Raw genomic sequence first — 144,179 nt, 5'->3', positions numbered from 1 at the left:
CAGTGACAGCTCAGCTGATCGCGCTACTCACCTCAGTTGCTGCGTGGAGGTGATAGGAGCGGCGGTGAGTAGCGCGATCAGCTGAGCTTTCACTGAGGTTACCCGCGGCCACCGCTGGATCCAGTGACAGTGGGTAACCTCACTGACAGCTCAGCTGATCGCACGGCTGTCTTCATTACCTGCGTGGAAGTGACCGGAGCGGCTGTGTCTGCTGCAGCTCCGGTCACCTCCATGCAGCAGCGCTGGATGCGACGCTGGACCATCCTGGATTACGCCGGACAAGGAGGGCTTTTTTGGGGCTGATTAAAGTGGTGAACCAGGGTATATGTTTGTGTTTTTATTTCTAATAAAGGATTTTTTCGGTTGTGTGTTTATTTACTGTAATTTACAGATTAATCATGGAGGGTGTCTCATAGACGCCTGACATGATTAATCTAGGACTTATTGGCAGCTATGGGCTGCCAATAACTTCTTATTACCCCGATTTGCCAACGCACCAGGGCAAATCGGGAAGAGCCGGGTACAGTCCCAGAACTGTCGCATATAATGTATGCGGCAATTCTGGGCGGCTGTTGGCTGATATTGTTAGGCTGGGGGCTCCCCATAACGTGGAGCTCCCCATCCTGAGAATACCAGCCTTCAGCCGTATGGCTTTATCTGGCTGGTTTTAAAATTGGGGGGAACCGCACGCCTTTTTTTTTTATTTTTTAATTATTTATTTCACTACACAGTATAGACACGCCCACCGGCTGCTGTGATTGGGTGCAGTGTGACACCTGTCACTCAGCGTGGGGGCAGGTCTCACTGCAACCAATCATAGGCGCCGGTGGGCGGGTAAAGCAGGGAATACGAGATTGTTTAATGGGCGGCCGGCTTTTTCAAAACAGTAAAAGCCGCCGGAGCAGTGTGAACGCCGTGCAGCGCCGGGGATCGGGGATCGGTGAGTATATGAGAGAGGGGGATAGACTGACATGGACAGAGAGTGAGGGACAGAGATAGTGACCGACTGACAGAGATTAGTGACTGACAGACATTGTGAGGCGCTTCAGAACGCAGCTTTTCAGCTGCGCTCTGAAGCGGACCTTTTTTAAGCTGCGGTGCAGAGCGCACACCTGCGCACATAGCATCAGACACCAAAATCGTATGAGGGATGTCACACGTTACAATTCACTAGGTTCATGCAACAAAACGCTCAATTCTAGAGAATGATACGATGTGTTTGCGATCAACGGTTTTGCGTTCAATCCTGATCGCAAGTAGATGTCACACGCAGATACCTCACAAACGATGCCGGATGTGCGTCACTTACAACTTGACCCCAACGACGGATTGTGAGATATATTGAAGCGTGTAAAGTGGGCTTTAGCCATTAGTGATGGGCTGACCCGGACTGTATAAGTCCGGTTCCGCGTGGTTTCAACTGTATGTAAGTTTCGGACCCAAATTCTCAAGGAATTCTAGCTAATGATCCAGATCCAGCACTAGGGTAATACAAAAAATAAAATAAAAATAAAGAAAAAAGCAAGCGGCTACACTTACCAAGTCACTGGCACAGCTGTAACTGCTCCCACGGCCACCCAGTCCCTTTTGGAGCCACTCATTTACCTTCATATACATATGCACTACTTTCTCCACCCACCGGCGTCTGTGATTGGTTGCAGTCAGACATGCCACCACGCTGACATGAGTGTCTGACGTTTCCGATCACTGACTCGGTGTGTGAGTCTATAACGTACAGGAAAAATAAATGAATTTAAAAAAAAATTGGCATGAGTTCTCCCCATGTTATGATACCAGCACAGACAAAGCATACGGCTACAGGCTGCAGCCCCCAGCCATGCGTTTATATTAGTTGTGTATAAAACTAAGAGGAACCGCATGCGTTTTTTTTTTTGTTTTGTTTTTTTTTAAAATAAACTGTTAGGAACAAAACAGCGTGAAGTCCCCCCCCCAATTTTTATACCCAGCCATGATAAAGCCCGTAAGCTGGGGGCTGGTATTCTTTGGCTGGGGAGACCCATGATTATTGGGAGCCCCTCAGCCTCAAAATAGCAGCCTGCAGCCACCCAGGATTGTCGCATCCATTAGATGCGACAATCCCATCACTTTACCCGGTTCTTCCGATTGCCCTGGTGCGGTGGAAATCAGGGTAATAAGAGGTTAATGGCAGCTCACAGCTGCCACTAAGCCCTGGATTAGTAATGGGATGCATCTATGAGACACCCTCCCATTACTACTCTGTAAGTGAAAGTAAGTAAACGCAAATACCGAAAAAATATTTTATTTGGAATAAAATACAAAAACTGATTTACAGAATTAAGTTACCAGATCGTGCAGTAAAAAAACACATGGTGGAATTGCGAGATTTGGTTTTTTTTCCATCATTGCAGTATGGCAAAATAATTGGTGTCATTCCAAACTACAACTTGACCCACAAAAATGCAAGCCTTTATGTTGAAACAGAAAAAAGTTTGGGCTTTTTGAGGAGGAGGGAGTTAAATAAAAACTTTAGTGTGAAAATGGAAATTGGCGGTGTCAGACAGAGTTACAATAAGGAATGTGGAACACTGAAATGTTGTGAGCTTCACAACGCAGTATTTCTACTGAAATGTCCAGGGGTATGTTTTTTCTATTTAATTCCAAAGACTGCCACTAGATGGTGACATCATCAAGCTAAACACCGAGATCTCAGGCCTAAAAGTAAAGATGTGAGAGCCACTAACACAAAGTATCTGTTCTACTATCTGTATTCATCTCATTCATAGTTTGCAAGCCTGGGAAAAGTCATAACTTGCGTCACATCAATTCACATACATCACTCCAGTCACTCCTTGGCATGTCATACTCATGTGTTTGTGATAAGCGGGAAATTGTGTCTGCACATCACATACATAAAGATGCAGGTAATTTGCTTACATATCACCTGATCAATGGGAAAAATTGCCACAATTAGTTTCCCCTAGCAGAGTTTTTATTTTTTTGGGAGGGTGCACTAATTTTTTTTTCCTACACCAGACACTAAAGCTGTCCATAGACATACTGTTCACATAATAGTTATACTTTCCAACCTTACCATGTACATGCATGCGCAAATCAGCCATGCGTGCATGTGTTTACAATGTAAAGAATGGAATAATTCATAGTAAAAGCATCCGTAAACTGACTGAACCTACGCATATCAATGATTCAATGTCTATGGGGTTGCCGGTCGACTAATAGTCAGGAGAACGACTTAAAACGTTCTTCTGAATATAATCTACCGGTTGATGTATAAATTGTCAGCATTTTTATAAAGAACTAGCTGTAGAGCCCGGCGTTGCCCGGGATAGTAACTGTCACTGTCTCTCTCCCAGTCTCTGTCTGTGTGTCTCTGTCTGTCTGTCTGTCTGTCTCTTTCCTTGTCTGTCTGTTTCTATGTCTCTGTCTGTTTCTATCTCTGTCTGTCTCTGTATCAGTCTATGGGGTACTTTGCACACTACGACATCGCAAGCCGATGGTAGCGATGCCGAGCGCGATAGACCCCGCCCCTGTCGCAGCTGCGATATCTTGTGATAGCTGCCGTAGCGAACATTATCGCTACGGCAGCTTCACACGCACTTACCTGCCCTGCGACGTCGCTCTGGCCGGCGAACCGCCTCCTTCCTAAGGGGGTGGGTCGTGCGGCGTCACAGCGACGTCACACAGCAGGCGGCCAATAGAAGCAGAGGGGCGGAGATGAGCGGGACGTAATTATCCCAGCCACCTCCGTTCCTCCGCATAGCCGGCGTGAGCCGCGGGACTCAGGTAAGGAGATGTTCCTCACTCCTGCGGCTTCTCAGACAGCGATGTGTGCTGCCGCAGGAACGAGGAACAACATCGTACCTGTCGCTGCCGCGACATTATGGAAATGACCGACACTACACCGATGATACGATTTCAACGCTTTTGCGCTCGTTAATCGTATCAAAAACGATTTACACACTCCGATGTCGACAGTGACGCTGGATGTGCGTCACTTTCGATTTGACTCCACCGACATCGCAGCTGCGATGTCGTAGTGTGCAAAGTACCCCTATCTGTCTCTATCTCTGTCTGTCTCTCTCTTTCCCTGTCTGTCTCTTTCTCCGATTGTTTCTTTCCCCATCTGTCTCTGTCTGTCTCTCTCTCTCTGTCTCTTTCCCTGTCTGTCTCTCTGTCTCTTTCCCTGTCTGTTTCTGTCTCTCTCTCTCTCGCTCTCTCTGTCTCTTTCTGTCTCTCTCTATCCGTCTCCCCACCAACATCATATTAGCTCACACAGAAGCTTCTTATACTGTGACTGTCCTTTGTTCCTATAGCAACCAATCACAGCTGCTATTAATAACCAGTAGTTTCAGGCTCCATTCACTTTAATGGAGGCAGGTTTTTTGGAGTGTAACTGTAAAGTGCGGGGTTAAATTTTCCCGTCAAAACATAGTCTACGACGTTCCCTGGGTCACATGGAGTGTCTGTGCAAACGTTTGTGATTGTAAATGCAACGGTGCGGATTCTTTTAGCGGACATACACACACACATACATACATACACACACATACACTCAGCTTTACATATTAGATATAGGATCACACAGCCATTTAAGTACTCCTGTGTTTGGGAGTGTGGGTTGAGATTGCTGTAGGCCAAAGCATCATTCATCCAACAGCCAATCTAATGTATGTGGCCAGTCTGGTGGCAGCTTATCGTTTGTGGACACAGAGGACTGGGTATGTGCCACGTCCTCGACCTGACAATAGGCATCAGAGTTGTGTCAAGGCATCCAATACACAAGTTGTACAACTCCATCAAAATCACATTTAGCCAACTTACCTTTAAGGCGTATGGGCACCTTAAAATATCCCAATAAGGTGAGATAGAGGAAAATTTACTGATTGCTGGAGGTCCAGGTGCTGAGACCCTCATCAATCCCAAAAATGGAGTTTTGTATGCCGGGAATTGCGCTGTGCAGAGCCCTGTCTTGCATGATATAGAGGTGTGAGGGTTCGACCCCTGCCTCATTAAGTTTCCATGTATGAAAATTAAAAGGGCAGATGACCATAACAAAAATGGGGCAAATTGAACCCCAGTGATCACTTATTTATTCAGTATCCTTTGGATATGGAATAACTCATAATTTGAGAATAACCTGGGTTATTCTCATATTGTTTCTTGAGTAGCACACAACCCTGCAGTCTCCTTATTACCTTGTTGAAGGGTGCCAGGACACTCTTCCTCTCCTCCTTGAGTTCCAAAGGCAATTACCAGTCTTGAGGCACTCCTGCTACCAATGGTGGAATATATTGGATGATTTTCGGTCATATGACTAGACCATTCTCCTCCTTGAGTGACAGTTCTGGTCAGCTTCCTTTTGCTGAGCTTATGATATTGTGACACATTAACATTTTTCATTAGGTTTCTGGATCTACAATAGTATCACTATATTTGCATATAAAGATTACATTGCCTTTGAAGAAGAGGCCAGCAATTAAGAGAACTGCCTTGGAAAATGCTGATGCTGGAGGCCAGTGATTTTGCAGGACTGATAAGGGCCCTGTCAGCAGTTGAGGGGGAGGTGAGCAGTTAAATGTTAAATATAAATCAATAGGATAGAGCAGTGTCCCCCAACTCCAGTCCTCAATAGCCAACTGTGCATGGTTGCAAGATTTCCTTACCAGGTGTTGGAATCATCACCCATGCAGGTGATTCAATTATCACTTAAGGAAGTCCTGAAAACATGCATTGTCAGTGACTCTTGAGGACAGGATTTATAGTACACTGGGCTAGAGAGAGCTGACTGAAATCTCATGAGTTAACTCCTCAGCCTGGAAAATAGCTAGTGTGCACACTTGACTGGGAATCTGGTGGTCAAACTCCTTGGAAACAAGCTGTACACTATGCAAGATAAAAGCTCCCATAACAGTTCATTGCAAATTTACTCAGTTTCCTACTGTCTTGGCAACTAAACAAATTTAATAACATGAGAATACCTCATTAATATCTTAGTCACATGACAGTACTTTGTATCAATGTGTGGAAGCCAAAACCAGAAGTGGAGCATAGAGACAGAAGTCAGAATTGTCCAACTACAGTTTTTCTCATCCCTAGTTTTTTGGCTTAGAACATGAACCTGTATACTACCATATGGATGAGACATAAAGAGGTGGTTCACTACTTATTTTTTCAAGCCACATCGATATAATGTTGAGAGACAAGACTTCTCTCAAATACCTTGTGTAGTACATTCTGCCTCCAAGCAGCGCTATTGCGGTCCGCTCAACCCCTTCTCCTGACCCCCCCAGACTCCGTGACCTTTGATGTCCAGTCAACTTCCAGTTGACCTGACATCACTGCGACCGACCCCAGTCTTTGTGAGTGACTGAGTGGTGGGGACGGTGTTTCATCGCTCATCACAGCCCAGCATCACTCCTGCTTGCGGTGCTCTGCAGTGAAAGAGGAGGGAGCAGAAAGATGCTGTGCTGTGACGCTGTGCTGTGTAGTGAAACGCCGCCCACAGCCCAGTCACTCAGGAAAACTGGAGCCAGCCGCAATGATGATGTCAGGTCAACAGGAAGCTGACGTGACATCACCGGACATCAGAGGTCACGGAGTCCGGGGGAGGTCATGAGAAGGGGATGAGTGGACCACGATAGCCCCGCTCATAGGCACTACTGGCAAGACAAAGTATTTGAGAGAAGCTTTGTTTCTCAACATAATATTGATGGCTTAGAAAAATAAGTAAAAAACCATCCTTTAAGACTAAAATCAGCCTTAGGCAATGTGCGCACTAGGCCGTTTTACCCGCGGATTTACCCGCGGTTTTGCTGCAGAAATCTCTTGAGAAAGGTTTGAAATCTTTCTGCAGACATTTCCCAGCAAAACCTATGGGAACAAAAAATAGCTGTGCGCACGCTGCGGATTTTTCTCAAGAAAATTTCTTGAGAAAATTTTCTCAAGCAACTTTCTTGAGAAAATGAGCATGTCCATTATTTTCCGCAGGTACCTGCGTAATACCCCCGGAATTTCACTGCATTCACTGTAATGTAATCGCGAAATTCCGGGGGTATACCGCAGGTAGCAAATGATGTGCGGTATACCCCCGGTATAGCCGCGATTTACCTGCGGTAATGTACATCGCTACCTGCGGTTTTGCAGGGAGTGATGTCATTATGACAGAAGAGGAAGCGGAGCAGAGTAAACACACAAGTCACACTCCCTGGACACCGCACAGAAGCACTTCCGTGTGACGTCCAGCGGGTGCCCGTGCAGTCTGTGTCCCGCTCCGGCCCCGCGGCTGCCCGCCCTGCAGTGTGTCAGTGTCTGCCCGCAGTATCAGCAGCTTGTCACGCTGCGGCGCAGGCAGACACTGACACACAGCAGTGCGTGCAGCCGCGGGGATGACGAGCGCTGCTGTCAGGAGGTGAGATGAGATCATTACCTGCTGTGACGATCTCCTGACGTCACCGCTGTCAGTGCCGTCTATGCCCGTCTCGCGAGCGGCCCGAGACTGTCACTAGCGGTGACGTCTCGGGCTCTCGCGATACTGCTGACAACGCGGCGGGCATAGAAGGCAGTGACAGCGCTGATGGCAGGACTGCAGGAGATCATCACAGCAGGTAATGATCTCATCTAACCTCCTGACAGCAGCGCTCGTCATCCCCCGCAGTGACCTGGGCTATTGATGGTAGCTCAGGTCATTGCATTGCTCTCCCAGCCAATGGGGAACATTCTGTTCTTCATTGAATGGGACAGTGACTATGGTATGGATCGCCATGGGACCCCCCCCCCTTATTGGATTACGCCGGACGTGGAATTGTTTGTTCTTTTCAATAAATTGGTGAAAGAGGGAATGTGGGAAGTGTTTTTTCAAATAAAACTTTTTTTGTTGTTTATTTTTTATTTCTTACTGACTGGGTTGGTGATGCCGGGTATCTGATAGACGCGTGACATCACGAACCCCAGGGCTTGATGCCAGGTGACATTACACATCTGGCATCAACCCCATCCATATATTACCTCGTTTGCCAACGCACCAGGGCAACGGGATGAGTTGGGGCGAAGCGCCAGGATTGGCACGTCTAATGGATGCGCCACTTCTGAGGCGGCTGCGGCCTGCTATTTTTAGACTGGGGAGTGTCCAATAACAGTGGACCTCCCTAGTCTGAGAATATCAGACCACAGCTGTCCGCTTTACCTTGGCTGGTGATCCAATTTGGGGGGGACACCACGTTTTTTTGTTTTAAATTATTTATTTAATGTAAAATAACAGCGTGGAGTGCCCTCTGTTTTGGATTACCAGCCAAGGTGAAGCTGCCAGCTGTGGTCTGCAGGCTGCAGCCGTCTGCTTTACCCTAGCTGGCTACAAAAGATGGGGGGACCTCACGTGGTAGTATTTATTTATTTTATGGCTAAATACAAGGCTAGGCACCCTTTAGTGCCACATGAAAGTCACTAAAGGGTACCAGCTTAGAATATGCAGGGGGGTGGGACATTATATAGGTCTTTCTCATCTATCTATCTATCTATTATCTATCTATTCATCTATCCATCTTTCCGTCTATCCATTATCTGTCTATCGATTATCTATCTATTATCTATATTATGTTTTGCAGTAGTTACAGCATAAAAAAACCGCAGGGACAAACCGCATGCGTTTTTCCCGCGGATTTGGTGCATTTTTTTACCGCAGGTGCGGTAATCTTCAACTCCCAGAAGTTTCTCAAGAAATTTTCTTGAGAAAAATCACTTTTCTAGTGCGCACATAGCCTTAGGCCTGTTTCAGATGTCCGTGTTAAATCAGGTACAAGCCACGCACATGGGCATGGTCATACGTGTGTCATACGTGTGTGTCCCATGTGTGATATCTGTGTTTGCATACGTGTGACATCAGTGTGACACGTACCAGAGAAAATACGTGTCTGTGAAAGAAAAAGATTTTCTATATTCACCTGTATCCAGCGCTGCTCTCTGTGGATCTGCTGTCTCCTGCTTTTGACCACTGCTAATTATGCTCATTGAATATTCACTGCACCTTGACCCAGGAGCATCGCTGGGGACAGCTCCGGTGAGAGCATCGGGAACAGCATGGACAGGGATAGCATCGCCAGGGACAGCATCGCCGTGGACAGTATCACCGGGGACAACATCGCCATGGACAGCATCAGGGACAGCATCGCTGGTGACAGGTGAGTATCCAGCAAACAGTGTGTGTGCAGTGACGTCCAGGAGGTCATCGAAGTTCCCAATGAACTCTGATGACCTCCTGATGACACCGTTGCGACACCCGCAATACAGCGGGTGTCATGACGGTGACTTCACAGGTTCATCATACTTCATTCAGAACTCAGATGACCTCCTGGACGTCACTGCAAACACACTGCTTGCTAGATACTCACCTGTCGCCAGCGATGCTGTCCCTGATGCTGTCCTCGGCGATGCTCCTGCTTCCAGGTCCAAAGTGCAGTGAATATTCAATTAGCATAATTAGCGGGGGTCAGAAGCAGGAGACAGCAGAGCTGAAGAAGCAGCACTGGATACAGGTGAATATAGAAAATATTTTTATTGCAAAGACCAGTGTTTTCTCTGGTATTTGTCACACTTATGTCACGCGGATCACATCAGTGTGCGATCTGTGACACCCGTGATGCCGGAGAAAAAACGGACAGGTCTCCATGTGTACGTGTGGGGCCACGCGAGGTCACACAGTCTGTGTGAAAACACGGACGTGTGTGTAACTCCCGAGAATTACAATGGGTACGTGTGGCATCCGTGTTAAAAACGGATGCCACACTTACCTGAAACACGGACGTCTGAAACCAGCCTCAGATAGATAAATAAATAGATAGATTATAATTAGGGATGATCGAAAACCTCAAATATTTGGCTTCGCGAATATTTGCTGAATATTCGATGCGCAATGTAAGTCTAGGGGAAACTGGAATAACAACTATTCGGAACTATTCGGGCTTCCCATAGACTTACATTGCGCATCGAATATTCGCATAGCGGCGACCAATTGGTCGGATATTCGCGAAGCCCAATATTTGAGGTATTCGATCATCCCTAATTATAATCACATACTTATGGTACCACTATACTGATTAATAAAACAGTCACATCTGGACCTTTTTCTCGCAGTCTTTGGTTGTATTGCAGTGATTATTTTAATGTGTCATTTACAGCCAGACATTTCTAACCATGGACGTAACGATGTATTTACATAGTTGCTTCGTTAAACACAATTTACTCAACATAACAAAATAAACTGCAATTTGTTATCATTTTTTTTTGCCATTTTTTTTTTTTTTACAAAACATTTTATAAATATTTTTTTTTTTTTACAAAATGTATACAAAGCAATTCATGAGACGTTCTATACAACAAATGTGTATCAGTGAAATGAAATTCAGTACACCGCTGTCCATGAGATACATGTTAAGCCTCCGATTTCTATGTCAAAAAGTTTTATCGTTGCTCCAGTTAAAATCAGTAAAGGAAATGTCAGTTTTAAAGAGTTGTTGCCCTGCTGGGAGTTGTAGTTTTGGGATCACTTTAGATTAAACCAATGTATATGCAGCAATGTGAGCTGCACTATCCACTTCTGGGGCTTTAGTTTTATAGTTTTACATAATTTATTATGGTAAGATAATGTCAGGGATACCGTAATTACTTTTTTTTTCCAAGAGTGTCAAGTGATCTAAGAAACTTTTTGCTCAATTCTACTCACAGGCTGATTTTTGCTTTTTTGCTGTGGATTTTGCTGCAGATTAGACTCACATTTCACCCTCTGCATTGCAAAAAGTAAAACCTGCAATGGATTCTGCACAAGGAAACTGTGATTATTCAAGTTTTTTTGCATGCAAAATTTATGCAACATGTCAGGAGTCAGGACATGTTTGCATGATGCTATTGCCCTGCATTGTTTTTGCTGTAATTATTTGAAAATGTAGAAAAAAAAATTTTGATGTTACCATGAGTTTCATAAATTCCATAAAAAACAAATTGCTGCAAAATTTAAAAAAAAATTTTTAAAAAAAACTGCATGATCATATTGCGTGCACATAAACTAAAAGAGATAAAAATTGTTTTTATCTACTTAGCTGGTAGTTTTCTGCTGACTATCTACATGGAAATCCAGAAAATACTCTACATGTGAATTTCCACTAAGGCTAGTTTCACACATCCGGCTTTTCGCCGGATTCGGCGTACTCCAGTACAGTGTGATACTGTACAATGGCATCGGGACAACTTCACGTACTCCGGTCACACGACAGCATGTGACCGGAGCTTGTCGCGCTGCCATTGTACTGTATACACTGTACTGGAGTGCGCCGAATCCGGCAAACCGGCAAAAAGCTGGATGTGTGAAACGGCCCTTAGATCTTAGGATGGTTGATATTTCTCTGTCTACCATGCATCCTCAGGATCATTCGAAAATGAGCAAACACTAAATCTAAAATGTAGACGTCCATGTAACACGGTTCGATTATGGAATGCAAGGCACAGACTGTCTGTGAGTCTCCTGATCCAAGCTGGAGATCTTTATAGGTATATACCCTGTTTCCCCGAAAATAAGCCCTAGTAGAATTTTTGGGGCTTTTTTGAGTATGCTTAAAATATAAGGTAGATGGCCAATGGAAGATGGGCTCTCACACAGAGATCTGCGTTGCTGTCACGTAACTCGTCATTCCAGCTGCATCTCTCACAAACAGATCATGTACTAGTATCACTCAGTGCGAGTGATACTGCTTCCAGTCACGAGGGGGAGCCAATTGCTGTAGAACACGGAGACCTGAGAGCAATGCAGATTTGTATGTGAGAGCCCATTCACTTGCCAACTCTAATTGTTTCGAGTCTGATAAGTGCGATTCTTTTAGTGGATGTCTGCTTTCTTTCGGAGGTAAACTTAGCAGTACATAGGGAATAATACATTAAAGCAGGTACTGTAATTTAAACCTTTATAAATATGGTCTGTTGCCTCCACTATAGGACGGGTTCTGCACCATGAGAATAGCAGATCAGATTAGAAAATGTGCACCTAAACCAGTAATAGGAGTAACACAAAATGTTGATATAATCATATTACATTCTGGGACATGATTATATTTGAATAAATGTTGATTTTTCTTTTTGTTCAAGAATAAATGTGGATTGTTGTTCATGGGAAAATATAAGACATCACCTGAAAATAAGCCCTAGTGCATCTTTTGGGGAAAAATTTAATTTAAGACTCTGTCTTATCTTTGGGGAAACATGATATAGATATATATATATATATATATATATATATATATATATATATATATATATATATATATATATAAAATATTCAGGGTGGTCCAAAAGTAGGTGGACAGTATGTGTAATAGAGTTATCAAACATGGTGTAAAGTGAAACTGACTCGGTTGCCCTTAGCATCCAATCAGATTCCACTTTTCATTCTTCACAGACTCTTTGAAAAATGAAAGGTGGAATCTGATTGGTTGCTAAGGGCAACTGAGTCAGTTTCACTTTACACCATGTTTGATAATCCTATTACACATAGTGTCCACCTACTTTTGGACCACCCTGTGTGTCTCTCTCTCTATCTCTATCTATCTATCTATCTATCTATCTATCTATCTATCTATATATATAGATATATATATATATATATATTACACCTGCTAAGTTCTGTACTGAGACGTGCTTCACGGGCATCTCAATGAACCCCAACTGATGAGGCCAATATCTAATCCTGAACCTTGCACTTAAGCCAGAATCACGTACAATGTGTGACAAATTTAGTATCACGAAAGACATTTTTTTTTTGTTAAGGGCGAATGCATATATTTAAAGCTGACATTTCCTCTTTAACATGGAATGTTGCTACAGAGTAATGCAAATATTAAACTTGGCACAAATTAAAATAAAAAAAAAAGTGAAGGTGAACGTACAAAGACACCCTATATCTTCACATTACACTTGATAAACAATGTGGTTTCTCGCACCTACATTCCTATTGCAGAGCTTCTGTTACACCTCTAACTACAGCCGCTATGTTTTGTAGCAATATCCAGCAGAACTGCTAAACCCATGGAAGCAGGTTTCACGACAAAGACTGGTTTCTGACCGACCCCAATGTTCACTAAACGTAATCGTCTCTATTCAATAGTCAAAAGGCAGCATATGATGTAAGAAAACTCCTATGAGAGTCCAAAACTAGCTTGGTTATATATAGGGCAACCCCGAAAATCCCATTATTTTAGGAAAAAACATTTTGGCTCATAGGCAGGCAGTGCTTGTACAACTACCTGGGGACATGAATAAGTAGAAGGCACCATTCTGCTGCCCGCCTGGTAGAGAGCAAAATTACCGATATATGTTACTGCTCCTTAGCATAATGGTCCTTATATATAGCAGTTATACAGATAAGAAACCTAAAATTTACAAGGACTTGTCCTTTTCCATTAATATGGTGTAAATGCCGCCGTTCCCCTTAATCTGTTGACGTATTGCTTTTTTTCCTATAATTCCTCATTCCTGAGATCACCCCCGCTTTCCTTTTATGAAAATCTTGCTAAGTGGGTTTGGTCCTTAACTGTTCTCTGTGGGCATCTTCATGAGGACCCTGCCCACTTGGATAGAAATACTACATTTATATACAAGATCGAGAGGGTCATATCTCAGGAAGTGCAAGGAGACCACCAGATTCATGAGAATGGAGGCATTTACACCAGGTCACAAAAAAACTTTGGGGGCATTTTTGAGCAAGCTTAAAGTATAAGGTAGATGGTCAATGGTGGATGGGCTCTCACACACAGAACTGCGTCACTGTCAGGTCTCTCGCCGCTCTAGCTGAATTGCTCTGCAGTTCTCACAAACAGATCAGGTACCAGTATCAGTCCGCGCAAGTGATACTGCATCCAGACACCAGGGGAAACCAACTGCTGTAGAACGCAGGGGATCTGGCAGCGATGCAGATTTGTATGTGAGAGTCTATTCACTTGCCAACTCTGTTTGGGATATGGTAAGTGCAATTCTTTTAGGGGGTGTCCGCTTTCTTTTGGGGGTAAACTTAGCAGTACATAGAATAATAATAATAATAATAATAATAATAATAATAATAGTTGGCTCGAAACAAAAACTTTGCATCAAATTGGTCATTATCTAAAATAACAAAAGAACCAGAATGCAGGTGACAATGAAATGACGCTTGAAAAAATGCTGACCCCCTATCAGAAAAAAAAATATAATCTGAATGAGAGCTATAGAAAGAAAAAAGGGAGGTAAGAGTGGCTTAAAGTTCTGTTATGAACAATAATATTACCCCAGAAAAAAAACCTGATAGTGATGAATGGTCCTTAAAGGGTTATTCCCACACTCGCATCATTTATCACAAAGAACAATGAATGCATAATTATTTTTAGTATACCTTTGTGCAATTATCATCTCCATCTGCATTCAGCTCCTATACTTATCTGCTAAACTACATTTCCCAGCAACACTTGCTTCTCCTAAGTGCTATGGCCCCCTGCCCTCCTGTGTGCTCCTGACAAGCCTCATCACTGAGTAATCCTCAGGCTTATCTAAATGTAGAATTACCTTCATTTCTGTCCACACTCCATTCCTGTACCGTACCCTGCCTGACCGATTCTATCTTCTGCCACCTATATCAGGTGTAGCTGGGGTTTAGTTTTACATCATTACCTGTTTCTAGCAGAACACAACTTTCCTACTATCCTCCACCATGGCACTGCGGAGCTGTGTTTGTCGCCTGCTGCTGACAGATCAGTTTTGAGAAACTGCAAAAGCAGCTATATTGATGCAGACAACAAAAGATAATCCTCTGTTTTATGCATCAATAGACTGGCATTTGAAGTTTCCCATAACTGGTCTATCAACAGGTAAAATATATCTCTGTACCATGTTGGCCACTAGATAGAAAAAAACATTTATTTTTTTTAAAGAACTGAGAGTCCTCAGTGGTTGATACCTTTTAATGGCTAAAGTCGGGGCCACATGGGACACTAGTGCGATCCTCGCATGACACTCAGCTCACGCTGGCAGTACAGCAGAGCCGAGTGTCATGCTAGTGTTCCTGCGACTGAGGACCAACTGTGAGAGCGGACCTCAGCTGCGGGGGGCGGGCCGGCTCTGCGGATGGGTGGGCCGGTGCTGCAGAGGGGAGGGAGGTATTTATCTCCCTCTCTCCTCCGTAGCCGGCTATTGCGATTCTCGTTCTGCACTCGCGGTACACCGGTGTACCGCGAGTGCAGTGCGATTTTTTTTTTCTTTCGCCCCATATACTTGAATGGGTGCGAGAGAAAGAGTCTCTCATTACAATCGCAGCATGCTGTGATTGTTTTCTCGGTCCGATTAGGGCTGAGAAAATAATCACTCATGTGCGCTGATACACAGGCTTATATTGGTCCGAGTGGAATGCGATGTTTTATCGCACTCCACTCGCACCATTTTTCTCGCCATGTGGCTTAGGCCTAACTGAAAAGATGGTAATATATAGCAAGCTTTCGAGGCTACTCGGGTCTTTTCATCAGGCATGGTATAACACACAATCTGAAGAGTCACATATTTATACACTATGTCCTGTTGTGTATAAATATGTGACTCTTCAGATTTTGTATTATACCATGCCTGATGAAGAGACCTAAGAAGTCTTGAACGCTTGCTATTTTTTAACATCTTTTCAGTTAGCCATTACAAGGTATAAACCACTGGGGACTCTGAGTTCTTTACAAAAAAACAAAATAAAACTGGGGGTCTCTCAACAGCAGGCAACAAAAACAGCTCAAGTAAACTCAGATCCTGTATACAGTGCTCTCCTGCAACATATAATTTCAGCCCCTCTAAACAGAGCACCATCCTGCAGTATATCTCTCCTCTCAGCCCCCTGTGCACAGCCCATCCTGCAGTATATCTCTCCTCACAGCCCATCCTGCAGTACATCACTCCCCTTAAAAGCTATTTTCTAGACACAGCACATGTATGCTGGCCGAGAGAACCTGAACTGCGCTCCTGGAAATACAGGCCGGTTCAAATGGCAATTGGATGCAAAATAGAGGCTACGAGATGATTATCCTTAGAGAGGTGATCTGTGTAAAATGGGGCAGGTTTAAAAATAGGTTACATTGGCACAGATGAATAAATATGTGTGTAGATTATTATAAGACCATATTTTGAGTTTGGGAATAACCCTTTAAATGGCCGGTGGGAAGATAGAAACATCACAGATTCGTGCACCGACTTTCAAAGAATGGAATTTTTTTCTCATGGAGTATTCTCTACATTTATATTCATGAGTTTAAATATAATTTTTTTTATACAGACTAAACTAGAGTTGACTTTTTTAAGATTTCTGACTCTATTGTTTGTCATATACCTTTGTCTATGCAAAGTACATTGACTTAAGCAAAAAGAAAATCACACTAACGGGCTGCCGATCAACATACAATACAAATACTATACTAAATGTGTTACATGTGTTAGGCTACTTTCACACATCAGTTTTTTGCCATCAGGTTCAATCCGGAAAAAAACGGGTAAAACGGATCCAGTACCGCATCCGTTTTTTCCCCATAGACTTGCATTGTTACCGGATTGTACCGGATGGCTTTGCGGTGCATCCGTTTTTTTCCGGATGCGGCAAAATAAATAAATGCGGCGGCCGGAGGCAACGTAGCTTGCAACGTTTTTTTGTCCGGCAAAAAAAACGCATCGCGCCGGATCCGGCGCGATACGGCGTGTTTTACAATAGAAGCCTATGGACGCCGGATCCGGCGTAATGCGGTAAAAAACGGATGCGGCCGCCGGATCCGTTTTTGTTAACTGCGCATGCACCAATGTAATTAACAAAACGGATCCAGCCAAAAACCGGACGAAAAGGATGCAAAAACGGATGCAAACCGTATCCACCGGATCCGTTTTTTAACGGATCCGGCATAACGGATCCGTTAAAAAAACGGATCCGGTGGATACGGTTTTCACTTTTTTTTCAGGATCCGTTGGATCAGGAAAAAAAAGGACTGTGCCTGAATACAGAAAACTGATGTGTGAAAGTAGCCTTAGTAAATTTGCACTTGAATGATTGTTTGGTTTGATTCTCTATGACATAGTAGGAAGTTGTAATAAAAAAATTACTGATATAGTCCAGTCTCATAAAATGACTGCATTTAGTAAGTATATGTTAAGTTTTTATCATTGGTAAGTCTCATCTCTGGAACATCCACCGATCTTAAGGCCCAGTCACACTAAACAACTTACCAGCAATCCCAACAACGATACAATCTGATAGGGATCGCTGGTAAGTTGCTAGGAGGTCGCTGGTGAGATGTCACACTGCAACGCTCCAGCGATTCCACCAGCAACCTGACCTGGCAGGGATCGCTGGAGCGTCGCTACACGTGGAAGCATGCTGGGCTTGGAAACTAAGGTAAATATCGGGTAACCAACTCGATATTTACCTTGGTTACCAGAGCACACCGCTTAGCGCTGGCTCCCTGCACACCTAGCCACAGTACACATCGGGTTAATTACCCGATGTATACTCTGCTATGTGTTCAGGCAGCAGGGAGCCGGCTTCTGCGGACGCTGGTAACCACGGTAAACATTGGGTAACCAAGAAGCCCTTCCCTTGGTTACCCGATATTTACCTTCGTTACCAGCGTCCGCCGCTCTCACACTGCCAGTGCCGGCTCCCTGCTCCCTGCACTCCTAGCCACAGTACACATCGGGTTAATTACCCGATGTGTACTCCGGCTACGTGTGCAGAGAGCAGGGAGCCAGCACTGACAGTGTGAGAGCGGCGGACCCTGGTAACGAAGGTAAATATCGGGTAACCAAGGGAAGGGCTTCTTGGTTACCCGATGTTTACCGTGGTTACCAGCGTCCGCAGAAACCGGCTCCTGCTGCCTGCACATTTAGTTGTTGCTCTCTTGCTGTCACACACAGCGATGTGCGCTTCACAGCGGGAGAGCAACAACTAAAAATTGGTCCAGGACATTCAGCAACAACCAACGACCTCACAGCAGGGGCCAGGTTGTTGCAGGATGTCACACACAGCAACATCGCTAGCAACATCGCTGCTACGTCACAAAAGTTGTGCCTCAGCAGCGATGTTGCTAGCAATGTTGCTTAGTGTGACGGTACCTTTACAGTCGAATAGGCTGCAGCACTAATTCATTTTTTTCCTTGCATCCTGCTGTAAGAGTAAACCTAGATGTTTGTGCATCATGGTCCGAATATGGAGCACGATGCAGAGTGGCCATGGTTTTCAAGACCTGAACTCCAGAGCTTCATAGGCATATATGAGGATATTGAGTTCATGGTCAGGGGACTTGTGGTCATTTTGTCCACCATAGTTCGTACTAGGGACAGTTCACTTGAATCAAGCTGTGCTGTGGACACAGGGTGCAATATAAGTCTGTTAGGGGGTGAATCAGCGCAGTTCCCAACCTACATGACATTATCACAAGCAGGCCCCGCGACCAATCAGTGCCTGGTGTCTATCTCTCCGCCTTCGGATATTTGAACAAGATGTGAGTGCAGCGCTCACTTACTGCTCAAATGTCCAAAGGTGTGGAGATGAAAGCCGGCACTGATTGGTCACGGGGCTCGCGTGTCAGAACAGTGTCACATGGGCTTCGGAAATTCAAGTTCAGACATCGTTGGAACTGCGTCCACACCAGAGGTGAGTATAGGCTTATTTATTTTTCTGGGGCTAACAAGGGGAATGAGAAGGGGTTGTCCAAGTAGTGGACAACCCCTTTATGAATTCTCTAGCTTATAATTAGGCCCAAAAAGTGTTCATCAAAATACTGAGATCCTTTCCCCGTTTGACCATGGTGTGGTCCCCATCGCGCTGACCCTTGCGGTGCCTTCTTGGTTACGGCAATAGCTTGGTACTATCTAATATGCGATGATCTGTGAGACAGTGTGTTACCTGATGTCACTATGCTATAATTGTTTATTGTGTTTATTAACAAAGTTGTAAAAAAAATTAAGTACTGGAATTCCCCATGGAAAATGATAATATAATGTGAAAGAGTTACTGACTGTTTGGGTATGTATTTGGTTTACTGGACCTTTGGGGCATATTTTACAGCAAAGACAGCATTAATATATCAGAACAATTAAAAAAAAAAAACATTGGGATCTGTGTAATAAACTAATCGGGCTTTGGTTATAATCAGACATGAGACTGGTGTGAACAGAACCCATGGTGTGAACAGCAAATATTCTTAATGATATCTACCTTTTTCTAAACTTAAGCTGGGTTCACACATAGCGACAGTGACAACAACGTCGCTGTTATGTCACCATTTTCTGTGACGCAACAGCGACCTTGTAAGTCGCTGTTATGATCGCTGCTTAGCTGTCAAACACAGCAGACGCAGCAGCGATCATAACGACACGCGTCGCTGTGGAAGCCATGCTGCACTTGGTAACTAAGTTAAATATCGGGTAACCATTACCCGATATTTACCTTGGTTACCAGCGCACAAGCTTAGCGCTTGCTCCCTGCTCTCCTAGCCAGGGTACACATCGGGTTAATTACCCGATGTGTACTCCGGCTCTGGCTACGTGTGTAGGGAGCCAGCGCTAAGCGGTGTGCTCTCACGCTGCCAGTACCGGCTCCCTGCTCACGTAGCCGGAGTACACATCGGGTAATTAACCCGATGTGTACTCCAGCTACGTGTGCAGGGAGCAGGGAGCCGGCACTGGCAGCGTGAGAGCGGCGGTGCTAGTAAATAATGTAAATATCGGGTAACCAAGGAAAGGGCTTCTTGGTTACCCGATGTTTACCGTGGTTACAGCTTACCGCAGGCTGCCAGACGCCGGCTCCTGCTCCCTGCTCGCTTCAGTTCGTCGCTCTCTCGCTGTCACACACAGTGATGTGTGCGTCAAAACGGGAGAGCGACGAGCAAAAAATGAAGCAGGACATTCAGCAACGAGCGGCGACCTCACAGCAGGGGCCAGCTTGTTGCTGGATGTCACACACAGCGACAGCGACGGGACGTCGCTGCAACGTCACAGAAAAGGGTGACGTAGCAGCGACGTCGTTGTCGCCGTCGCTGTGTGTGACACCACCTTTAAATAGATGGACCAAAATAGGAAATATCCCCAATCTGCAGGAGATAAGATAAGTAGCTGATCACTGGGGATCAAGCTAGAACCCACATCAAATCAGGATATCAGGGGTCATGATTTCAACGTTTGAGGACCAATCCATCCAAAGTCTATGTACAACTCTTGGTAATTTGTCATCACACCAATACATTGTCGCTCTTATGAAATGGGGGACTCAGGGCCCCTGTCCTTATGATCATTGTGAGACCCCCATCGATCACAAACATATTAACTATCCTGTGGACCGGTAATACGTCACAATCTTAGCACAGCCTCTCTGAAATAACTGCATCAAGAAGGTCCAAATTAATTGATAGTATCTACGTTTAGGGTCTTTCTTTACTTTTGGGGTCTATTATAAGTTAATCACCCAAAAAACACCAATTATTGCACGTGTAGTTTCACATAGGACTTTAGTTACGAAATTTTGGTGACCAAAATGCAATTTGATAAACTGTAAGTACCGACGTATCCTTGATGGGTGCAATAACTGTGCTCACACAGGGGAGTGGTTAAAAGGTATTAAGCAACGGACCAATAAACGAAAAAATTGCAAGTAAATTCATACAGAAAGTAGAAATGAATGTAGCCATACTTCCCAAGATTACCAGGTTTGTGACGATGAGATAGCTGAGATTTGCGCTATCATGCAAGAGTGAAGTTATAGGTAAATAGTTAGAGATGTCACCAGTATCAGTATGTGGAAATATGCCCAAGACCTCCAAGGTCCATGAAGTTGGGGTTCAAAATCCAAGATACTCAGACAATTACAAATACAGGGAAGAGAGATAAGTTGTCCCATAGATGGAAAGATTTGCCCCTGCTCTGGCGAGAGTTCTAATGTTTTCATTTTATGATTGGTACAATTTATTAATACAAGCAGATACACTGACAAGCAAAAGGGTAACAAAGTTTTGAACTTTTGACTTTAAGGCTGCATATCTCACCATCTACAGCTTTGAGCGTAAAGGGTACTTTACATGCTGCGATATCGGTACCAATATCGCTAGCGAGCGTACCCGCCCCCGTCGGTTGTGCGCCATGGGCAAATCGCTGCCCGTGGCGCACAACATCGCTAACACCCGTCACATGGACTTACCTTCCCTGCAACGTCGCTGTTGCCGTCGATCCGCCTCCTTTCTAAGGGGGCGGTTCGTGTGGCGTCACAGCTACGTCACACGGCAGCCTTCCAATAGCAGAGGAGGGGCGGAGATGAGCGAGAGGTAACATCCCGCCCACCTTCTTCCTTCCTCATTGCTAGTGGACGGAGGTAAGGAGATGTTCGTCGCTCCTGCGGTGTCACACATAGCGATGTGTTTTGCCGCAGGATCGAGGAACAACATCGCTACTGACCAGACAACAATTTTTGGTAAATAAACGACCTCTCACATACAAACGATTTTTGCCTCTTTTGCGATCGTTTAAGGTCACTCCAGCCCGTCACACACTGCGATGTCGCTAACGGCGCCGGATGTGTGTCACAACGACCGTGACCCCGACGATATATCATTAGCAATGTCGCAGCGTGTGAATGGCCCTTTAGATAACCTTCATTTTATACATAATCATCTCGGCTATCTCATACATAAATATGACTTGCAACTATTGAGGAATAATTTTTTATGAGGAAAATACTTATTGCAGTAAAATATTATTCAGGTGTATATGGACTTTCTTGACAGGTATATAATGTAAAAAAAAGAGGGACATTTTCAGTAAAAACATGAATATTGCTGGTACATCTCATCACTTTCCAAGCGTTGGAGTACAACCTTTATACCCCTCACTAATTCCTAAAGTAAATTTTCAGTAAAGTGAGGCTTTGCTTTTCCAGACAATACATAATGGGCTGAACATAGGAACTCCAGAATAAGACAGGAGGGGCCGTCAAGAGAAGAAGTGGCACAATGCTTTTTTTTAGCCCTTTTAGCCATTTAAAGGGGGTCACCTCTCTGATCGGACGTTACGTACATATCCTAGCTATATTGTTTGTACGGATACTGAGTGTTTCCAGAGCATCTCACTTCTGCATAGGGAGATGAAAGGTGCAAGTGACAAAGCATCCATAGGCCAGTTGCCAGATTTCCTGCACATCTGGCAGGTATCATACTCTTTTCCTATTAATAAGAATACGACAAGTGCACGAAACATTCAGATACTTATACCACTAGGATTTTCCTATATAAACTAAAGCCAGTGCTATACTGACACTATCATGCTGATTCTTTACATACGTTTAGTTGTGAGATCGGATGTATACTTTCTGAAATACAGGCAAGTAAAGTTTGTGAAATACACTGTTACTTGATTGATAGGTGCTGCAGAATATCTAATAGGTGGGTCAGGTTTTGCTAGCTATTCCTGCCCTTGTCTGCCTGCCTGTCCTTCCTCCCCCCTGTCCTTCCACCTATAATAACAGAGACAGGGGGAGGAAAGACAGGCAGCAGACAGAGGCGGGAATAACTAGCAAGACCCGACCCACCTATAAGATATTCTGTAGCTGCTATCAATCAAATAACAGCGCATTTCACAAACTTTACTTGCCTGTATTTCAGAAACTATACATCCGATCTCACAAATAAAGGTATGTATAGAATCAGCATGATAGTACCAGTATAGCACTGGCTTTAGTTTATATATGAAACCTGGTGGTTGGTCCTCTTTAACAAGAAGCCGTTGGTCAACATGTTGGCAGTACCTTATATCTCCTGATATGATAGGGAAAGGCGCTGGATGAGTTTTGGTCAGAGCATTCAACCATTACAGTTAATGAGGTTGTATATATCATACCTGTAACCCGAGTAGATGCTCTGGAGACCATAGGAAGAAGTCCTACTCAAGCTATCCCTTTCTTCCTTACCTATAGATGTTGAGTATATGCACAGCTCTATTTTTTTTTATCTGTGATCATAGCAAAGTTGGCTTAAAATGAATAGAAAAGTAGTGAGAGCGGATGCCCTTCCCGCAGTTTGCAGGATTGGTAAAGAGATACACAACAGATTTTACAAGTGAATGACCTAAGTCATAACAATTAGTGCTAACAATCATTTACGAGTGATTTACGTTACTTTTATATATCTGGCCAGCTACAGCCCTATGACCCCCCGGCTCTGCGATAAATGAGTCCTGGTGTAACAATGACTGTCACATTTAGCTGCACTCTCTCCTTTCTTCGTATATAATGGATATTACGGATATGACCGTTGTACACATGTATTGATGTATTGCTTACGACAGAGACGATTCTCACACACAATAAACCATCATCCGAACATGAACAGGTACAGAACATTGCTTTTAGACGTCGCACACGTAGTGTTACACAAAGGCTCCTAATCTATACCAAATGGAAAATGTTGGATGGTACGAGGAGTCTCCGAGCGAAAAAATGTTTCCGGTCTGAATTTGAGGACACATATGACATTTCAGTAAAGGTGCAATCTCTCAAATCATATTTTGGGTCATGTTTAAAAAAAAAAGATGATGGAATACGTCGATTATTTTGCTTCGCGAATATTTTCCGAATACCTCGCCGCTATTCGACTATTCGATACGCAATGTAAGTCTATGGGAAGCCCGAATAGTTCCGAATAGTTGTTATTCGGGTTTCACATAGATTTACATTGCGCAAGGAATATTCGCGAATAGTCAAATAGCGGCGAGGTATTCGGAAAATATTCACGAAGTCAAATAATCGAAGTATTCAATCATCCCTGGTAAATATTTAATATGTATTTGTTTTTTTTACTTTATGCAAATTCCATTGATCTCTTTTGTCCCTGCGCCTGAGATATGGCCCTATATGTAAAGCTAGTGATTGTTTGTTTTCAGCCAAGGGGGTGTGGTCATCATGAAGACACCCCAAGGAAAAATGAGGATCACACCCACATGGCTAAGAAGACTAGATTTACATACAGGAAAGAGGGGGAGCAAAAGAAAAAAAGAAAACCACATTCAGGAGAATGCCCTGTTCTGGGCACTGTATGTAGGTTACATCCTTTTGTGTATTGCATACCTGCTAGTTATATTTTTCAATGTCAACTAATCAGTTTATTTGTGCTGTTTTAAGAGGTAATGGTCAGAAATGCACCTCTTGTCTCATCAGAGTCAAAGGCTACAGGTCCTTCCCTCTCCCATACTCTAAACTTTAGCTCTGTTTCCTCCAATTGCCTTCTGTATATAGACACAAGAGGGATTCTGATGAACATAGGCTGGGTTCATATGTCATGTAGCCATCAATTATCACGGATCCATTAGGGATCCATTTGCAAAAAAAGTTGTGCAACGTTTTTAGTCCGTTGTTAAAAAATGGATGTCGGCCGGATCCGTTTTTAACATGTGGACAACAGATCCGTTAACTGATTGCTATTTATCGTCCATTTTTAATAGATCCGTTAACGGATTGCTATCTATTGTCCATTTGTAACTGATCCGTTAACGGATTGCTATTTATCGTCCATTTGTAACAGATCTCTTAACGGATTGCTATTTATCGTCCATTTTTAATGGATCCATTAAGAAAGAAGGGAATTTTGTTTACTTACCGTAAATTCCTTTTCTTCTAGCTCCTATTGGGAGACCCAGACAATTGGGTGTATAGCTTCTGCCTCCGGAGGCCACACAAAGTATTACACTGAAAAGTGTAACCCCTCCCCTCTGCCTATACACCCTCCCGTGCATCACGGGCTCCTCAGTTTTGGTGCAAAAGCAGGAAGGAGGAAACTTATAAATTGGTCTGGGGTAAATTCAATCCGAAGGATGTTCGGAGAACTGAAACCATAACCAAAAGAACAATTCAACATGAACAACATGTGTACACAAAAGAACAACCAGCCCGAAGGGAACAGGGGCGGGTGCTGGGTCTCCCAATAGGAGCTAGAAGAAAAGGAATTTACGGTAAGTAAACAAAATTCCCTTCTTCTTTGTCGCTCCATTGGGAGACCCAGACAATTGGGACGTCCAAAAGCAGTCCCTGGGTGGGTAAAAGAATACGTCAATAAAAGAGAGCCGAAAAACGACCCCTTCCTCCAGGTGGGCAACCGCCGCCTGAAGAACTCGCCTACCTAGACTGGCATCTGCCATAGCATAGGTATGCACTTGATAGTGTTTTGTGAAGGTGTGCAGACTAGACCAGGTAGCTGCCTGACAGACCTGCTGAGCCGTAGCCCGGTGTCGCAATGCCCAGGATGCACCCACGGCTCTGGTAGAATGGGCTTTCAGGCCCGAAGGAAGAGGAAGCCCCGAAGAATGGTAGGCTTCAAGAATCGGTTCCTTGATCCACCGAGCCAAGGTTGACTTGGAAGCCTGCGAACCCTTACGCTGGCCAGCGACCAGGACAAAGAGCGCATCTGAACGGCGCAGGGGCGCCGTGCGAGACACGTAGAGCCGGAGTGCTCTCACTAGATCTAATGAATGCAAATCCTTTTCACACTGGTGAACTGGATGAGGGCAAAATGACGGTAAGGAGATATCCTGATTGAGATGAAAAGGAGATACCACCTTAGGGAGAAACTCCGGGACAGGACGCAGAACCACCTTATCCTGGTGAAAAACCAGGAAAGGGGATTTGCATGACAGCGCTGCAAGCTCCGACACTCTTCGGAGTGAGGTAATTGAGATAAACCCGACGACGCTAGGAGCCAGGACTCAATGGCCACACAGTCAGGTTGAGGGCCACAGAATTCAGATGGAAAAACGGCCCTTGTGACAGCAGGTCTGTGCGGTCTGGAAGCGCCCACGGCTGACCCACCGTGAGATGCCACAGATCCGGGTACCACGACCGCCTCGGCCAATCTGGAGCGACGAGAATGGCGCGACGACAGTCGGATCTGATCTTGCGTAACACTCTGGGCAACATCGCCAGAGGAGGAAACACATAAGGGAGTCGAAACTGCGACCAATCCTGAACTAACGCGTCCGCCGCCAGAGCTCTGTGATCTTGAGACCGTGCCATGAAGGCCGGGACCTTGTTGTGGTGCCGTGACGCCATGAGATCGACGTCCGGCGTTCCCCAGCGGCGACAGATCTCTCGAAACACGTCTGGGTGAAGAGACCATTCCCCCGCATCCATGCCCTGACGACTGAGAAAATCTGCTTCCCAGTTTTCTACGCCCGGGATGTGAACTGCGGAGATGGTGGAGGCTGTGGCTTCCGCCCACAGCAGAGTCCGTCGGACTTCCTGGAAGGCTTGACGGCTGCGCGTGCCGCCCTGGTGGTTGATGTACGCGACCGCCGTGGCGTTGTCCGACTGTATGCGGATCTGCCTGCCCTCCAGCCACCGATGGAACGCCTTTAGGGCTAGATACACTGCCCTTATCTCCAGAACATTGATCTGAAGGGAAGACTCTATCGGAGTCCAGGTTCCCTGAGCCCTGTGGTGGAGAAAAACCACTCCCCACCCTGACAGGCTCGCGTCCGTCGTGACCACAGCCCAGGTTGGGGGTAGGAAGGATTTTCCCTGCGACAGAGAGTTGGGAAGGAGCCACCACTGAAGTGACATCTTGGTTGCAAGGAAAAGAGAGACGTTCCTGTCGAGGGACGTCGACCTCCTGTCCCATTTGCGGAGAATGTCCCATTGGAGTGGGCGCAGATGGAACTGCGCGAAGGGCACTGCCTCTATTGCTGCCACCATCTTCCCGAGGAAGTGCATGAGGCGCCTCAAGGGGTGTGACTGACCCCGAAGAAGAGATTGCACCCCTGTCTGCAGCGAAAGCTGTTTGTCCAGCGGTAGCTTGACTACCGCTGAGTGAGTATGAAACTCCATCCCGAGGTAAGTCAGTGATTGGGTCGGTGTCAACTTGGACTTTGGGAAGTTGATGAGCCACCCGAACTGCTGGAGAGTCGCCAGAGCGACGGTCAGGCTGTGTTGACACGCCACCCGGGAGGGTGCCCTGACTAGGAGATCGTCTAAGTAAGGGATCACCGAGTGTCCCTGAGAGTGTAGGACCGCCACAACGGATGCCATGACCTTGGTGAAGACCCGTGGGGCTGTCGCCAGGCCGAAAGGCAGTGCCACGAACTGAAGGTGTTCGTCCCCGATCGCGAAACGCAGGAAGCGTTGATGTTCGGGTGCGATCGGCACATGGAGATAAGCATCCTTGATGTCGATTGATGCTAGGAAGTCTCCTTGTGACATCGAAGCGATGACCGAGCGGAGAGATTCCATCCGAAACCTTCTGGTGCTCACATGCCTGTTGAGCAGTTTGAGGTCCAGAACGGGACGGAATGATCCGTCCTTCTTTGGCACCACGAACAAGTTGGAGTAGAAGCCGTGACCACGTTCCTGAGGGGGAACGGGAATCACCACTCCTTCTGTCTTCAGAACGCCCACAGCCTGAAAAAGTGCGGAGATGTTCTGAAGAAACGAGTCGGAGGACGAGGGCTGAACTCTATCCTGTAACCGTGAGACAGAATGTCTCTCACCCATCGGTCTTGGACATGTGGCCACCAAGCGTCGCAAAAGCGGGAGAGCCTGCCACCGACCGAGGAGCGGTTCGGGGAGGCCGAAAGTCATGAGGAGGCCGCCTTGGAGGCAGTGCCTCCGGCGGTTTTTTGGGGGCGTGACTTGGACCGCCACGCATAGGAGTTCCTCTGGCCCTTCTCCGGCCTGTTGGACGAGTAGAATTGGGACTTGGCTGAGGGCCGAAAGGACCGAAACCTCGGTTGTATTTTCCGTTGCTGAGGTCTCTTCGGTTTGGACTGGGGTAAGGACGAGTCCTTTCCCTTGGATTCCTTAATAATTTCATCCAATCGTTCGCCAAACAATCGGTCGCCAGAAAACGGCAAACCAGTTAAGAACTTCTTGGAAGCAGAGTCTGCCTTCCATTCGCGTAGCCACATGGCCCTGCGGACTGCCACCGAATTAGCGGATGCTACCGCTGTACGGCTAGCAGAGTCCAGGACGGCGTTCATGGCGTAGGACGAAAAAGCCGACGCCTGAGAAGTCAAAGACGCAACTTGCGGAGCAGAGGTACGTGTGACCGCATTAATCTCAGACAGACAAGCTGAGATAGCTTGGAGTGCCCACACGGCTGCAAAGGCCGGGGCAAAAGACGCGCCTGTGGCTTCATAGATGGATTTCACCAGGAGCTCTATCTGCCTGTCAGTGGCATCCTTGAGCGATGAGCCATCTGCAACTGATACTACAGATCTAGCCGCCAGTCTAGAGACTGGAGGATCCACCTTGGGACATTGAGCCCAACCCTTAACTACGTCAGAGGGGAAGGGGTAACGTGTGTCATTAAGGCGCTTAGTAAAGCGCTTGTCCGGAAATGCTCTGTGCTTCTGGACAGCATCTCTGAAGTTAGAGTGATCGAAAAACGCACTCCGTGTACGTTTGGGAAACCTAAACTGATGTTTCTCCTGCTGCGAAGCCGACTCCTCTATAGGTGGAGGTGGGGGGGAAAGATCTAGCACCTGGTTAATGGACGATATAAGATCGTTTACTAAGGCGTCCCCCTCAGGTGTATCAAGATTGAGGGCAATGTCAGGGTCAGAGCCCTGAGCTGCGACGTCCGCCTCGTCCTCCAGAGAGTCCTCAAGCTGAGACCCCGAGCAGCGTGAGGAAGTCGGGGAAGATTCCCAGCGAGCCCGCTTAGCCGGTCTGGGACTGTGGTCCGTGCAGGAGTCCTCCACGTGAGACCTAGGGGCCACCCCAGGAGCACGCTGCGGCGCAGACCGAGAGGGGCCTGGAGGCGATGATCCAACAGTGCCCGGGGCCTGTGTAAGGACCGGTCTGGACTGCAAGGCTTCTAGTAGCTTGGCAGACCATTTGTCCATAGACTGAGCCATGGATTGTGAAAGCGACTCAGAGAGTTTCTCAGCAAAAACTGCAAACTCTGTCCCTGCCGCCTGGATAGTGGAAGCAGGAGGGTCTGGCTGATCCGAGGGGCCCACTAGTGACCGAGGCTCCGGCTGAGCAAGTGCAACAGGGGTCGAGCATTGCTCACAGTGAGGGTAGGTGGAACCCGCAGGTAACATAGCCCCACAAGAGGTACAGGTTGCAAAAAAACCCTTTGCTTTAGCGCCCTTGCTCCTTGTGGACGACATGCTGATGTCTCCTAGGAGAGTGATCACTGAGGGTATATAGCCAAAGTAAACAACCCGGCCGAAAAGAGAAAATATATACAAATATATATATATATATATACTCCGGCACCCTAGGGGGACCAGCACCGGGTGACCGGTGTGGCTTACCGACCGCCCAAGCGGAGTGTGTGTCCACCAGATTCCCTGCCTTAGGTCTCCCAGAGCTGCAGAGCTCGTTCCTGAAATCCTCCATCGGCAGAATGTGTGTAAAAATGGCTGCCTGAGCTCTCAGGGGAGGAGGGAGCCGTGGGCGGCGACTAGTAAAGTGCGGGAATCTGGGGCCCCACAGTGATCAGTGAGGGGGGGGGAGGAAACCTAAAGTATGCTCCAGCCCTCACTGCCGACGTCAGGTCGACCGTCCCGCCCTTACCCCTGACTGGCAGGCCCAGGGGCAGGAGTTATGGTACTAGGCCGCAATGAAGCCGGGGACTAAATTTAATACCGCGGCCGACAAACAGGCTCGGTCGGCGCGGAAGTCCCGGTCTTCACAAACCAGCAGCTGCTGCAGCGTCTGTGAAACAAGCGCTCCATGCACAGTCCCCATGGGGACACAGAGTACCTTTAGATGCAGGGCCCTGTCCCTGAGGATACATAGACTCCTGTCCGGCAGATTCCCACAGGGGCTGCGGAGGGAGCCCGGTCCCAGTGAATGGATGACCGGTCAGGATCCCACTTCTCCCAGAGCCTCTAAGGGATTGTGAAGGAAAACGGCATGTGGCTCCAGCCTCTGTACCCGCAATGGGTACCTCAACCTTAACAGCACCGCCGACGTAGTGGGGTGAGAAGGGAGCATGCCGGGGGCCCTGTGGGGGCCCTCTTTTCTTCCATCCGATAAAATCAGCAGCTGCTGCTGACTAAAATGGGAATGCATGAGTGGATGTGTGCCTCCTTCCACACAAAGTATAAAACTGAGGAGCCCGTGATGCACGGGAGGGTGTATAGGCAGAGGGGAGGGGTTACACTTTTCAGTGTAATACTTTGTGTGGCCTCCGGAGGCAGAAGCTATACACCCAATTGTCTGGGTCTCCCAATGGAGCGACAAAGAAACAACTAATCTATTAGAAATGCAAGTACAATGGATGGCCAAATAGCAATCCGTTAACGGATACGTTGTCCATAGAATCCTATGTTAAAAAAACGGATCTGTCAGAAATCAGTTTCCCAACGGATCCACTCTAATGGATGACTACAGGGCACGTGAACAAAGCCTTAAGGCCCCGTTACACGCAACGACGTATCTCACGATATATCGCCGGGATCACAGATTCCGTGACGCACATCCGGCATCGTTAGCGACGTTGTTGCGTGTGACACCTCCGAGCGGCCGTTAACGATGTAAAATTGTTGACACGTTGTTCATTTTCAAAAAATTGTTGATTACTAAAGACGCAGGTTGTTCGTTGTTCCCGAGGCAGCACACATCGCTACGTGTGACACCTCGGGAACGACGCACTACAGCTTACCTGCAGCCGCCGGCAATGAGGACGGAAGGAGGTGGGCGGGATGTTACGGCCGCTCATCTCCGCCCCTCTACTTCTATTGGGTGGCCGCTTAGTGACGCCGCTGTGACGCCGCACGAACCGCCCCCCTTAGAAAGGAGGCGGTTCGCCGGCCACAGCGACGTCGCTAAGCAGGTAAGTCCGTGTGACAGCTCCTAGCGATATTGTGCGCCACGGGCAACGATTTGTCCGTGACGCACAAACGATGGGGGCAGGTGCGCTCGCTAGCGATATCGCTGCGTGTAAAGCCCCCTTTAGTATGTGGAGAATTGAATCCATTACGATATCTTATCTCAAAATGGCTGCAAAAGAAAATTATTATGTAAATGCCATTGATCATCAGATGGGAAGGAACATGAAGATCCGCTTGCGACATAACAGAATAAAAAAAAGTCTTACAACATAGAAGGAATATGTAGCATAGAGGACAACTTTTCCAAAAACGCAGCGGAGGAAAAAAAAAGTTTGTTGGCCATTTTGCAACAACATAATAAATGCCCAAACTATGTCAATACAAAAAGCAGCAACCCCACCCCCCCCCAAAAAAAAAATAAACATGATCCCCAATTAAAATTTAGTAAAAAATGATATGGATTAACTCCACTCATTCCTATTGTTTCTTAGTGCTCTACCTCACTCATCTAACACTGAAGAAATAAGTCTGCTTCAGATTTGCAACAGAGATTGCATCTTTAATGAAAATGTTTGGTTGTTTTTTTTAAAAAAAAGAACAAATATATCTTAAATTCTTGTATTACTAATGAGACCTGCTTTGTTCAGATCCGTCCTGATTGTCTAAAACAAGCTAGCTTTCATTCAGTAATGGCTGCCTCGAGCCGCCGTGTGCCGTTGCCGATCTGGCGTGTGAATATAGTCACTATTGCTCACAGGTGGCATGCATCCCACAGACATATGTGAAAGTTGTCCTTTAGCACTCTAATATACTATTTACAGCTGCTTCTAAAACCGAATCCGTCTCTGCTGCGCCTTCCCTGGCGTCAGAAACGTGTTTGTCCGTGCAGTTTTCCTCCGGTGCCGGAGCTGATGGTTTGACACTGGAATTGTCACTTTTGAAGTGTTTTGCACTAAGTTTAAGTTCCAGGACGTTTCGCACTGTCTCTTTTACCGTCTCACTGGGGGTTGAAGTTTTACAAGGTTTTCCGGGACTCGATGCGGGATCTCCTGGCTTGCACGCAGCATCTTGAGAAGGTCCTGCCGCTTTACCCTGGAAGTGCTCCACATCGTCTGTGTCCATATTTGCGCCAGAAACAGGAATGGTCACCGGAGCATCGGCAACAGGGTCAGGACTCTTGGATGTCTGACAAGAAGCATCGGGATCTGAAGAACAGTCAGTGTACTTTCGCTTCAGTTTATAAAGGCTTACGAAAAGTTGCTTTTGTGGTAAAAGACTTATATTCTTCAACTTACTATCTGTATTAAGGCTGTCTTTATCCTCGGAAGGGTGATTGGGCGTATGGGATGCTGAATTGTTTTTAGGCACTGATAATGGGGAGTCGTGTACTTTACCCGCGGTCGTCTTGTCCTTAGGTTCATCAACCGGTGGACAAGCATCTGATAAGGTAAGGTCTGCTTCGGCCTCTGTATCTTGACTGCTGGGAACCTTCTCATCCGAAGAACTTTCTTGAAATGTATCAATGCAGCAAAACTCTGACAAGTAAGCGTCTGTGGAAAGAGAAGACATTTTTTTTTCTAAATGCACCGCTGTCCCAATTGTCTGATGGACGTTAATCACATTTTTGGCAGCTGTGGTATACCGGCCGTATACACTGATCAGTAGGGGTGCTGGGTGTTAACCCGCCGGCTATCTAATATGGATAAAATACCTTAAGAATGGGGGTCATCAATATTATAAGTCTGCACATCTCTTTTAAAAAATAAAAACTTTTTAACCAGTTCCGGACCATTTCTTAACTTTAAAGTGAACCTGTCACCACTTTTTTGGCCTATAAGCTGCGGCCACCACCACCGGGCTCTTATATACATCATTCTAACATGCTGTATATAGGAGCCCAGGCCGGGGGTATAACATAAAAAACACTTTATAATACTTACCTAACGGTTGCTGCGGTTAGCCATATGGGTGTCTCCGTTGTCCGGTGCCGGCGCCTCCCCTTTCGGCCATCTTCGTCCTCTTTCTGAAGCCTGGGTGCATGACACGTCCGACATCATACACACTCGCCGGTCCTGCGCAGGCGCACTAAAATACTTTGATCTGCCCTGCTCAGAGCAGATCAAAGTGCGCCTACTCAGGACCTGAATGCCGGCGAGTGTGGATGACGTCTGACCCGTCATGCACCGCGGCTAGAGAAGAAGGAGAACAAAGATGGCCAAAAGAAGCGGCGCCGGCACTGGACAACGGAGATGCCCATTAGGCCCACAGCGCGACCGTTAGGTAAGTATTATAGAGTGATTTTTATGTTATACCCCCGGCCTGGGCTCTTATATACAGCATGTTAGAATGCTGTATATAAGAGCCCGGTGGTGGTGGCCGCAGCTTATAGGCCAAAAAAGTGGTGACAGGTTCCCTTTAAACGTTGGGAAGGTCCGCACTTTACTCTTCACTGACGTTTCTAAAACATCAATGCAAAGTACGTTGATGCACAAGATCGTGCAGCTGTGGAGTTGGCAGACTCCCTACAGAGAAGGCAGAGATCGTTTATTACCATCTCTGCCTTCCTGATCACTGTGTATACAGTAAAGGAAGCACTATCAGTCATGTGTTCGCTAGGTGTAGGAAGAGAGCAGGAGTTGCTGGGTGCGTGGAGACCCTCTCATCTCTACAGGCAGGAGGCTGAATTTACCCTGTGACTGGGGCTAATATACCGTGGGAAGGAGGGATGTGAGCGGTGACAGGTAGTCTTGCATTTTGGTGAATTGTGTGGCAGAGGTATGTGCCCCCCAACCCCCCTCCCCCCAATTATTACCATTACCAGTGAATACCCTTCAGGACACCTAATTGGTGAGACTGTTCCATTATTTTCTGTCACCTTGTCTATGCATACTCCACATATCTGCTGCCCAATTTTCTGTGTATGACATGGAGCAGCGTTTACTAGGCGGGATGCATAATAGTGACAGCTTGCTGTGCTAAATTTGTAGGCACTAACAGTTGCAATGTTCCTTTTTGTCTCGTTTTTAACACGTTTGTATTTGTCCACATTTGTCATTGAGGTGTTTGTGACCAATTGGGTCTTTTTAATCATATCCAGTAAAGGTTATGTATTAATATTACTGTTCAGCCTTAGCTATTTCTGCTAAGTCCCCTACAACACTGTATATAGCCTATTTAAATGCATTTTGGGGGTGACTGACTCCCTTCAAAGAGCTCTCTCTTCATTCTTAATAGTTATTGTTTTCCTTGCTTCCTTCTATTGATTATTATTATTTTTTTTTTTTTACATTTTTTTTTTATTTTAAAATTTGGTTCAAACAAAACAAATAGTTCACACAGTAAAATTTAACAACAATTAGTCAAATTACAATCTAAAGTTAAATTAACATTCAATTTTTGAAATAGAAAAAGTGGAGCACGGGAAAGGGGGAAAACAAAAAAAAAAGAGGGGGGGAGAGGGAAAGGCTATATGATTAAAGAAAAAATAAACTAGAGTTATACCGTAGTAGAGTTTTGGCTGAAAATTTTAACTGAATCTCTTAACACATAAATTGCTAAACGTAACTATTAGAATAAAAAAAAGACGGAGAATATAATTAAATCATTTTTACAACTAGTAGCTCCACTAACTCAAGGATTTAATATAATAAGATTGGGATTGAACTTCTTTGACCAAAGATTCCATCTCACCGAGTACTTATCATATAATCTATCTTTCAAAGCAAACTTAAATTCGTAAAGATTGTGAGAGGAAATTCTTTCTATTACTTCATGTATAGATAGAACATTAGTATTTCTCCAGTTGGCAGCGAGGAGATTTTTAATCACTTGTATGATATGACAGGTAATATGTCTATAATTTAAGTTAAGTTCATCTATCCCAATTGATAGCAGAACTAATTCCGCAGAGAGACTAATTTCAGATGAGGTTACATTATGGAGGAGAATTTCTGTATCTCTCCACAATTCCTTCAGTTTTGGACAACTCCAAAAAATATGACTGGTAGTACCTCTCTCTTCACATTCTCTCCAACATAAATCAGAATTATGAGAAGGGAATCTATGTAGTTTTTGTGGGGTATAGTACCACTCAACCAGAATCTTATAATAAGATTCTTGTATGGATATACAGGTAGACATCGAGTATGTATAGGTTAATGCAGATTTCCATTTGTTAGATTGAAATGTCGTATTCAATTGTTTTTCCCAAAATTCCATATATTTCAATTTCTTAAATGTATAGTCATCATTAAAAATTGAATATATGTTACTGGTATTCCATAAACCTATGTTTAATGGGTTGTTTAGTAAGTCTATGATGAAGGTGGGTAATTTTTTTGATAGAAGATGTGTTTCTTGCAGAAACTCCCATATACGAGTCCATTTATATTTCTCTGATATTGGTAGATTGTATTTTATAAGTAATATGTCAAAAGGAATAATATCTTTATTACTTACAATATCGTCAAGGAAAAGTATACCACATCTTTTCCAATTTAATAATTTAATTCTTGGTATCATCAGTTCCAAAGTATCTATCGAGATGTTTTTTAAACTTGTCATCGAGACCATTTGTGCTAATAAACAGTTTAGCAGAGTTCTCCAAGCTTTTATCTCTGCATTATTAGTTGGGTTTCTTGGCAAATTTGTATTTGTTCTAAGCAGATAAGCTAAGAGTTAAGGCACCCTTTACACTAAACAACTTACCAGCGATCCCAACAACGATACAACCTGATAGGGATCGCTGGTAAGTTGCTAGGAGGTTGCTGGTGAGAGGTCACAGTCAGACGCTCCAGCGATCCCACCAGCAACCTGACCTGGCAGGGATCGCTGGAGCATCGCTACACGGGTTGCTGATGAGCTGTCACCAGCAACCAGTGACCAGCCCCCAGCCAGCAGCGACGCACTGAAGCGATGCTGCGCTTGGTAACTAAGGTAAATATCGGGTAACTAACCCGATATTTACCTTGGTTACCAGCGCACGCAGCTACACGTGCAGAGAGCAGGGAGCAGCGCACACTGCTTAGCGCTGGCTCCCTGCTCTCCTAGCTACAGTATACATCGGGTTAATTACCCGATGTGTGCTGTAGCTACACGTGCAGAGAGCAGGGAGCAGCGCACACTGCTTAGCGCTGGCTCCCTGCTCTCCTAGTTACAGCACACATCGGGTTAATTACCCGATGTGTGCTGTAGCTACACGTGCAGAGAGCAGGGAGCAGCGCACACTGCTTAGCACTAGCTCCCTGCTCTCCTAGTTACAGCACACATCGGGTTAATTACCCGATGTGTACTCTGCTACACGTGCAAGGAGCAGGAGCCGGCACTGACAGTGAGAGCGGCGGAGGCTGGTATCGAAGGTAAATATCGGGTAACCAAGGACAGGGCTTCTTGGTTACCCGATGTTTACCGTGGTTACCAGGGTCCGCAGAAGCCGGCTCCTGCTGCCTGCACATTTAAGTCCCCTTTACACACTGAGACTTTCTAGCGATCATGCTGCACAGCGGGAAACAAAGGACCAAACAATGGTCCTGAACGATTTGTAGCAATCAGCAACTTCACAGCAGGGGCCAGGTCGCTGATGTGTTTCACACACTGCAATGTCGCTGGGGAGGTCACTATTACGTCACAAAACCGGTGACGTTACAACGATGTCGTTTGCGATGTTGCAGTGTGTAAAGACACCTTAAGTCTTTTTTATTTTTATTCCAGGTGGTGAATTTTTCAAGAGACATCCAACTGTTATCAAGGTTCTCTAATAGTGTAAACTGAGTTTGTTTTACTAGGTTGCTAGGTAATAGGATTGTATATTAGGCACACCCAGGCCACCTTTCAGTTTGTGTTTAAATAGTATGGTTTTAGAGGTTCTAGGCTTTTTGCTTTACCAGACAAACTTTTGTAATTGAGATTGAATTTTTCCTAACCACTTATTGGGGATATTAAGGGGTAAACATCTAAAGGTATATAGAATTTTTGGTAAAATAATTCTTTTGTATGATGTTATTTTCCCAAACCATGAGGTCTTTTCTATTTTTAAAGCTTTCAGGACATTGTCCAGAGCAGCAAGAAGGTGTTTCATGTTAGAGGGTATAATTTTATTTAAATTATTAGAAAGCAATATACCTAAATAAGGTACATTTCCTTCCCTCCCAGGAATAGTTAAATTCTTTATAGATAGCATCTTTTAGGCTGTCATCTAAATTGAAACTAAGAATTTGTGACTTAAGTTTAATAATTTTGTAGTAGGAAATATTATTAAATTCCTGTAAGGCCTTGTCAATATTTCTTAGGGATTCTAACGGATCTGTGATTGATAAAATAATATCATCCGCATAAAGGGTCAGTTTATACTGTTTCCAATTAGTATTAATTCCCTTAATTCTATTTTCCATTCTAATATACTCTGCTAGAGGCTCCATAAGTAAGGCGATCTATTGATTATTATTATTACGTCATTTATGCAATGGAAAAAATAAAACCATCTACTGACAAAAATGTGGTAAAGAAGAAATAAAACTCACCGGGATCGACCAATGCCATCCGTTTTTCCTGTGTTAACAGGGCTCTTTCTTCTTGGTTGAACATTCTGTCTAACATTACCATCTCTGCGGAAGGAGTGATCCGCTACAGTAACAACACAGACAATAGAACAACATATTAACACATCACCCATTAAACACCATTCAGAAACATGACATTTCCTTGTATATTTTGATGTTGGATGCCTTTGTTGACCCGGTCAGTGGACTATCTGCTTTTCCTTTTGCCGCACGTCTCTGCTTGCTTACCTTGAACTTGGATATTCCCATCATTACGCTTTTAATACCTGATTCTGTCATTGTCTCCAACTCGGAAAGATTTGCCAAATCCATATATAATGATAAAATGCATAATAATGAATAATCTGTTCATTATGTACATTACACACCATTGCATCTTCTAATAGCAGCATTCGGTACTTGTTGAGCATTGCCTGGGTCTTCTTTAAAAGATGAGTAGCCGCACTCTCAAATTCATTGTCCACTGTAATAAAAACAGTATGAGTAATAAACAGGGCAAAATAAAAACTAAATGTGAAGTGGAAGTATAACATAAAGGGGTTGAGCAAAAAGATAAAACTTGATGTAAAGACCCCGTTACACGCAACGACATCGCTAATGAGATGTCGTTGGGGTCACGGAATTCGTGACACACATCCGGCCTAGTTAGCGACGTCGTTGTGTGTGACACGTACGAGCGACCGCTAACGATCAAAAATACTCAACTTATCGTTGATTGTTGACACGTCGTTCATTTCCAAAATATCATTGCTGCTTCAGGACGCAGGTTGTTCGTCGTTCCTGAGGCAGCACACATCCCTACATGTGACACCCCGGGAACGACGAACAACAACGTACCTGCGTCCTGCCGGCAACGAGGTGGGCGTATCGTTTATGCGGCTGGTCTCCGCCCCTCCGCTTCTATTGGCAGGCCGCTGTGTGATGTTGCTGTGACAGCGCACGAACCTCCCCCTTAAAAAAGAGGTGGTTCGCCGTCCACAGCGACGTAACTAGGAAGGTAAGTAGTGTGACGGGTGTTAGCGATATTGTGCGCCACGGGCAGCGATTTGCCTGTGACGCACAAACGACAGGGGCGCGGGTGCTTTCACGAGCGGCATCGCTAGCGATGTCGCTGCGTGTAAAGCCCCCTTTAGACTAAGTTGGCAAAAGCTTATTTTTCGGTCTCACATGAACCAATTGTAGCGTATGGGCTAATACATAATGACTTCCGGGTTGGGTGGAAAAAAACCTGCACCATGCACTAATCTGGTCTGGTTTATGGTCCACACTAATGCATGTAAATAGCAAGCAGTTCCTGCACTCGTCCGCTATGCAGATGAGCACAAGGAGCCAGTCATTCCATAGATTGCAATAAGTCCAATAAGTTCCATGTTTGTCTAAATCTAGGCTAAATTTGAAAAAAAATGCAAATTAATCCATTTCAAGGTTCATTCTGATGCCGAAAGAGCTCACATGCCTGAATAATGGCAGGGGAAGGCTGCCATTGTCAGCTCAACAGCTGATGCAGAGATGGAAAAGAGGGCTGGTTATTGAACTGAGCCAGAAAGCAAGCACTAGTCATGTACCAGCACGGAGAGGGTCAAATACTGTATATCTACCCCTACAGTATAGTACATAGTGATGAGCTACCTTGCTGTAAATCCTCTTCGCTTGGCAGTGATCCTTGAAATATATGGTATGGGAAGAGCCTTTCACAAGCATTATCAATGGACTGGAATCTGCTTTTATCCGGCAGTAGGGATCGCTCCTGCGCTTTACGCGAAAGCTGAAGAAATCTAAACAAAAAAAAAAAAAGATTTGAAATTAGAAATGACAATGACAATCAAGATTTAATAACGGTCTACAAATATTGGAAAGGTAGTCACAGTGATGAGGGAACCACCCTATTCTTATTAGCACAAGGAAGAACAAGAAGCAATGAGATGAAACTTAAAGGAAGGAGATTCAGATTAGACATTCGGAAAAACTTTCTGACAGTGAGGGCAGTCAGGGAGTGGAACAGGCGACCACGAGAGACAGTGAGGGCAGTCAGGGAGTGGAACAGGCGACCACGGGAGGTAGTGAGGGCAGTCAGGGAGTGGAACAGGCGACCACGGGAGGTAGTGACGGCAGTCAGGGAGTGGAACAGGCGACCACGAGAGACAGTGAGGGCAGTCAGGGAGTGGAACAGGTGACCACGGGAGGTAGTGAGGGCAGTCAGGGAGTGGAACAGGCGACCACGGGAGGTAGTGCGGGCAGTCTGGGAGTGGAATAGGTGACCACGGGAGGTAGTGAGGGCAGTCAGGGAGTAGAACAGGCGACCACGAGAGACAGTGAGGGCAGTCAGGGAGTGGAACAGGTGACCACGGGAGGTAGTGAGGGCAGTCAGGGAGTGGAACAGGCGACCACGGGAGGTGGTGAGGGCAGTCAGGGAGTGGAACAGGCGACCACGGGAGGCAGTGAGGGCAGTCACGGAGTGGAACAGGCGACCACGGGAGGTAGTGAGGGCAGTCAGGGAGTGGAACAGGCGACCACGGGAGGTAGTGAGGGCAGTCAGGGAGTGGAACAGGCGACCACGGGAGGCAGTGAGGGCAGTCATGGAGTGCAACAGGCGACCACGGGAGGTAGTGAGGGCAGTCAGGGAGTAGAACAGGCGACCACGAGAGACAGTGAGGGCAGTCAGGGAGTGGAACAGGTGACCACGGGAGGTAGTGAGGGCAGTCAGGGAGTGGAACAGGCGACCACGGGAGGTAGTGCGGGCAGTCTGGGAGTGGAATAGGTGACCACGGGAGGTAGTGAGGGCAGTCAGGGAGTAGAACAGGCGACCACGAGAGACAGTGAGGGCAGTCAGGGAGTGGAACAGGTGACCACGGGAGGTAGTGAGGGCAGTCAGGGAGTGGAACAGGCGACCACGGGAGGTGGTGAGGGCAGTCAGGGAGTGGAACAGGCGACCACGGGAGGTAGTGAGGGCAGTCAGGGAGTGGAACAGGCGACCACGGGAGGTAGTGAGGGCAGTCAGGGAGTGGAACAGGCAACCACAGGAGGTGGTGAGCTCTCCATCATTGGAAATCTTCAAGCGGAAACTGGATAAACATATAGCTGGGATGATTTAGGAAAGCCTGCACTCGCAGGGAGGGTTGGACCCGATAGCCCCTGAGGTCCCTTCCAACTCTACCATTCTATTATTCTATGAAGATTTTATAGTACCATCAAAGCACTGAATAAAGGGGTGTAATACTCACAGAGCTTGCTTCAAGGCTGGCCTCTTCAGTATAGCGGGACACCCATCAACCTATCAATAAAATATACATAAAACCATTTTTGCAAAAAGAGTTTTCAGTTTCAGGCAATTCTTAAATCTTCAACTACCTCTGGCCTTTGAGGGACAGGCTGTAGTTTTGAATGACACTAATCACTTTACCATATAATGTAAAAACTTCCAATTGGAGTGACATAGATGTAAATACCCCAAAAATGACAAAAAAATATTCCAGGAGTAAAACCTTTATTTGCTAACCAGAAAAATGATATTTGCAGCTTTCAGAGCACAGAGGCTCCTTCGTCAGGCTGGATTATAAATGAATTATTGAGACAAAAGCCAACATTAAAGAGATGTGACAACAGGACATTGGTGCATGGGAAAGATTGGGTGATGTCTCCTAAAGATAAGCCAAGGAAAGGAAATTAAGTGGAGATGTGGTGGAAGTGATGACTTAAGGCCCTATCACACACAGAGATAAATCTGCGGCAGATCTGTGGTTGCAGTGAAATTGTGGACAATCAGTGCAAGGTTTGTGGCTGTGTACAAATGGAACAATATGTCCATGATTTCACTGCAACCACAGATCTGCCAAAGATTTATCTCTGTGTGTGACGGGGACTTTAGTGATCTGAAGTCAGTCGGGAGGAGGAGGGAAGTATCCATGTACGGAGTCATAAATCCAGAACTTGAACATTCTCATCAGCTTGAATTCTCAGATTTTTCTCTCTCTGAGGTCCATAAAATGCCCTTTCAGTATTAGGACTTTTAAATCTGCCATACTGTGTCCTGATACCGAGAAATGATTTCCCACAGGCGTATCCAGCTCCATCCTTACAGTGTGCCTGTGTAGATTCATCCAGTACTCGTAAAGAGGAGTTAATGCCCGGATGGGAGTTAACCAGTGTACCAACTATAATGGAAGATTTCATAGAAAAATGCTCAATTTCCCCATTCACTTCCATTATACTTGGTACACGAGTCAAGGCCCTCCGAAGAATCCAGCTGCTCGTTATGAGTACTGAGCACCCGAGCATGGTAGTGCCCACTCATCACTAGTTATGAGTACCGAGGACCAGAGAATGGTAGTGCCCACTCATCACTAGTTATGAGTACCGAGGACCAGAGAATGGTAGTGCTCATTCATGATTATTTAGGAGTACAGAGCACCCGAGCATGGTAGTGCTCGCTCATCACTAGTTACGAGTACTGAGCACCCGAGCATGGTAGTGCTCGCTCATCACTAGCTATGAGTACAGAGCACCCGAGCATGGTAGTGCCCACTCATCACTAGCTATGAGTACAGAGCACCCGAGCATGGTAGTGCTCGCTCATCACTAGCTATGAGTACTGAGCACCCGAGCATGGTAGTGCTCGCTCATCACTAGTTACCAGTACTGAGCACCCGAGCATGGTAGTGCTCGCTCATCACTAGTTACAAGTACAGAGCACTCGAGCATGGTAGTGCTCGCTCATCACTAGTTACCAGTACTGAGCACCCGAGCATGGTAGTGCCCGCTCATCACTAGTTACGAGTACAAAGCACCCGAGCATGGTAGTGCCCGCTCATCACTAGTTATCAGTACTGAGCACCTGAGCATGGTAGTGCCCGCTCATCACTAGTTACAATACTGAGCACCCGAGCATAGTAGTGCCCGCTCATCACTAGTTACCAGTACTGAGCACCTGAGCATGGTAGTGCCCGCTCATCACTAGTTACAATACTGAGCACCCGAGCATGGTAGTGCCCGCTCATCACTAGTTACAAGTACTGAGCTCCTGAGCATGGTAGTGCCCGCTCATCACTAGTTACAAGTACTGAGCTCCTGAGCATGGTAGTGCCCGCTCATCACTAGTTACAAGTACAGAGCACCCGAGCATGGTAGTGCTCACTCATCACTAGTTACAAGTACAGAGCACCTGAGCATGGTAGTGCTCGCTCATCACTAGTTACGAGTATTGAGCACCCGAGCATGGTAGTGCTCACTCATCACTAGTTACAAGTACAGAGCACCTGAGCATGGTAGTGCTCGCTCATCACTAGTTACGAGTACAGAGCACCCGAGCATGGTAGTGCCCGCTCATCACTAGTTACAAGTACAGAGCACCCGAGCATGGTAGTGCTCACTCATCACTAGTTACCAGTACTGAGCACCTGAGCATGGTAGTGCTCGCTCATCACTAGTTACGAGTACCGAGCAACTGAGCATTGTAGTGCTCACTCATCTCTAGTTACGAGTACTGAGCACTCGAGCATGGTAGTGCTCACTCATCTCTAGTTACGAGAACCGAGCATGGTAGTGCTCGCTCATCACTAGTTAAAGAGAATCTGTCATCAGGTTTTTGCCAACTAATCTGAGAGCAGCTTAAATTAGGGGCACAGATCTTAATTCCAGTGGTGTTTCACTTACTGGGCTGCTTAGTGTGGTACTGATAATCTACTGCTGATTAAACAGTAATTTTATCATTAGAGGACTACTTGGCCTCCTGCCAGGTAGTCCAGCATATTCATGAGCTCTGTATAACTGCAGAATCTGCAGCAAAGAAAAGAAGGGAATTTTGTTTACTTACCGTAAATTCCTTTTCTTCTAGCTCCAATTGGGAGACCCAGACAATTGGGTGTATAGCTACTGCCTCCGGAGGCCGCACAAAGTACTACACTTAAAAGTGTAAGGCCCCTCCCCTTCTGGCTATACACCCTCCCGTAGGAGTACGGATTCCTCAGTTTTAGTACCAAAGCAAGAAGGAGGAAAGCCAATAACAGTTTCAAAAAACAAATTCAATCCGATAACAAGATCGGAGAACTTAAGAAACAACATGAACAACATGTGCACCCGAAAAACGAAACCCTAAGAACAATAGGGCGGGTGCTGGGTCTCCCAATTGGAGCTAGAAGAAAAGGAATTTACGGTAAGTAAACAAAATTCCCTTCTTCTTTTTCGCTCCTAATTGGGAGACCCAGACAATTGGGACGTCCAAAAGCAGTCCCTGGGTGGGTAAAAAGATACCTCGTGATCGGGCTGTCAGGCAGCCCTTTCCTACAGGTGGGCCACCGCCGCCTGAAGGACCTGTCTACCTAGGCTGGCATCTGCCGAAGCGTAGGTATGCACTTGATAGTGTTTGGTAAACGTGTGCAGACTCGACCAGGTAGCCGCCTGGCACACCTGCTGAGCCGTAGCCTGATGCCGCAATGCCCAGGACGCACCCACGGCTCTGGTAGAATGGGCCTTCAGTCCAGATGGAATCGGAAGCCCAGCAGAACGGTATGTGTGAAGAATTGGTTCCTTGATCCACCGCGCCAGGGTGGATTTGGAAGCTTGCGATCCCTTATGCTGACCAGCGACTAGGACAAAGAGCGCATCAGAACGGCGCATAGGCGCCGTGCGAGAAATGTAAATCCTGAGTGCTCTCACCAGGTCCAACAGATGTAAACCTTTTTCAAATTGGTGAACTGGATGCGGACACAAAGATGGCAAAGTGATATCCTGATTGAGATGAAAGGAAGAAACCACCTTGGGAGAAAACTCTGGAATTGGACGCAGTACTACCTTGTCTTGGTGAAACACCAGGAAGGGAGATTTGCAAGATAACGCCGCTAGCTCGGACACTCTACGAAGAGACGTGACCGCCACAAGAAAAACCACTTTTTGTGAAAGCCGAGAAAGGGAAACCTCTTTCAAAGGCTCGAAAGGCGGCTTCTGGAGAGCAATGAGAACCTTGTTTAGATCCCAGGGTTCCAATGGCCGTCTGTAAGGAGGAACGATATGACAAACTCCTTGGAGAAACGTGCGTACTTTAGAAAGCCGTGCCAAGCGCTTCTGAAAGAATACGGATAGCGCAGAGACTTGACCCTTAAGAGAGCTAAGCGACAAACCTTTTTCCAACCCAGACTGCAGGAAGGAAAGAAAAATTGGCAATGCAAATGGCCAGGGAGAAACCCTCTGAGCCGAGCACCAAGCTAAGAATATCTTCCACGTCCTGTGATAGATCTTAGCTGAGGATGGTTTTCTAGCCTGTCTCATTGTGGCAACTACTTCATGAGATAAACCTGAGGCCGCTAGGATCCAGGACTCAATGGCCACACAGTCAGGTTCAGGGCCGCAGAATTCAGATGGAAAAACGGCCCTTGAGACAGCAAATCTGGACGGTCTGGTAGTGCCCATGGTTGGCCTACCGTGAGATGCCACAGATCCGGGTACCACGACCTTCTTGGCCAGTCTGGAGCGACGAGAATGGCTCGATGGCAGTCGGACCTGATTTTCCGGAGAACTCTGGGCAACAATGCTAGAGGTGGGAACACATAGGGTAGTCGGATTTGCGACCAATCCTGAACCAAGGCGTCTGCCGCCAGCGCTCGGTGATCGTGAGACCGTGCCATGAAAACTGGGACCTTGTTGTTGTGCCGTGACGCCATCAGATCGACGTCCGGCGTCCCCCAGCGGCAACAGATCTGCTGAAACACGTCCGGGTGAAGGGACCATTCCCCTGCGTCCATGCCCTGGCGACTGAGAAAGTCTGCTTCCCAGTTTTCCACGCCTGGGATGTGAACTGCGGATATGGTGGACGCTTTGCTTTCCACCCACGTCAAAATCCGCCGGACTTCTTGAAAGGCTTGGCGACTGCGTGTTCCCCCTTGGTGGTTGATGTACGCCACCGCCGTGGAATTGTCCGACTGAATCCGAATCTGCTTGCCTTCCAGCCATTGTTGGAAGGCTCGCAGAGCAAGATAGACTGCTTTGATTTCCAGAACATTGATCTGCAGGGTGGACTCTTCCTGAGTCCACGTCCCCTGAGCCCTGTGGTGGAGAAACACCGCTCCCCACCCTGATAGGCTCGCATCCGTCGTGACCACTGCCCAGGATGGGGGTAGGAACGACTTTCCCTGTGACAATGAGGTGGGGAGAAGCCACCAACGCAGAGAGTCCTTGGCAGTCTGAGAGAGGGAGACAGTCCTGTCGAGGGACGTCGACTTCCCATCCCATTGGCGTAGAATGTCCCATTGTAGAGGGCGCAGATGAAACTGCGCGAACGGGACCGCCTCCATTGCTGCTACCATCTTTCCTAGGAAATGCATGAGGCGCCTCAGTGAGTGTGACTGGCTCTGAAGGAGAGATTGCACTCCTGTCCGCAGCGAACACTGCTTGTCCAGTGGAAGCTTCACTATCGCTGAGAGAGTATGAAACTCCATGCCAAGATAAGTCAGTTGTCTATTGATGCTAGAAAATCTCCTTGAGACATTGAGGCTATGACGGAGCGTAGGGATTCCATCCGGAACCTCCTGACTTTTACGTGTCTGTTGAGCAACTTTAGATCCAGGACGGGTCGATACGATCCGTCCTTTTTTGGGACCACAAACAGATTGGAGTAAAAACCGTGACCTTGTTCCTGAAGAGGGACGGAGGTCACCACTCCTTCCGCCTTTAGAGCGGCCACCGCCTGCAACAGAGCATCGGCTCGGTCTGGTGGTGGAGAAGTTCTGAAGAAACGAGTTGGTGGACGAGAACTGAACTCTATCCTGTACCCGTGAGACAGAATATCCCTCACCCAACGGTCTTTGACGCGTGACAGCCAAATGTCGCCAAAGTGGGAAAGCCTCCCACCGACCGAGGGTGTGGGAATCAGAGACTGCAAGTCATGAGGACGCCGTCTTGGCAACGGTTCCTCCGGCTGTCTTTTTTGGGCGTGACTGAGACCTCCAAGAATCTGAGCGTCTCTGATCTTTTTGAGTCTTTTTTGACGAGGAAAATTGGGACCTGCCCGGTCCTCGAAAGGACCGATAACCAGACTGACCCCTCCTCTGTTGGGGTTTGTTTTGTCTGTGTTGCGGTAAGGATGAGTCCTTACCCTTGGAGTGTTTGATGATTTCATCCAAACGCTCTCCAAACAATCGGTCACGAGAAAAAGGCAAATTGGTTAAGCACTTCTTGGAATGAGAATCTGCCTTCCAATGTCTCAACCACAGGGCCCTACGCAAAACAACGGAGTTGGCTGACGCCACTGCCGTACGGCTTGTAGCGTCAAGAACAGCATTAATCGCGTACGACGCGAATGCCGCCATTTGCGAGGTCAATGGTGCTACCTGCGGGGCAAATGCACGTGTGACTGAGTCGACTTGCACAAGCCCGGCTGAGATAGCTTGGAGTGCCCATACGGCAGCAAAAGATGGCGCTAACGACGCTCCAATAGCTTCATAGATGGATTTCAGCCAGAGCTCCATCTGCCTGTCAGTGGCATCTTTAAGTGCCGCTCCATCTTCAACTGCAACCAAGGATCTAGCTGCAAGCCTGGAAATTGGAGGATCCACTTTTGGACACTGGGTCCAACCCTTGACCACCTCAGGGGGAAAAGGATAGCGTGTATCTTTAAGCCGTTTAGAAAAACGCCTTTCCGGATAAGCGTGGGGTTTCTGGATTGCGTCTCTAAAGTCAGCGTGGTCCAGAAAAGTGCTTAATGTACGCTTGGGATATCTGAAATGGATTCTCTCGTGCTGCGAAGCTGACTCCTCTACAAGAGGAGCTGGTGGAGAAATATTTAACATCTTATTGATGGATGCTATAAGATCATTAACTATGGCGTCACCATCTGGTGTATCTAGATTGAGAGCGGTCCCAGGATCAGAATCCTGATCAGTTACGTCCGCCTCATCACCCATAGATTCATCTCGCTGGGATCCTGACCATTGAGATGAATGTGAAGGCCTCTCATAGCGAGCCCGCTTAGGTTGCCTGGGACCATCGTCAGAGTCTTCACCCTGAGGTGTATGTGCCCGTCCCGGAGCTTGGAAGTAATTCAGCTGAGGGGGACCAGGGGGCAATGATTGCACAGTGTCCGTGGCCTGAAGTACAGGCCTAGCCCGCAATGTGTCAAGAATTTGTGACATAGTGAGAGACATTCTGTCAGCAAAAGCTGTAAACTCAGTTCCTGTCACTTGGACAGCATTCACAGGTGGTACACCCTGGGTCACGTCCAGCGGAGGTCCCGGCTGTGCAAGTGCCACAGGGGCCGAGCACTGCACACAATGGGGGTCATTGGAGCCTGCCGGTAGAAAAGTCTCACATGCGGTACAGGAAGCATATAATGTCTGTGCCTTGGCACCCTTGCGTTTTGTGGACGACATGCTGTTGGCTCTCTGCAATGTGAGAGAGTCTATAGCCAAAAGGCGACCAGCGCTATGCAGTACAAAGTATTTGCAGGAACAAAATACTAAGATTACTACTGGCACAAGAGGGGGTGAGCCCTGAGGGCTGCTTACCGCCCGCTGAATAGCGGGTAAGAGGCGCAGAATTCCTTGTCTGGGTCTCCCCGGCTCCCCTCTGCAGCTCAGCGTGTCAGCAGGAATGGCTGCCGGCGTCTGTGGAGAGGGGCGGCCCGTGGGAGTTCCCAAACAAAAGTGCGGGAAACAGTGTCCCCTCTGTGCTTATTGTGAGGGCTGGAGTATGTAAAAACGACTCCAGCCCTCAGCGCTGATGCACTGACCAGCGTCCCGCCCCTCTCCTGACTGGCAGGTCTGGGGGCGGGAACGAACGGAACCAGGCCGCAAAAGCCGGGGACTCGAGTTATCAGCGCGGCCGCCGTAAAAGCGCGGCCCGCGCTGAAGTCCCCGGCGCACCACAAGTGCCAGCCGCGCCGCAGTCCCAGCGGCCGGCGCGACCGTTCCCCAAAAGTGTGCCCGCTTCAGCGAAGCTGAAATGAGGCCATGGCACAAGCGCCGCAGCGCTGATGTCCCCGGCGCACTACAACACCCAGCATGCTGCGGTGTGAGCGCGAAATGCACGGGGACACAGAGTACCTTGAGGAAGCAGGGCCATGTCCCTGATGTACTCCGCTCCAATCCAGCATCTTCTCCAGGGGCTGTAGATGGAGCACGGTCTCAGTGCCTGGAGACCAGTAATCCCACTTCACCCAGAGCCCTGTAAAAAGGGATGGGGAAGGAATCAGCATGTGGGCTCCAGCCTCCGTACCCGCAATGGGTACCTCAACCTTACAAACACCTCCGACATACAGTGGGGTGAGAAGGGAGCATGCTGGGGGCCCTGTATGGGCCCTCTTTTCTTCCATCCGACATAGTCAGCAGCTGCTGCTGACTAAAAACAATGGAGCTATGCGTGCGTGTGTGACCTCCTTCGCACAAAGCTAAAACTGAGGAATCCGTACTCCTACGGGAGGGTGTATAGCCAGAAGGGGAGGGGCCTTACACTTTTAAGTGTAGTACTTTGTGCGGCCTCCGGAGGCAGTAGCTATACACCCAATTGTCTGGGTCTCCCAATTAGGAGCGAAAAAGAAACATTGATTTTATCAAAATGACAGCAAACAGCTCTATAAGTGACACATCGCTGGAATCAGGGTCTCTGTCTCTTCATTATGTTGCTCTCAGATGGAGGATCAAAAACCTGGTGACAGAGTCCCTTTAAATGCTAGTGTCGATCTGTCACAGCAGCATTTAAGTGTCATGGTCTCCCTTGCTCAGCGACTCCTGCTCCTATTGTTCCTACCACAGTTGTGACTACGTGGTGCCATTGGGTTGCCGTGGTAGCCCCTATATGGGCTTCCTAGTAAATCGTTAAGTTCTCTATATAATTCAAGTAGTCCAGTGTTGCAGTAAATAGTGAAAGCCAAGTAGTCCTCTAACGATAATCAACTGTTGATTAAACAGTGATTTTATCAAAACTACACTGTGCCGCCCAGTAAGTGACACACTGCTGGAATCAGGATCTCTGCCCCTCCTTTATGCAACTCTCAGATTAGGTGGCAAAAATCTGGTGACAGATTCCCTTTAAGGAGTTAAGGAACAGCATTCACCAGTGGATGCAGTAAGCTACAGATGCAGAATGTGTAAGGCCAGTTTCACACATCCTTCTTTTTGCCGGTTTCGCGGATCCGGCACGCTCCCGTACAGTGAATACAGTACAATGACAGCGCAATAAGCGCCGGTCACGTGCTGTCATGTGACCGGCGCATGTGACCCGGAAGTTACAGCGCTGTCATTGTACTGTATTCACTGTACGGGAGCGTGCCGGATCCGCGAAACCGGCAAAAAGAAGGATGTGTGAAACTGGCCTTACACAGCCAGCATCCACTATCCCAGCTCCTGAGTTTGCTATGTACAACAACACATGCATGCATAGACCACTGAGGACTCTCTGTTCTTTTAAACAATTTTTTTTGCATAGAAGAAGAAATTAACGGCACATCCAGCGAGTATCCCAAAGGTGCTTTATGCACGGTGGCTCAATGGTTAGCACCGCAGTCTTGCAGTGCTGGGGTCCTGGGTTCAAAGCCCACCAAGGACACCATCTGCAAGGAGTTTGTATGTTCTCTCCATGTTTGCGTGGGTTTCCTCCAGGTTCTCCGGTTTCCTCCCACACTCCAAAGACATACAGATAGGGACTCTAGATTGTGAGCCCCAATGGGGACAGTGTTACCAATGTATGTAAAGCGCTGCGGAATCAATAGCGCTATATAAATTAATAAAATTATTATTATTTAATTCTAAAGGTGCATTAAAATAGCGGACAGATGACCGGGTGCAGGTCTCCTGGGGACGAAGGCCGTTTTGTACCTCTTGGTACTTCAACAGGTCCTCAACAACACATGACATGCACCATACATTGATGTCAACATGTATTTATTTAGGTTAGCTGCACATTGGAAATAATTTCTGTAATTCTGAGACCTTTTTACATATTTCCAGCATAATATACTGACAACACTAAAGTTGCAGTTGAATTTGTCTGCGTATACATATATACACATGTATTAAATATACCAAAAGTTAGTAATTACCTCTGCATTCTGCAATCCCATAAGAGCTTCTTTTGACAAGGATAAATGATGTTGTAAATGTTTACCTACAGCACTGTGATCTGCAAGACAGAAAGTGAAGATGAGGTATCTTGTCATGCTTTCAGAAGTAAGGTCCCCCTTAGGCTATGTGCCCACGTTGCGTTCTGTCCCTGCAGAAATTTCTGCAGCGATTTGAACAGCACACATGCGCTTCAAATTGCGGAAGAAACAGTCCGTAATGAAAAGCCGATTTCATGCGCTCTGGATGCAGCCTCTCCCATAGACAGACCGGGGGCTGCATCCAAAGCACATGAAAGAAGGGACATGTTGCTTTTTAGAACGCAGCGATTTGGCAGCAGCCGAAGCATTGCGTTCTAATACGCCACGTGGGCATGGATTCTGCACAATCTTAATTGTGCTGGGGACGCAGGACGCATGCAGTTACACTGCGGTGCAGAACGCAGCGTAACTGCATGAAAATACGCTACGTGGACACATAGCCTTAGGTTTCGCTCACATGTGTGTATGAATCGGACGAATTCAATGAGAGAAAAGCTTGCATTGCACTCTGACCAATGTTATTCAATAACGCATAGCAGATCTGCAATTTTTTTTCATGCCAAATCAGAATAAAGGCCACTTTACACGCTGCGATATCGGTCCCGATATCGCTAGCATGCGTACCCGCCCCCATCGGTTGTGCGACACAAGCAAATCGCTGCCCGTGGCGCAAAACATCACCCAGACCCGTCACGCGTACTTACCTGCTTAACGACGTCGCTGTGACCGGCGAACCGCCTCCTTTCTAAGGGGGCGGTCCGTGCGGCGTCACAGCAACGTCACTAAGCGGCCGCCCAATAGAAGCGGAGGGGCAGAGATGAGCGGGACGAACAACCCTCCCACCTCCTTCCTTCCTCATTGCTGGCGTGTGGTAGGTAAGGAGAGGTTCCTTGTTCCTGCGGTGTCACACATAGCGATGTGTGCTGCCGCAGGAGCGACGAACAACATCGCTACTGCAGCAGCAACGATATTCGAGAATGGACCCCCATGTCACCGATGAGCGATTTTGACCATTTTTGCGATAATTCAAAATCGCTCATGGGTGTCACACGCAACAACATCGCTAAAGTGGCCGGATGTGCGTCACAAATTCCGTGACCCCAACGAGATCGCTTTAGCGATGTTGTAGCGTGTAAAGCAATGTAAAGGAGGAGCCCGGCACACAGAACAAGAAAAATTAAATAATCCAGGTATGCCTGGATTATTCAATTTTTCTTGTACTGTGTGCCGGGGTCCTCCTTTACATTGGTTCTATTTTTCTCTCGAGCACCAGGACCACAGCGGTTGAGCATAACTTATCCTTCCTTGTAGCGTGTAAAGCGTCCTTAGGCCAGAGTCACACTTGCGAGAGACTCGCGCGAGTCTTGCAGTGCTTCACCCGGCATGGCCGCACACTCTCCAGACAGGAGTGTCTCAGCTGCATAGAAATACATAGGTGATGTCACAGCTCACCTCATCCTCGTCCTGCACAATGATGGATAACACCTTGATATACAGTAGATAACACAGAATCCACCATTCACAATACGTGATGTCACAGCTCACCTCCTCCTCCTTCTGTACAATGATGGATAACACCTCTATACACAGTAGATAACACATGATCCACCATTCACAATAGGTGATACAGTATGCAAGATATGAGGATTCTAAAGTCTGCAGTCACTTGTCGCTTTAGACAGGACAATCCGTTTAAGGCGCTGAACACTTAAGATTCTGGCTCTGCTAATTTGTTCTGTAATCTAATGTGGGTAGATAACACAGGATCCACCATTCACAATAGGTGATATCATAGCTCACCTCATCCTCCTTCTGAACAATGATGGATAACACCTCTATATATAGTAGATAACACAGGATGCATTATTCACAAAAAGTAATGTCACAGCTCATCTCCTCCTCCTCCTGTACCATGACTGATAACCTCTCTATATACAGTGGATAACACATTACCTACTATTCACAATATGTGATGTCACAGCTCACTTCCTCCTCGTCCTGTACAATGATGGATAACACCTTGATATATAGTAGATAACACAGGATCCACCATTCACAATAGGTGATGTCACAGCTCACCTGATCCTCGTCCTGTACAATGATGGATAACACCTTGATATACAGTAGATAACACAGAATCCACCATTCACAATAGGTGATGTCAACGCTCACCTCCTCCTCCTTCTATACAATGACTGATAACTCCTCTATATACAGTTTATAACACAGTACCTACCATTCACAATAAGTGATGTCACAGCTCACCTCCTCCTCGTCCTGTACAATGATGGATAACACCGTGATATACAGTAGATAACACAGATCCACCATTCACAATAGGTGTATCACAACTCACCTCTTCCTTCTCCTGTACAATGACTGATAAAACCTCTATATATAGTAGATAACACAGGATCCACCATTCACAATAGGTGATGTCACAGCTCACCTCCTCCTGTACAATGCCCTGATTTAAACAATAGGCCATTTTCTGAGGACACATTTCCTTTAAACACTATATCCAATAGTAGTTTAAAGGTTTAGAGTTGATCATGAAGAACGCCATATCATACCTGGTATATTTGACTGCCCATCTTGGTTTTTCATTAATGAACCCGCAGACTGATGATTCAGAATAGTTTTCTAAATACGAATAAAAAAAATAATCAAGGTTATATCCAGCCCCATATCACAGTCTATATCCAGATATAATTAAAACAAAAAGTTAGTGCCTTTTACTTTCATTACTTTACATCTCTTATCTAGCAATGATCCCAGGTTACAGCCTGTGTTATAATCCTCTGCTGCATTTACAATTCTGTTTTTTAATAAAAACTTTCAATCACTATGTCTACATGTGATACTCACCTCTCCTGAATCTGGCGCTCAGCACTGCTTCCTCCTACATTGCTGGGCTCTTCTACATACTCAGCCCTGCTACATCGCCACTGTGGGACTCCTGCCATATCCAGCTCTACAGTGATGCTGTGCTTCGCTACATTGTTACTAAGTGCCTTCTGACATAGTCAATCTGCTACGCTGCTGGCCTCTGCTACATTGACTCAGTTCTACTCGTCGCTGGGCTCTGTTTATTTGACACATCAAACCTCCGAACATAATTCTATTACATCACCGGACTCTGCTATATCATTACTGTGTGACTTTTGGAACCACTTAATTTTGCTTCATTGCTAAAATTAGTCTTCCTACCCACCCTGTTTTCCCGAAAATAAGACACTCTTTTACATATTTTTTGCCCCGAAAAAAGCGCTAGGTTTTATTTTTGGGGGAAGGGCTTATTCTTGGTGAAACATGGTTGGGGGGAAGTTTACGACCCAAAAAAAAATGCAGCTCCCCCTTCCCAGGATCGTCATACTTATCAGACCCTGGGCGTCTGCGTGGCTCCCAGGTCCTCCTGCGATCTCTGGTGGGTGCTCCCAGCAGGTACGCTGCACGCCATCCTCCCCTCCTTCTGGACGACACTCACGCATCAGATCACATACACACACTCATACACACACTCATGAGATCGCACATACAATTGTGAGTGTACATACTCACCACATCCTGTGATACCACTTGCTTCCAGCCAGCAGGGGACTCTCTGCTCTTTTGCCTCTATGATGCGTTCCACCGCTGGGTCCTCCATGTGTTCCACTCGCAGGTTCTGGATCTCCACAGCACAGAGTCCCAGGTCTTTATGCCGCTCAGAAGCAATCGATATCGCTGGATGTGTTGAGCGTGTGTGATTTGATGTGTGTGTGTGTGTGTGTGTGTGTGTGTGATCTGATGTGTGTGGGTGATCTGATGTGTGTGGGTGATCTGGTGTGTGTGTGTGTGTGTGTGTGTGTGTGTGATCTGATGTGTGTGTGTGTGTGTGAGATCTGATGTGTGTGTGTGTGTGTGTGTGTGAACTGATGTGTCTGGGTGATCTGATGTGTGTAAGTGATCTGATGTGTGTGTGTGTGTGTGTGTGTGTGATCTGATGCGTGTGTGTGATCTGATGTGTGTGGGTGAACTGGTGTGTGTGTGTGATCTGATGTGTGTGGGTGATCTGGTGTGTGTGTGTGTGTGTGTGTGTGTGATCTGATGTGTGTGTGTGTGTGTGAGATCTGATGTGTGTGTGTGTGTGTGTGTGTGTGTGAGATCTGATGTGTGTGTGTGTGTGTGTGTGTGTGTGTGTGTGTGTGTGTGTGTGTGTGTGAACTGATGTGTCTGGGTGATCTGATGTGTGTGGGTGATCTGATGTGTGTGTGTGTTTGTGTGTGCGATCTGATGCGTGTGTGTGATCTGATGTGTGTGGGTGAACTGATGTGTGTGGGTGATCTGATGTGTGTTGGTGATCTGATGTGTGTGGGTGATTTGATGTGTGTGTGCGATGTGATGTGTGTGTGAACTGATGTGTGGGTGATCTGATGTGTGTGATTTGGTGTGTGTGTGTGTGTGTGATCTGATGTGTGTAGATGATCTGATGTGTGTGGGTGATTTGATGTGTGTGTGCGATGTGATGTGTGTGTGAACTGATGTGTGTGTGTTTGTGTGTGTGATCTGATGTGTATGCGATCTGATGTGTGTCTGATCTGATGTGTGTGTAATCTGATGTGTGTGTGTGTGTGTGTGTGTGTGTGTGTGATCTGATGTGTGTGTGTGTGATCTGATGTGTGTGTGTGTGTGTGTGTGTGTGTGTGTGTGTGATCTGATGTGTGTGTGATCTGATGTGTGTGTGTGTGTGTGATCTGATGTGTGTGTGTGTGATCTGATGTGTGTGTGATCTGATGTGTGTGTGTGTGTGTGTGTGATCTGATGTGTGTGTAATCTGATGTGTGTATGTGTGTGTGTGTGTGTGTGTGTGTGATCTGATGTGTGTGTGTGTGTGTGTGTGAGATCTGATGTGTGTGTGTGTGTGTGTGATCTGATGTGTGTGTGATCTGATGTGTGTGTGTGTGTGTGATCTGATGTGTGTGTGATCAGATGTGTGTGGGTGTGCGTTCCACTGCTCCCAGTCGGCATCTGGTAAGTATGATAGTGGGGTCTTCTCTCTTCTTTCTTCTCTTTTGGGGGGTGTCTGCTTTCTATAATGAAATGTCCTGCAGTATTTTTTACTTTTTTCGCTGCATGAACACTTCATTATGGAACCGCGACTAGGACTTATTTTGGTGGTAGGCCTTATATTTACGCCTTGCTGAAAACTCCTCCTAGGCTTTATTTTCGGGTAGGTCTTATTTTCGGGGAAACACGATAATTAACTTTGCTCCCATTGCTTCAGTGATCCTCCTGATCTACTCTGCCACTATCCGTTGTGCTTCTTCTGTGGCTATCCAGTTTCTAAGGTTGAAGATGACACTTCAAATCAACAGAGAAACGTTGGTGTAGATAACGTGCTAACAGCATATGCTGGTAGATTTCAGCTCTGAAGTTTGCAGAATTCTGAATGCAGCCACTGAATATAGTCCAGGCTGTAACCATGGACATCGAATAACATAAGTACATGAACTATTCTAATTAATATATTAGTCACATCTCGGGACACATTTGTAGTTGTGTACACAAGAAACAAGTATCCCAATATAGTAAACAGACATTGCTGTATCTTGTGTTAAAACTCTGCCATTCATCTCGCTGTAACTATATTAATACATTGACAACTGCATCTTCCCATTTCCCTTGTCAACGGGACTTGTATCTATAAAGTCTCGTACTGTCCCATCAAGGGACCTTGTAGAGGCAAGATATATATATATATATATATATAAAGCTGAATGTGTGTATGTGTGTGTGTATGTATGTATGTATGTATGTCCGGCATTGGCATCTGCACTGTGGCAGCTACAGCCACAAAATTTTGCACACTCACACGTCTGGACCCCGAGAGCGTCATAGGCTATGTTTTGAGGGGAAATTTTAACCTCGAGCTTTACAGTTATTCGCCAAAAAACCTGCCTCCATTAAAGCGAATGGAGCTGGGAGCCACAGTACAGCCAGAACTTCAGAAGAATGCACAGCCACGCCCTTATATGGAATGTTGGTGTGTCACAATGCAGCCAGGGAAAGAGACAGACACAGACAGGGAAAGAGGCAGACACAGACAGGGTAAGAAACAGACATAGACAGGGTAACAGACAGACACAAAGAGACAGACAAAGAGACAGACTGACAGGGAAAGAGAGGGAAAGAGAGAGACAGGTTAAGAGACAGACACAGGTAAAGAGACAGACACAGACAAAGAGACAGATACAGACACAGTGAAACAGACAGACAGGGAAAGAGAGGGAAAGAGACAGAGAAAGAGAGCGAAAGAGACAGACAGAGAAAGAAAGGGAAAGAGACAGACAGGGAAAGAGACAGACAGAGAAAGTGACAGAGATAGATAGACAGACAAGGAAAGAGATAGATAGACAGACAGACAGGGAAAGAGATTGAGACAGACGGAGAAAGAGACAAAGATAGTCAGAGACAGACAGGGAAAGAGACAGACAGACAAAGATAGAGAGAGAGACAGAGAAATATATACAGAGGGGGAGACAGACAGAGAATGGGAGAGAAACAGAGAGACAGTTACTAGTTAATATATTCTATTTATACATTCTATCCCGGGAATGTTAATACATTCTATTTTGTTAACAGCAGTTATTAACCCGGGCGAAGCCGGGTAGTACAGCTAGTATAATATATAGGAATAGATCCCTCTGTGTGTAATGACTCTATATAATATATAGGAATAGATCCCTCTGTGTGTAATGACTCTATATAATATATGTGTTTCCTTTTTTGTATTGAATTACTGAAATAAATTAGGTTTTGATGATATTCTAATATATTGAGATGCACTTGTATATACACATATATAAAAGACACATAAATCTAATGGCAAAAATACAGTGTAATTACGAAGTATTGCAGTATAGTTTAACAGCAGATTCTAATCCCCTGGGGAGAGAAAAAAAATTCTAAAAAATTATATAACTCACAGCATGATCCTATTCCTTAAAATAACACGGGAAAATAAAAAAGGAAATCTTAAACCTAAAAGAAGGCATAAAGCTATTAGAACAACAAACTGCAATACACAAGCATTAACAAACAACATTAGCCATATGTGAATAGCCAATAAATTGGTCACATGAGCAGTGACGCCACGCGTCACGTGATCGCATCTTTTCAGGAAGTAAACCTTTCATGACAACCATGACGCATGCACCACATACGAGCCAATATAACGGTACAGGATTGGTTGTTCACCTTGCACTGCTAGCATCCTGTGAGTTCATTGGTCACTAGATATATTTAAACTGTGGTGTCTCCCACTCCGGCCACGCTCCTTGAGAAAGCTAGAGCGAAACACGCGTCGGAGTGAGGGGCCACGGACAGGAATCGCCACCTTTAATATTGCGTAAATATACTTCTTGTTGCAATGTTCATGTGCGTCATTTAGATATGTCCCATGCACTGGGTTCACGGTATTAGATATTTATGTGGATAAAAGATTGTGAGTCGTCCTGGCTTATTGCTAAGAATTATATCCTGATATTTAATACTATTTATTATTATTTATTTGTTTGGTGCAATACTATCTATATAGGCATTTTTAATTATTTATTAACCAAACTACCTCACTACCTTTTGAATATCTATGAATATAAATTATTGGGATAAGGCAATAATTAATTTGACTATTTATGAAGCCCATGGTCTGCTCTAGCATGAATTTGTTAATTTTGGGTGGTGACTACAATAATCCATATAGCACTTTTTTGTTCGGGACTTATAATTATCTCTGTCTCTGACCCTGTACTTAATATCTAGAACTTAGCACATTTTGCTGACTATTCATTTTAATATGTATTAATAAAAGTATTGTTTTAATTTTCTAACGTTGTCACTTCATTTATTGGCTAGTCACATATGGCTAATGTTGGTTGTTAAAAACTTCACTGAAGCACGTGTTTAGTTACTCGTGGACAATCTATTGAAAATTAATACACAAGCATTGCAGTGCATTTTGAGAGCAACCGAGATATTATTCACAGGAAAAAATTGAAAACAATGCTTTAACTCTATACGAAAAATTACCCCCTAAAAAATAAAAAAGTGCTTCGCTTTTCTTAATCTACACTGTGTGCAGAATTATTAGGCAAATGAGTATTTTTTTCACATGATACTTTTTATACATGTCGTCCTACTCCAAGCTGTATAGGCTGAGAGCCAACTACCAATTAAGTAAATCAGGTGATGTGCATCTCTGTAATGAGGAGGGGTGCGGTGTAATGACATCAACACCCTATATAACACCCTATATAAGGTGTGCTTAATTATTAGACAACTTCCGTTCCTTTGGCAAAATGGGTCAGAAGAGAGATTTCACGGGCTCTGAAAAGTCCAAAATTGTGAGATGTCTTGTAGAGGGATGAGCAGTCTTGAAATTGCCAAACGTTTGAAGCGTGATCACCGAACAATCAAGCATTTCATGGCAAATAGCCAACAGGGTCGCAAGAAGCGTGTTGGGCAAAAAAGGCGCAAAATAACTGCCCATGAATTGAGGAAAATCAAGCGTGAAGCTGCCAAGATGCCATTTGCCACCAGTTTGGCCATATTTCAGAGTGCAACGTTACTGGAGTATCAAAAAGCACAGGGTGTGCCATACTCAGGGACATGGCCAAGGTAAGGAAGGCTGAAAAACCACCACCTCTGAACAAAAAACATAACACATATGTCAAGACTGGGCCAAGAAATATCTTAAAACTGATTTTTCAAAGGTTTTATAGACTGATGAAATGAGAGTAACTCTTGATGAGCCAGATGGATGGGCCAGAGGCTGGATCAGTAAAGGGCAGAGAGCTCCACTCCAGCTCAGACGCCAGAAAGGTGGACGTGGGGTACTGGTATGGGCTGATATCATCAAAGATGACCTTGTGGACCTTTTTGGGGTGAGGATAGAGTGAAGCTCAACTCCCAGACCTACTGCCAGATTCTGAAAAGACAACTTCTTCAAGCAGTGGTACAGGAAGAAGTCAGTATAGTTCAAGAAAAACATGATTTTCATGCAGGACAATGCTCCATCACATGCATCCAACTACTCCACAGAGTGGCTGGCCTGTAAAGGTCTAAAAGATGAAAAAATAATGACATGGCCCCCTTGTTCACCTGATCTGAACCCCATAGAGAACCTGTGGTCCCTATTAATATGTAAGATCTACAGGGAGGGAAAACAGTACACCTCTCGGAGCAGTGTCTAGAGGCTGTGGTGGCTGCTGCACACAATGTTGATCGTAAACAGATCAAGCAACTGACAGAATCTATGGATGGAGGCTGCTGAGTGTCCTCATAAAGAAAGGTGGCTATATTGGTCACTAATTTTTTGGGGTTTTGTTTTTGCATGTCAGAAATGTTTATTTCTAAATGTTGTGCAGTTATATTGGTTTACCTGGTGAAAATAAACAAGTGAGATGGGAATGTATTTGGTTTTTATTAAGTTGCCTAATAATTCTGCACAATAATAGTTACCTGCACAAACAGATATCCTCCTAAGATAGCCAAATCTAAAAAAAAAACCACTCCAACTCCCAAAAATATTAAACTTTGATATTTATGAGTCTTTTGGGTTGATTCAGAACATAGTTGTTGATCAATAATAAAAAAAAATCCTCTAAAATACATGTTACCTAATAATTCTGCACACAGTGTATAAGTAAGAATTAACCCCTTAACGACCGCGGGCCGTAAAATTACGTCCTAAATGACATAATCTTACTGCCCGCGGTCCTCCGGCGGCAGCATGCCGCGATCGGCACACATCTCAGCTGATTTTCACAGCTGAGATGTGTGCCTGCTAGGCACGAGCAGAATCGTTATCTGCTCGTGCCGATTAACCCCTTATAATGGCGCTGTCAATACATGACAGCGCCATTATAAGCGCAATCGCGGTAAAGTTTTACTTACCGCCGAAACCGGAAGTCACGTGACGCGATCACGTGACTCCCGATAGTTGTCATGGTAGTACAGGGTCATGTGATGACTCCTGTACTACACATGAATTGGTTTCACTTTCGCTGTGCCCGGGGCACAGCAAAAGAGAAAGACAGCGTATCTGCTGTTTACAGCCTTCCAGCTGTGATCAGCAGATACTGCAGAGCGATCGGAATGCTGATCGCAATAGCCCCCTAGGGGGACTAGTAAAATAAAAAAAAAAAGTAAAAAAATAAGTTTTAAAAAATTAAAAAAAAACCTAAAAGTTCAAATCACCCCCCATTCGCCCCATTGAAAATTAAAGGGTTAAAAAAATAAAAAATATACACACATTTGGTATCGCCGCGTTCAGAAACGCCCGATCTATCAAAATATAAAATCAATTAATCTGATCAGTAAACGGCGTAGCGGCAAAAAAATTCCAAACGCCAAAACGACGTTTTTTTGTCGCCACAACTTTTGCGCAAAATGCAATAAGAGGCGATCAAAACGTAGCATCTGCGCAAAAATGGTACCGTTAAAAACATCAGCTCGAGACGCAAAAAATAAGCCGTCATTGAGCCTAAGATCCCAAAAAATGAGAACGCTACGGGTCACGGAATATGGCGTAAAACGTGCGCCACTTTTTTCGGACAAACTTCCGATTTTTTTTTAACCCCTTATATAAAAGTAAACCTATACATGTTTGGTGTCTACGAACTCGCACTGACCTGAGGCATCACACCCACACATCAGTTTTACCATATAGTGAACACAGTGAATAAAATATCTCAAAAACTATAGTGCTATCGCACTTTTTTTGCAATTTTTCAGCATTTGGAATTTTTTTGCCATTTTCTAGTACACAATATGGTAAAACTGATGGTTTCATTTAAAAGTACAGCTCGTTCCGCAAAAAATGAGCCCTCACATGACCATATTGACTGAAAAATAAAAAAGTTACGTCTCAGAAAAAGAATGGCGAAAAAAAAAAACGGAAAGCGAAAAATCGGCCGGTCGTGAAAGGGTTAATTAAAAAAAAATTAGAAAAAAAATCCAGTTGGGTAAGTTCACTTTGCAATATCCAGTAATTTCATACCTGATTACAGGAGAACGGCTGGTTAGAGATTGTGTTGGAGCAGAACATGCTGTTGGATTTAGCACTAGCCCCTGGAGGAAGAGTCTCGTTCACTGCCGGATGGTGCCTATCATTTTGCTGTTCGGCATAACCGTCTGCAGATCCAGAACTCTGAAATGATGGTCCCATACCTTGAAGAACAGTACTTGGATTTACAACAGTAAAACGGTTTGTTGTTGTCATGTTTGAGCAACCAGAAGATGATGATGATCCTTGAACTTTATTCCCTTGACCGGGAGACAAATGTAATAGTGTAGGAGATCCTTGTGCTACCTGGCCGCTCACCATCTGAGATGGTCCTTGGTTCAAAATGACTTGTCCTCCAGAACTTGGAAAGGTCTGACCGGAAACGAGCTGTACAGCAGTGCCTGGGCTATGTAACATTTGTCCGGGATAATGTTGGCTTGGCCTGACCATGCCAGACGTGTTTCTGCTCAGCATTATATGTTCTGTAGGGACTTGTTGAGGACCAAGTTGTGGAGGTTGCGTCTGGACAAACTGGGTGTTTATGGCCTGAATATGCTGGAGAGAACTGGAGTTTATGGAAAGACCTGCTGGAATGAGGAACTGATTATGATGAGCATGTGCTTCCCCTAAAGGAGAATGGATAACGATGCTGCTACCTGACTGCTGGCTCAATGATTTATGGGAACGTTGATGAGTTATGGGAATTTGCGAACCCATTGCAGGGCTTTGTGCTGAATTTCCAGGAACACAATGAGGTCCTTGATGTCTGTGATGGTGTATCCCCAAATTACTTACGCTGTAGGACATTTGTTGTCCTATCTGCATAGGCTTTGGCTGAATATTAATAGGACCTTTTATAGAATTTGGCGCTGGACCTCTCTGAATAATTATGTTGTGGACCGGTAAAGATGTTTGGAAATTCCCACTAGTGAAAGGGACAGTGACTTGCTGTCCTGCAGGACTTACATTTGGGCTGGCAAACATTGAGCTGCCATTTGGAGTATGGCTCTGCACAAGTACGCCCCCGCTTGTACTAGTTGGAGGCGCCTGCTGACCACTTTTAAGTATAATCTGAGATCCATCGAGATTATTAATCGTCATCACTGGAGACTGGTTGTTGATCGAGCCGATAAGATGGATCTGACCAGAACCAGTGTGACTACTAGTAGGAATATGCTGGCTGGGAATAATTCCAACGGGTTGCATAAAACTATGCTGTACACCTACTGTATTGCTGGTGAATGATGCACCCACTTGCTGCGGGACAACAGGCACGTGCGCCACTCCTACGGGATGTAATGTTTGACCTGAGTAACTAGCGGCATTAGTAGCCTGAGTTAGGGATGCTGACGAATGGGCATGAGGCGAAATATTGGAAAACTGTTGGCTTGAGCCTACGCTGGCATCCAAATAAGCCTCTTCTGCCAATATCTGCTCTGTGATATTGGCCTCCTGCAGTGATTTCTGTAAAATGTCCTCACTGAGGTCTGGGATAGAGGAAGATTCAAGCTCATCTTCAAAGAACTGAATGTTGTTTGACAGCTGAAGTCCCTCCGCGGATTCCTCTTCAGTCAGACTTTGTACACTTTTAATGGATGACTTGGAATCGGTCAGCTTAAGGGAAAATAAAAATAAATAGTTAAATAAACTATATACACAAGGTCGTAAAATAAGCCATAGGATAAATGCTAAAAAAGATAGATTTTGTACATATGTATAGTGGGTAAGGAAAATATTCAGACCCCTTTAAATTTTTCACTCTGTTTCATTGCAGCCAGTTGGTAAATTCAAAAAAGTTAATTTTTTTCTCATTAATGTACACTTCGCACCCCATCCCCCATCTTGACAGAAAAAAACCCCAGAAATGTAGAAATTTTTGCAAAATTTATTAATCAAGAAAAACTGAAATATCACATGGTCATAAGTATTCAGACCCTTTGCTTAGACACTCATATTTAAGTCATGTCCTGTCCATTTCCTTGTGATCCTCCTTGAGATGGTTCTGCTCCTTCACTGGAGTCCAGCTGTGTTTAATTAAACTGATAGGACTTGATTTGGAAAGGCGCACTGCTGACTATATAAGACCTCACAGCTCCCAGTGCAAGTCACACCAAATGAAAATCATGAGATCAAAGGAACTGCCCAAGGCGCTCAGAGACAAAATTGTGGCAAGGCACAGATCTGGCCACGGTTACAAAAGACATTCTGCAGTACTCAAAGATTCCTATGAGCACAGTGGCCTCCATAATCCTTAATAGAAGAAGTTTGGGACCACCAGAACTCTTCCTAGACCTGGCCGTCCAGCCATACTGAGCAATTGTGGGAGAAGAGCCTTAGTGAGAGAGGTAAAGAAGAACCCCAAGATCACTGTGGCTGAGCTCTGCTATCACTGCAACCCTCCACCAGTCGGGCCTTTATGACAGACTGGCCCGACGGAAGCATCTCTTCAGTGCAAGACCTATGAAAGCCCGCAGAGAGTTTGCAAAAAAACACATGAAGGACTCCCAAACTATGAGAAATAAGATTATCTGGTCTGATGAGATGAAGATAGAACTTTTGTTGATAATTCTAAGCGATATGTGTGGAGAAAACCAGGCATTGCTCATCACCTGCCCAATACAATCCCAACAGTGAAACATGGTGGTAGCAGCATCATGCTATGGGTTTTTTTTTCAGCTGCAGGGACAGGACAACTGATTGCAATTGAAGGAAGGATGAATACAGCCAAGTACAGAGATATCCTGGAAGAAAACCTCTTCCAGAGTGCTCTGGACCTCAGACTTGGCTGAAGGTTCACCTTCCAACAAGACAATGACCCTAAGCACACAACAATAACAAAGGGGTGCCTTCAGAACAACTCTGTGACCATTCTTGACTGGCCCAGCCAGAGCTCTGACCTAAACCCAATTGAGCATTTCTGGAGAAACCTGAAAATGGCTGTCCACCAATGTTCACCATTAGCGATGATCGAATACCTCAAATATTCAGCTTTGCGAATATTTTTCGAATACCTCGCCACTATTTGACTATTCGATGTGCCATGTAAGTCTATGGGAAGCCCGAATAGTACCGAATAGTTGTTATTCGGGTTTCCCATGGACTTCATTGCGCATCGAATATTCACGAATAGTCGAATAGCGGCGAGGTATTCGGAAAATATTTGCGAAGCCGAATAACTAAAGAATTCGATCATCCCTATTCACCATCCAACCTGACAGAACTGGAAAGGATCTGCAAGTAAGAATGGCAGAGGATCCCCAAATCCAGGTGTGAAAAACTTGTTGCATCATTCCCAAGAAGACTCTTGGCTGTACTAGCTCAAAAGGGAGGGTGCTTCTACTCAATACTGAGCAAAGGGTCTGAATACTTATGACCATGTGATATTTCAGTTTTTCTTGTTCAATACATTTGCAAAAATTTCTACATTTCTGGGTTTTTTCTGTCAAGATGGGGGACGGGGTGCAGAGTGTACATTAATGAGAAAAAAAATGAACTCTTTTGAATTTACCAAATGGCTGCAATGAAACAAAGAGTGAAAAATTGAAAGGGGTCTGAATACTTTCCGTACCTGCTGTGTGTGTGTGTGTATATATATATATATATTTATTTTTTTTTTTACTTTAATTTGGGGGGGGGGGGCTAGTGTCCTGTCCTGTCTTATACAGTCACTCATTATTTATCACATGTTGCTTTGAACTTTACTCATCTCTTTTTATTACTGTTCAGTAAATGTTCTTCTACTCTTGTTATATAGGATGTGCCCTGAAGGGGTTGTCCCTTTTTAGAGAACTTTTGATAGTTCCCAAAAAAGTAAAATGAGTATAAGTTATCCTCCTGCTGCCCTAGTCTGTGTTGTTAGTTTACAGCATGTTGACAGCCCTGCAGCTAATCACAGAACTCAGTGGTTTTTCCTGTGAAGGCACATGAGTTTACTGATCGTCCGCAGTGCTGTCAATCAGTGCAGCAGACAGTGGTATAATGAAAGTTCTATGTAAGATTTGTACCTAGGATGACAAAACCATGTTGGCCAGTTGTACATGCAACCGTAAATCTGTCCTCTATCTTAGCCACCATACTTATAATGTTCCCCTCCTATATAAATTTCCCCTGTCCTGATCTCCATCCTCTTATTTTGTCCCCTTACTCTATAATAAGCCCCTCCCCCATCCTATAATAATGTTCCCAGTCCTGGCCTCCATCCTGTAATAATATCCCCATCCAGTAATAATGTCCTTTGTCCAGGCCCCTTCTTGTAATATTGTCCTCATCCTATAAATGTTCCCATCCTATTCTCCGACATATTTATTAAAAAAACAAAAATCAAAAGCAATTCCTTTCACCTGTCCTCGTTCCCACTGGGAGCAGCGTCCTCTTCATCTTCCATAGCTAGCACACAGAGGCGGGCAGCGCATGGCAGTGATGTCACATGCTGACTGCAATGAGCATGCCGATGTCAACAGCTGGCCTCTGATTAAGATCCAACAGGTCATCAGCACTCCATCCTCAAACTTCGGTGCATGTTGGTGGCAAGCATTCCAGGAAAGAAGAAAAAGAACCCGGCCCTCAAATATATTCAATCCATTTTGTTGCTTTATTCATCTCTTGAACTTTTCAGCTCCATGGCTGTTGTGTTGAAATCTCGAGACGGACCTGAAACGTTCAAGAGGTGAATACAGCAACAAAATGGATTGAATATATTTGAGTGCCGGGTTCTTTTTCTTCCTTGCTGGCCTCTGATTGGTCAGTGGCCTGTATAATGATTGCAGTGCAGAGAGCCGGTGGTTCTCTGCACCGCATTACATTTCTGGTGACACACATCCAGCTGATATCACCGGGCCCCCTGACTCTACGGCCGGGTTGCAGTCGCAGACTGGGGAGGATGTGTAATACTCAGCTTATTTTTTTAACTACCAAAGTTTTCTGAAAGTAGACAACCTCATTAAGAACAAGCTATTGTTTATGATACCTGCCCTTGTTTATATACCGTAGTTTTGTCTACATTACATTGTTATATTTTCCTAATTTAAAAACTACTTAATATAGATTAAACGAAGCCTAACCCCTACATGACCTGGCCACAACTTTTTTTTATCTTTCCGTCAATAGAGCTAGTTGAGGGCTTGTTTAAGGCTGCTTTCACACTACGTTTTTTTAGCATGCATCATGAACGTTTTTTTGCTGCAAAAGCGGATCCTGTTTTTGCAAAGAAAAACGCATGCAAACGCATGTGTTATTTTGCAGGATCCTGTCACTTTAAAAGTTTCTGGGCGGGCATTGGAGTCATGTGATCGAGAGTGAGGGGAACTGAACGTGAAAGACTGGGAGCTGACAGCTGCGGAGGCTCGTAACCAAGGTAAACATCGGGTAACTTGCTTGGATACCCAATATTTACCTTGGATACGAGTTTCTGCAGCTGCTAAGAGCAGTGCTGCCTGCTCCCTGCACACGTAACCAAGGTAAACATCGGGTAACTAAGCCCGCGGTTACCCGATATTTACCTTGGTTACGAGCGTCCTCCGCTCTCAGGCGGGGGAGAGAGGAGAGAGGGAGGGGGAGAGAGGGAGGGGGAGAGAGAGACTGATCACACCAGGCTGGTTTCTGGACATGCTCAGTAGAGCAAGCAGGATCCTGTCTATCAGCATGCCAGCGTTCACATGCGTTTGCGTGCAGTATAGTCAGGGTCCAGTAATTTGAAGTATTTGGACGCAGCTCAAAAACGCTATAAGTAGCGTTTTTGAAAAAAATTAAAAACTGCAAGTCGCTGGATCCTTACTATAACGCACACAAACGCAGGTGAACGCATGTGAACGCATGTTGATGCGAGTCCATTGCAAGTGCATTGAAATGAAAACGCATTTGCACTGGATCCGTTTTTGCGTTAAAAAAATGTTCATGACGCATGTTAAAACAACGTAGTGTGAAAGCTGCCTTATGCAGGAAGAGGAAGGCTAAAATGACAGCCATGGGGGCATTCACCTGGAGAGATGTGGCATTTATTCCTTACTAGTTCTTGTCGCAAAAATGCCATCTTACAATACACGACACATTAAAAAGCGGTATTATCCACTAGAAGCATTTCTTCATCAAGTGCTACAACTGTGTGGTACTCCACAAGCCACCATCCAGGTTTTGAGCACATAGAAAACCTAAATCCAGAGTGGGTCGCCCTCTTCTTATGCTCTAATTATACTGGGGAATCACTCTAGCTTTTGGTTTTCTGTCTTCTGTTCTGGACCTCTTTTCCCCTTTAGGAAAAGGTTTGTAGGTTTATATAAGTTTTGTGCATATGGCTGACCAGAGAATTCCTTACTTATTAATCAGACTGGCTGAACACCGTTGAAGTTTTTATCCTCATATACATGAGGAGACAACTCAGAATCGCCTTTCAGAAGCAAAATATAAGAGTGTCTGACTTTTTATAATTACATATGTCTTTTTATAGTAATACTTCAAAGGAACAGCTACAAACATATCACCCTAGCCTTAAAACATAAATCCCTTAATTCCCAGCTCACCAGATAAGAAACTTGTAATCACTTGTCATGGTTCCACCTCCCCGTCCACATGGCTAGGGGGCGGAACCTTCTCTCGGGCCTCACTTCCGGAGCTTGGATGATTTAAATTCTGTCATCTCTGGTGAACCAGCGCCGGCTATAAGCTTAGCACTGCTTTGCCTTTGATTGCTGGTCCCTGTAAGTGTTTCCTGATCTGTCCTTTCCCTGTGCTCTGTCTGTGTTCCGTCCCACCTCCTTCCTTCCCACAATAGCCCCAGTCGTTCCCCCTTCTCCTAGCTGCCCATTCGGTTGCTTCCTCTGGTACTGACCTCGGCCTGACCTTGACCGTTCTTTTGCTCGTTCCTCCAGTCTTCTTTCTCACCGTACTGTATATGACCTGGCCTGCCTGACCATCCCCTGCACGCCCTGTGCCCTCTGTATTCTGGCTGACTCTGCAGGGCAGTGCACCAGCACACACTGTGTGCCCACCTCCATGCTGATTCAGCTCTGTGTAGTGTCTTTTCCTGCAGGGCTCCAGCTCCCCCTGGTGGTAGCCTGACACCACTATTCTATTCTATTCTAAATAAGACTTTGTTTGACTTCAATAAATCTTTATCTTCTGCCCTACTGCGAAGACAGGAGAAGCCTAAATAAACAATAGCTAACGCTCACCCTCTTCATACATCAGCAGACACAGAGTCATGAGTACAGGAACTGCAATTACTTTTAATATTCAGCCATTAATACGAGACGAAAATTCCTATAACACTATACAGACTATCTCATATTAATTCAAGACTACAATTCCTGGAACAATGGCATTGGCTATTTTCACTTTGCGTTTTTTCGACATACAAACTGAGTAATGCTGCAGTGTACACGTCAATGTACTTATGGAATAATGAACAATTGCATTAGCAGTGGTCTGTATCTGCTCTCTGAGACAAAAAAAAAAACAAAATAAAGCACTATGCACGCCTAGCTTCATCAGCTTTGGTGTGTTAAAGCCATAGCACTACATTATACTTACACTCGTATTAGCGAAAATGGAGTTTGAATTAGATGCAGAAAAATCTGTATTTGTTAAATCATCAGCAGCCTGCAAGGAAATACGTGGATTTTAATTGAAAAATAATCTTAGCGAAAAGCAAAATGGGCCATAAAAAAAATATAAAATATAATAGAATTATAATAATCGGAATTAAAATAAATTAAAGGGAACCAACCAGCAGGATTTTCATATATAAAGTAAAGCCAGTGCTATACTGGTGCTAGGATGCTGAATGGAAGAATAGCTTTTGTTCTGAGATTGGAGGTTTTATTTCAGAAATATGTGCAAGTAAAGTTCCAGCAATGCACTGCTATTTAATTGACAGGTGCAACAGGAAGGAGATATGTGGGTCAGGTCTTGCTATCTATTCCCGCCCCTGTCTGCCTGCCTGCGCCGGAATTAAAGTCTATGACGGCATTAGGGACAGGAAGGCCAGGCAGGCAGACAGAGGTGAGAACAGATAGCAAGACCTGACCCACATATTTCCTTCCTGTTGCACCTGTCAAGCAAATAACAGTGTATTGCTGGAACTTTACTTGCACATCTTTCTGAAATAAAACATCCAATCTCTGAACAAAAGGTATTCTTACATTCAGCGTCCTAGTAAAAGGATAGCACCGGCTTTACTTTATATATGAAAATCCTTCTGATTGGTTCCTTTTAAGACAGCACAAGATAAACAATAAATTATCTTAAAGGGGTTGTCCCATCAATACACAAGATAAGTCATAAAAGGTAGGATTGCTGGTGGTCTGACTGCTGAGACTCCACCGACCACAAAAAGTTTCAAAGTCCGCTGCATGAATAAAGTGGTAGTGAGCATGTGCGACCACCGCTCTAGTAACAGTCTATAGGAATGGTGGTCGCACATGCTCACAACTGCTACATTCACACAAAGACTTTGGGAGCCCAATTCTTTGGATTGAAATGGCAGAGGTGGAACACCAAAGCGATCATACATTTATCATCTATCCTTTGTACAACATTGGTAGTCATTGGTAAATTATTATTATCCTGTAGTGTAGTAGGTACTGGCAATGTGCGAGAAAATATGATTGAGATAAGGTGGAGCACTGGTTGCCCGGGCAAAAAAAAGGAACCTAATGTCATGTATGTGCATGGATACATACCTTGCAGATCAAAAATAACAAAAACTCACAATCTCCTGCATCCCTCTTTCACCAGTAACATGGACATTTTCCTATCATGTATTAAGCAATCTGTGATGTTATTAGCAAGACTGTACTCAGTTAACTCTTTATTATTATAAAGAGGGAAGAGTTCTGCCCAGCGCAAGAAGGAGAGATACGTCAGTAAATTTCCAGGTACTTTATTCTGCTTGGTTTCCAATAAAAACGGTCATATAAACATATGAACAGTTAAGACATAGTCCTCCATGGATAATGACACAACAGCGACGCGTTTCGGCTACTGGAGTGTTATTATTATACACTTCAATAATGCTTATCTACATGGATGATGTTGTGCATCATAAATATAGGAGTGTACTTTTATTTAAATATTTCCTCCCCTTTAAAGTAACCAGGTATATAATAAAATAGTATTATCATAATTATATGCAATAAGGATAAAAAAAGAATCAGGTTCAATGCTGCGCTAGAAACCACATGAATCCAAGGATAAGTATTAAAAACCTTTTCTTTATTTCTGTAGGTCAACGCGTTTCAAAGACATATCCGTCTTCTCCATCAGGACACATCGGGTATTGTTTCTTGTGTCCTGATGAAGAAGACGGATATGTCTTTGAAACGCGTTGACCTGCAGAAATAAAGAAAAGGTTTTTAATACACATCCTTGGATGCATGTGGTTTCTAGCGCAGCATTGAACCTGATTCTTTTTTTATCCTTATTGTTCTCCATTTTTTTCGGGGTTGCTGTTGACCACTTTTGATATATGTGCTTCAAGGAGTTGTGCCTGTCACAACTTCAGCAGGTGAGTGTGCCTTTAGCACCTTATTTGTAAAAGCTCATACCTGGTAAGACCCAATGTGCGCTTTCTTTTCCACAGACAAATAAATTTACATAATTATATGCAAACATTCATGCCCATAATTATATGCAAACATCCTTTGTCGTCAGTTAAAGGGAACCAGGTTTTTCCCCGATAAGCTGCGGCCACCACCAGTGAGCCCTTATATACAGCATTCTAGAATATTGTATATAAAAGAGTCCAGGCCCTTCTGTATAACATAGAAAATAGCTCTTTTAATACTCACCTGCAGGGCAGTCCAGTCCGATGGGTGTCGCTGTTCTAGGTACTGCGCCTCCTATCTTCTTGCAATCGCCGTCTTCCTGCAATGCTCCATGTAGATGACACATGCTATATCATACACATAGTGTCCTCCATTGAGCTCCTGTGGTCATGCATTTCTCTCTGCATTGCTCAGCGCAGATCAAAATACTGTAGTGTGCATGCACAGGCGGTCTTTAACCTTTCCCTGCACCTGCGCATTACAGTTCTTTGCTCTGCTCTCAGCAGGGCAGATCACAGTGCGCATGCGCAGGAGCACAATGGAGGCCTCTGTGTGGATGACATAGGACGCGTCATCCACACGGAGCTGAGGAGGATGACAGTGATTGCAAGAGGAGGCGCTAGACCAAGACAAGCGATGCCCATAGGACCCAACAACCCCCTAAGTGAGTATAATAAAAGATGTTTTTTATGTTATACAGAGTGGCCTGGGCTCTTATATATACAGTATTCTAGAATGCTGTATATAAGAGCTCACTGGTGGTGGCCGCAGCTTATAGGGGACAAATCTGGTGACAGGTTCACTTTAATCAAAATAAATGTAAGAGAAAACAACTTACTGATTTACAACCAGATCCATGCAGAAAGTAACTTAATGCTTGTGGATCCCTTGAAGGTAAACAAAGAAGAAAATAAAATTCCATTAAAACATTGTAGAGGAGAATTCCAAACTATTTTTAAGTTTCCTTTCAAGTGTTAAAAAAAGCCAAAAATAAGAGAAACAATGAGTCTGATTCATTAAGATTTGTGTTTTTCACAGTTATAATGAAGGGATCGCTGAAGTAAGATGTACTGAATCCAAGGGAATCTGTAAGCAGGTTGTTGCTATACACCGTAATGTGAGAGCAGCATAATGTAGTGGCTGAGAGCCTGTGTCCAGCGATATATCACTTACTGGGCTGTTTGGTGCAGTTTTGATAGAATCTCTATTTTCTCTGTTGCAGATGTAGCAGTGCTCTGAATGCTAAGCTGTGTATAATCCCACCGACACCATTTATTGTCAGTTTCCTGTGAGCACTGAAAATTGTCGGTAAGCGGCTAATCGTTGCTGGGGCAGGGTTACACCGATCAGGCTGACTGGTCTGTACGTCAGACCTAGTCCTGCAGTGATAATATCCTACTGATAAAACACTTATTGTATTGAAACTAAAACAAACAGCCCAGTAAGTGATACATCCCTAGAATCAAGCTCTTTTGCCACGCATCTTGCTGCTCTCAGATTAAAAAGCAAAAACCTGCTGACAGATTCCCTTTGAGAGGTTTGCGCCGAATCTGAAGCATCTTTCAACTTTCTTATACTACAATGAATTTGTCAGGCGCTTTTAGCTACACCCCAATTTTCCCTAGTTCCACCTACTATTCTAAAAGTTGGCGGAGTTGGCAGGGAATAGTGTAAAAAAGACATTATTCACTACGTTTTTGCGGAACTCTGAGCTGTTCAAAAATTTTGCAACATTTCAATCAGTTTAATGCCAGAAATCCTTCAAAAACTGATGAATTGGGCTCAAAGAAACTAAAGTCATTAAACCATTGGTGCAATATTCTCGATGAGATGACACATTGTACTTGCGGTATAGGATATGAGCCTGAAGAATTGGCACTGATATAGTCACTAGCAAGTGATCAGTGCCCCTATGGGTCCATATAATGAGAGGGATTTCCCCCCCACAGTACTTACAAAAATACAAAATTATTTGTAGGCAAATCATCCTGTTGGTCAGCAATTTTCTAGAGCAACGAGCGTTATGTCTTGTGAATGCGATATCATTTATATCAAAGAGAAATGCTCTGTATGACTTTGTCTGAATCCAATGGCCATATTGTTTCACAGTACCCCTTCGTAGGACATTTTAAAGGGGGTTCCGATCTGACAGTATTTCCCCTTTAGAAAATAGGAGCTCCCTGTTCATTTGACATTTCATAGAAAAGGAATCAAGTTGGTCACATCTAAGGTCAGTTATGTCTATTGTGGTACAGTTAGGTCCAGAAATATTTGGACAGTGACACAATTTTGGCGAGTTGGGCTCTGCATGCCACCACATTGGATTTGAAATGAAACCTCTACAACAGAATTCAAGTGCAGATTGTAACGTTTAATTTGAAGGTTTGAACAAAAATATCTGATAGAAATTGTAGGAATTGTACACATTTCTTTACAAACACTCCACATTTTAGGAGGTCAAAAGTAATTGGACAAATAAACCAAACCCAAAAAAAAATTTTATTTTCAATATTTTGTTGCGAATCCTTTGGAGGCAATCACTGCCTTAAGTCTGGAACCCATGGACATCACCAAACGCTAGGTTTCCTCCTTCTTAATGCTTTGCCAGGCCTTTACAGCCGCAGCCTTCAGGTCTTGCTTGTTTGTGGGTCTTTCCGTCTTAAGTCTGGATTTGAGCAAGTGAAATGCATGCTCAATTGGGTTAAGATCTGGTGATTGACTTGGCCATTGCAGAATGTTCCACTTTTTTGCACTCATGAACTCCTGGGTAGCTTTGGCTGTATGCTTGGGGTCATTGTCCATCTGTACTATGAAGCACCGTCCAATCAACTTTGCGGCATTTGGCTGAATCTGGGCTGAAAGTATATCCCGGTACACTTCAGAATTCATCCGGCTACTCTTGTCTGCTGTTATGTCATCAATAAACACAAGTGACCCAGTGCCATTGAAAGCCATGCATGCCCATGCCATCACGTTGCCTCCACCATGTTTTACAGAGGATGTGGTGTGCCTTGGATCATGTGCCGTTCCCTTTCTTCTCCAAACTTTTTTCTTCCCATCATTCTGGTACAGGTTGATCTTGGTCTCATCTGTCCATAGAATACTTTTCCAGAACTGAGCTGGCTTCATGAGGTGTTTTTCAGCAAATTTAACTCTGGCCTGTCTATTTGTGGAATTGATGAATGGTTTGCATCTAGATGTGAACCCTTTGTATTTACTTTCATGGAGTCTTCTCTTTACTGTTGACTTAGAGACAGTTACACCTACTTCACTGAGAGTGTTCTGGACTTCAGTTGATGTTGTGAACGGGTTCTTCTTCACCAAAGAAAGTATGTGGCGATCATCCACCACTGTTATCATCCGTGGACGCCCAGGCCTTTTTGAGTTCCCAAGCTCACCAGTCAATTCCTTTTTTCTCAGAATGTACCCGACTGTTGATTTTGCTACTCCAAGCATGTCTGCTATCTCTCTGATGGATTTTTTCTTTTTTTTCAGCCTCAGGATGTTCTGCTTCACCTCAATTGAGAGTTCCTTAGACCGCATGTTGTCTGGTCACAGCAACAGCTTCCAAATGCAAAACCACACACCTGTAATCAACCCCAGACCTTTTAACTACTTCATTGATTACAGGTTAACGAGGGAGACGCCTTCAGATTTAATTGCAGCCCTTAGAGTCCCTTGTCCAATTACTTTTGGTCCCTTGAAAAAGAGGAGGCTATGCATTACAGAGCTATGATTCCTAAACCCTTTCTCCGATTTGGATGTGAAAACTCTCATATTGCAGCTGGGAGTGTGCACTTTCATCCCATATTATATATAGAATTGTATTTCTGAACATGTTTTTGTAAATAGCTAAAATAACAAAACTTGTGTCACTGTCCAAATATTTCTGGACCTAACTGTATATGCGAGTTACATGAACAGGCAAGTGTTTCACATCCCTATGATAGAGAAAGAAAATTTATACACAGATGCCTTTTTCATTCTGTAGTTCTAAAGGTAGAAGTACCAAGAATAGGGGGGTTCATTTTAAGGCTGTGTGCACACAGTGCATTTTTATCACGTTTGTTGAAGCGTTATTTTAGTGCAATTTTGTCACAAAACTGCATGCAAACCCTTATGCCAGCAAAGTCAATGATAATCATGATGTTTTGTGCACATGTTGCTTTTTTTCCCTTGCAGATTTGGTGCAGAAATAAATCTGCAGCATGTCAATTCGTTCAGCTTTTTGCAGCGTTTTTCCACCCCAAAATGCAAAGAATAAACATGGAAAAAACCGCATAAAAAACTGGGCAAAATTGCAAGTTGTTTTTCTGCCAAGAGATGCAGATTTGGTGCAGAAATGTCTGCAACCAAATATTCAGCGTGCGCACATAGCATTATAGATCACTACAGAATGGAAGTCAGGACTGATCTATATCGTGCTGTGCCGTAGTTGTAGACTTGAAAACCAAAGAAGGCAAAACTGTGTATTGGATGTAAACCTGTTCTAATTCTAACCCCAACTTTATTTCACTAATTACTATTATACTATTAGTTGTAAAGAATATTCCTGCTAATTATACGACATTAACAGATGTTTTTTTCTTATTGGACATTACATTATTCATTCATCCGGCATCTGTATATGCTAAAATATTGTCTACTCTGTTATGGCTTGTGCAATAAAAACTGTACATAATGGATTTTTGTTGTCAGCCTCATTGTCTTTATTTATATACTTATGTTATAACTCTTAGGTTGGGATCACACGGCTGTACAAAAAAAGCGGTCCCATTCTCATGTTGAAAAATGGGGCCTTTTTATTTCACTTGTCATCCTTGTGCAATCCGCACAAATTTAGAAAAAAAAAAAGGTAAAACAAAAATGGGGTCCGCCTTTTTTATTCGGTGGTGTGTTACCAGGGGGAGGGGGGGCTGTAGCGGCAGCAGTGGTGGAGAGGGGTCACAGGAGGCAGGTGCAGTAGTGGAGTAGGGCAATGTTGCAGACGGTGCGGCAAGTGTCCCAGCTGCTCGCAGGCAGGCAGCCTCTAGAAACTGTCGGCGGTGTTGGCTTCAAAGAAATGTTGCAAGGAGTTAGTGCATGCGCAGATTGATTTAATCGGCTCAATGACAAGCCGAGATCTCATCTACACACACGCCGCCTCCGGGCACCATTTTCCTTAAGTCCCCTGCTGGAAGATCAATGGTCTAGAGGCGGTGTGCGTGCAGATGAGATCTTGAGCCGAGAGCTCCGCCCGCACACACGCCAACTCCGAGTGCCTTGTACACTGCCTCATTGAATAACACTGGTCTGAAAGCCATCCCTTTTTCAATCCGATTGCACTATTCTGATTTATATGTTTTGTGTGAGCGAATCCTTAAAGGGGTTTATCCGGGATTATTTTTTGTTTTTACTATGGTCCTAGTTGCTAACTAACAGCCTTTTCTGATCAGCGCCGCCCTTGCCAGTGATCCTGCGGCTTCCACTTATCATCACATCAGCAAGGGCAGCGCCTTCTCTTCCGCTCTGCTGCTGGGGCGTGACTGCCGACATCATGCTGTTAACAGGTGATTCCCCGTTCCTTAAGTGTGGGAAGCTGGATGTCAATCAGCATGACGTCGGCAGTCCAACCCCAGTCAACAGAGCAGCCCAGAAGAGAAAGAGCTGCTTTGTTGACGTGAAATATCAGAATCGTAGGGGGTACAAATCCATGACTGCTCAAAGCCGCACCAGTAGAACAGGCAGGTAGTTAGCAACTACAGTGCCTTGCGAAAGTATTCAGCCCCCTTGAATTTGTCAACCTTCTTCCAAATTTCAGGCTTCAAACATAAAGATAAAAATTTTAATGTTATGGTGAAGAATCAACAACAAGTGGGACACAATTGTGAAGTTGAACAAAATGTATTGCTTATTTTAATCTATTTTAAAAAATAAATAACTGAAAAGTGGGGCGTGCAATATTATTCATCCCCTTTACTTTCAGTGCAGCAAACTCACTCTAGAAGTTCATTGAGGATCTCGGAATGATCCAATGTTGTCCTAAATGACTGATGATGATAAATATAAGCCCCTGTGTGTAATCAAGTCTCCGTATAAATGCACCTGCTCTGTGATAGTCTCAGTGTTCTGTTTAAAGCACAGATAGTATCATTAAGACCAAGGAACACAACAGGCAGGTCCGTGATATTATTGTGGAGAAGTTTAAAGACAGATTTGGTTACAAACAGATTTCCAAAACTTTAATCATCCCAAGGAGCATTGTGCAAGCAATCATATTGAAATGGAAGGAGTATCATACCATTGCAAATCTACCAAGACCCAGCCGTCCATCCAAACTTTCATCTCAAACAAGGAGACGACTGATCAGAGATGCAGCCAAGAGGCTCATGATCACTCCGGATGAACTGCAGAGATCTACAGCTGAGGGGGGAGAGTCTGTCCATAGGACAACAATCAGTCGTACACTGCACAAATCTGGCCTTTATGGAAGAGTGGCAAGAAGAAAGCCATAAAAAGTGTTGTTTAAAGTTTGCCACAAGCCACCTGGAAGACACCAAACATGTGGAAGAAGGTGCTCTGGTCAGATGAAACCAAAATCAAACTATTTGGGCACAATACCAAATTATATGTTTGGCATAAAAGCAATACAGCTCATCACCCTGAACACACCATCCCCACCGTCAAACATGGTGGTGGCAGCATCATGGTTTGGGCCTGCTTTTCTTCAGCAGGGACAGGGAAGATGGTTATAATTGATGGGAAGATGGATGGAGCCAAATACAGGACCATTCTTGAAAAAAACCTGTTGGAGTCTGCAAAACACCTGAGACTGGGACGGAGATTTGTCTTCCAACAAGACAATGATCCCAAACATAAAGCAAAAATCTACAATGGAATGGTTCACAAATAAACGTATTCAGGTGTTAGAATGGCCAAGTCACAGTCCAGACCTGAACCCAATCGAGAATCTGTGGAAAGAGCTGAAAGCTGCTGTTCACAAACGCTCTCCATCTAACCTCACTCAGCTCCAGCTGTTTGCAAAGGAAGAATGAGCAAGAATTTTAGTCTCTCGATGTGCAAAACTGATAGACACATACCCCAAGCGACTGCAGCTGTAATCGCAGCAAAAGGTGGCGCTACAAACTACAAAGTATTAACTTAAAGGGGACAAATAATATTGCACGCCCCAATTTTCAGTTATTTATTCTTTAAAAAAGTTTAAAATAAGCAATAAATTTCGTTCTACTTCACAACTGTGTCCCACTTGTTGTTGGTTCTTCACCAGAACATTACATTTTTTATCTTTATGTTTGATGCCTGAAATATGGGAAAAGGTTGAAAAATTCAAAGGGGCCAAATACTTTCGTAAGGCATTGTACCTGCTGTTTTTAGGCCCATAGTAAAAAAAAAATAAAATAAAATAGTCCCACAACATGTGTTTGATATAAAAGTTGCACAATCTCACTAATTTAGTTACCTAAAATAGATTATATTCATTTTTAAAAAAAATCTGAGCAAAAAAGTTTCCAATCAAATAATTTTTTATGCAGTTTTTAGCAGGCTTGATGCAAAGATATAAAAATTTAAATATAATCCACTTACCCGATAATATCAAGAAGACCGGAGTCATCATCATCATCCATGTCAGCTACACAAAAAAAATACACTTCTATTTAACGTGTGCGAGTCCAACACACTAAATTTCAACGTCCAATAAAATTAGTCAAATCCACTTAATTACTGGTAAATACCCCGATACTTCACGGGTACGGGAATATTTTCCTATGATTCCAGGACTATCTTTCATACAATAAGGAATTCCAAATTAATACAACATTAAGGACTGGCTGATCGCCAGTAGGTTATTCTCCACTTCTAAAAAAGAACAATCATTGACAAATTTTGGTTTTTAATAAATTTTAGATTTCTTTCGCATGAGCAATTGCAAAAAAAAAGTACCTTGTGTTCCAAAGTATTACCACAACTTCTGATCAGGCCATTGATAATAGGCGTCATATTGAAATGGATTCAGAATGTTCATTTTGACAAGCAAATGCTGTTACTGAACGTTGGGACCTGGGAGGAAAAAAAAAATAGTACAAATTGTTCAAATTGGATGTCGATTTTAAAAAAGGCACAGGTATAACAGCTTTAATACCAAAATACCAATTTAATAAATCTCTAGATTTAAGAAGGTGGTCAATTCAAACAAAAGTTTACATTCGGATTACTAATATATGGTACGTTTAGTAGAAAATGTCCACCAATTTCACAATAGCCTCAATCCTGGGTCTTGCTAGTTATTCCCGCCCTGTCTGCCTGCCTGTCCTTCCTCCCCCTGTCTCTGTTATTACAGGTAGAGGAAGGACAAACAGGCAACCAGGGGCGGGAATAACTATCAAAACCGAACCCACCTATTAGATATTCTGTTGCATCTGTCAATCAAATAACATTGCATTCCACAAGGTGGAGAAAGGAGGGTGGAAGGACAGGTTGGAGGAAGGACAGGGGTGGGAATAGCTAGCAAAACCTGATCCACCTATTAGATATTCTGTAGCTCCTATCAATCAAGTAACAGTGCACTTCACAAACTGTGCTTGCCTATATTTCAGAAACTATACATCCGATCTCACAATTAAAGGTATGTTTAGAATCAGCATGATAGTGCCAGTATAGCACTGGCTTTAGTTTATATATGAAAATTTGGTGGTTGGTCCTCTTTAACCCCTTCACGACCATGGACGGATATATCCGTCATGGATCGTGTCCCGGTAAGCCCCGCCCCCTGCCGCGGGCAGGCGGCGTGGATCGGCACACATATCAGCTGTTTTCAACAGCTGACATGTGTGCCTACATGTTCCGAGTGGAATCGCATTCCACCCGGAACATTAACCCCTTAGATCTCGCTGCCAAAGTCTGGCAGCGAGATCTATATGCGCGCGGCCATCTTTTTTTCTTACCGCCGCCCCCTCCGGACGTCACGTGAGTGATCACGTGACGTTCGGTGGTTGCCATCGTAGCACAGGGTCATGTGATGACGCCTGGTGCTACGAAGTTTCACTTTCATTCTTCCTCGGCACGGAGCAGAGGAAGAAAGAAAGTGACTATTTCTGCTGTTTACAGCGGTATAGCTGTAATCAGCAGATAGCGATCAGCAATCGGATTGCTGATCGCTATAGCCCCCTAGGGGGACTAGTAAAATAAAATAAAAAAAGTAAAAAAAAAGTTTTAAAAAATTAAAAAAAAAACAAAAAACCTAAAAGTTCAAATCACCCCCCTTTCCCCCCATTGAAAATTAAAGGGTTAAAAAATAAATAAATATACACATATTTGGTATCGCCGCGTTCAGAAATGCCTGATCTATCAAAATATAAAATCAATTAATCTGATTGGTAAACGGCGTAGTGGCAAAAAAATTCCAAACGCCAAAATTACGTTTTTTGGTCGCCGCAAGTTTTACGCAAAATGTAATAACAGGCGATCAAAACGTAGCATCTGCGCAAAAATGCTATCATTACAAACATCAGCTCGAGACGCAAAAAATAAGCCGTCACTGAGCCATAGATCCCAAAAAATAAGAACGCTACGTGTTTCGGAAAATGGCGCAAAACGTGCGCCACTTTTATTGGACAAACTTGTGAATTTTTTTTAACCACTTAGTTACAAGTAAACCTATACATGTTTGGTGTCTACAAACTCGCACCGACCTCAGGTATCATACCCACACATCAGTTTTACCATATAGTGAACACCGTGAATAAAACATCCCAAAAACTATTGTGCCATCACACTTTTTTTGCAATTTTTCCACACTTGGAATTTTTTTGCTGCTTTCCAGTACACCATATGGTAAAACGTATGGTTTTATTTAAAAGTACAACTTGTCCCGCAAAAAACAAGCCCTCATATGGCAAGATTGACGGAAAAATAAAAAAGTTACGGCTCTCGGAAGAAGGGGAGCAAAAAACAAAAACGCAAAAACGGAAAGTGCCCCGGGGCTGAAGGGGTTAAGTATCTGAAGGTATCGTGCACTTGTCATATTCTTATTAATAGGAAAAGGGTATGATACCTTTCAGATGTGCACGAAATCTGGCAACTGGCCTATGGATGCTTTGTCACTTGCACCTTTCATCTCCCTATCTAGAAGTGAGATGCTCTGGAAACCCTCAGTATCCGTACAAATAATATAGCTAGGATATGTACGTAACGTCCAATCAGTGAGGAGACCCCCTTTAAATTGCTAAAAGGGCTAAAAAAAAAAAGCCTTGTGCCACTTTTTCTCTTGACGGCCCCTCCTGTCTTATTCTGGAGTTCCTATGTTCAGCCCATTATGTATTGTTTGGAAAAAGCAAAGACTCACTTTACTGAAAATTTCCTTTAGCCATAAATGAGGGGAGGTTGCACTACAACGCTTAGATAGTTATCAGATGTACTAGCGATATTCATGTTTTTACTGAAAATGGTCTTTTTTATTTTACATCATATACCTGTCAACGTCCATATACATGCGAATATTTTACTGCGAAAATCCTGGTGGTTGGACCTCTTTAAGCCCTGTGTTTGACATGGAGGAGTTTCCTATGTTGGCATATGACCAGAGCTGTATGTGGAGGGAGCTGGCCAACCGTTTGATTTCAATTGCTAAGCCAGACCCTTGTTTCTTACAGTCAATGCTTAAAATAGAGAAGGGATTATGTTCCCTGGTGAAATAGGCAGTCATCAATCCGCCTTCACACAGTGTCCTGCTCCCTTCCAGACACAGGAACCTTTCTTCTGTGTCAAGCACAAAACTGTAAGGCTGCTTTCACACCTCCGGTTTTAGCAGAGCCGGCCAATCCGGCTCTAAAACCTATGCAACGGATGCGGCGACAAAACCGCATCCTTTGCATAAGTTTTTTACATGCGGCCCGTCCGGTTTTTGCCGCTTGCGCTTCCGCATGCGCAGTGGAGAAAAAAACGCATGTGGCGGCCGGATGCGGTGTTTTCCGCAGGACACTGCATGCGGCGTCCATAGGCATGCATTGCAAATCGCGCCGCATCGGCAGGATGTGGCGCGGTGCGTTTTTTTTTGCCGGACAAAAAAACGTGCCAGGCAACGTTCCATCCGGCCGCCGCATCGGCTAAATCTGCCGCATGCGGCAAAAACCGGACGAAACGCAAGCCCATGCGGCACAATACGGCACTAATGTAAGTCTATGCAAAAAAAAAAAAGGCAACCGGTGGCAAAAAAAAAACGGTTGCGTTTTTTCTGCAAAATGCCGCATTGTGCTGTACAGGAAAAACCGGATGTGTGAAAGCAGCCTAGGTGAAACAGTTGGAACTGAGGTTGTTATCTGCAAATCTGTGGGCATTCCCAGACAATTGTGACACTAGAATGAATAAATGTAAGTGTTGTACTTTTTTTATATATATAAATAAATATATAAATTATGAATATTTCATAATTAAACAAGTGTACATCGCTCTTAGCTTACGCTGTGTTCACATGTCAGTTTTGATGATCCTATTGTGGGGTATATACCCAGTTTTGCCTCAAATAAGACCAACCCCAAAAATAAGCCCTAGTAGGTTTTCTGGGGGCTTTTTTGAGAATTCCTAAAATGTAAGCCCTACTCCAAAACTAAGCCCTAGCTGCAGTTCCAGTAGTAGGGTGGCTTACAATATAGGCCTAAGCCACACGGCATGAAAATCGGACCGAGTGGAATGTGATAAAACATCGCATTCCACTCGGACCAATATTAACCTATGTCCCAGCACCCATGAGCGATTATTTTCTCGGCCCCAGTCGGACCGAGAAAACAATTGCAGTATGCTGCGATTGTAATGCGACACTCCTCATTCAAGTCTATAGAACGAGAGAAGATCGCACTGAACTCGCGGTACACGGGTGTACCGCGAGTGCAGTGCGAGAATGGCAATAGCTGGCTATGGAGGAGAGAGGGAGATAAATCGTTCCCTCTCCTCCTCCGTGCCGGCCCGCCCCTCCTCAGCGCTGGCCCACCCCTCCTCAGTGCCGGCCCGTCCCCCGCAAAAGAGGTCCGATCGCATGATCGGACCTCAGTCGCAGTGATACTCGCATGACACTTGGCTCCTGCTGTGCTGCCAGCGTAAGCCGAGTGTCATGCGAGGATCGCAGTAGTCGCCGTGTGGCCCCGGCCTAAAACAGCAATCTGTAAGGGCTTGTAAACACACAGCATTTTCGGCATGGAAAAAAAGAAAAGCACCGTCGTACGTTAGCAGCAAAATAAATTACATTTCTAAAATCTCATTCTCATGCTTTATTAAATTTCCCTACCTTTTCTGAATTGTGATTTTTTAATTAATTTATTTATTTTCTTTTTAAACTGCAGCATGTCGATTCTTTCAGCATTTTTATTTTATTTGTTTTTACCCATTCATTGAAATGCAACAAAAATACCTAAAAAAAATGAGTTATGCTTTTCCAGACAAGATTCTGAGTTTTCCTGCAGAAAAAAAAAAGTTGAAAAAAAATTTGTGTGCACATAGTCTAAAGGGGGCTTTACACGCGACGACATCGCTAACGAGATGTCGTTGGGGTCATGGAATTTGTGACGCACATTCGGCCTCGTTAGCGACGTCGTTGCGTGTGACACGTACGAGCGACCGCTGACGATGCAAAATACTTACCAAATTGTTAATTGTTGACACGTCGTCTATTTCCCAAATGTCGTTCCTTGTTCTGGATGCAGGTTGTTCGTTGTTCCTGAGGCAGCACACATCGCTATGTGTGACACCCCGGGAATGACGAACAACAGCGTTCCTGCGTCCTTCGGCAACGAGGTAGGCGTGACTTCCATGCGGCTGCTCTCCGCCCCTCCGCTTCTATTGGACGGCTGCAGTGTGATGTTGCTGTGACGCTGCACGAACCGCCCCCTTAGAAAAGAGGCTGTTCGCTGGGCCCAGCGACGTCGCTAGGAAGGTAAGTATGTGAGACGGGTCCTAGCAATATTGTGCGCCACCGGCAGCGATTTTTCCCGTGACGCACAAACGACGGGGGCGGGTGCTTTCACGAGCGACATCGCTAGCGATGTCGCTGCGTGTAAAGCAGCCTTAAGAAGGAAGCATGCCAGGATTTCATGCTATCTAAAAACTGTTGACAGGGTCTTATTAATATATTTCTTCATACCTTTCTTATGAACTATCAGTATTATGTGCAGGTAGTGGGCAAAGCAGGAGGCCAGGATGGTACAATCTCTAACATCAGAAGATCATGGAGTGATGGCAAAGGGGTATCATTGTGAATCAACCTTAGCTGTACAGCTTAGTGACATGCAGTAGTTGCTGCTGTCTGTTGTGTTAAGGACCTAAGAGTCCTCAGTGTCCCGCCTCCCTGTTGCTGTTGAAATCTCACACTGTTTAGTATAAGCTGCAGATGTCAATCAGGCTGGATGGGTGGAAAATGAATACACTTGGACTCATGAGCTCTCTTACTCTTTAGGTGGATTCCCAAAATTATCCTTTTAATAAGAAGATTATAAAGCCAATCTGGTGAGAGATCTACTTTAAGCGTAGTAACTCATAGCTTCACTATGAAGGAGTATATACCATTAATTTCTGATACAAAATGTTTCACTTTAAAGAAAGCTTTGCTTCCATAGATCACAGAACCCAGTTTCATTACAAAGAGTCTACACAGTGAAAAGTGTGGGGTTATCATCATTGCTTTAGAGGGAATTTGTCAGGTACATGCACGGAGTGATTAGAAGCATTACTGATTATACTGTGAGAGGAGGCTGTAATCATAGATGTGCTGTAAATGAAAGTGCCAGTGACTGATACAGTGGCAGCTCACTTTATAGCGAGTGATGGCTGTAATCGCTCCATGCCCGCCCTTATGACTGAAAGCAAGAGGCTACAGAGAGGAAATTAGTTCATCTTTTTTCCGGTAGCTGTGCTTTCAGTAAGGCCTCTTTCACACGTCCGTGTCTCCGGTACGTGTTTGGTCCGTTTCCTCACGTACCGGAGACACGGGCACACATAGACCCATTAAAATCAATGGGTCTGTGCTCACGTGCGTGTTCTACCATGGACCGTGTGTACGTGTGGAGCATACGTGTGTCCGTGTGCTCCACATGTCAACATGTCCGTTTTTCTCCGGCATCCCGGGTGTCACACGGAACGCAAACGCGCGTGAGATGTTCCGTGTGACACGCGCCGGAGAAAACACACGTTTGAAAAAAAAAAAAAACTTTACTCACCTTCTCCAGCCCTCCTGTCTCTGCCGCTGCTGTCACTTGCTTCCGACCGCCGCTCATTATGCTCATTAAATATTCACTTCACTGCGGCCGGAAGCAGCAGCAGCGGGGAGTCGGTAGGACCGGAGAGTGAAGATCAGCACCACTGACAGCGACGCCAGGGACAGGTGAGCAGAAAGTTCCCGTTCTCCGTGTGTTATCACGGATAACACACGGAGAACACACGTGTGCCATAAAAACGGCTCACGGAGGGAAAAACGCACCTCTGACACGTCCGTGAAAAACGTGCGTGGTTTTTCACGGACGTGTGAAAGAGGCCTAAGGCAGCGTAAACATAATTTTTGGACATAACAAGTTCCCTTTAAGAATGTCTATTATTAGTGGTAGCTACCCAATAAGTCAAAACCTGACCCTTTGGGGAATATTTCAAAACAGCTAAGCATTTTAGACAAACAAATCCAGCCGTTTCACGCATTTTACCCTTTGTTGGTAAAGAACAGTGTGCTGGTTGGCTACCTGAGAGGTGGTGAACGTAGGTCTTAGGGGTACTAGGTTTTCTTGAGGAGAGTGTTATGGGACAAGCAATTCTACTCAGGAATGAGGTATGCAAATTAGCTCTTCTTCAAAAAGAAGGGATTCTCTCTAGTGCCAGCTATTGAATGTTGCTACCCTATATATTGATGTGTAATCCTTTATTAGACATCGGCAGTAGATTTTTTTTCAAGATGAGGCTGGTTACGTGAGAGACTTTTGACATACGCATTAGGGAAATTCGATTGATTCCCTTTAAAGAGCTGACCAAATTTACCCTGTGGCTCTGCATTTTCAACACTCACCTCTTTTCACCAGGTAGCTGTCTGTACTTCCTTTGTCATTATGTGTCTGTGTTTTATAGACTGCTCTCATCGATGGCTATTTTAGAGATCCAAGTCTCTATGGAGTTCTTTTAGTTCTGCCTCCATACAGTGCCATGTTATTGGCAGCAGATCCTCTACTTCCACGAAATGATGTGTTACCGAACAAGCGCTTTTTTTTTTTGCTCATTCATCACCGAAATGTTTACACTTGCGGATTTTTGACATTTTGCTCCTTTTTCTATTTTTCTAAAGGCACTATTAGAGTATGCATAAAAACGCTTATTTGTTCTATCTACAGATTGTACACGCATTGAGTTTTTTTTAAACTGGGGACGAGCTGGTGAATCACAGCAACGACCGTTTAGCAAAGTTTTATAACACTTTATTTAGTTGAAAAAAACATGAATTTGTCCAAAAATAAAATACATTTTTCTTTTAAAACAAAGGATAAATCCCACTCATCCCCACACACACAAATGACAATAAATTGAAAGCATGATAAGCAATAATTATCATAAAAATATATCACAAGGAATTGTACTAATATGCATTTACTTTAAAAACTGAAGATGAGGATTTACTCAATCTAATGATCCAAATAATAAAATATTTGACAGCACATCAGAGCTGATGACACTCATCTACAGTGAAGGAAATAATTATCTGATCCCTTACTGATTTTGTAAGTTTGCCCTCTGAAAAAGACTGGAACAGTCTATAATTTTACGGGTAGGTTAATTTTAACAGTGAGAGATAGAATATCCAAAATAAAATCCAGAAAATCACATTGTATAAATTATACAAATGTATTTGCATTTTACAAAGAGAAATAAGTATTTGATTCCTCTGGCAAACTTAATACTTGTTGGCAAAACCCTTGTTGGCAGCCCAGCAGTCAGACGTTCTTTGTAGTTGATGATGAGGTTTGCACACGTCAGGAGGAATTTTGCTCCACTTCTCTTTGCAGATCATCTCTAAATCATTAAGATTTTGCGGCTGTCGCTTGGCAACTCAGGGCTTCAGCTCCTCCATAAGTTTTCTATATGATTAAGGTCTGGAGACTGGCTAGGCCACTCTATGACTTTAGTGTGCTTCTTTTTGAGCCACTCCTTTGATGCACTGGCTGTATGTTTTGAGTCATTGTCGTGCTGGAAGACCCAGCCACGACCCATTTTTAATGTCATGGCGGAGGGAAGGAGGTTGTCACTCAGGATTTTGTGGTACATGGCTCAATCCATTGTCCCATTGATGTGGTCAAGTAGTCCTGTGCCCTTAGCAGAGAAACACCCCCAAAACATAATGTTTCCACCTTCATGGTTGACAGTGGGGATGGTTTGGGTCATAGGCAGCACTTCTCTTCCTCCAAAAACTGCGATTTGAGTTAAGGTCAAAGAGCTCAATTTTTGTCTCATCTGACCACAGCACCATCTCCCAATCACTCTCAGAATCATCCAGGTGTTCATTGGCAAACTTCAGACAGGTCAGCTGCACATGGGCCTTCATGAACAGTGGGACTTTGCGGGCACTGCAGGATTTTAAACCATTACAGCATAATGTGTTACCAATGGTTTACTTGGTGACAGTGGTCCCAGCTGACTTGAGATTATTAACAAGTTCTCCCCGTGTAGTTTTAGGCTGATTTCTCACCTCCTTTCTCATGATGCTGGATACCACACGAGGTGAGATTTTGCACGGTGCCCCTGATCGATGTTGATTCACACTGATTTTGAATTTCTTCCATTTTATTACTATCGCTGTCACTTGGGCGACTTGCTGTCACAGTTGGAGGATCCAGCGGTGGCCGCGAGTTACCTCAGTGACAGCTCAGCTGATCGCGCGGCTGTCTTCAGTTGCTGCGTGGAGCTGACAGGAGCGGCGGTGTCTTCTGCAGCTCCTGTCACCTCCATGTAGCAGAGCTGGAAGCGACGCTGGACCTCCGTGGATTACGCGGACATGGAGGGGTTTTTCGTGCTTAATAAAGTGGTGAACGAGGGTATTTGTTTTTTACTGCAAATAAAGGATTTTTTCTGGTGTGTGTTTATTTACTGTAACTTACAGATTACTCATGGAAGGTATCTCGGGGAGACGCCTGCCATGATTAATCTAGGATTTAGTGGCAGCTATGGGCTGCTGCCATTAACTCATTATTACCACGATTGCCAACGCACCAGCACAAATCGGGAAGAGCCGGGTACTGTCCCAGAACTGTCGCATATAATATATGCAGCAATTCTGGGCGGCTGATGACTGATATTGTTAGGCTGGAGGGCTCCCCATAACGTGGGGCTCCCCATCCTGAGAATACCAGCCTTCAGCCGTATTGGCTTTATCTGGCTGGTATTAAAATTGTGGGGGACCGCACGCCGTTTTTTTTTAATTATTTATTTATTTATTTTACTGCACAGTATAGACACGCCCACCGGCTGCTGTGATTGGGTGCAGTGACACAGCTGTCACTCAGCATGGGGGGCGTGTCTGACTGCAACCAATCACAGGCGTCTGTGGGCGCGGAAAGCAGGGAATACGAGATTGATTAATGAGCGGCCGGCTTTTTCAAAGTAATTGTTGCCGCGCATTCTCTGCACAGCTGTTCCTCGCAGCGCTGGTGATCGGGGAGCAGTAAGTATGAGCCGGGGGAAGAAACAAACCGAGCGCCAATGTAAGTATGACTGAGAACATCATGAAAAAAGGTAAGTATACTGAATTTAACAAAAAAAAACAAAATAATAACATTGTTCGTTTAAAAACGCACACGGACGAAACGTGCTGAACACGGACATACTCCGTGTGCGGTCCGTGCAGGCATGGACCCATAGACTTTAGCGGGTCCGTGCCTGCGTGATGCCGGCCAAAAACGGACATGCACACACGTACTTACCACATGGACACACGTTCCGTGTGATTTTACGTGTGTGTGCCATCTACCATTGAATAACATTGGTCTCCGTATCTCCGTGTCTCCGGTACGTGCAAATACGTACCGCACACATACAAAAAAAACGGATGTGTGTTGCGGGTCTAAGGGCCGTTTCACACATCTGGTATTTTGCCGGATTGCTGGATACGGCACACTCCAGTACAGTGTAATTCTGTACAATGGCACCGCGGCAAACTCCGGTCACATGCAAAATACCGGATGTGTGAAACGGCCCTAAGACAGCTGTCTTTAATGCAGGTAACAAGTTGATTAGGAGCATCTAAGTGTCTGTAGGAGCCAGAACTCTTAATGGTTGGTAGGGGATCAAATACTCATTTCTTTCTGCAAAATGCAAATAAATTTATATAATTTATACAATGTGATTTTCTGGATTTTATTTTGGATATTCTATCTCTCACTGTTAAAATTAACCTACCCTTAAAAATGTAGACTGTTCATGTCTTTGTCAGTGGGCAAACTTACAAAATCAGCAAGGGATCAAATAATAATTTCTTTCACTGCACAATTTCTATACTCATTTTTATTGAGAATATAAAACGGGCTGCTCCTTTTCCTATAAGTCCTGTATATTGTTTTGGGTTTTTTTCAATGTTCCCTTGCTGAGACCCTGTGAGGATTCTACTTATCAATGTCTCTGCATACACATGCCACTATTCCAAGTTAGGAAAGATGTACATATTCTTGTTTTTGGTAAATTGTCATCACAATCTCTCATCAGACTTCGGGCCTATAAAAAATAACTGTGTCCCAGCACAGAAACAAGATATTTAGGCAAGGGAGACCAATGCCATTCATCTGGGAGAATAACACTGTACGCTGCGGTAATCTATCCAGTAAAAAAGGAAAAATGCACCATATAAAATGTAAAAACAAAGGTCTCCATTAAACAGAATATGACTTCTCTATTATGGATTTTGTATAAACAAAGGTCATGACACCAGTATGAAATGAATTTTAGGTTCCATTCAAACGTCTTATTCTCTGGAGTGTGTTAAATCCATTTTATAACCAATTGGTAAAAAATCGAGACGTCCAATCTAAATTGGCTCAAACTCGCCCATTTAATAAACAGTGTCCTGGTAGAAAGAACAAAGTTCAATGGAAAGTAGGGAGGCACCTTTCCAAAGTTCATATGTTATGTGTTTGAGATTTTCCACCAGTTTTAGGCTATGTGCCCACGGGCGCTCGTACCTGTGGATGTATCCGCAGGTACGAGCGCATGTTTCCCGCAGCTGCCCGCCGGCGTCCGCAGCTATTTTTAGCTGCTAGATTACAGCGGAATAGCTGCGGGAAACATGCGGACATTCATGCGGCTTACCTGCGGACGTCTCGGCCTCTATCTCCATAGCAGAGGGCCGGGACATCCGCAGGTAATTCCGCATGAATAATTGACATGCAATTATACATGCGGATGCCTACATCCGCAGCATGTTCGGCAGCCGCACTTTCCGCAGCGTGGACACAGCACTCCCCATGTCCCATAGGATAACATGGGGAGTGACTGTACATGCTAAAACCTGCGGATTTATCTGGAAAATCCAGAAAAATCCGTAGGTTTTCCGCGGCAAAATCCGCAGATGCAAGCTCCCGTGGGCACATAGCCTTACTGTTTTTTAGGGGTACTTTGCACGCTGCGACATCGCTACTGCGATCTCGTCGGGGTCAAATCGAAAGTGACGCACATCCGGCGCCAGTAACGACGTCGCAACGTGTAAAGCCTAGATGCGCCGATAAACGATCGCAAAAGCGTTGAAAATTGGTGATCTGTGTAGCGTCGGTCATTTTCATAATGTCGCACCAATAGGAGATACGATGTTGTTCCTCGTTCCTGCGGCAGCACACATCGCTGTGTATGAAACCGCAGGAGCGAGAAACATCTCCTTACCTGCCTCCACCGGCTATGCGTAAGGAAGAAGGTGGGCGGGATGTTTATGTCCCGCTCATCTCCGCCCCTCCCCTTCTATTGGCCGCCTGCCGTGTGATGTCGCTGTGACGTCGCACGACCAGCCCCCTTAGGAAGGAGGCGGGTCGCCGGTCAGAGCGACGTCGCAAGGCAGGTAAGTGCGTGTGAAGCTGCCGTAGCGATAATGTTCGCTACGGCAGCTATCACAAGATATCGCATATATGACAGGGGCGGGTACTATCGCGCTCGGCATCGCTAGCCGATGCTAGCGATGTCGCAACGTGCAAAGTACCCCTTAGTCTTGACCATACAATTGCTCATATAATAAACATCAATGCTTATAAATTGCTGGATATTAAGTTTGGCAGTATCAACCAAGCATCCTACTAGGCCCTGTCGCTGGGCTTAAGAGGAGCACATAACGACAGACCTAGGAGATGCCCTTAGATACAAAGGTAACTACAGTTGGTGCAAATTAATTCTCACGACCTGATCCATTGACCAAGTCAGTGATCTCTTGCGGCTGGAACCTCAGCCAGTGCATCACACCACCTAAATAAAAGAAGAGCTGCAGATTCCAGCAGGTAACAGTGCCAGTGTGTGCATGCATGGCCAAGTTTCAGGCGACCGGACTGTCAATCAACAAAGGGAGGGAGAGTGGCAGAGTACAGAGCTTGGTGGAATGCCAAGGATGCAGCAAGCGCTCCCATTTACATACCGTAATAAACATAATTCTATGGCTAATAATTAGGGATGATCGAATACCTGAAATATTGGGCTTCGCGAATATTTTCCGAATAGGTCGCCGCTATTCGACTATTTGCGAATATTCGATGCGCAATGTAAGTCTATGGGAAACCCGAGTAACAACTATTCGGGCTTCCCATAGACTTCGATTGTGCATCGAATATTCGCATAGCGAAGAGTTATTTGTCGAATATTCGCGAAGCCGAATATTTGAGGTATTCTTTGAGGTATTCGATCATCCCTAATAATAGTAGCTGAGAAAACTAAACAACAGGCATGATTTTTATAGGGATTGAGTAATCCCCTATATGACGAAATGATTAGTCTAAATGGAGATTAAGGGATTGACAGATTCCCTTTAATCTTTTCAGAATTTTAACCTTCCTTACACGTGCCCATTTTTAATATCAGCTATTTTATACATTTTCCAAACCTTTTTTTTTAGGTAAATAAATTACTGAATTATCAAAAAACTGTACCCCTACAACCACAAGTTTCTAAACTATTCTCTTCTAGTGAAATTAAAAAATATATATATTTTTATTTTGCAGATATTCAATTTTAATCCATGTTTTTCTGTAGCATAGTGCGAGATGTTGTCAGAGAAACACAACACAATATTTATTATCCCGATCTTGCATTTTTTAGAAATATCCTATGCGACCACAGTGCACAACTTATATCACAGAGCAAGGAAAGAACGCACAGCTCCTAATAATGTAATTAATATCAGGGGGTGCTGAAATGCTAAGTAAATTATTCAGAACAAGGAAAACAGCACTTAGCATATAAGAATAGCACTCACTCCAGGCAGTAATATAAAATATTCAAATTTTATTAGTAAACCACATAAAAAAAAAACACATAAAGACAAACACATGTATATAAAAACAGATGATACCAAGTTCATCCCTATCAAGTGAAAATCATGCAGAAGATAAATATGAGGAGAATAATATCAACAGGATTACACAGATGCCAAAGCCATACAAGTAGAACTAAGGTGGAATCTACATAGACAAAATCATCATATAATATGTGGCATACAGGAAACCACCCATAATCAATCCCATAAATCTAGTATTGAAGGATTAGTCAAAAAAACACAATAATGGCATGGCAAAATGTATGACACAGGGACAGATGGGGCACCATATCACCTGATCAACCCAAGAGGCCTCTACTCCTGATGAAGCTATCCTAGCGACAGAACCCAGAAATACATGGGCACCTTTTGGCTTGTGAGGTCTCCTCATTATTAGGAAATTTTCCAGGTAGAGTCATATGAAAAAGTTTGGGCACCCCTATTAATGTTAACCTTTTTTCTTTATAACAATTTGGGTTTTTGCAGCAGCTATTTCAGTTTCATATATCTAATAACTGATGGACTGAGTAATATTTCTGGATTGAAATGAGGTTTATTGCACTAACAGAAAATGTGCAATCCGCATTGAAACAAAATTTCACCGGTGCAAAAGTATGGGCATCTCAACATAAAAGTGCCATTAATATTTTGTAGATCCTCCTTTTGCAAAAAAAACAGCCTCTAATCGCTTTCTGTAGCTTTTAATGAGTTCCTGGATCCTGGATGAAGGTATATTTGACCATTCCTGTTTACAAAACAATTCCAGTTCAGTTAAGTTTGATGGTCGCCGAGCATGGACAGCCGCTTCACATCATCCCACAGATGTTCAATGATATTCAGGTCTGGGGACTGGGATGGCCATTCCAGAACATTGTAATTGTTCCTCTGCATGAATGCCTGAGTAGATTTGGAGCGGTGTTTTGGATGATTGTCTTGCTGAAATATCCATTCCCTGCGTAACTTCAACTTCGTCACTGATTCTTGCACATTATTGTCAAGAATCTGCTGATACTGAGTTGAATCCATGCGACCCTCAACTTTAACAAGATTCCCGGTGCCGGCATTGGCCACACAGCTCCACAGCATGATGGAACCTCCACCAAATTTTACTGTGCATAGCAAGTGCTTTTCTTGGAATGCCGTGTTTTTTTGCCTCCATGCATAACGCCTTTTTGTATGACCAAACAACTCAATCTTTGTTTCATCAGTCCACAGGACCTTCTTCCAAAATGTAACTGGCTTGTCCAAATGTGCTTTTGCATACCTCAGGCGACTCTGTTTGTGGCGTGCTTGCAGAAACGGCTTCTTTCGCATCACTCTCCCATACAGCTTCTCCTTGTGCAACGTGCGCTGTATTGTTGACCGATGCACATTGACACCATCTGCAGCAAGATGATGCTGCAGGTCTTTGGAGGTGGTCTGTGGATTGTCCTTGACTGTTCTCACCATTCTTCTTCTCTGCCTTTCTGATATTTTTCTTGGCATGCCACTTCTGGGCTTAACAAGAACTGTACCTGTGTTCTTCCATTTCCTTACTATGTTCCTCACAGTGGAAACTGACAGTCTAATTCTCTGAGACAACTTTTTGTATCCTTCCCCGAACAACTAAGTTGAATAATCTTTGTTTTCAGATCATTTGAGAGTTGTTTTGAGGAGCCCATGATGCCACTCTTCATAGGAGATTCAAATAGGAGAACAACTTGCAAATGGCCACCTTAAATGGCCTTTTCTCATGATTGGATACACCTGCCTATGAAGTTCAAAGCTCAATGAGGTTACAAAACCAATTTAGTGCTTCAGTAAGTTAGTAAAAAGTAGTTAGGAGTGTTCAAATCAAGAAATTGATAAGGGTGCCCATACTTTTGCAGCGGTCAAATTTTGTTTGAATGCGGATTGCACATTTTCTGTTAGTACAATCAACCTCATTTCAATCCAGAAATATTACTCAGTCCATCAGTTATTAGATATATGAAACAGAAATAGCTGTTGCAAAAACCCAAATTGTTATAAAGAAAAAAGGTTAACATTAATAGGGGTGCCCAAACTTTTCATATGACTGTACCTATATAGGTTTGCAGAGGCTTTGAAGTATCAAAACTTAAACCATACAACAAAAGGTCACTATCTGTAGAAACTAAACTCCAAGGAATTTACCTAGCGGTGTAGTAGGTATTTAACCCTATATGTATTTCATATGATTTCTAAATATTGAGTCATGAAAAAGAAAACTCACAATTTCTCTAATATCTTTGCTCAATTTCTTTTATTTCCACAAGACTAGAGATGGGCAGACTTGCAGATACTTGGAATCGGCGGGTACAACCAAGTTTAAAAAAAAACAGTTTGGGCCCGGATTTGATCCCGGATATGTGGCCGGTCGCGGTCCCCACATAAGTCCAATGGGACCTCAATTATTAGATTAAAAATGGCGGATAGGAGGATTGGAGCAAACACATTATACTTACAGAGTCTCCATGTGGTTGTAACACTATTGTAACACTACTTGTGGAGCCACTCATCAACCTCATACATAAGCATTACTTCCCTCGTCCACCGGCAGTCCCCTTATCTCTGATTGGTTGCAGTCAGACGCGCCCCCATCCTAAGCGTGTCTGACTGCTTTCAATCAGAGGCGCTGTCTGCGTGTCTATAGTGTAAAAATTAATTAAATAAAAAAAATTGGTGTAGGGTGCCCTATACTATCTTTTGATACTCAGCACAGAGAAGGCACACAGCTACAGGCTGCAGCCCCTAGCCGTGTGCTTATTTTATCTGTGTATCAAAATAAGAGGGACCACATGCGGCTTTTTAAGGCCAACTGCTGTGGGCTGGTATTCTAAGGCTGGAGAGACCCATGCTCATTGGGCCCCCCCCAGCCTAAAAATAGCAGCCTGCAGCCGCCCAGGCTTGTCGCATCCATTAGATGCGACAATCCTGGAACTTTACCTGACTCATCCAGATTGACCTGGTGCGGTGGCAATCATTGTAATAAGAGATTAATAACAGCTCACAGCTGCCACTAAGCCCTAGATTAGTAATGTGAGTTGTCTATGAGATCCCCCTCCATTACTAATCTGTAAATGAAAAGAAACAAACACAAATGCCTAAAAAATCCTTTATTTGAAATAAAATACAAAAAAAACCTCTTTCACTTATTAAAGAGAGCCTATCAGGTGCAATATGCACCCAGAACCACGAGCAATTCTGGGTCCATATTGCTAATCCCTGCCTAACCGTCCCTATATACACTAGCATAGATAAAGAGATCTTTAGAAAAAGTATTTCTAAAGATCTTTTATCTTATGCTAATAAGCGCAGGGACTGGTCCTAAGGCCGTTATATCCCCTGACTAGTCCGCCCTCTTAGCATGTTAGCACGCCCACAGGGGCGTACTAACATGCTATTCAATTCAGCATCACCAGTGGTAACGCGCATACCTGTGTTCGCTGAGACCGCTCTTCTGAGTCCCAGCCACTTCCAGTCATGAGCAGTAGACCTCTCTGAAGCCGGGACGCGTACACTCGGCTTCATACTGTGCATCACCGGAAGTGCCCGACATTCAGAAGCAGGGTCACAGGGAACACAGGAAAAGAGTCACAGCTGGTGATGCTCAAATGAATAGCATCCTTTATAATATGCTAATGAGTGCAGGGACTAGTCACAAGGGTGTTACTTCCTGCGCTCATTCTGATTATGCGCCCTGCCTGGTGTCTGATATGGTGACAACGGACAGGTACGCTTGTCACCGCTGATGATGCTGGGCAATGGACATTGAATAGCATGTTAGCACGCCCTTGTAGGCGTCCTAACATGCTAAGAGGGCGGACTAGTCGGGGGGATATAACGCCCTTGGGACTAATCCCCACGCTCATTAGCATAAGATAATTTTTCTAAAGATCTCTATCTTATGCTAATGATTGCAGGGACTAGTCACAAGGGTGTTACTTCCTGCGCTCATTCTGATCATGCGCACTGCCTGGCGTCTGATACGGTGACGACGGACAGGTACGCGTGTCACCGCTGATGATGCTGGGCAATGTGCATTGAATAGCATGTTAGCACGCCCCTGTGGGCGTGCTAACATGCTAAGAGGGCGGACTAGTTGGGGGGATATAACGCCCTTGGGACTAGTCCCCGCGCTCATTAGCATAAGATAGAGATCTTTAGAAAAATTATTTCTAAAGATCTTTTATCTATGCTAGTGTATACAGGGAGGGTTAGGCAGGGATTGGCAATGTGCACCCAGAAAATGCTCATGGTTCTGGGTGCATATTGCACCTGACAGGTTCCTTTTAACTCCAAAAACACCCAGACCTAGGTCCGATGTAATCCACACGAGGTCCCACAATGATTCCATTACTGAAGGCACAGTGCACGGACATAGAAAATGACCATCCTCTGTGGGCTTCAGGCAGAGACTGAGCTGCAGCGATGAGTGATGACGTCACTCAGGTTATTTGCGGTCACAGCTAAAGGATCCCATGGTCCTCCACCTATGACTGCTAGTAACCTGACCTCTGGGGAGGTCACTGAGTTTACAGACCTGACAGAAAACCACATTTTTTTTGCCAAGAGATGTAAATTCAATGCTGAAATTTCTACATCAGATTTCGGCATCTAACCTACATCTACTGGCAAAGAAAAAAAAAAACCACATAATGCCGTTTTGATGCAATAGTGATGCGATTTTTTTTGCCTGGAGGTGTACATTGGATGCAGGAATATGGTGTAGAAATTTCAGGACCAAATCTGAATTCCATGGCCAAAAAATGCACAAATAGGGTTTTGATGATATTTTGGTGCGGTTTTATGCCAGAGGGTGCAAATTTGGTGCTGAAATCTGGTGCAGACATTTCAGTACAAAATTTGCACCTCCTGGCAGAAAACCACAACAAAATGGCGTCAAAACCGTCTTTGTACATTTTTTTGGCCAAGAGATGCAGATTTGGTTTTGAAATTTTTACATCATATTCCTGCACCCAATTTACACCTCCTGGTAAAAAAATCGGATCACTATTTCTATAAAAACGGCATGTTTTGATGCGCTTTTTTGCTTGGAAGTGTAGATTGGGTGCAGGAATATGGTGTAGAAATTTCAGCACCAAATCTGCATCTCTTGGCAGAAAAAACTTAATTTTCTGGCAGGAGATGCAGGTCTGTGAACTCATTTCAATGAGGTGAGGTTACCTGCGGTCACAGGTGGAGGACCGTGGGAACCTCCAGCTGTTACCACAAATAACCTGAGTGACATCACAGCTCATCGCTGCAGCTCAATCTCTGCCTGAAGCTCACAGCGGGCAATCATATTCTGTGCCCATGTGCTGTGCCTTCAGTAATGTAGCAGAGTCGGAATCGTCGTGGGCCCTCGTGTAGATTACGTCGGACCTGGGTGTTTTGGGGGTTAATAAAGGGGCAAAAGTGGATTTTTTTGTATTTTATTTCAAATAAAGGATTTTCCCGGTTTATGTATCTTTTCCTTTACAGATTAGTAATGAAGGGGGGGGTCTCATAGAAGCCTTCCATTACTTAATTAGGGCTTAAGTAGAAGCTGTGAACTGCTATTAACCCCCTAACACCCCGATTGCCACCACATCAGGGCAAACGGGAAGAGCTGGGTAAAGTTTCAGTATTGTCGCATCTAATGGATGCGAGAATCATGAGCGGCTGCAAACTGTTATTTTTAGGCTGGGGAGGCACAATAAGCATGGATCTCCCCAGCCTAAGAATATCAGCTGTCAACTTTATCATGGTTGAGTATCAAAATTTGGGGGTGGGGGCACTCACTGTTTTTTTTAATTTGTTCATTTAAATTTTTTTTTTTTTTTTACAAAAGCAGAATGCAGTCCCTCTTATTTTGCTACACAGCCAAGATAAGCGCATGGCTGGGGGCTGCAGCCTGTAGCTGAATGCTTGATCTGTGTTGAGTATCATAACATGGGAGAACTATACGCCACTTTTTTAAATATATTTTTACAGCAATATAGACACACACACAGCGTGTGCGATTGCAAGCAGTCAAACATGCTGTCACACAAGGTGGGGGCGTGTCTGACTGCAACCAATCAGAGACATGCGGACTGCTGGTAGGCAGGGGAAGCAGTGAATATGCATGAGGTTAATGAGTGACCCCGGAAATATTGTAAGTGGCCCGGAAGCAGTGTACAGCCACGCGAGAGACTCAATAAGTATAACACACCTTTTTCTCCTTTTTTTCTTTATTTTTATTTTAATTACCCGAGTTGCCAGACCCTGATCATTAGGCTGGACTCATATGAACGTATGTATTCCGATGCGAGAGCATCGGATGCGATATGCCAATGACCCTCGGCTCAGGCTCTGCTGCGAGCGTGAGCCGAGTGTCATACGACTGTGACCCGATCTTGAAATCGGTTCACAGCTGCAAAGCTGAGGGCGAGCGCTGCGGAGGAGAGGGAGGGTTAATCCCCCCATCTCCTCCATTGTCAGCTTGTGTGTATATCGCACTGCACTGGGATAACATCAGAGTGCAGTCCAATATTTCTCTCGCACCCATTCTCTTGAATGGGTGCGAGTGATATGGCTCTCGCAGAAAATCGCAGCATGCTGCGACTTTTCTCGCATCCAGAATATGGATGCGAGAAAAGCTGACCAATTGCTCTCCCTCATTGACTAACATTGGTCAGAGTGCAATGCGAGATTTCTCGCATTGCACTCGTCTGTTTGTGACGCTCGTGTGAGCGTGCCCCTACCAGGAGTTCCATGAGAACTCCGGGCCTGGGGTTGGTGCTCGGGTACTTTGGCACCAGCATGGATGCGGACTTTTACAGTTCTGGTCCACCCATCACTACACAAGAGTACTATCAGAAACACAACCCACAATTAGTTATGCAATATCTGCAGAGTACAGCCATATTTGGACTTATGATATGTCCCAGAATTGAAGAAGCACTAGCTCACTTTCATTGTGCAGATTTGCGGGAATTTATTTGAAGTGCGATGTTTTGCCCTTGAGGTACCAGTAGAATAAATACACCCCAGAAGTGACCCTATAATTGAAACTAGGATCCTCAGAGAATTCACCGAGGGGCGTTATATTTTGTCCTCACAGGTGTATCATAGAATTTAAAACTGTGCAGTGAATATTAAAATGTGTTAAATAAATTGTTTAGTCTCAAATTTTTCATTTACATAGCGGGTAATTGGAGAAAAGATACTTCACGTTTCAAGCTATTTCTTATGACTGGCAAAACCCCAAAAGTGGTTACAAACTACTGTTTGGGCACATGCAATGGCTAGAAGAGAAGGACCCCAATATGGCACTGATTTTGCTAGAATGATTTTATAATTTTAGAATGCCTAGTCACACTTGTAGAGCCCTTAAACGGTATCTGTCCCCAAATTGTTGCTCTCCCATCTGAGACCATGATGTAATGGCACAGGCCATGATTCAAGCACTGTATCCCTTCCTGGGTTGTTTGCAATCGGTTTGGTAAAATCAATGTTTTCTATGCTGCAGATATACCAAGTCTCTGAACACTGAGCTCTTTAATGCCCCATCCACACGACTGATTGACCACTTTCTGCCTTTGCACAGGAACCAGCCAATCAGTGGTGGGGGCAGGACTACAGAGCTCATGAATATGCAGGACTACATACAGGTTTACTAGTTCTTTAGTGTTAAGGGGGCTTTACACGCTACGATATCGTTAATGTTTTGTCGTCGGGGTCAAGTTGTTAGTGACGCACATCCGGCGTCATTAACGATATCGCAGCGTGTAATACTTACCAGCGACCTTAGGCGACCTCAAAAATGGTGAAAATCGTTCACCATGGAGAGGTCGTCCCAAACTCAAAAATCGGTAAGGGTTGTTTAGCGTTGTGGTTCATCGCTCAAGCGGCAGCACACATCGCTATGTGTGACACCGCATGAGCGAGGACAGTCTCCTTACCTGCCGCCGGCCGCAATGCAAAAGGAAGAGGTGGGCGGGATGTTTACATCACGCTCAGCTCCGCCCCTCCGCTTTCATTGGCCGGCCGCTTAGTGACGTTGAGGTGACGTCGCTGTGATGCCGAACGTCCCTCCCCCTTGAAGGAGGGATTGTTCGGCAGTCACAGCGACGACGCCGACCAGGTATGTGTGACGCTGCGTAGTGATAATGTTCGCTACAGCAGTGATCACAAATAATCGCATGCGCGACGGGGGCAGGTACTTACACGCTCGCTATCGCTAGAAATTTCTAGCAATATCGCTAACGTGTAAAGCCCCCTTTAATCTCCTGCTATCACAGTGATTGTATCAAATTGACAGCAAGCAGCCCAGTAAGTGACACATCACCGGAATCAGGGTCTCTCTGTCAACATCATTCACAGATGGATCACTAACTATTAAATTACAAAGTTTCTCCTATACTTTGCAATGTTAAAAACGTAGATCACATGGATGGCGCTGTACTTATTTTTCATGCAACCATAGACTTGCATTGACCCTTGTCACCCGTGTTGCCGAAAAATAAACCTCTGTGTTTTCCATAAAAATACAGTCCATGCAAAAATACATGTAGCCATTATAATCCATGGTGTTATTCATGTGTTGTATCCGTGATAAAAAGGATACCACATGGACATCTGTATGAGGCCCAAGAGAGGAATTCAGGTGAAATAAAAAATAAAATAAAAAAAAAATAAATAAAAAAACCCTGACAGTTTGAAAACCACACCTGTCAAATATATTTAGCTATGGATGTACTAATATTAAGCCAATAAGTGTTTTCAGGAAAGTAGCATGCAGTGGATGGTGCACAAAACATTTTGCCCTGGTTGGGCTGTAAGGCCGGTGTCACCCTTGCGATTGCCTCGCGTGTATCTCGCGGTGCATCACCCATCACGGACTCACACTCTCCTCACAGGATCGGGTCGGTTGTTGCATGCATCTCTATACAGATGAGATGCTCCTGTGAGGAGAGTGCGAGTCCATGATGGGTGATGAACCGCGAGACTTGCGCGAGGCAATCGCAAGTGTGACACCGACCTAAATTGTATAGTGGCCTCTCTCTGATACTGCAATACCACACATGTGAATGTTAAAGGAGTTGCTCCCTTTCAATAAATGCTAATCCACAGCTGCAAGTTACAGTATTCTAAAAAAAAAAAATTGCACTATACGCGCCTTCCCCAGGTTCACCACTGGATCCTGCTGATGCTTCTGGTGTCTGGCTGCGGCGCTAATGTCATGTCAGCAGCCATTCAGTAAGTTCAGTGGCTCTAAAGGCACAAACACATCAGTGGTGTTCTGCCGCACTGCCGGATCCGGCACAAGGGCAGTATAGTACAATACAGTTCACAGACATTGCGGCAAGCCCCGGTCACATGCTGTCACATGACCGCATGTGCCCGGAGCTTGCCAGTGAACTTTAATGTACTGTACTGCCCTTGTGCTTGATCTGCGAGTGAGGCAGGAAAACGCTGATGTGTAAGCAGGGAATCCCATCTACATGGGAATGCCTTGCTCAGAGCTCTTGAACTTACCAGTTGGCTGCCGGTCTGTCGCAGATAAAGCTCGACACCAGGAGCACTGGAGAGACTTGCTGATGGACCTGGGGATGGTAAGAAGAGCACAATTTGCTTCATAAGGATATTCTGCAGTCGTTATTAACATTTATTGTAAGGGAACAATCCCTTTTAGGCTATGTGCGCACTTTGCTTTTTTACTTGCTTTTCCACTGCTTTTTCAACTGCAGTGTTTTCATGCCAAAATGCTTGCGTTATGCTTTTCAAGCAAAGTCAATGGGACATTGAGCTGTCTTGTGCGCACTTTGCTGTTCAAAACGCTGCGCCTAATTTGCATAAATTTGGGCAAAAACTCAGCGTTTAAAGAAGCAGCATGTCAATTGTTTTTGCCATTTTGGCTGCGTTTCCCATCCATTCAATTTAATACAAAACTGCAGCGTTTCTAAAAGCACCGGAAAAGCACTAAAAACTCATGAAAAACGCAAGGTGCGCATAGGCTACTTTCTTTTTGCTTTACATGCATTTTTTAAAGCCAAAAGCATTGTCCTTTCTGCCAGAGGATGCTTTTAGAACTGCAACTACCTCGACGCAAAGTGCGCACATAGCCTAACTGCTGTTTGGACACATGCAATATATTTAATCCAGTAAATTATAAACCCATGAGGGCAGGGCCCACTCCTCTGTACACCAGTTTGTCAGTTTACTTTAATGTTTTATACGTAACCCTTTTCACATGTTCAGTACCCTGTAATTAATGGTGCTTTAAAAAGAATATATTGCTGGGTTAGCTCTCATGTATTGTGTTGCTTTTTTAGAGCCTCTGATTACCAGCTTAGTGGTGAGAAGTAACCCAAATAAGGAAACTATATTATTTGGGCTATTTATCTACATGTAGAAAAAATATATATCACTTTACTGAGGGTTTTTCAACTTAAACTGTGTACTCTACTAATTAGCATTAGGGTGTGCGCATGCACGCACGCACACACACACGCACGCACACACGCACACACAGTCAATGCAGGCACACTCATCCCTTTCTCCTGTTTGCAGCAGCCACCCGCTACTGTGCACTAAGGCTGGAATCACACTTGCGAGTGTAAAATCGGACCAATTCTCATGCTAGAAAGTAGCTTGAGCTCTGTACGAGTGTTGATCCGTGAACAATGCAACTGCAATGCGATTCTGTGATTTTTCACGATTGTAGTCCATGTGCAATCCGTTTGTGATCCGTATGTGATCCGTTTTTATTCACAGCAGCTATGTCATCTGCCATTCAGCTCTGCTCCATACCCGCTGACAGCAGACACAGACAGAGCCACGCGATCAGAATGAAGTCGGATGAACTTCACCCGTCTTCATTGTCATCCCGCGGCTCTGTCTGTATGTCATGGCCTGATTTTCGGTCACCGGTGAAGGTCTCCCGCTGAGATCTGTGGCCGCGGGTAACCTGAGTGACGTCATTGCAGACAGCGCGACTCATTTCAGTCGCTGCGGGGAGCTCACAGACAGCGGTCGTGGTCTGTGACCGCTCTCTGTCAGCTTCTGATGTAGCAGAGCTGAAAGCGTCGTGGGACCTCTGTGGATTACGTCAGACATGGAGGGGTATTTGGGGGTTTAATAAAGTGGTGAAAGAGGGTGTTTTTTTTGTCATATATTTAAAATAAAGGATTTTTTGGGTGTATGTCTTTATTTTCTTTATCTTACAGGTTAATCATGGAAGGTATCTCAGGGAGACGCCTGCCATGATTAACCTAGGACTTAGTGGCAGCTATGGGCTGCTACCATTAACTCCTTATTACCTCAATTGCCACCGCACCAGGGCAAATCGGGATGAGCCGGGTACTGTCCCAGAACTGTCGCATATAATATATGCAGCAATTCTGGGCGGCTGATGACTGATATTGTTAGGCTGGAGGGCTCCCCATAACGTGGGGCTCCCCATCCTGAGAATACCAGCCTTCAGCCGGGGGGAGATGGCTAGACCGACAGAGAGAGACCGACAGACAGAGAGACCGACAGACAGAGAGAACAGAGAGAGAGAGAACAACAGAGAGAGAGAGAACAACAGAGAGAGATAGAGATTGACCGACATCGACAGACATCACTCATTTCCAGTGTTTTCTGCAACATGCGATAAATGTATTTAGAAAAACGCATGTCACTAGGATGGTGTGTGTGCCGTCCGTGACATCCGTTTTTTTTCACGCACCCATAGACTTTCATTGGAGTGACTCGCACGTGAAACTCTACAAAACGCAGCATGCTGCGATTTTTTTCTCAGTTCAATTTGGACTGAGAAAAAAATAGCAGATCGGAGCTGCCTCATTGATTAACATTGGTCCGAGTGCAATGCGAGATTTTCTCGCATTGCACTTGTGCGAGTTAATCGCAAGTGTGACTCCAGCCTAAGAGGACGTTGCAAACAGGAGAAAAAGATGAGAACGCAAACGCACACGCACTGACATGGTGTGTAGGCGCATATTCCCTGGGCTTCTACAGTGTCAGAGCATGCAAGCATTCTTCCTGCTGGGTGCTGGGAGAAAAAAAAATTAAAAAAAAATAAAATTCGAACACTGGTTTTAATTTTTCATGTTGTTCACCATGCGTTTGAATACGTTTTTGCAATTTATTTATTTTTTTATGTTGGTGATTTACATTTACACAGTGCTCACGTCCGGCCTCTGCTGGAGAGGTGTTGTTATCTGAATCATGGCAGGTATTGTAAAAAAAACAAACTCATATTAACCCTCTGGTGGAAACAATATCTTTAATAACGAGTTTGGGAATAATGTGCCTGTCAGGCGCAGGCTAGAAAAATACCTATAATATCTAATTTTTGCAATTTCAGTGATCTAAAAGTGATCAGAGACCTTCATATGGATGCAATAAAAGAGACTACACATTATCAGGTGCAAAACAAACCCATTTACTCAACATAAAAGTAATAACTCTGAGATACACGCATTTCAAAACTCCCACCAAATAGGCCCCAGTTATAACACATAACGGTTATTAAAAAGAGAAAAATTTGGCAAAAAAACATCAGTTCGAGGCACCTAAAATAATATTTTTACACACACAATTATTCAGAATTAGATACTGAAGTTTCCCCAGAAAAAACACATTTGCAGAGCAAAGAGCAAAAAATTGCACATCAAGTGTGATGTGTTCGGGAACAATGAGCCTGAGAAGCCAGCACAGGTATATCTGCCCTCTTGAAGCTCTGCAGACCAACTGTGGTATCAGGTTTCACACAGCAGCTAGAGCTAGGAGACTACCTGGAGAGAGGAGATTTCCTGAAAATCTGGTGAGGAGGGAGAAATGAAAGTAAAAGAGAAGCGCCCGTCAGGCACATTAATCCCATCCGAGGGTTGAAAGGGAATCCATTATTAGATTCATGCTCCCTAAAGCCTGGGTTGTATGAATCAGCTTGGCTGTATGATAGCAAGCTCATATTTTTCCTCTGAAACGATGCAGCATTTCAAACACAATATAAGTGGAAGATCTGTCCAAAGACCATAGCCAGAGATGAGACTAGTCTGGCGCCACCCCTGGCCAGCTCTTCCCAGTGCTTTTGCAGTGACAGGTTTTTCTTTCAGAGAGAAATCTGTCAATCACCTGCAGCAGTCAAACATCAAGAGGAAGTCACAGCTGCGGCTGCTCACTTCACATTGATTGTTATAAGTCAGAAGGGGAAAGTAAAGGCAGCACTAATTTGGCGCAGGGCTCGCATGACATAAAAATGTCACGTGAATCTTGAAGAGTGAGTGCCGACAATACTGGAACGACACTGGAAGGGAGAATAAGGCTATGTGCCCACAGGAGATTAAACCTGCAAATTTATCTGTGGAAAATCTGTGGATTTTCCAGATAAATCCGCAGGTTTCAGCATGTACAGACACTCCCCATGTTATCCTATGGGACATGGGGAGTGCTGTGTCCATGCTTCGGATATGTGCGGCTGCAGAACATGCTGTGAATGTGCCGCAGCAGCACGTAATTGCATGTCAATTCTTTCTGCAGAATTACCTGCGGAAATCCCGGCTCTCCACTAGGGAGATAGGGCCGGGACTTCCACAGGTAAGCCGCATGAATGTCCGCAGGTTTACCACAGCTATTTCGCTGTACTACCGCAGCTAAAAATAGCTGCGGATTCCGGTGAGCAGCTGCGGGAAACCTGCACATATAACCGCAGGTACAAACTCCCATGGGCACATAGCCTAAAGGCCACGTCTCACTAAGCAACATCGCTAGCAACATCGCTGCTGAGGCACGACTTTTGTGACGTAGCACCGATGTTCCTAGTGATGTCGCTGTGTGCGACATCCAGCAACAAACTGGCCCCTGCTGTGAGGTCGTTGGTTGTTGCTGAATGTCCTGGACCATTTTTTAGTTGTTGCTCTCCCGCTGTGAAGCACACATCGCTGTGTGTGACAGCGACAGAGCAACAACTGAATGTGCAGTGAGAAGGGAGCCGGCTTCTGCGGACGCTGGTAACCAATGTAAATATCGGGTAACCAAGAAACCCTTACCTTGGTTACCCGATATTTACCTTCGTTACCAGCGTCCGCCGCTCTCACGCTGTCAGTACCGGCTCCCTGCTGCCTGCACACGAAGCCAGAGTACACATCGGGTAATTAGCCCAATGTGTACTGTGGCTAGGTGTGCAGGGAGCCAGCGCTAAGCAGTGTGCGCTGGTAACCAAGGTAAATATCGGGTTGGTTACCCGATATTTACCTTAGTTACCAAGCGCAGCATGCTTCCACGCGTCGCTGCTGGCTGGGGGCTGGTCACTAGTGAGATCTGCCTGTGTGACAGCTCACCAGCAACCCGTGTAGCGACGCTCCAGCGATCCCTGCCAGGTCAGGTTTCTGGTGGGATCGCTGGAGCGTCGCTTAGTGTGACGGTACCTTAAGGCGGGCTTTGCACGTTGCGACATTGCAAGCCGATGCTGCGATGTCGCACGCGATAGTACCCGCCCCCGTCGCAGGTACAATATCTTGTGATAGCTGGCATAGCGAACATTATCGCTACGCCAGCTTCACATGCACTCACCTGCCCTGTGACCGTCGCTCTGGCCGGCGACCCGCCTCCTTCCTAAGGGGGCGAGGTCGTGCGGTGTCATAGCGACATCATACGGCAGGCGGCCAATAGGAGCGGAGGGGCGGAGATGAGCAGGATGTAAACATCCCGCCCACCTTCTTCCTTCCGTATAGCCGCCGGCGGCAGGTAAGGAGATGTTCTTTGCTCCTGCGGCTTCATACACAGCGATGTGTGCTGCCGCAGGAACGAGGAACAACATCGTACCTGTCGCGGCAGTGTAATTATGAAAAAGTCGGAGCCTGCACCGATGATACGATAACGACACTTTTGCGCTCGTTAATCGTATCATCTAGGCTTTACACACTATGTCGAAAGTGACGCCGGATGTGCGTCACTTTCGATTTGACCCCCACCGACATCGCACGTGCGATGTTGCTACGTGCAAAGCCGCCCTAAGGCTATGTGCCCACAGGACAATGTACCAGCAGATTATGCCGCGGAAAACCTGCGGATTTATCTGGATTTTCTAGATAAATCCGCAGGTTTTAGCAAGTACAGGCACTCCCCATGTTATCCTATGGGACATGGGGAGTGCTGTATCAATGATGCTGTATGTGCGGCGGCGGAATATGCTGCGGATGTCCAACACGTAGCCACAAGTAACTGCATGTCAATTATTCCTTTCGGAAATATATGCGGAATTCCCGGCCCTACACAATGGAGATGGAGACTGGGCCTTCCGCAGGTAAGTCGCACGAACGTCCGCAGGTTTACCGGAGATATTTCGCTGGAATCCCACAACTATGGATAGCTGCGGATTCTGGGGAGCAGCTGCAGGAAACCTGCGGACGTACCTGCAGATATATCCGCGGGTACATTGTACCGTGGGCACAGTCTACGTGTTATTGTATTTTAACAGGGGCAAACATGCTGATTGAAAAGGGGTTGTCCGAGTTGTGGACAACCCTTTTAAAGAGGACATGTGACTAGGTCAAAAGTGAACAGCATCTGCTCTCATGATATTTCACCATTTTAATTTTTAAAATTAGCAATATGGTTCCAGGATTATAGATCTTTTTATTTAATGCTCATTTTAATGTTTGTTGTTTTTTATTAATCAAGTATCAAGAGAGTATAGATCATAATCCTCTGTACTGTGTCTTTAAAAGCGTTGTCCAATATTTAGACAACCCGTTTTCATTCCCCTTTTTAGTCCCACCCAAAAAAAAGCCTATGCACACCTCCAATGTGGCCGTAGTTTCAGCGATGTCTAAAGCCGCGCTCCAGGGGCCTACGTAACATTATTAGGACACGCAAGCCCCACGACCAATCAGCGCCCGACATCTATCTCCTCGCCTTCGGACATTTGAGCAAGATGTGAGCCCTGCGCTGACTTCCTGCTCAAACGTCTGAAGGCGAGGAAAAGGTAGACGATGCCGATCGGTCACGTGGCTCGCGTGTCATAATGTCACGTGGGCCCCGGGAACACTGCTTTAGACATCACTGGAACTGCAGTCGCATCGGAAGGGAAGGACTTATTTTTACGGGGGGCGAACAAGGGGAATGAGAAGGGGTTGACTAAGTAGTAAACAACCCCTTTAAAGGGAATTTGTCAACAGGTTTTTGCTACCTCATCCTCATGTGATTGCAGCATAATGTAGGGACAGAGATTCTGATTCTAGCGATGTGTCACTTACTGAGATGTTTGCTCTCATTTTGATAATTACTGTTTTCTCTACTGCAGAATTAGCAGTTGCTTATTTGCTTTGTTTGTTTAAAGGGAAACTTTCAGGTGCAATATGCAACCACAACCATGAGCAGTTCTGGGTGCATATTACTATTCCCTGCCTAACTGACCCTGCATGCCACGTTTGCGGAATGTAGCAAAGAAACAGATAAAGATTGTGGCATTTTTTTCATAGGGTCAAAAACTGGTTACTGGGTCCCTTTAAATGGAACTTGTCAGATGCAATATGCACCCAGACCCATGAGCAGTTCTGGGTGCATATTGCTAATCCCTGCCTAACTGTCCCTGTATACACTAGCATAGATAAAGGGATCTTTAGAAAAAGTATTTCAAAAGATCTTTTATCTTATGCTAATGAGCGCGGGGACTAGTCCCAAGGGCGTTATATCCCCCGACTAGTTCGTCCCCTTAGCATGGTAGTTTGCCCACAGGGGTGTACTAACATGCTATTCAATGCAGCATCACCAGCTGTGACGCTTGTACCCGTGTCCGCACTTCTCAATGCCCCTGCACTTCTAGTCATACGCAGTAGACCTCTCTGAAACCGGGACGCGTACACCTTGTTTCATACTGCACATGACTGGAAGTGCCCAGCATTGAGAAGCATGGTCACAGCAAACACAGGTATGAGCTTCACCACTGGTAACGTTGCATTGAATAGCATGTTAGTTCGCCCCTGTAGACGTGCTAACATGTACCTAGCTAAACTCCTGAAGTCAGCTCTGGTCATGCCCTGCAGTGACCTGAGCTGACCTCATGATCTTAGCTCAGGTCACTGCACTGTTCTCCCAGTCAATGGGGAACATTCTGGTCTTCATTTACTGGAACAGTGAGTATGGATCTTCGTGGGACACCCTTATTGGATTACGCCGGACCCGGATTTGTTTTTTCTTTCCAATAAGTTGGTGAAAGAGGGAATGTGTTGGGGAGTGTTTAAAATTAATGATAAAGTGATAAAACTGTGATAAAAATTTGTTTGTCGTCTATTTTTTTTTTTTTTTGTTACTGACTGGGTTAGTGATGTCGGGTATCTGATAGATGCCGTGACTAACCTTTGGGCTTGATGCCAGGTGACATTACACAGCTGGTATCAACCCCATATATTACCCCGTTTGCCACCGCACCAGGGTTTATGGGATGAGCCTGGTAAAGTCCCAGGACTGTCGCATCTAATGAACGCGGCAATTTCGGCCGGCTGCTGGCTGATATTTTTAGGCTGGGGGGGCTCCCAATGACATGGGTCACCCCAGCCTGAGAATACCAGCCAGCAGCTGTGAGGCTTTATCTTGGCTGGTATCAAAATTGGGGGGACCGTTCGCTTTTTTTGAAATATTTACTTATTGTACTGTACGATATAGACCCGCCCACAAGCGGCTGTGATTGGTTGCAGACAGCTGTCACTCAGCGTTGGGGGCATGTCTGACTGTGACCAATCTCAGACGGGGGAGGAATGAATATGCGTGAGCCTAATAAGCGGCCGGCTTGGGAAGAACAAAGAGCTGCTGCGGGAGCAGGGTGCAGCCGCCCAGTGAGTATGAAGCGCTTGCTCCTACCCCTTTGCCCTAGATTCTGTTTACTTGATATGGGGACCAGCATCTGGCCAGATACCCTGGACTGCATGTAATTCTCCTTCCGTTTTTTTTTTTGCGGTCCGCAAAAAAAGACAGATGTCACACGAACTGTATACTGAACGGAACGGGACAGATGCGGTTGTCACACGGATGCATCCGTGGAAACACAGGACTTTTTTTGCAGACTGCAAAAACGGAACGGTCGTGTGAATGTAGCCTAAGTAGTATGACATTGCTGGGACTACAATGTCACGCGCAAGGCAATCCGACACCGCCTCCTTTGATTGAGCAATGACTGTGAGGTGTCAATTTCTACAGAGCCTGGTGTGAGAGGGGGCAGCTCTCTCCGCTCTACTAGTGATGTGTCGGTCGCGAACGATCCGACACAAAAATATGGCTCCCTGCTGTGAATGACAGGAGCCGGATCACCAGTGTGAGCCACTGAAATCACTAAACGGCTCTTTTCGCAGTCAAAACCCCGCCCACCCACGGTTAAACTCCGCCTACTGAGCCATCTAATTGGCCACTTGTGAGTGGGCGGGGCTTTGGCGGCGTTACTATAATCTTAAATATGTGTTCCCCTGGGGTGAACACATATTTAATAAGGAGCCGAGAACGAGCTGAAAGATCTGGCTCTTTTTGGTGAACGGAGCCATGGGAACCGGATCACCAAAAAGAGCCGGACTCCCCATCACTACGCTCTACTGCAGTACTAAATATAAAAATTTGGATTGTGTCAGAAAGGCTGCACCCAGTAATCTAAGTGATACATGAATGGATTCAGGGTCTCTTTGCCTACTTCATGCTTTCCGATGAGGTAGCAAAAACCTGCTGGCAGATTCTCTTTAAAGGGAATTTGTCACCAGGTTTTTGCTACCTCATATGAGAGCAGCAAAATGTAGGGGCAGAGACCCTGATTCCAGCGATGTGTCACTTACTGACATGTTTGCTGTCATTTTGATAAAAAAAAAAAAATCACTGTTTTCTCTGCTGCAAATCTAACAGTAACACAGAGCTCTTGAATATGCTGGACTACCTAGCAGCACACCAAGTAGTCCTCTAATGATAATCTGCTGCTGATTAAAGAGTGATTTTATCAAAACTACATTAAGCAGTCCAGTTAGTGACACATCGCTGGAATCTGAGTCTCTTCCCCTAAGTTATGCTGCTGGCAAAAACCTGATGACATATTCCCTTTAAAAGATAATCAGCCAGCAGGTTTTTGCTACCGTATCTGAGAGCAGCATGACGTAGGCAGAGACCCTGAATCCAACAATGTATCACTTAGATTACAGGGTGCAACCTTTCTGGATTATTACACTGTAAGCAACACCCCTTGCAAAAACCATATAAATTAGCACTTTATTAAAAAAAAAAAAAAGGCCCAAATAGCTGGAACCGTATGGCGGATTTTAACAAATTAAAAAGGAACATTTTTACAGCAGCAAGGGGAATGAAATTAAAAAAAAAAAAAAAAACAAAAAAAACTGGACACTCTTGAACCCCCTCTCATTCACCTTGCCCCCCCCCCCCATTACTTAGAAAGCCTCGTCTTAGTCACCATACCCCCATTACTTAGATAACCCCCTTAGGCTGCTTTCACACATCCGGTTTTTGCAGTGCGACTCAAAAACCTATGCAGCGGATGCGGCGAGAAAAACGGATCCGTTGCATAAGTTTTTCCATGCGGCCCGTCCGTTTTTTGACGGATGCGGCTTGATACTGAGCATGCACAGTGCAAAAAAAAACGCATGCGGCGGCCGGATGCGGTTTTTCCCGCAGGCGTCCATACAAATCGCGCCGGATCATGCGGTTTTATTCGCCGTACAAAAAAACGTGCCAGGCAACGTCCATCCGGCCGCCGCAAAACGGACGCAACGCAAGGCCATGCGGCACAATACAGCGCTAATGTAAGTCTATGCGGAAAAACCGCAACCGGCGGAAAAAAAAAAAAGGGTTGCGTTTTTTCTGCAAAGCGCCGTATTGTGCCGCACAGAAAAAAACGGATGTGTGAAAGCTGCCTTAGTCACCGTGCCCTTCCCTTGCTTAGATAATAACCCCCTCTCAGTCACCATGCCCTTCCATTGCTTAGATAACCCCCTCAGTCACCATGCCCCCCCATTACTTAGAACACCCCCTCAGTCACAATGCCACAATGGGGCGCTTTTGCGTTAATTTTGGCATATATACGTTTTAAGAGTCACTAATCTTTAATCACAATTTTTCATATATAGCAGGACGGAAGGATTCCAGGTCGCGTGACGCAAAAATAAGTCTGGGGGGGGACAAAATGATGATACAGGGGTTTGTTTGTTTATTTTGGGGGAGGGGGGGGGTGCAATTCCCCAGCAACACGTATGATAAACGTGAAGCTCGGCTGTCCTGATAAATACGACAGAACCTACCACCAAGGCGCCCAGCACAGACTGAAATAATAGGGGCACAGACTGAATACCTCATTCCCTGGTGTCAGCCATTTTAGTACATTTTTCCACACAGTTAACTGACATCCCACCATAAACTATAAACACATCAGTGACTGGAAATCATTGTCAGTCACCCTATTAAAAAACAAACAAACTGCACCCTCAGCCATTTGCACAGGGTGAGATAACTGATAAGAGGACACAGCATATTAAACAAGATTTTTTTTTTCCATGGGGAGTACTCTCTAAGTGACTATAATACAAGCCAGATTCCCCTGATGTAACTGCAGCCTCTGACACTACTACATAAGAAGCCTCGGCTGTAAAATGGAGGCTTAGGCTGAACTGCGCCATCCTGACTGGACGTTTGCCAGCAGTCGGCGCCATCTTGGCAACTCCTCACAAACAACAAATAACAGTATAATCGGACAGAAAATCTCTTGTTAAATAACGTCAGCAGGGCATCAATCGATCACACGCGACAGGGATGACATTTTAATGATATATTAATAAAAAGAAAGAAAAACAAGAATACACATAACCAGTAATAAAAACACCAACCCGTCAGGGATTCCCGCCACCGCGCCTTACAACAACGACGAGGAAGAAGAAGACGGCGACGACAACATCAACCACAACCCACCGCCGACATCGACTGCTGCTGGCCCCGGCCATCACCCCATGAAATCGCCGCTTCTTTTCCCAAATAATAGAGCCGCCATAACACAAACGATTGATAATCATAATAATAATCCCGCCAGGAGGACAGCGAATTCCCGACGCGCCATAACCACAGTAACGAACGTCTTCTCGCCTACAAATGGCGGCCTCGTCCATTTTCGTCGCCACTTTCTGAGGTAAAAATATCATTAAAAATGAAGGCGAAGTAAAATTAATGAAGAAATATGCTGTATGAAGCGTCTCCAGGCGAATAGGCCGGATAAGAAGCAGGGGAGTCGATTTTGAAGGAGGAACCGCCGCTCCTGAGGTAAAAGTGCGGGAAGAATAAAAAAAACAAGGCGCCAGGCGACGTCTCCCATCTCCACACAGCACCACAGAAGAGACACCTCGAAATAAATCGTCGTGGGCAGCGAGCAATGCAGAGAGTAAAAGATGGGAGGGGATTGCTAAAGATTATTTTTCTTTTTCTATTTTTTCCCCCCTGATGATGATGATGGTGGTGGTGATCCAGGGCGGGGAGGGTGAGGGGAGGTGATGATGGTGGGAGTTAAAGACAAGAGAGAGGGAGAGAAAAACTAATTTTAAACCAGTTGAAATCAATGAGTCACTGAAAGAAGACTTTTTTTTTCCCTTCCTTTCCTCCCTTCTTCAATTTGCATTGGGAAAAAAAATATATATATATACAATCTACTCCTCCTTTGTCGCACCGTCACCTTTCAAGGCTCCTTTTTTTTTTTTACCACCTCCAGCTGAAAAAAAAACCTTAAAAAAAAAAACAACCCCTTCTTTCCTTCTTCCCCCTCCCCAAGATCCTCGTCGTTATCCCTCCACCCCCTAAATCGCACCCGAAGCGTTATAAAACGTATAAAAATACCGGTATATTTCATTCCGGCAGCGTCGTCCGCGGACAAGAAACGAAAAAAATCGACCCTAGCCATGAACCGAAAGGAGCTGACGATCGAAAGGAAACCCTAGATTCGCCATCAATTAATATTTTATTATTCCTCTTCCCCCCCACCACCACCTTTCTTTTTCTTTCGTAGCCAAAAAAGAAAAAGAGGAGTAAAATGGGGGGGAAAGGCACTAGCCAATAGCTCTCTAAGCCGAAACCTAATATGCTGGCCTTTTTTTTGGCAACTGTTTTTTTTTATTATTATTATTTGCTCCTCTTTTTTTTTTTTCCTTGTCTGGAGATAGATTTTGTTTTTTTTTTTTTTTCTTCTTCTTCTCCCCCATTTTCTTTTCCTCTTTTTTTTTTTTTTTTCCCTGCCCCCCCGAAGGAAGGAAAGAAGGGAGGAAGGAGGTTGTGTGTTTTTTTTTTTTCCTTGAAATTTTTATCACAAAATTATAATACACTCAAAGGGAAACTCACCGTCATGAAAAAGCAGTGCCTTGTCAACGGGGTTTCTTCGCCATCACATCAGGGGCTGGCAGTGTAGAAAGAGAGAGAGAGAGCAACATGAACCTCGCTCAGCCACAAGGAGCAGACGAGGAGAGAGAGCGCTCGCAGAGAGGGGGGACATACACACACACACTCTCGCACGCACTCACGAAAAAAAAAAATATTGCGTTTTTTTTAAAAAAAAAAAAAAAATTTACATATTTTACGTATTTAAATTTACAATTTTTTTTGCTTTTTCTTCTTGAAGTTAAGTTCTCCAAATACATTTATTTCCTCTTTTTTTGTGTGTTTTTTGCTCTTTTTTTGTTCTTTTTTTTTTCTTTTATATGTAATTTTTATTTTTTAAATTTACAATTTTTCTTTGCTTTTGCTTTTTGTCGTTAAGTTCTCCAGATACCTTATTCGTCCTTTTTTTACTTTCTTACTGTTTTTTGTTCTTATTTTTTATTTTATTCTTTATGTTATTTTTATATATATATATATATATATATATATATATATATATATATATATATATATATATATATATATATATAAATACAGTGGAACCTTGCATTACGAGCATAATTGGTTCCGGGAGTGGGCTCTTAAACCAAGTTACTCTTATATTAAAGTGAATTTTCCCATAGGAAATAATTGAAAGGCAGACAATTCGTTCCACAACCCAAAAATATTTACTGTATTTATACAAACTTATTACAGTTAAACAAAATGTAATGTATTCATATAAAATTATTACAGTACACTAATACAAAATACTGTGCAGTAACAAAACAACTTAAACTGTACGTTTAGCTTACAAAAGAATTGTTGGTGTGCGGGAGGTACACTATAGGGAGAAAAAATGATGTATAAATATGACAACCTTTATTCTAGTACAATACACAAAAACACACACCCCCAAATCTATTCTCCCCAAAATAAGGGCAGAACTAAGCCAAATGTCAGGTAGGTATACTGCACAAGCAGATTACAGTATAAGCAATGGGCTGTACTGGTTAGCATAAAGAAAGTACAATACTGTATCCACAAATGCAAATTGATACACATGCAATATAGAATATATAGTACTGTACACTGGTATACTGTATACAGTACATATGTAGAGCAAGTTACCTCCAGAGCGTGGTGAAAGGATGGAACCGGAAGTGTGCACGGTGAGTATTTGCTCTTGCTAAGCATTGCTCTTAAAACGAGTTATAAATTTGTAAAAAGCTTTGCTTGTCTTGCAAAACGCTCTCAAACCAAGTTACTCTTAATTAAATTTGCCTTTGGGTGTGCGCACATGACTTTTTTTCCAGATAGATTAAAAGGAACCTGTCAGGTCCAATATGCACCCAGAACCACAAGCAGCTTTGGGTGCATATTTTTTTCCCCAGCCTAACTGTCCCAGCATCTAGTAGCATAGATAAAGAGATCTTTACAAAAAGTATTTCTAAAGATTCTATATGCTAATGAGAGCAGTGACTAGTCCCAAGGGCATTATTTCCCCCAATTAGTCCGCCCTCTTAGCATGCCCACACGGGCGTGCTAACATGCTATTTGATGCCCATTGCCCAGTGTCATCGACGGTGATCCAACATAGAAAAGAAAAGCAGCTTAGCTCACCATAGAGGAAACAGGACATATCAAAGGGTGCAGTGCACTGAAAGTTTCAGGCCGGCTCCTGAGCAGTACAGTCCAAGTAAGGCCTAAGGCTCCTTTCACATTGCATTTTTTCCCTACGTCCACAGGTCCCGTCAGAGGATCCGTCCGAACCGCCCCTTCCCCACTCTGGAAAGCATGTTCCGGACGCATGCGCCCGGCAGGGCCATTCACTGTAATGGAGCGCACTGCGTTAGCGTGTGCTCTGTTTTGTGCCATTTTTGCACATATACGTTTTCTGCAGACGGACACCCGAACGTAGTGGACTACGTTCGGGTGTCCGTCTGCAGAAAACGTATATGTGCAAAAATGGCACAAAACAGAGCACACGCTAACGCAGTGCGCTCCATTGACTACGTTCGGGTGTCCGTCTGCAGAAAACGTATATGTGCAAAAATGGCACAAAACACGCTAACGCAGTGCGCTCCATTACAGTGAATGGCCCAGCCGGGCGCATGCGTCCGGAACACGCTTTGCAGAGTGGGGGAGGGGCGGTTCGGACGGATCCTCCGACGGAACCTGTGGACGTAGGGAAAAACGCAATGTGAAAGGAGCCTAAGCCACACGGCATGAAAATTGGTGCGAGTGGACTGCGATAAAAAATCACATTCCACTCGGACCAATATTAGCCTGTGTGTCAGCACACATGAGCGATTATTTTCTCAGCCCTTATCGGACCGAGAAAACAATTGCAGCATGCTGCGATTTTAATGCGAGACTCTTTCTCTCGCACCCATTCAAGTGTATGGGGCGAGAGAAAAATCGCACTGCACTCGCAGTACACCAGTGTACCCGCAAGTGCAGTGCGAGAATGGCAATAGCCGGCTACAGAGGAGAGAGGGAGATAAATCCCTTCCTTCCCTCCGCAGTGCTGGCCCACCTCCGCAGCTGAGGTCCGCTCGCACAGTTGGATCTCAGTCTCAGGGGCACTCGCATGACACTCGGGCTCTGCTGTACTGCCAGTGTGAGCCGAGTGTCATGCGAGGGGATAGCAGTAATCCCCGTGTGGCCCCAGCCTTAGAAAAAAGCCAGCATCCGCCAATGATCTTCATAAAACTTTTGCTTTATTTATTCCATAAATTTAAAACATAGACTGCCGGTTTACACGTTTTGAACAAAAGTGTTCCTAATCATGTTAAGTCATAATTAAGAGCACTTCTGCTCGAAACACGTAGACCGAACAGAGTCTATGTTTTAAATTTATGGAATAAAGAAAGCGAAGGTTCCCTTCTGAATAAAGTATCATCCACTAGTTTTGAGCCAACGCCTGAACTGGCTCTTCTATCCTTTAGCGATATCTCGATCGCTAACTTCAAGAGAAGCCTGTTAAGGCATTTTTTGACGGGGGCAAGGAGATTAATCCCAAGGTACTGTAGGCAGACCAAAGTGCCCTCGCGGGCTGAACTGGTGGCCAAGATTAACCAGATCTATAGGATGGAGGAGCTGGTCGGCCAGGCGTCAAACTCGGGGGAGCGAGTGCTCAGGCTGTGGGCACGGTGGATTATGTACAGAGAGACACTAGACCTGGTACTATAGCTTCAAGAGTCAGTTGGGGGCTTAAGACCTCTGTGATTGTCCATTCGACAAAACAAAAGTGCCGGGGGCTGCACACGACCCAGACGAGACATCTTCTTGGTCCTTTTCTTTTCCCTCGCCCCCTATATTTCTTCTTTTCTGATCTTTCTTTCCTCTTTGTACATTTTATGTTATGTTTACATTGTTAGACAGGATTGCCATCTCAGAGACTTTGTGCATCTACTTTGCCTCCCCTTTCTAAACTAGGCTGCATAAATTTTTGTATGGGGGTCGGATTATTGGTCACCCAGTGGGCATCATCTCCAAAGCAAAGCTATTACATGCGTGATGATGGTCTGACCTGAAGTGTGTAATCAAAGGACTTATTATGAAAGTAGAAAAGTGTTGTATTACTTATTACCTCCAAGATTTGAGTTATCCTACTCTATATCATATGTTGCATATCCTATAACTTGTAAACATGTTCTTTATTCAAATAAAATCTGATTTACACAAAGAAAGCAAGGGTTTTATGAAGATCATCGGTGGATGCTGGCGTTTTTCTAACTTGGGTAACTGTTTCCGTTGTCACTGCCTCAGACGCTGAATTTAGGGTCAGTGCGCATGATCAGAAGTGGCAGGACTTCTGATCATGCGCACTGAGCCTAAACCCGGCATCATCGGCGGTGGCAATTAGCATTGAATACCATGTTAGCACACCCCTGTGGGCGTGCAAATATGCTAAGAGGGCGGACTAGTCGGAGGGAACTAACACCCTTGCGACTAGTTGCTGGGCTCATTATCATATCATAATGCAAGCTGCTAGATGCTGGGACAGTTAGGCAAGGATTAGAACTATGCACCCAGAACTGCTTGTGGTTCTGGTTGCATATTGCACCTGCCATGTTCCCTTTAATCCCTGCAAACCCAATGCAAAAAATGACCAAAATGCACAGCAATGTAAAAATTGCCCATCCACTACAGAATACAATATATGTTTATAAGGCTAGAATCACACTTGCGTGTGACTCACACAAGTATTGGATCGCACTGCCCGAACCGGCCGGCTTCTCTACTGATGCGTGGCTCAGCTGCATGTATTTCTATGCAGCTGACCCTCTCCTGTCAGGAAAGCCGGTCAAGGCAGTGCAATCTAATACTCGCGCGAGTTACATGCAAGTGTGACTCCGGCCTTATTCTTACACACAAAGGTGTCCACAGTTCCACACCAAACTAGTGTACATCTCTTCCTTCATCTCTTCCTTCATCTCTCTCTACCACCCTACCAGTCCTCTCAATTCCTCTAATGACCTAAGGCTAACATCCGCTATAATCCGAACCTCCCACACTCATCTCCAGGACTTCTGTAGTGCTGCAACAGTTTTTTGGAATGCAGTACCCCAGGCAATCCAGTTAATTACCAGTATCCACGGCTTCAAGTGTGCCATAAAAACATTTCTTTAAACTGGCCTCTTACCTAACTAACTATTCCCTGTTCTCTCTTCTATGCACTCAATAGCACTTTGTATCTGTACTTGTTGGTGACTGATTCATGTAGGGTTATTTGAATGCCCTTTTATATTATATTGATAGATGGACCTTACAATATAAGAACTTTATTTTTACCTTTTGTGCTTCCCCTTATTTCTCACAGATTGTAAGCTTGCAAGCAGGGCCTTCACTCCTCCTAATAAGTGTTAAGCTATGTGTTTGGCCCCGTGCGCACACTGCGTTTTTACCTGCGGTTTTAGGGCTGCTTCTCACTTGCGAGTTTCTCGCAGTAGAGCAATGCGAGAAAAACTCGCATTGGAATCGGACACATGTTAGTCAATGATTCAGCTCGCATTTGCGATTTTTTTCTCAGTCCAAATCGGACTGAGAAAAAAATCGCAGCATGCTCCTTTTTTGCGAGTTTCTACTGCGAGTCTCTCCAATGCAAGTCTATGGGAGCGTGTAAAAAATCGGATGTCACGGGAGGGCACTCACACCATCCTAGTGACATGCGATTTTCTAAATACATTTCTCGCATGTTTCCTAAAACACTGGAAACGAGTGATGTCTCCCAATGTCTGTCAATCACTATTCTCTGTCAGTCGGTCTGTCCCTCTCGGTCTCTATTCTCTCTCTGTCGGTCTGTCACTATCTCTGTCCCTCTCTCACAGTCTGTCGGTCATTTTCCCCTCCTCTCTCATACCGTTCCCCGATCCCCGGCGCGGCGCTGCACGGCATTCACACTGCTGCGGCGGCTTTTACTATTTTGAAAAAGCCAGCCGCTCATTAAACAATCTCGTATTCCCTGCTTTCCCCGCCCACAGGCGCCTATGATTGGTTGCAGTGAGACACGCCCCCCACGCTGAGTGACAGGTGTCTCACTGCACCCAATCACAGCAGCCAGTGGGCGGGTCTATACTGTCCAGTGAAATAAATAATTAAAAAAAACGGCTTGCGGTCCCCCCAATTTCAATACCAGCCAGATAAAGCCATACGGCTGAAGGCTGGTATTCTCAGGATGGGGAGCTCCACATTATGGGGAGCCCCCCAGCCTAACAATATCAGTCAGCAGCCGCCCAGAATTGCCGCATACATTAGATGCGACAGTTCTGGGACTGTACCCAGCTCTTCCCGATTTGCCCTGGTGCGTTGGCAAATCGGGGTAATAAGGAGTTAATGGCAGCCCATAGCTGCCACTAAATCCTAGATTAATCATGTGAGGCGTCTCCACGAGATACCTTCCATGATTAATCTGTAAGTTACAGTAAATAAACACACACACACCTGAAAAAATCATTTATTAGAAATAAAAAACACAAACATATACCCTCGTTCACCACTTTAATAAGCCCGAAAAAGCCCTCCATGTCCGGCGTAATCCAGGATGGTCCAGCGTCGCTTCCAGCTCTGCTGCATGAAGGTGACCGGAGCTGCAGAAGACACAGCCGCTCCTGTCACCTCCACGCAGCAACTGAGGTGAGTAGCGCGATCAGATGAGCTGTCACTGAGGTTACCCGCGGCCACCGCTGGATCCAGTGACAGCGGGTAACCTCAGTGACAGCTCAGCTGATCGCGCTACTCACCTCAGTTGCTGCGTGGAGCTGCCAGGAGCGGCGGTGTCTTCTGCAGCTCCGGTCACCTTCATGCAGCAGAGCTGGAAGCGACGCTGGACCATCCTGGATTACGCCGGACATGGAGGGCTTTTTGGGGCTTATTAAGTTGGTGAACCAGGGAATTTGTTAGTGTTTTTTATTTCTAATAAAGGATTTTTTCGGGTGTGTGTGTTTATTTACTGTCACTTACAGATTAATCATGGAAGATATCTCGGGGAGACGCCTGACATGATTAATCTAGGATTTAGTGGCAGCTATGGGCTGCCATTAACTCCTTATTACCCCGATATGCCAACGCACCAGGGCAAATCGGGAAGAGCCGGGTACAGTCCCAGAACTGTCGCATCTAATGTATGCGGCAATTCTGGGCGGCTGCTGACTGATATTGTTAGGCTGGGGGGCTCCCCATAACGTGGAGCTCCCCATCCTGAGAATACCAGCCTTCAGCCGTATGGCTTTATCTGGCTGGTATTGAAATTGGGGAGACACCTGTCACTCAGCGTGGGGGCGTGTCTCACTGCAACCAATCATAGGTGCCTGTGGGTGGGGAAAGCAGGGAATACGAGATTGTTTAATGAGCGGCTGGCTTTTTCAAAATAGTAAAAGCTGCCGGAGCAGTGTGAACGCCGTGCAGCGCCGGGGATCGGTGAGTATGAGAGAGGGCTGCTAACTTCAGTCACTCAGGAGATTAGCGGTCACCGGTGAGCCCTTCACAGGTGACCGCTAATCAGGACGCGGCACAGACAGAGCCGCAGCATGACAATGAAGTCGGGTGAAGTTCACCCGAGTTCATTCTGATCGTGTGGCTCTGTCTGTGTCTGCTGTCATCTGCCATTCAGCTCTGCTACATGGCTGTCTGTGTCTGCTGTCAGCGGCCATGTAGCAGAGCTGAATGGCAGATGACATAGTAAAAAATACGCATTACACACGCTAGTAAAATCATTAATTCAGAAAAAGCATCGCACTTGCGTTGCACTCGGACCTAACGTGAACTAAAATCAGCCGAGTTTTTTTCAGCCCAGTCGGACCGATTTTACTCGCATAGATGTGTTTCCAGCCTTACCCGCGGTTTTGCTGCAGAAATTTCTTGAGAAATGTTTGTAATTTTTCTGCAGACATTTCCCAGCAAAACCTATGGGAAAAAAATAGCTGTGCGCACACTGCGTTTTTTTCTCAAGAAAATTCTTTCTGCAGAATTTCTTGAGAACATTTCTTGAGAAAATGTGCATGTCACTTCTTTTCCGCAGGTACCTGCGGTATTTCACTCCATTCACTGTAATGTAAGGCTATGTGCGCATGTTGCGTATTTGCATGCAGTCACGCTGCGATCTGCACCGCAGCGTAACTGCATGCGTCCTGCATCCCCAGCATAATCTATGAAGATTATGCAGGAGACGTGCGCACGTGGCATATTAGAGCGCAGCGCTTCGGCTGCTGCCCGAAGCGCGCGCTCTAAGAAGTGACATGTCACTTATTCCGTGCGCTCTGCATGCAGTCCCCGCTCTGTCTATGGGAGGGGCTGCACTCAGAGCGCATGTAATCGGCTTTTTTTATTCATTACGGACTCTTTCTGCAGCGATTTGAAGCGCACGTGTGCTGTTCAAATCGCTGCAGAAATTTCTGCAGGGACAGAACGCTACATGCGCACATGGCCTAATCGCGAAATACTGTGGGTGTACCGCAGGTAGCAAATGATGTGCGGTATACCCGCGGTTTACCTGCGGTAATGTTCATCACTGCCTGCGTTTTGCAGGGAAGTGATGTCATTATGACAGGAAGAGGAAGCGGAGCAGAGAGTATAAACACACACATCACACTCCCTGGACGCCGCACGGAAGCACTTCCGTGTGACCTCCGTCGGGTGCCCGTGCAGTCTGTGTCCCGCTCCCTGCTAGCCCCGCAGCTGCCCGCACTGCATTATCAGTAGCTTCTCACACTGCAGTGCTGGCAGCCGCGGGGATGACGAGCGCTGCTGTCAGGAGGTTAGATGAGATCATTACCTGCTGTGACGATCTCCTGCTCTCCTGACGTCAGCGCTGTCACTGCCTTCTATGCCCGTCTCGCGGGCGGCCCAAGACTGTGACTAGCGGTGACATCACGGGCTCTCGCGATACTCCTGAGAACGCGGCGGGCATAGAAGTCAGCGACAGCGCTGACATCAGGAGTGCAGGAGATAGTCACTGCAGGTAATGATCTCATCTAACCTCCTGACAGCAGCACTCGTCATCCCCTGCAGTGACCTGGGCTGACTTATTGATGTTAGCTCAGGTCACTGCACGGCTCTCCCAGCCAATGGGGAACATTTTGTTCTTTATTGACTGGGACAGTGACTATGGTATGGATCGTCGTGATACCCCCTTATTGGATTACGCCGGATCTGGAATTGATTGTTCTTTTCAATAAATTGGTGAAAGAGGGAATGTTTTGGGCAGTGTTTTTTCAAATAAAACTTTCTTTATCGTTCCTTTGGGAGACCCAGACCATGGGTGTTTAGCTTCTGCCTCCGGGGGACACACAAAGTACTACACTTAAAAGTGTAGCTCCTCCCTCTGAGCTTATACACCCCCGAGGTAGCCAGTCCTAGCCAGTTTATCGCTTTGTGTTCAGGAGGTCATACATCCACACATGCATTCTCATCTGATTTGTTTGACTTTTGGAAAGAGTTTGAAGAAAAGCGGGTCCATGTCTGGACTCCCGGCATGTCCCTTCTCACCCCACTGTGTCGGCGGTGTTGTTAAGGTTGATTTACAAGTCTGAAGCCTTACATGCCGCGCTCCTTCACCATCCCTTCTGGGCTCTGGCTTGAAGTGGGAGCCAGCACGGTCTCCATGCCTGGCAGGAGTCCGGTCTCCATCCACAGCCCCTTTAGGATTCTGTTGGACCGGAGCACTCATCCCCAGGGACATGGCCCTGCGTCTCAGCAGCTAAGTACCTGAGACATTTATGTTGGGGGTCCCGGTTCTTTATTGTATGGGGAGAGTATGCTGTATGCGATTGTTTTTAACTTTTCTGGCGGGTTCTCCAGCTTTTGCCAGAGAACCGCGCCGATGGTGCCTGCTTGTCGGCCTTGCCGATTAAATTTAGGCCCCGGCTTTGCCGGAGGCCTAGTTTCGTTTTCCTGCCCTCGCATGTCACTCATGCAGAGGGACAGGTTCGGCTCCTCCCGGCGGCCGTTCTACACAGGGGAGGGACACTCCCCACTGCTGGGGCGTCCCTCCTTCCCTGCAGGTCTCTATAGCCCTCCAGTTCCCGCTCTTTTATAGGAACGCCCCATTTCTCAGGCAGAGTTCACTCTGCTTTGGGACATTCTGCATCTCTGCTGAGGTGCTGCGCACTGGGGGACCTGGCTTCGGGATCTGGAGGGCACACAACACCGCGCTCAGCGGTCTGGTAAGCCACAGCCGGTCTCCGGTTGTGGACCTTTGTATATTCTCCCTGGGGTTCATTCTCTGCAAAGCCCCCACTCCAGCAGCATGTCTCACACAAGGAGCAAGGCTCCAAAGCTTTATGCTGCATGCACTGCATGTAAGCTCCTGCTGCCTGAGCCGAGCATTTATCCACACTGTGATGGTTGCTTTAACTTGGCGGTGCCACAGCCTGGAGTCTCACCCCCAGTGGTCTCTCAGGCTGCTGCTGCTGCACCTGTGACTGAACCCCCGGCCTGGGTAGAGTCCTTTTCTAGGTCCATATCCCAGTCATTTGCTGAGTCCATGGGACTTTTGTCCAGGACTTTCATGAATACGCATCAGCCCCCCTCACAGGGTGCCTCTAATACTCTTGACAGAGGACTCCTATCCTCTGACCTCCGTCCATCAGAGCTCACGGAGGATTCATCATCTGATCCCAGACCCCGTCCTTCTAAGAGAAGGCGCAGGGTTTCCTCCCCCTCCCCATCCCACGGCTCTGTCTCAAGAGCTGACTCTCAAGATGAGGAGGATGCCCTCAGTGGGGGCTCGGAGGCTATGTATCCCATCGATTTCTCTGAGGGTGACTCGGACCTTAGTGATTTGATTGCTTCTATTAATTCTGTGCTGGATCTCAATCCGCCAGTGTCAGAGGAGCAACTCTCTTTGGCAGAAAAACATCAGTTTACCTCGCCTAAGAGAGTGAAGAGTGTGTTCTTTAACCACTCCAGTTTTCAGACCGCTGTGACCAAACCCAGGGCGTGCCCTGACAAACGCTTTCCAAAGCGTGGTTCTGATGACCGGTTTCCATTTCCACCTGAGGTGGTCAAGGAGTGGTCTCACTTCCCAAAGGTAGACCCCCCGGTGTCTAGGCTCTCAGCCTGGACCGTTGTGTCGGTGGCTGACGGCACCTCACTTAAGGATTCCACTGACCGTCAGATTGACCTTCTGGCCAAATCTGTGTATGAAGCTGCGGGGGCCGCGTTTTCCCCGACTTTTGCAGCAGTGTGGGCTCTCAAAGCCATCTCTGCTTCTCTAGAGGAGATGCATTCCCTCACCAAGGAATCTATGCCTGAGATGGTTACCTTAACTGCTCAGGCTTCAGCTTTTTCATCTTATGCCATGTCTGCCATGCTAGAGGCTGCTCACCGCACTGCGGTGGCTTCAGCTAATTCTCTTGTTATCCGCAGGATTTTGTGGCTTCGAGAGTGGAAGGCAGATGCTTCTTCCAAGAAGTTTCTTGCTGGGCTCCCTTTTGCTGGTTCACGGCTGTTTGGTGAACAGCTGGATGAAATCATTAAAGAAGCTACTGGCGGGAAGAGTACTTCCATGCCACAAACCAAGACCAGGAAACCCGCCCAGGGTAGGAATCAATCGAGGTTTCGTTCCTTTCGTTCCTCCAACTGGTCATCCTCTAAGCCTTCCGCCTCGTCCGCTAACTCAGCCAAGGATCAGAAATCCAACTGGCACCCAAAAGCGCGTCCGCAGAAGACCGCAGGAGGTTCTGCCACTAAGGCAGCTTCCTCATGACTCTCGGCCCGCTCCAACCACGTCCTTAGTCGGTGGCAGGCTCTCCCACTTTGGCGACGCTTGGTTAAAGCAAGTCTCCGATCAGTGGGTGAGAGACATCATATCTCACGGCTACAGGATAAAATTCTCTTCCAGCCCTCCAAACAGATTTTTTCTCTCAACTCCCCCCTGCTCCAAGGCCGCCGCCTTCTCGCAGGCCGTGGCGTCCTTGCAGGCAAACGGAGTGATTGTCCCAGTTCCCGCTCAGGAACGGTTCAGAGGTTTTTACTCAAATCTCTTCCTAGTTCCAAAAAAGGACGGTACCTTCCGGCCAATCCTGGATCTCAAGCTTCTCAACAAGCATGTTCGGGTGCGGCATTTTCGTATGGAGTCCCTGCGATCAGTCATTGCCTCTATGACCCAAGGGGAGTTCCTGGCGTCCATCGACATCAGAGATGCCTATCTACATGTGCCAATCGCAGTGTCACATCAGCGTTGGTTACGTTTTGCGATAGGAGAGGATCATTTCCAATTCGTAGCTCTCCCCTTCGGGTTAGCCACGGCCCCTCGGGTATTCACCAAGGTCATGGCGGCAGTGATTGCGGTCCTGCACCTCCAGGGGTTGGCAGTGCTCCCTTACCTGGACGACCTTCTGGTCAAGGGTCCATCCAGCGCAGACTGTCAGCGGAGTGTTTCGCTCACTCTCGCCACCCTAGCCCAATTCGGGTGGATTGTCAATCTTCACAAATCCACTCTGACTCCGACTCAGAGTCTCACGTACCTATGGATGCAGTTCGAGACTTTGCCGGCACTTGTGAAGTTGTCCTTAATCAAACAGCAGTCTCTCCGGCTAGCGGTGCGCTCTCTCCTGAGGCCCCGCCGTTATTCCCTCAGGCGCCTGATGCAGGTGCTGGGTCAAATGGTGGCTTCCATGGAGGCGGTTCCCTTTGCCCAGCTCCATCTGCGTCCTCTGCAGCTGGACATCCTCCGCTGTTGGGACAAGCGGCCTTCCTCCTTACAGAGGTTAGTGGCTCTGTCGCCACGGACCAGGAGCTCTCTTCAGTGGTGGCTTCGACCCCTCTCCCTGTCCCAAGGGCGCTCCTTCCTGGCTCCGTCCTGGGTGATTCTCACCACGGATGCCAGCCTATCCGGCTGGGGAGCGGTACATCTCCACCACAGAGCTCAGGGCACTTGGACTCCGTCCGAGTCAGCCCTTTCAATCAATGTGCTGGAAACCAGAGCTGTGCTTCTAGCTCTCCTAGCCTTTCACCACCTGTTGGCGGGCAGGCACATTCGAGTCCAGTCAGACAACGCGACAGCGGTTGCCTACATCAATCACCAAGGTGGGACACGCAGCCGCCTGGCAATGTTGGAGGTCCAACGCATCCTTCAATGGGCGGAGGACTCCAAGTCCACCATATCCGCAGTCCACATCCCTGGCGTAGAAAACTGGGAGGCAGATTATCTCAGCCGTCAATCCGTGGACGGTGGCGAGTGGTCCCTGCACCCGGCAGTGTTTCAGTCAATCTGCCGCAAATGGGGCACTCTGGACGTAGACCTAATGGCATCCCGTCACAACAACAAGGTTCCGGTTTACGTGGCTCGCTCCCACGATCCTCAGGCCTTCGCCGCGGACGCTCTGGTTCAAGACTGGTCCCAGTTTCGTCTGTCCTACGTGTTTCCCCCTCTAGCTCTCTTGCCCAGAGTCCTGCGCAAGATCAGAATGGAGGGCCGTCGAGTCATCCTCATTGCACCGGACTGGCCCAGGCGAGCTTGGTATCCGCACCTGCTCCAACTGTCCGTGGAGATGCCGTGGCATCTTCCGGACCGTCCAGACCTGCTCTCGCAAGGTCCGTTTTTCCGCTTGAATTCTGCGGCACTCAAATTGACGGCGTGGCTCTTGAGTCCTGGATTTTGACGGCTTCTGGTATTCCTCCTGAAGTCATCTCCACTATGACCCGGGCCTGTAAGTCGTCCTCCGTCAAGATCTATCACAGGACTTGGAAAATTTTCCTGTCCTGGTGTCGCTCTTCCGGCCATTCTCCTTGGCCATTCTCATTGCCGACCCTTCTGTCTTTTTTACAGTCCGGTCTGCAGCTAGGACTGTCCCTCAACTCTCTCAAGGGACAAGTCTCAGCTCTATCAGTGCTGTTCCAGCGGCGTATCGCCCGGCTGGCTCAAATCCGCACTTTCATGCAAGGTGCGTCTCACATTATTCCGCCTTATCGGCGGCCCTTGGATCCCTGGGACCTTAACTTGGTCCTCACGGTATTGCAGAAACCCCCCTTTGAGCCTCTTAGGGAGGTTTCTTTGTATCATCTTTCTCAAAAGGTGGCCATAACCTCTCAGGAGAGTCTTTGATTTGGCTGCGCTCTCCTCGGAGTCACCTTTTTTGTTTTTTCACCAAGACAAGGTAGTTCTCCGTCCGACCCCGGACTTTCTTCCTAAGGTGGTCTCTCCCTTCCACCTTAACCAGGATATTTCCTTGCCTTCCTTCTGTCCGGCCCCTGTTCATCGCTTTGAGAAAGCGCTGCATACTCTAGATCTGGTGCGTGCTCTCCAGATTTATGTGGCTCGCACCGCTGCGCTTAGGCGGTGCACCTCTCTTTTTGTGCTAACCACAGGGCGGCACAAGGGTCTCTCTGCTTCTAAGCCGACCTTGGCCCGTTGGATTAGATCGACCATTTCGGACGCCTACCAGAGTACTCAGGTGCCTCCCCCGCCGGGGATCAAAGCACACTCGACCAGAGCTGTCGGTGCCTCTTGGGCTTTTAGGCACCAGGCTACGGCTCAACAAGTCTGTCAGGCTGCCACTTGGACTAGCCTGCATACCTTTTCGAAGCACTACCAAGTGCATGCTCATGCTTCGGCAGATGCGAGCTTGGGCAGACGCATCCTTCAGGCGGCTGTCGCCCACTTGTGAAGTTAGGCTCCGCCTACTTATTAGTTTTTTCTGTTTATTCCCACCCAGGGACAGCTTTGGAACGTCCCATGGTCTGGGTCTCCCAAAGGAACGATAAAGAAAAAGAGAATTTTGTTACTTACCGTAAATTCTTTTTCTTATAGTTCCGTATTGGGAGACCCAGCACCCTCCCTGTTGCCTGTTGGCAATTTTCTTGTTCCGTGTTATCACCGGCTTTTGTCGTGGACAGAGTCTCCGGTTGTTCCGGTTCTTACTCGGTTCTACTTGTGGGTGGCTATTCTCCTTCAGCTTTTGCACTAAACTGGCTAGGACTGGCTACCAGGGGGTGTATAAGCTCAGAGGGAGGAGCTACACTTTTAAGTGTAGTACTTTGTGTGTCCTCCGGAGGCAGAAGCTAAACACCCATGGTCTGGGTCTCCCAATACGGAACTATAAGAAAAAGAATTTACGGTAAGTAACAAAATTCTCTTTTTTTTTTGTTTATTTTTTATTTCTTACTGACTGGGTTTGTGATGTCAGGTATCTGATAGACGCTTGACATCACTAACCCCAGGGCCTGATGCCAGTTGACATTACACATCTGGCATCAACCCCATATATTACCCCGTTTGCCACCGCACCAGGGCAATGGGATGAGTTGGAGCAAAGCGCCAGAATTGGCACGTCTAATGGATGCGCCACTTCTGGGGCGGCTGTGGCCTGCTATTTTTAGGCTGGGGAGAGTCCAATAACGGTGGACCTCCCTAGTCTGAGAATACCAGACCACAGCTGTCTACTTTACCTTGGCTGGTGATCCAAATTTTTTGTTTTAAATTATTTATTTAATGTAAAATAATAGCATGGGGTGCCCTCTGTTTTGGAATACCAGCCAAGGTAAAGCTACCAGCTGGAGTCTGCAGGCTGCAGCCATCTGCTTTACCCTAGCTGACTACAAAAGATATGAGGGACCTCACGTCGTGTTTTTTTTAATTATTTATTTTTTGGCTAAGTACAAGGCTAAGCACCCTTTAGTGCCACATGAAAGTCACTAAAGGGTGCCAGCTTAGAATATGCAGGGAGGTGGGACATTATATAGGTTTTTCTCATCTATTTATCTATCTATTTATCTATCCATCTTTCCCTCTATCCATTATCTGTCTGTCTATCTATCGATTATCTATCTATTATCTATATTATTTATTGCAGTTACAGCATAAAAAAAACGCAGGGACCAACCTGCGGAAAAACCACGGCAAAAACGCATGCGTTGACTGGGATGAGATTCTTGAATTCCCAACTAAGGTATCGCCCTCAGTTAATAACAGAATGGCCCAATTATATATTATACATCAAGCGTATTTAACCCCTTTAAGGTTGTTCAAAATGTGACACCGGGCAACCCCTGACTGCCCGCGGTGCTATGGGGGAGATGCTGACTTCCTTCACATGATATGGGTCTGTCCGGTGGCTGCCACCTTTTGGAAGGGGGTTGTCTCAGTCTTGTCCTCCCTGGCTCTTTTTCCTATACCCCTTGAACCACTTCTCTGTTTATTTGGGGTTATGGATGAAGGGACATGATCACACTATCACAAAATATTTCTGCGGGAATCCCTTTTTATGGCCCGGAAATTCATAGCCATGCGGTGAATGGGCGGTTCTCCTCCTACAGTGCGAGCATGGATAGAACTGGTGAACAAAATGCTCCCGTATGAGCGGACTGTATATCAAAACAGAGGGTGTCCGGAGAAATTCAACGGGATATGGGAAATGTGGAACTCCTCCCCTTTGACCTTAATTGATTGAGTATAAGATATTCACCTGTCTCTACCAATACTGAATACAAAACTGATTGTGGAGGAGGATAGTTTCCAACGTCTAGGACGGTGTTATCGGCAGAGCTCATTAGTTATTTACTGGTTTTCTTTGTCTGTTTGTAGTATTCACCATACACTCAAATGCAATGTAATCAGCTATCTCATTGACCGTAAGACACTATATCAGTTTTAATATGAACATTTATTTAGCAATATAGAGACATGTCTATTTGTTGAGCCTTCTTGAGTGGCTCATAGCAAATCTGTATGTGCATATCTAATGTGTCTTTTGCTCTGTTTTTGAGAAATTTTTTACTGTTTAATAAACAAATTTAAAAAAAAAAAAACACATGCATTTTTCCCTCTGTTTTTTACCGCAGGTGTGGTAATCTTCAACTCCCAGATGTTTCTCAAGAAATTTTCTTGAGAAAAATCACTTTTCTAGTGCGCACATAGCCTTTCTCTGTAATGTCCTATCTTGTTTGTGCAAGTACCTTCTGAATTGTAAATTGCTGGGGAATGCAGGGCACTGCGGCCGATGCCGCTGCCCCTGACTGCTGAGCCCCTCGCTACGTCCCCCATGGTCACCTCTCCCTCCTTCCCATTGTGCAATGCCCCCCGCTGACCCCCCTTCCCTGCTGGGACCTCCTCCAGGGCATATAAACAGCTGCCGGAGTCCCTCCTTCCTCTTACCACATCTGCCCTCAGGGTGAGCATCGCCGATGGACCCCCTGGAAGCAGCGGTAAGAGAATGGAGCGGACGGGAGGGAGCCGAATGGCTTGCCTCCCTTGTGGGCACCAGCTCCCTCCTGCCGGTTCCCAGCAGCGGTGGGCGCAGGTCTTCCAGACCCTCCCGTCCACCGCAGCGTCTAAGCCCCACCACAGATTCCAGGCGCAGGGCGGCCCGGTCCAGAAGGTCCGGTCCGCTTTCACCTCCTGCTCCCGGCCCTAGCTCCCGGCCCTAGCCCCTGATCCCCCCCAACATCACGCCGGTCGCCATGGCCACCTCGCGCACCTCCCCCCGCCGGGATGACGCGGCCCCGTGTGACTCCCTGTGGCATACGGAGGTCGCGTCACATCCTGCTATCCATGTTCGCCGCGTCACTTCCTGTGACGCGGCGATCACATGATAACTCGTCACTTCCGGTTTCGGGTCCCGGACCGGAAATGACGTCAGGATCCGGAAAAACAAGAGTATGCGGCGTTCGGCGCACATATCAGCTGTTTTTAACAGCTGACATGTGTGACTACAAGTTACGGGTGGAATCGCTTCCACCTGCAACTTGTAACCCCTTACATCTCGCTGCCAAAGTCTGGCAGCGAGATGTATATGCGCGGGCATTACTATCACGTACCACCGCCCCCACCGAAAGTCACGTGCGTGATCACATGACTTTCGTTGGTTGCCATGGTAGCACAGGGTCATGTGATGACGCCTGTAGCTACCTTGAGTCACTTGCTCTCAGTGCCGGCATACTTCCGGCATTGAGGGTAAAGCAGTGTATCTGCAGGTCTCGGCTGTGTAGCTGAGATCTGCAGATAGTGCAGAGCGATCGAATTGTTGATCCATACATCCCCCTAAAGGGACAAGTTTAAAAAAATAAATAAATAAATAAATAAAATAAAATAAAAAAATAAAATTAAAAAAAAATAAATAAATAAATAAATATGTATACATATATACACATATTTGGTATCGCCAAGTTCAGAAAAGCTTGATCTATCAAAATATAAAGTCAATTAAAGAATAATAATGCTATAATGCTAATAATTTTATTCACTTGGGTAGCGCTGTCCACGGCGCTTTGTATGCATTGGCGACGCTGTCCCCATTGGAACTCACAATCTAGAGTCCCTAATCTGATTGTTAAATTTCGTAGCAGCAAAAAAAAAAAACAAAACACAAACACCCAAAATTACGCTTTTGGTCACCGCGTGTTTTGCGTAACATCCAATAACAGGCGATCAAAAGTAGCATCTGCGCAAAATGGTACCATTAAAAAATGTAAACTCGAGACGCAAAATAAGCAGTCATTGCGCCATAGATCCCAAAATGAGAACGCTACGGGTTTCGGAAAATGGCGCAAAACGTACGCCACTTTTATTGGGCGATCTTGTTAACACCATCAGGAGTAGTTCTGGTTAACCCCGCGTTTGTACAACATCAGGATGTAACGCAGCAGCGCCCGACTTACACAGGGACGTGTTCTACTGCTGTGTATCACAGCTGGGAACTCACCTAACACCAGATACAGTTAAAATAAATAAATAAATAAAAAATTCGCGCAAACGAATACGTCGATATCTGTTCCCTAATATCAGTGGACCAAAAAACAGTCAACAAAGAAAAGAGTCAATTCGCAAAATACTGCAATACCATTTTCAACTCCTATAAAACCCATTGGGGTTCTGCGTGGTGGAAGTACGACGAAGAATTTAGAAGATGCTTGGCATTCCAACCGTTGGGAAGTTAAGGCCACCGATTCGTGGCTTATGATGGCGCAAAAGTCCCACCAGTCGTTTCCAGGCCCACCAAACTTTTCCTCTCACCACGCTACACCTGGAGCTGCAAATGTCCGTAGACCAGGTCGCTGTTGGCTTTTCAATGAAGGCCATCGCAGGTTTCAAGGACTCCGCAAATACAAGCACGAATGCTCATCGTGCGGAGGCAATCACACCTCCTCCAAATGCGATAAGCAACTAGACAGGCGTCACACTAAAAATGCACCACCAAGTCCCAAAGACTCCAGTGAACGTGCACGTGGTGGAGCCATTGCTAGAACGTTACCCCAATAAGGCTGCGGCCAACGCTATTAGGGACGGTTTCAACCACGGTTTCTTTATCCCCCTTTATGTTCTCCTCAGAACTAACCTTCGCCCCCAACCTCAAATCGGCCCGGGACCTCCCACAGGTCCTGGCGAACAAACTACTGAAGGAAGTGGCGTTAGGCCGACTAGCAGGCCCATTTATAGATTTACGATTCTTAAACCCTTGCGTTTCACCCCTAGGGATAGTGCCTAAGAAAGAAAAGGGTGAATTTCGCCTCATACACTACTTGTCTTTCCCGGCTGGGCGGTCAGTCAATGACGGCATCCCCACAGAGGACTCAGCAGTTTCCTACGCATTTTTGACAAAGCGGTCGCACTGGTGCGAAAAGCAGGGTAAGGAGCACTAATGGCAAAATCGGACACAGCATCTGCTTTTCACCCGCTACTAGTGCACCCCGATTGTCCCACCTGCTAGGGTGCTATTTCAACAAAAATTCTGTTACCACATGTGAATTACCATGGGTTGCTCCATATCCTGCTCACACTTCGAGCTCTTCAGCTCTTTCCTGGAATGGGTGGTTAAGGACGTGGCAAAGAATAAATTGGTCACCCATTATTTGGATGATTTCTTGTTCGTTTTCCCACACCAACTCTAAAGCATGCTCAACCGCGTTAAAATCTGTCCAGGTCATAGCGGACAAGTTTGGTTTCCGCTGTTGGCCGAAAAAACAGTTGGCCATGTGACCTGCCTTTTCATTTGAGAATCGAAATAGACTCAATTATCATGCTGTTTCGGCTACCACTCGAAAAGGTTGAAAAAACCACATCGCTCATTGACGGGTTCTGCGCGGTTCGTAAGGTAACCCTGGCGCAAATGCAATCTCTATTAGGCTTGCTCGCCTTCGCCTTTAGAGTCATGCCCATGGGAAGGGGCTTTTCCCTGAGGCTCTGCCTGGCCACTAGGAGCATAACTGCCTCCCATCAAAGGATTTGCATCACCAGCGCTCTACGTGAGGAGCTCGGTGTATGGAGGTCCTTCATAGCTACTTACAATGGGCGTTCATGTTTCCAGGAACAGGAAGTTTCCAGCGCTGATATATCTATTTTCGGATGCTGCCGGGTCCACCGGATTCGGCCTTTACCTTGGTCCCAATTGGTGCGCTAATCGCTGGCCCAACACATGGCACCTGTCTGGGTGGACAAAAAAAAAAAAAACTTTACTCGAGCTGTTCCCTATAATAGTAGCTACAAGTCTTTGGGCAGAAAAGTTGGCGAACAATCGGACCCGCTTCAGGACTGACTACATAAGTGTCGTCCACGCCGTTAACCACCTCGCATCTTCCTCACCACCGGTGATCAGCTTGCTACGATACTTAGTTCTTAAGTGCCTTGAACATAATATCTGGGTCAGGGCCATCCACATACCGGGGATTGATAATACTATCGCTGATGCCTTATTGCATTTGATTTTCAGAAGTTTCGAGCATTGCACCCAGAATCTGACAACAATGGCCAAAAGTGTCCACAGTCCCTCTGGACGGTCCCTGTGGACAGTTGATTCCGCTGGTTAAGGCATCCCATCAACGTGGCATTTGTATGGTAAGGCTGGGGACAAATGATTTCAATATAGTTCAACCGCTGCCTAGCCAGGTGTACGCGGTTTTTCTTAGCAATTCCGTTGCTCGAGACATAACGCATCTACATACCAGTGGCTTGCCGGGCACAGTAGCGTAGTTGCGGGTTGCAGGAATAGCCTCTCACTTTCAGGTTCGTGGATGGACCGATGTCACCAAGGCCTTTCTGTTCAAACAGGCCGTTAAAGGCTGGAAGCGCTGGTGCACGGAGAACAGGAAGGCCAATTCATTCGCCATCCTTTCCGGCATAATAAACCAGCTAGGTGACGTTTGCACCAATGACAGCGAGGTCCTCTTGTTCTCGGCCGCCTTCTCGCTAGCATTCTTCGGAGCCTTGACGGTCAGCGAATTAGTTAGCAGGTCCCTAGGTCGCACCGGTGGTCTGTTACGCGACAATGTTATAGTTTGCAATGGTGGAGTACGGGTTCGCATAAGGCGCTCCAAAACAGATCAGCTCGGTAGAGGAGTTTGGTTCCCTATTTTCCCGTTTTCAGGTATCCTATGTCCCATCCTTACCTTGCAGCGACACCTAGAGTCTTGGGTTCCCAACAAATTCTTCTTGGAGCACGCAGAGTGATCCCGCTCATGGCGACACAACTTTCGGCATTGCTCAAAATGTCTATTTCCTACCTGGACCTACAACCAGGAGATTATGGCATGCACTCCTTCCGCATCGACACGACAACCGAGGCAGCAAGGGCCAGCTTCATACCTATCCGTGCAGTCCTGTAGTTCCCTGCCACCAGTTGTCCACTGTTTGGCACGTTTATATATTACACAAAAAAAAAAAAAAAAAAATTGTTAACCGAAATGATATACATATATTTATTTATCTAAGCACCTTCAAACCTAAAGAAACATTAATACAATGATGTTTACTGACACGATGATGGAAAATGTTTTGCATACAAGAGAAGTAACCGTTTTTCTTTTAGATCTGTCGAGACCTAGCATCTGGATCCTAGGTCACTCACACATATTCTGGGCAGCACGGCGGACTGAGTCGAGACCGGGTGGAAGCGTGCTGGGAGTTTGTGACCTCAAGTTTCACTGGAGAAGAGTTCGGGGCCTGGCCTGGGCCCAGGTCCTGCCCGTGGTAGTGAGCATATCCAGAGTAGCCACTGGCCTACTGGTGCTGGTCATTCACGGGTGGAAATGACCTAGTAAATGTGAGGATCCAGGATCTGCTTGCGGTCATGCAAGTGGTCCTAGATAAGTTCAGCAGCTTCTTTCCTAGATAAGTTCAGCAGCTTCTTTAGCAACGTAGTGGGGGTACGGTCCAGTATATTACCGAGATTGAGTTGTACAGGGGCAAGGAACATAGCAGCTGTGGAAAGGTCAAGGCAACAAGTTAATATGCAGATCGCCAAATTTATAGCGTCAGGAAGAGGGATAGTGCCTGGACACGAGATGCTGGAATCAGAGGTCAGCCGTTTGGTGCTAGAGGATGGTTTTAGCCTTAATGATATAGGCCTAGACAATTTCCTGTCGGACAGTAAGGACGGGGTTGAGCGGGCCATAAGGGCCCTGTGTGGGGGTCGCAGCTCAGGCTTGGGCCTTCGCCACTCCGTGGCCGGTGGAAGAGGGATTTGGTGAGAGCCAACCTGCCACGGACGGCCGTAGGCATCGGGCCTCCTCCCTCAGGTTTAAGGCGGATTTGTGCCTGTGGTTAAAGCTGTGGCCAAAATAACAAGCAACCCCCTTTTATATCAACATTGAATGGTGTTACGTGGATACCTTCAATAAAGTACAAAAGAAAGATATTCCATGTGTGGTCTCATTCATTGCGCGGTGGGGAGGGGGAACCGGTTGGTGGGTCTCGGCAGTCTGCAGGGCACTGCGGCCGATGCCGCTGCCCCTGACTGCTGAGCCCCTCGCTACGTCCCCCATGGTCACCTCTCCCTCCTTCCCATTGTGCAATGCCCCCCGCTGACCCCCCTTCCCTGCTGGGACCTCCTCCAGGGCATATAAACAGCTGCCGGAGTCCCTCCTTCCTCTTACCACATCTGCCCTCAGGGTGAGCATCGCCCGCCCTCCCTCCCTTAAGAAGGTTCTGTTACAAGTTCGGAAGTCAAAGCTGGTGGAAGAGGGATTTGGAGAACCTACCTGCCACGGACGGCCGTAGGCATCGGGCCTCCTCCCTCAGGTTTAAGGCGGTTTTGTGCCTACGGAAAAAGGTTATGGTTCAATTTCAAAGTCACAGCCGGTGGAAGAGGGATTTGGTGAGAGCCAACCTGCCACGGACGGCCGTAGGCATCGGGCCTCCTCCCTCAGGTTTAAGGCGGATTTGTGCCTGTGGTTAAAGCTGTGGCCAAAATAACAAGCAACCCCCTTTTATATCAACATTGAATGGTGTTACGTGGATACCTTCAATAAAGTACAAAAGAAAGATATTCCATGTGTGGTCTCATTCATTGCGCGGTGGGGAGGGGGAACCGGTTGGTGGGTCTCGGCAGTCTATGTTGGCAGGATAGAAAAAAAATTATTACTAAATCAAGAAAAGACGCCGCTGGTGGTGCATTTCTCGAAAAATGAAAGCAGAAAAAAGACCACAGTCTTCCTAAAGGTATGTTCACACAGGGCTTTTTTGGTAAGATTTTGCTGATTTTTTTAGCTGCAGATTTGTCTTGGTTTTATGCAAATCCATGCTAATAAAAAGCTGCTTTTTACAGTACCAGCAGAGTTTGAGATTTTTGAAATCTCATGCACACACACACAAACACCTGCACTTTTTTTCCTGACTGTTTTGTCAAATACCTGCGTTTTTGCTGAAGATTTCAAAGAATGAGCATGTGAATTCTTTCCAGCATTTTTGCAACGTTTTTTCATTGATAGAACCCATTTTGTAGAAAACAACGCCACTAAAAAACGCACCAAAAACGCAGATGACTCAAAGGAGATATCCTGCCACAAGATCAGGTTTTGGTCAGGAAAAAAAATTACCGAAAAAGCCCTGTGTGAACATAGCCTAAGGCCCTGTGCACATGCTGCAGATTTTACCACGGAATTGCCACAGATTTCGCTGAAGGAATGCTGCGGAAAATGTTTATAACATTTGTGCAGTCCTCCAGCAAAACCTATGAGGATAAAAAAAAAAAATGCTGTGCGCACACTACATTTTTTTGTCCCTGCGGGTGTTGCTGTGGAATTTCCGCTGCGAAATTAATGTGCATGTCACTTAATTTACACAGGTACCTGCGGTTTGGAGGGCTGGCAGATCAATCACCCGCTGACTCTGTGTCGGCGGAGGATTGATCCCCGGTATCTGGCCAGATGCTGCTCCCAATATAAAGTTTATGAGGAACAGAATCTGGCGCAAAGGGGTAGGAGCAAGCGCTTCGTACTCACCGATGACCGGGCGGCTGTCACACTGCTCCCGCTGCAGCTCTTTCATCTTCCAGAGCCGCCGTTCATTAGGCTCATAACATATTCATGCCTTCCCTGCTCACCGGTGGCTGTTAATGGTTGCAGGCAGACACACTCCCACGCTAAGTGACAGCTGTCTCACTGCAACCAATCACAGCCGCAGGTGGGCGGGTCTATAGCGTACAGTAAAATAAATAATTTTAAAAAACCGGCTTGCGGTCCTCCCAATTTTGATAACCAGCCAGAATAAAGCCTCACAGCTGGGGGCTGGTATTCTCAGGCTGGGGAGCCCCCCAGCTTAAAAATATCAGCCAGCAGGCCCCCGGAATCGCTGCATCCATTAGATGTGACAGTCTCGGGACTTTTTCTGGCTCATCCTGTTGCCCTGATGCCGTGGCAATCGGGGTAATAAGGAGTTAATGGCAGCCCATAGCTGCCACTAAGTCCTAGTTTAGTGATGGTCGGCGTCTATGAGACACCGCCTCATCACTAAACTGTAAGTGAAAGTAAATAAATACAAACACCCCAAAAATCCTTTATTTGAACTAAAAGACAAAAAAGCCCCCTCTTTCACCACTTTATTAACCCCACCAATAACAGCCCTCCAGGTCCGACGTAATCCACTTGATGTCCTACGACGCTTCCAGCTCTGCTACACCTGACACAGCGAGTGCCATAGACCACGACTGCTCTCTGTGAGGGTTAGGCGGCAAGTGAAGTGAGTCGCGCGGGATCAGCAGTGACTTCACTCATGTGCTTTGCAGTGATAGGTGGAGGACTCCAGCTGTCACTGCACATCAGCTGACTGAAGTCACCGCTGATCTTATACTCACCTTCTCCAGCGAGGCTGCCTCCGGATGCTGGTCTCCTGCTTACAGGCCGGCTCATGCATATGCAGTTATACACTGCACAGCCGACCCGTAAGTAGCAGAGCGCACGGGACACAGCATCACAGGAGACTTCAGCACCACGGACAGCAGGAGCAGGGACAGGTGAGCATCTCTCTGTGCGATCAAAATAAGGCTGCTTTCACACTACGTTTTTTTAACATGCGTCCTGAACGGTTTTTTAACGCAAAAACGGATCCAGTGCAAATGCGTTTTCATTTCAATGCATTTGCAATGGACTCGCGTCAACATGCGTTCATATGCGTTTGCGTGCGTTATAGTGAGGATCCAGCGAGTTACAGGTTTTTTTAACATTTTTCAAATACTGCAAATTGCTGGATCCTGACTATACTGCATGCAAACGCATGTGAACGCTGGCATGCTGATAGACAAGATCCTGCTTGCTCTGCTGAGCATGTCCAGAAACCAGCCTATCGTGAGCAGTCTCTCCCCCTCCCTCTCTGTCTCTCTCCCCCTCCCTCTCTCCCTCTCTGTCTCTCTCCCCCCTCCCTCTCTGCCCCTCTCTCCCTCTCCCTCTCCTCTCTCTCTCCCCCGCCTGAGAGCTGCAGACACTCGTAACCAAGAAAAATATCGGGTAACCAAGCAAAGCGCTTCTCTTAAGGTGGTGTCACACATAGCGACGCAGCAGCAATCACGACCTTATCTGGATCGCTGCTGCGTCATCACATGGTCGCTGGTGAGCTGTCAAACAGGCAGATCTCACCAGCAATCAGTGACCAGCCCCCAGCTAGCAGCGACGCGTGGAAGCGTAACTAAGGTAAATATAGGGTAACCAAGGAAAGCACTTCTCTTGGTTACCCGATATTTACCTTAGTTACTAGCGTAAGCCGCTCTCACTCTGCCAGTGCCGGCTCCCTGTTCCCTCCACACTCCTAGCCAGAGTACACATCGGGTTAATTACCCAATGTGTACTCCAGCTACGGGAGCAGGGAGCCGGCACTGGCAGCGTGAGAGCACACCGCTTAGCGCTGGCTCCCTGCACTCCTAGCCAGAGTACACATGGGGTTAATTACCCGATGTGTACTCCAGTTACGTATGCAGGGAGCCGGCACTGGCAGTGTGAGAGCGGCGGCCGATAGTAACTAAGGTAAATATCGGGTAACCAAGGAAAGGGCTTCTTGGTTACCCGATGTTTACCGTGGTTACAGCTTACCACAGACTGCCAGACGCCAGCTCCCTGCACCCTGCTCGCTTCAGTTCGTCGCTCTCTCGCTGTCACACACAGCAATGTGTGCTTCACAGCAGGAGAGCAACGTCCAAAAAATGAAGCAGGACATTCAGCAACGACCGGCGACCTCACAGCAGGGGCCAGGTCGTTGCTGGATGTCACACACAGCAACAGCGACGGGACGTCGCTGCTACATCACAGAAAATGGTGACTTAGTAGCGACGTCGTTGTCGTCGTCACTATGTGTGACACCACCTTTAGTTACCCGATGTTTACGTTGGTTACGTGTGCAGGGGGCAGGCAGCCCGGCTCCTAGCACCTGCGGATGCTCGTAACCAACGTAAATATTGGGTATCCAAGCAAGTTACCCGATGTTTACCTTGGTTACGAACCTCTGCAGCTGTCAGAAGCCAGCTTCCAGTCTATCACGTTCAGTTCCACTGACTCCCGATCACATGACTCCAATGCCCGCCCATAAACTTAAAGTGACAGGATCCTGCAAAATAACACATGCGTTTGCATGCGTTTTTTTGCTGTAAAAGCAGGATCCGCTTTTACAGCAAAAAAACGTTCATGACGCATGTTAAAAAAACGTAGTGTGAAAGCAGCCTAACGCAGGAACATAATGCAGAAACCGCGGTAAAACCGCATGCGGATTTCGGGTGCGGTTTGCTGCGCTTTTTTTACCGCAGGTGCGGTAATCTTTCAGAGGGTCCAGAAATTTCATTTTCTAGTGCTCACAGGGCCTAAAGTTGTCTTTGCCAAGGAAATCTTAGGTGGCTCTGCAAACATCTTAAAAACTTTGTTTACACATACCCCTAGAGAGGGAATAAAACTTTTTTGTAATTGGGCTTTACAAAATAAAAAAAAATCATTACTATTGGGGCAGATTTATTAATAGCGGCTTGCTGTATGCCAATCTTATAGCACTGTGGCATCAGATGCGCCTGATTAATTAAAGGGGTTATCCGGCTTATTTTGATTTTTTTTCATTATTACCCTATTGGGCTACATTGGGGCAGGTAAGTAGATAGTGAGCACTTACCTGCCCTGCTGTCAGCCCCTCTCCCCCGGCTCAGAGTGGTCATGTGACCGCTCCTGCCGCGATTTTGCTGCTTCCGGTCATTTTATGTCAACATGGGCAGGGCCATGTTGACATGCAAATCTGGAAACAGCATGTCGCCTCCCTGCTGGGCGGGTACAGTGCGTGAGTACCCGCCCCCTTCCCTGCACCCTCCCACACATTCACCCGCACTTCTGTGGGACCCGTGACCTGGGGGAGGGGCCTGGCGGCGGCTGCCGTGGTGTCAGCGCCAGCACCGGACCCCCTGCTCAGGATCACACATTCAAATATACCGGCATCACAGATCACAGATGCCGGTAGATTTGAAAGCGCTGATGAGAAGGAGCATTGCGCTGCTTCTCATCACTGCCCCGCTGTCTGTGCTCTCTTCAGCACAGCGGTAACGTCACTACTGTGCTGATATGGCCAGAGCACAGACAGCGCGCGAACGTGCAGGAGCGGCGGGGACCGAGGACGGGTGAGTATGTACTCCCTACATGTGTTGCCTATGGGGGGGTCGGTGCAGAACGCCGTGTGTGTATGCAGTGCAGAGCCTGATGTGTGTGTGTGTGGTGCACAGCCCGATGTGGGGCTGTTATTTGCAATGCTGTAGTCAGTGATAACAGGTCAGGTGCTGGGGTAGAATATACTGACAGGGAATGTGTGTGCAGGGGGCGAGGCTGGACACTGGGGAGGGGCTGGACACTGAAGCCGGGCGGTGCCAGCTGTGACTGGGAGGTTAAGCACAGGAAGTGGTCATTTTGCTTGTGCTAAATGTAAACAAGGAGCTGCAGAGAATAAAGGGATGATTCAAGAGGAACAAAAGTTAGAAAACAAAAAATAACAATGTAGGGGTGTTTTATATGACAATACAGCACAGATTAGCTTAAACTCAATCATTTTTGTTATGTCGGACAACCCCTTTAAAGAGGTCGTCTACTATATGACAACCCCTTTATGAATAGCTTGACTGTGCAGTATAAAATTAAAACTAAAAAATTAATTCTTACCTAAAGGACTGCCATTGTTCCTCCAATATGGACACTGTGCTCGCCTTTAGTTACTAGACATAAAAAAGGGTCACTTTTATTGGATGAGCAAACCATTCTTCTTAGAGAGGTCACGTCCAGTAAACGTGTGGGGAGTCCCAAAGAAACCAATGGCTCCACAGTGCTTCCCTTGTGCCGAGCCAGCTTCAAGGACTAGCAACAAAGAAAAGGTAACTGATTCATCTGTATATCTGCTTGCAACTATCTCTTATTTGCATCTGCATTTCTAACCATAATATTTGTAAATACTCATATATCTTGTATTATCTTGTGTGCCCTTAAGGCAATTAAATATATAATTTAATCTTGTGCTGCTCTTTTATCTCAATCCACAATTCTCATGTCCGTAAGCTCAGTTTAATATGACATGCTATTTGGGCTGGTTTCTGGCTCAATATAATCCTGCTAATGGACCAGGCTTATATCTAAGGCTGGAAACACACCTATGCGAGTAAAATCAGTCCGACTGGGCTGAAAAATACTCGGCTGATTTTAGTTCACGTTAGGTGCGAGTGCAACGCAAGTGCGATGCTTTTTGCTCGCGTGTGTGTCGCGTTTGCGATGCTAGTTTCATGCAACATCTTAATTATATAAAAGCTATTACACATGTGTCATTTAATTTACCTATGGGAATGTGATGTCACATTCATCTGTTGAATATTTAATGAGCGAAGTTACTGCCACACTCGCAAATGTGAACGCTGGTGCGCGTGTGTGATCCTACTTTTAATCCCCTTCCATAGGAAATCATTGGGACAAATGGTGCGAGAAACTCGCAAAAAAGCAGCATGCTGCGATTTTTTTCTCAGTCCGATTTGGACTGAGAAAAAAAATCGCAGATGAGAGCTGAATCATTCACTAACATGTGTCCGATTCCAATGCGAGTTTTTCTCGCATTGCTCTACTGCGAGAAACTCGCAAGTGAGAAGCAGCCCTAACAAGGAACTGGTGGCATACTACTGGACTGGCCAAGCCCTGTTTCACTGGGGCTAGTGAAAAGGGTCTGTTGGCCTGTCGGGGTTGTGAGCGAGCTTGGTGTCTCGCTGGAGATTGCGCGGCCTGCTCTGTCTCTCTCCCCATGTCTCCCTGTGCCCGCGTGAACAGGGGGTAATAGTGTAACTGCGCCAAGCTGACCTTATGTAGCGCTTGGGGATGCGGAACGTCACATGTTGGTGGAGGTAACAAGGTCGTATCGTGTGGCTCCAACATATTCGAGACATCAGGGTGGGGCTGCGAGGTGTAGTTTAGCGACAGATTGACAAACAGCAGGTGGGCTGTCTGCATGACCCCCTGGCTGTTCGTAACATATTGGCGGCAGCGGTTGGATGTCTGCGTGACCCCCAATCCCCCGGCTGACCAACTATAGTCAATGAGTTAGAGCAGATGGTCAGTTTTTCTCATCCAGATT

General features: G+C 45.6%; 1 protein-coding gene across 3 annotated transcripts; it reads right to left on the bottom strand.

Annotated features, from left to right (window-relative positions):
- Positions 1–31,265: 31,265 nt before the first annotated feature.
- On the bottom strand, positions 31,266–114,998 carry BICRAL (BICRA like chromatin remodeling complex associated protein). Of its 3 annotated transcripts, XM_075339183.1 has the most exons (14): positions 114,893–114,998; positions 78,997–79,113; positions 78,640–78,685; positions 71,894–71,942; positions 69,041–69,109; positions 61,511–63,130; positions 53,043–53,112; positions 50,410–50,489; positions 40,610–40,659; positions 39,018–39,163; positions 37,757–37,851; positions 37,350–37,452; positions 32,127–32,381; positions 31,266–32,036 (listed from the first exon to the last, which is right to left on the bottom strand). In XM_075339183.1, exons 3-14 carry the CDS (start codon positions 78,678–78,680, stop codon positions 31,627–31,629), a joined length of 2,988 nt encoding a protein of 995 aa, XP_075195298.1. In that variant the 5' UTR covers positions 78,681–78,685; positions 78,997–79,113; positions 114,893–114,998; the 3' UTR covers positions 31,266–31,626. The 3 variants fall into 3 exon arrangements, with proteins under 3 accessions (XP_075195298.1, XP_075195296.1, XP_075195297.1); XM_075339181.1 differs by having other exon boundaries at positions 31,266–32,381; positions 114,893–114,997; XM_075339182.1 differs by lacking the exon at positions 114,893–114,998 and adding an exon at positions 113,401–113,979 and having other exon boundaries at positions 31,266–32,381.
- Positions 114,999–144,179: the final 29,181 nt, after the last annotated feature.

This window comes from Anomaloglossus baeobatrachus, chromosome 3 (assembly GCF_048569485.1).
Source record: "Anomaloglossus baeobatrachus isolate aAnoBae1 chromosome 3, aAnoBae1.hap1, whole genome shotgun sequence".
In the NCBI taxonomy this organism is placed as follows: Eukaryota; Metazoa; Chordata; class Amphibia; order Anura; family Aromobatidae; genus Anomaloglossus; species Anomaloglossus baeobatrachus.
Note: the sequence above shows the minus strand (reverse complement) of the source record. Positions and strands in the feature narration are given on the sequence as shown.

What these genes read in the sequence shown, in the direction of transcription:
- BICRAL (XM_075339181.1), bottom strand. Translation starts at nt 78,680, where the DNA reads ATGGATGATGATGATGACTCCGGTCTTCTTGATATTATCGG. An exon ending in TGGGATTGCAGAATGCAGAG is followed by an intron (nt 40,660 to 50,409) that starts GTAATTACTAAC and finishes TTTTATTGATAG; the next exon opens with GTTGATGGGTGTCCCGCTAT. An exon ending in GATGGCATTGGTCGATCCCG is followed by an intron (nt 32,382 to 37,349) that starts GTGAGTTTTATT and finishes CTCTTTCCACAG; the next exon opens with ACGCTTACTTGTCAGAGTTT.